Below are 103,841 nucleotides of genomic sequence, written 5' to 3' on the forward strand. Positions count from 1 at the left end.
AATCTCTTATAGCGTTGCCACTAAAGTTGGAAGTATTTACAAGAATGCCACTATAGCTATCTCTCAGCCTGAAACAATTGAGGAGGTGCAGGGTTCAGCGACGCAAGGTGAAGGCACGGGTTAGTCGGCGGCCTGTTTAAGGCTCAGTGGAGGCACCAGATCATCGGCAAAGCGTGGAGTCGTGGTTTGTAGATGCAGTGGAGGTGCAGGGTAGAGGCGCGGGAGGGAGGCGCAAGAGATGGAGTTGTGGTTTAACGGTACAGGCGCGGGGTGGAGACGTGCGTGAGTTGTGGTTTGACAATGGAGGCGTTGGGTGGAGACGTGAGTGAGTTGTGGTTTGACTATGGAGGTGCGGGGTGGAGACGCGGGGTGGAGGTGCGAGATTGAGACGCGAGATTGAGTCGTGGTTTGACAATAGAGGCGCGGGGTGGAGATGCGGGGTGGAGGCGCAGGTTCGCTGCGGAAGATGCACATATGCTGATGTTGAACGAATTTACCGCTGCTACTATCACAATAGCTATCACATTGTGTGTCACATTAGCTATCACACTACCTGTCACAGTAGAAAGTTAGTGTGACAGCGGTTGTGACAGCGGGTCTGACAGGGGTTGTGACAACGGTTACGACAACAGGTGTGACAGTTAGTGTGATAGTGGTTGTGACAACAAGTGTGACAGGTAGTGTGACAGAAGATGTGACAGTGGGTATGACAGGTGGTATGACAGGTGGTGTGATAGGAGGTGTGACAGGTAGTGTGACAGAGGTTGTGACAGTTAGTGTGACTGTGTTTGTGATAGTGGTTGTGACAGGAGGTGTGACATACCGAGAGGAAATGTGGAAATATACGAAATTTTGTTAAAATTCAAATGAGATTGGTATAAGTATGCTCAGAATGAAGAGAATAGCTAGAATTAGGGAACCTTGAGCTTCGGTTTCGCCGAAATTGCTTGGAGCACCGCCATCGATGGCGGCAACCCTTTGCGATGGTTGTTGCGCCTTGTACGGTTGGTCGATTCGGAGTGGGTAGTATATCAAATGAAAGAGGAGAGCGAGATCTTTCTAACTGTACCAATTTCGTCAAAATCTATTGACGGACGAGAGTTATAGTCGAAATTAGAAAAAGAAGGAAAAAAATAGTGAGAAATGGCAAAACAGTCCAGAAAATATTTTTAAAAGTGACTTTTTTTTTAATTTTGTTGACTTTTTTATAATTTCCACTTAAATATAATGATCTTTTTATAATAAATTAATTAGTGACTTTTTTCTAATATAAGTTGAGAGATAATACTTTTTTATAATTTACCCTAAATTATACTGTGTAGAATGTTTTCTAGTGATTATGTTTCTGTTGCATTACATATATGGCATATATGTTCGTTATTTTCTGATTCTGACAAGCTAATAAAGGATATGCATATATACACATATGACATCGGCTTTCAACATTGTTATAGTACTATGATCTCGTTTTCTGTGGTTACTTTCAACAAAATTGTGATTGAAATACTCATAAGCCCGTGAGCAGGGGCAACATGATTTATACTTGCCAGCTCGATCAATGTTTAAGGACTTGTAGGGACCAATCAAATACAATTTCATCCTGGCACAAGTTCATTTTTTCTTCAGAAAGGTCGACATTCTTCTTCGCAGGTTTTGCAGATAAGTGAATATTGATCAAAATAAGCGGTATTTGATATTGTGATGCGGGTTTAACTTGCCGGATCCGACATTAGCGGTCGCGGCATAGTGAATATGCCCTCATGTTGGTGGGCACGCAGGATTGCTGAAGGCAAGATTGTGTATCTTGTCTGCATCTCTTGAGGTCCTTGCCTATTCACTCCCTGCTGCCACGAACACCAGTTTTGACCCCATGATCTATTTGATTCCGCTGGAACTCTGCCTGGATATCCTTGCACTCGTGATGCTATGAGCGACTCCTTGAGGCTTGTGCAGCTTCTATCTCTTCAAGTCTGATTTCACCCTCGATCCTTGTTTGGATTTCACCCATGTCCTTAGCTGGCTTCCTTACTAGGTCCTTGTACATTTGTGATCCAAGGAGCCCCTCACAGAATGCCACGGCCACGTACTCTGATGTGCACCCTTCAGTTTGTATATGTTCAGTCCGAAAGCGATCGTAGAATGTTTTCAACTTCTCTCCTATTTTTTGCTTCACCGCAAACAAAGCTGCCATGTCCTTCTTACGCTTCCTGTTGCAGAAGTACTGAGAGACAAAGGATTCCCTCAGCTGTTCAAAGTTGGCAATCGATCCTGGTTTGTCCAATCTAATCCGCTGGAGTTGTTCATTGTAACATGCTCATATATAAGAAAGATTATGTATTACTAGAAAAGCGAGGTAATTTCAATCCCGAAAATAAAATACACATGCACTAGCGCTGCTTTGGTGTATATTTGAATTGTGTGCATTTGTTTTGCGCACGCGCGGGGAGGAAGGCTAGTATGACTAAATGCCAGTGCTTTCGTGCAAAACATGGTTTAAAAAAATGCCTTCATTATCCTTATATCCGAGTCCGACACAATTTAATTAATCAGGCTGCTTAAATGGTTACAGTTAAACCTCTTCCATATATCCATTTGAAAGGTATGAACCTTCTTTTGCATGATTTCCTTCACAAATAAGAGCTGGATCAAGACAAGCGTCTGAGGCAATCAATCAAGGCATCTGTGTGTTCAGGCTTTCCAACTGACACGCGAACATAACCGCTCAACTCTTTGTTGTTGTAATGACGAATCATCACACCCATTTTTGCAAGGTCCTCCTGTTTCAAAAGAAAATAAGGTCAACATGAATTTAGGAAAGGAACGCCGAGGCATGACTTCAATGCTACCAAAAAAAACCTGAAAAAGCTTCAGGTGAATAACAGGTGCAAAAACTCTTTTAATCAACTTATGGTGTCAATTTGGAATGGGACAAAACTAAATAAGCAGTTTTGTCATAAACTTGAAGGGTTTTGCACTGGTAATCTGGATAAGATGAAGTTTGAAACATCACTTCCTTAACTAAGTACCATAAAATCCGAATAAATGAAGCTTCACGTGTTCAACTATCTATACTAAAACTTGTTATTTATATAGATAAGTTTTGGCTTTGCGGACCTTAACCAACAAGATCATGGACTTGAAACATGGCTTAGTAATTCCATGAATTCCTCTCTCTTTTTTGGACCTTATTCCTATGTATTTCTTTCCATTAATCTTTGTGGAGCAAAGCTGCACTGGTAGCATGGCGTCCGCTAAGGCTAGAAGACCACACTATATGCAACATTGACATTGACAGTAATAAGCCCATACAATTATGAAGTCCATGCAATATAGAACTGGACAAAAGATAGAGGAACTTATTGGATGCAGGTAAAATGAGTTTAGTCAAAAGTGGAAGGTTATCACTCCAATTTTGTTTTTATATATGTGCACGGGTCCACATAGTTAGATTCCTTTCTACTCTTGTCTCTGAAGCCCTAAATTGCCATGAATTGAAGGATTGCAATCAACAGAAAGCCAAACCACAAGTAATCCAAGATGATGGAAAATTAATTGAAGGGAATTACCTTGAGTTTCTTAGCATCCATTCCGGATGTGACCTCACAAAGAATGAAATTGGAATAGCTAGGATAAGGCTTGAGAAATGGCAGCTCCTTAAGAAGATGAAACAGCCTCTCCCTTTCTTGTAGTAAAGCATCTTTCACAGTCTGGTGTTTTTGCAATGAATATTAGATATGGAGAAAATAAGTACAAAGACCTGCTAAAGTCTACTCAAATGGTATCCCAATTCTTTAAGTTTCCTAGGCATGGAAATATCAACAGAAGCATAACCTCAAGGTAGGTGGGATTCTGCAGTGCAGCGCAAGCAGAAACTTCAGCAGCAACGGACACATTATACGGTTGCTTTGCTCTCCACAGATATTCAATTATTGTCAAGGGAAATGCTCCATATCCTACCCGAAGCCCGGCTAAGCCTACAGTGTTTTGCATTGCCAAAAGAAAAAAAAATATTTTACACGCAAGTGAAACTAAAAAAATACTGAATACTGCCATACTATATCTTGTAGTGAATCGGTCAACAAGTTAGTCAGAGAAACAGAACAAGCACAGCAAACCAAGAGAAACAACCACAAAGAAAAGAACACAGGAACACAGATTTAAGGTGGTTCAGCAAATAGCTTTGCCTACATCCACCGGACAGAAACACACTTCCACTATATTAATAATGGGTACACAAGAAAGACTAAGAAAACAAGGACTCTTCTCTTCCTATCTTTCTCCTCTCTGCCCTCTCTCACCCTCTAACCGAGAATGGAACACACTATGCTCTTTGTCTCTGTGATGTCTAAACCTAGAGCATAACCCCTCCTTATATAGCCATAAGGACAAACATGTTTCCTCACCAAATAGGAATCATATTCCTAATAGTGGTAGGCTATAAAGCCTCCTCCTTCTACAAGTAAACCATCATCAATAAGGATCCTTATTGGAACACCATACTCTAAGAAACCATCTTAGGAAAAACACATGGGCTGGAAACCCAACAATCTCCCCCTCCAGACCATGAGGGAGGTACACCGGCGCGACTCCATCACCGGGAGTCCGCCCAAGCTGACTTGATGCAGAACTATGTGGTTGGAGCATGCAGCTCCTCCTGATCAGGATCCACCTGATCGAACAACTCATCACCATGTCCCTGTTGGTGGAACAACTCTTGACCATCTTCACCCTGGTCAGAAAACCTATTGGAAAAGGACATTTGGGACCACTTTTCCAGAACGCCTTTCTTCCTTATATCGCCGTCACCATGACGCCGTATGTCTGAAGAAGTATCACCCATTGCACTCAAGTCATCTTTATACACCAAGCTATGTGTCATGTACAAGGAACGACAAAACTCTCCACTAGCAACGTCCAACGATTGATTCGTCAGCTTCCACTTCCCATCACCAATAAACTGGTGGAAACCTTGCATGTCAAGAGCACTTGCAGACAGTATGTTGACACGTAGATCCGGAACGTGCCTCACATCCTTTAATGTCATATGGTAACCCAGATTAGTCTCGATGCAAATATCTCCTATTCCCGAAATCTTGGAGTAGCTTGAATTGCCCATCTTTAACATCCCAAAGCCACATGCCTTGTATGTAGAAAAGAGCTCCAAGTTGGAACTAACATGACAACTTGCACCCGTGTCCACGAACCAATCATGACCCTTGTCACCCATATATAGACATTCTTGTAAAGTAAGAAGCTCATCCGAAACACAAGCAGAATAACCATTATCTTCATCTTGGTACTTGCTTTTCTTTTTGTTTTGTTTCCACTTTCGACACATCCGCTTCATGTGAACTTTCTCGCCACAATAGTGACAATCGCCACTAAACCTTTGACCCGAATTCTTGCATTTACCCTTCACATAAAGGGCTCTTGCGTGCTCATTGTCTGTGCCAACACTTTTTCTTCTTTGTTCTTCGTTAAGCATGTTATCCTTAACGGTATCCATAGACAATACACCATTAGACGCAGAATTACTCAAGGTCACCACGAAAGTTTCCCAAGTATCCGGCAAAGTTCCTAGCAGCAGCAATGCGAGTAGCTCATCATCAACCTTCATACCCATTGTCGATAACTGGTTGGTCACATTATGGAAATTGTTCAAGTGCACAGCCACACTAGTATCGTCATCAAACTTCATGTTGACCATCTCTTTGATAAGGAATGCTTTCTTCGCAGCGGTCTTCTTCTCAAAGAGGGACTCCAATATCTTCCAGAGTTCTTCCGCATCAGTTTCTTTCGACACATGGTGAAAGACGCTATCATCAACCCATTGCCTTATCGTACCAACTGCTTTCCGGTGCAACTTTCGCCACTTCTCATCAGTCATATTGGTTGGCTTTGCAGCCACACCCTCTATGGCCTCATGCATATCCCTACAATACAGGATATCCTCCATTCTTGGCTTCCACGTCACCCAATTCTTGTGGGTGAGTTTGATCATTGTGCCTTTCACATCATCATCCATTCTGACAACACCGATTTCAGCCGAACCCAACCTTCAACCAGGCTCTGGTACCACTTGTAGTGAATCGGTCAACAAGTTAGTCAGAGAAACAGAACAAGCACAGCAAACCAAGAGAAACAACCACAAAGAAAAGAACACAGGAACACAGATTTAAGGTGGTTCAGCAAATAGCTTTGCCTACATCCACCGGACAGAAACACACTTCCACTATATTAATAATGGGTACACAAGAAAGACTAAGAAAACAAGGACTCTTCTCTTCCTATCTTTCTCCTCTCTGCCCTCTCTCACCCTCTAACCGAGAATGGAACACACTATGCTCTTTGTCTCTGTGATGTCTAAACCTAGAGCATAACCCCTCCTTATATAGCCATAAGGACAAACATGTTTCCTCACCAAATAGGAATCATATTCCTAATAGTGGTAGGCTATAAAGCCTCCTCCTTCTACAAGTAAACCATCATCAATAAGGATTCCCTATCCTTATTGGAACACCATACTCTAAGAAACCATCTTAGGAAAAACACATGGGCTGGAAACCCAACACTATATACGTAAATATAGGCCCCCTTCTGAAACGGACGTCTGGTATACTGAAAAATGCGGACAAAATTATGTCAGTCATTAGTTGGTTTAATTGCAAAATTCTAATGCTCATTCACTACTGATCATCTTCTCTATTACCCTAGATGGATCTCAGAGCCCAGAGAACACCACTAACTTCACCTAAATATATAAACCTATCCATAAACATGGGAGTGATTCAAGTGAAGCCTATACCAAGTTTTTAATTGTTTTGATTGAACCACAGCACAGGCTACCAGAAATGGTTCTGTAAATCCAAACATGAATTTCAATTAATGGAGTAGAGGACAGTATGCCGCAAAAGAAAAAAGAAAGTGTAGAGAACAAAGAAACTAGGAAAAAAAAAGCTATAAAACAGGAAACAAAAGTCCTTAGGCTGATGGCTACTAAGAAAACTTCAGATAGATATTTGAATCCCAAAATGGGAGGATCTGTATCTGAGGGACAGAGATTGTGCATGTAGATGCAAATGTGATATATAGGGAAAATCCTAGATGAGAGCAATGCCAAAATACCGATCCATAAAAGAACATATATAAACAAAAAACATAACATTTCTATGCAAAGCTTTAGTGAGATGCGACCATGGAAACACATTGGGAGGGACTAAAATTTGGAGGAACTGCAGACGACATGAGTCTGGTTTTTCAGTTGCTCTGAAATCCTTCAAGACCAATAGAGAAGATGATAGTGGGTGACACGTATAATCTTTAATAATTAAGTTGATGCCTTGAATTAGTGTTGAATTTCCTTAAAACAACCAACAGCTGACGCAATTTTTGGTTCACATTTTTCATATATATAAAGGGAGGATCGAGAGCGGACGTCTCCGTTCCGGTAACTGGTGACGCGCAACGACAGCGCGGAAGGTGCCAGCTACACTCCCCCCCCCCTCCCGGCGCTCCTCTTTGTACTGGCCGGAGTTGCAGCGTTGTCCCACAGTGGCCAGAATCGCGAAATTTCAGGAAATTGTATATATACTTGAAATTTCTAGATCCGCACCGGTGCGTACGTCGGCTTCATAACTGGCCTATATATATATATATATATACATATCATGATAAAAAAAAAAGAAGAAGGGGAGGAACATGAAAGTTTTGAACTTTGATTAAAGGAAAATAAATCATAATGTGCTTATGTCTCATCAAAAACAAAAAAAAAACAGGGTCAACACTATGAAGCTGGAAATTGTGCAAGGCAACACAAAAAAGAGCTATCGAAACCAAAACAAGGAATTTAAGCATACCAGCTCGTTTGCTAAATGTTCGAAGAACAATTAAATTTTCATGCTTCTTGACCCATTGCATCCTTGATTCAAGTCCAGAAAACTCAATATATGCTTCATCCAAAACAACCAATATAGGAAGCTCAAGGATTTTCAAGAGAATGTCGTCACTGATTATACTGTACAGAAAAGTAACATGTAAACATAGGGTAGAACAAATAATCTAGTTATCTTTGACATTCTTAACAGCCTGTGGACTCATTAAGTCCAAAACCCATGCTGAATTAAAGTAGTCTAAACACAGAGGATGCTATTCACTGAGCTAAACAAGTATTACACATTAGTTACAGTACCAAACCAGAAAATAAATCCAATTATATCTTTAATTTGAATGTCTATTCTAATATTTCTTACGTCTCAGGACACTATCCTTAAAATTCAAGTCCAGCACCTTTATCATTTGTTCACACACAAATGGGCAATCATCGTAGATGCATCAGTAGATAGACCGGTATATGCCTCATATTTAAAGATTATGCCTTTCAGGCCCCATTCCAGGTGTTAAAATGTGAATAACTAACAAAAGCTGCTTAGTTATAACCAAGTTCTCTGAAGATTTGACCAGAAATGAGTTGATCTCAACATACTCAATAATGTATTTCACTGACTAACCATGCCACAACTGTTGTGAATTCTTTTTCAAGAAACCAAATATAAGACTACTAAAGTCAACCCAAAAACTATCCAGGAAAAATCTAGTTTGAAAGATGTACAGAAAAAGGATAAAACCATAAACTCAAATCTACCACAAACAGTAACCTTGTGGAAATCCCAATTTGTAAGCTATAGAACATTTCATAAAAAGAGAAAGGAAAAAAAACTACCACAGTCTAACCCTCAGCCACAGCTTTAGAGGGCTGAAGAGGAAACATCATTTAATTCTCGACAGACTATTTAGAATACCACTTTATTCAAAAGTTCCTTCCCCCCTCCATCATAGACTGCAAGAAACCCCTAATTTCTCCCCCAAATATCTGCTAGTGCCAAAACCTATTCCGTCTCAACCTCTGGAGAAAGCTCATGGCTTCATAATAGCAGAAGCAAACTCCTTGGAACCACCCAATTTTTTTTTCTTGCCAGAAACTTAAAGATGCAAGCCGGTGAAAAGGTAACATAAACTTTCACACACAACTTTACACATCGACTTATCCCCCACAATGTCTCTTTGTTACTACTTGGTGAATCAGTGTGATCATAGTTCGATACAAATCGAAGATTTTTGCTCCTATAACTAATCCAGAGTAATCAATGCGTGAGTGGGCTAGCATGTAAAGGAAATCTGGATAGTTCGAACCATATTATAACACAGCGGATGAGAGCTGATATGAACTTTGTCTCATAAGCTTAAGACAATACAGACATAAAGAAATTGTAATTACCTGCCATCTGGATTATTCGGAGAAGTTAGGAATATGCATTTGGGGTTTTCTTGTTTAACTACATCTGAGATGGCCTCTACATTCAAGCCAAAGTTTGACTTCCTTGGCACTGCAGAATTATGTTGAAACACTTAGGACTATTCACTCAAATGTAAATAGAAGTACAGAAGCTCACATAAGGGGGAGATGAGGACACCAGATCAACTAAGTAAAAGTAGACAGCAGAAATAAGCATTTCTTTACCTTTGATGGCGGATGCCCCATTGACTGCGGCATCAAATTCATACATTGTAAATGTTGGAGGGCAGTCCACAATCTTGTCACCAGGATCAAGCACACATCTTCCACAAAGGGAATAGTGAATCAAAGTGTTATAATTATAAATGATTTGGACTCGTGATATGAGAATACACAAAACTCCATTTCTAACCTCATTATCAAATCAATGAGTTCATCTGCACCACAGCCTACAAGAAGATATTCAGCATCAAGGCCGGAATCCTTTGCAAGTGCAGCACGTAAGCTACGGCTTTCAGGGTCTGGATATATATATGGGAATTTCAATGTACCCAATGCTTCAAAAACCTGCAGATAGTATAAAATGCACTCAGGACATAAATCAGTATGAAAGATCTATTGATTCCTAATTAGAATTTAGAACTACCTGGAATGAAAGAACTAAATAACTCTATAAGAAGTTGAGAACCATAACATCATATTTAGCAACAATCATTTCCAGAAAAAAAAAAAGAGGCACACTGGAAAATATGGCTTACCTCCGGAGGAGGACCATAAGGGTTTTCATTTGCATCTAATTTGATGATGTCTTCAGGCTTCCTTCCAAGTCGAGCCGACAACACCTGTATAAAATGAAACTCATTCACTGCTGTCGAAATAATCTTGCTAACTGAACCGAACAAGAAACCAATACTCATCATCAACAAGAAACAATTGAGAGACCAACCAAACCATTCATTATATACCAAAGCAACCAAAACCATTGGAAACAAAAAGAGACCGTTCAAGTATAGCAAAACACGCTCAACACTTTCACCAGTTAAATTTATACGCAATAAAATCCCAAAAAGGAAACTAGTAACCAATCCCATTTCAGTGGCCATGTTTGATGAACACCAAGCATTGTATGAACATGCACACAAAAAAAAGGGTAATAGCAAATTGGGTTATCGAAAATGAAGACCTCAAATGGCAAAATGGGCTGGTAAGCAGACAAGGTTTTCAAATGGGGTCGGATGAAAGAGTCGCCGGTCAAGCGCTGTTGATCGTCATTGACTTGTGGGTGGTTCTGCTGCTGCACAGGGACTGCTGACATGGCTACAACAGAGGTATTGGGTATGTTCCTTTGGCAACTGGCTCTTATGGGATGAGTCAATGACAGTGAGGAAGCCTGCGACAGATTAATCACACCCATCAAAACTCTCTGCTCGGCAAACTCAGAGATCAGTTGGCGCTTCTCTCTGTATGTCTGCTCGAGTTTTCAGAGCTAATGGTCTAGTGTTCTGCCCTTGTTTGGCACATTACCTTAAGTACCCCTAGTACGAAAGTTATCTATTTCACCCTCTGTGATTTTTTATAAATCTAAAAATTAAACATAATGAAACACTAATTATCTCCTATATATACTTGATTTATCTTGTCCTAATTAGTATAGCCTAGCTAGTTAATGAATGTTATCTTATTCTTAATTCATCGACATCTTTGATGCAATACATATATATAAAGTTTTATGTCTATCAATAAAATTACAATTAACTAGCTAGGCTATACTAGTTAGAACAAGATACACCAAATATGTATATGAGATGATTCTCCTACAACACTCTCTCTTGTATCGCGATTCTAATGTAACATATTGCAATACTGTTACCTCGGTAAAAACATTGCCAAGCAAAACAAAAACATCTTGGGTAAAATTAAAAGCTTTGGTCGAAAAAGAAAAAGAGCACAACACACTAACTACAAATGGACAATGCATGTGATGTACTCCCCCTGATGTCTACAAAACCGCTCCCCCTAATCTTTAACTCAATCTTGGAGTTCTGATAGACGACGCAAACCAATGCGTCTCACATGCTTCACAAATGTAGATTTTGGAAGAGACTTAGTGAACAAATCTGCCACATTATCCTCAGAATGAATCAGATTAACTTGAATATTCAACATCTCTTGGTGTTGCTGATTATAGAAGAACTTTGGCAAAATATGCTTTGTGTTATCACCCTTAATGTAACCTAACTTCATCTGCTCAATGCAAGCAGCATTATCTTCGTAAAGACATGTAGGTTCAATTGTAGTAAAACTTAATCCACTAGCCTCTCGAATATGGGTAATGATTGCTCGAAGCCAAATACACTCATAATGATTCAAGGAAGTAGCAACAAAGGTTTGCTTAGTTGATCTCCAAGAAATCGCCGTATTCCCCATGGTAAAAACATAACCAGTTTGGGAACGTCCTTTGTGTGGATCTGAAAGGTATCCAGCATCAGCAAATCCTACCAACTCATCACTAGAAGTTGTAGGAAATGAGGAATTGTCATTCAAATGCTGAGAACCAGCACCAACAGCAACACTAGCGGCGGTGGCAGCGACTACGACGGCGGCGGCAGGACCGTGTCCAGCTTTCCGGGAGAGTATGCCTTTCAAGTACCTAAAGATGTTCTTGATACCGGTCCAGTGACGCATAGGTGGTGCAGAACTAAACCTTGCTAAAAAGTTCACTGAGAATGCAATGTATGGACGAGTACATTGAGCTAGATAAAGCAAAGTTCCTATAGAACTCAAATATGGATATTCAGGTCCAAATATCTATGCATCGTCATCTTTCAGACAGAATGGATCTTTCTTGATATCCAGACTTCTTACGACCATAGAAGTACTAAAAAGGTGCATAACTTTGTCCATACAGAATCGCCTAAGCATATTTTGGACGTATACAGACTGGTGTACAAGGATTCCACCAACTCTATGCTCAATTTCCAAACCTAAACAAAACCGAGTCTTTCCCATGTCTTTCATCTCAAATTTTTCTTTCAAGTAGCGTATCGTCTCACCAATCTCATTAAGAGATCAAATTATGTTCATGTCATTAACATAAACAGCTACTATAGCAAAACCAGAATTATTGCGTTTGATAAACACGCAAGGGCACAGTTCATCATTCTTGTATCCCTTTCCAATCAAGTATTCGCTCAAACGTGTATACCACATTGAGTGGCTTACTTGACTTAAGTACTTGAAGTCCATCAAGAACCTTCATGTATATCTCTGTATCTAGATCCCCATAAAGATACGCGGTCACCACATCTAACAACTACATGTCTAGCTTTTCAGATACTAGTAGACTTATCAGATATCGGAAGGTAATGATATCCATAACCGGAGAATACGTCTCCTCATAGTCAACACCAGGACACTGAGAGAATCCTTGAGCAATGAGTTGCGCTTTATACCGCAGGACTTCGCCTTTCTCATTCAGCTTGCGAACAAAGACCCATTTATGTCCAATAGGCTTAACATTCGGCGGTACTTCAACGACCGGACCGAAAATTTGCCTTTTATTCAGAGAGTCTAGTTCCGTCTGGATTGCTTCCTTCCATTTCAATCAATCTGCTCTTCGTTGACATTCTTCAACCAAGCGCGGTTCCATGTCGTCGTCTTTGATGATTTCCCGTGCGACGGAATAAGCAAACACATCATCTATCCACATGGAATTCCTATCCATGACTTGTTCCATGAATCCTTCCGTTTATAGATTCCAAACCATTCATGCTTTAAGGAAAACAAAGTAACGCTTATATACATTCTTATAACAAAGAACCAAAAAACGAAACTTTTATTAATTGCCAAAATAATCGTACATCAACATTGTTCTTGAAAAATAAACACTTGACTTGAAAAAGTCTTATTAAGGCAATATTGTCATTATAAATCAAACTTAAAAGCTTAAATAAGCGATATAACAACAATGAATCGACATAGATCTTATTCAAAATTCGAAGTGGAATGAGCCTCAAGACCGGCTTTCTCTTTCTACTTTGTCTGAAAGTCCTCAACTTTAAGCTTGATGGTAGCATTAGCATCAGGCATCTCCACATCTTCAACATAGTTACTTTCATTGGACAGTATCACTTGCACTTCTTGTGAGCTCAAATAATCTCCTTAGGAGCATGACATTGCTTATGAAAGTGCCTAGTTAAACCGCGCTTGTAGCATGGAAGGTTCGGATTTGGAACCTTGGCTGAGTTGTCGGATTTGGGGGGGGGGGGGGGGCGGGAGGCACCATGGCCTCGAGGGTTAGGGGGGCCGGCAACAGCCCCATCCCTAGTCCAAGTCATGTTGCGACGTGGCCCTCTGTTTCCTCCAATTTAATACAGTGCATATCGATCCCTTGATTTTTCTTTACGACTTTTTCCCTTACTTGACCGATTAGCTTCCAGAACTCTTTTTCGTCCCTCCAGGTCTTAGATTGTTGTTGTTGAGAATGATCTCATGATGACGTTCATTCTTCTTGAGAAGGTTCATCAAATCTGCAAAACTCTTGATTCTTTTGGCTATTTCACTCACATATTCTGGGAAAGTCTCTAGAGTCTTTTCGATCGTGTTATCGTCAGTTTTGTCCTTGCCACACACATTTAAGTTTGCCTGGAGATTTAACATCGCCTGATGGTAATCAAACCTTGGCAAAATCCAGTAGACGAACATATTTCCATTCTGCCAAAAGAGCTGGCAACCGTGCGTCATGCACATTATCAAACCGTTCCTTGAGAGCTTCCCAAAGAACACTCGAATATGTATACTTTAGGCACTGTTTGTTGAGCACCTTGTCCATATGGCGCCTGAGAAACATCAAGGCCCGGGCTTCACCTCATCGGACGCTTGGTCCGCTTTTTCTTTTGGAGGGTTGATGACTGCAGTAAACTTCTTTCTGACGAACGTGATTTGCATGTCGGACACCCATCGATGATACTCAGTTTCATGAGAATCTATGATATCAAACTATGTTCATGTATTTTTAGGCATCTACAAGAAAAGCATTGAAGATGTTAGTTTCGAATTAACGAAATAAGTTTGATTTAATAAAACTATTTCAGAACAATTGTACATGTCAAATCGATGCGAATTTGCGGCTATGACTGCCATGATCGAAATTTTCATTGTTCTCCTTTTTTGTCAAATGTAGCTACACTAACGGTTACGAATGGTAACATCGGCACTCCCAGCCACTCCTAAAACTTGATACCAGGGGGAGTCATATCCCTATGTATCACTCGAGAAGCAGAAGAATCGTGTTGACAAGAAAATGGAGTTTGAAAGTCCCCGATGCAAGAGAAAAAATCTCATCAAAGTATATTTCATTGAAAGTAAGAACTTTAATTTATAAATTTACCTTGAATTGCAAAAGTCTTGAATTTTCTTCTTCTTCTTCTTCTCTTCTTTTCCTCTCCTTAGCTCGGCAACAATCTTGAAGCTTGGTCTTCAACTTGGTGCGGCAGCAAAGGGGAGAAGGTGCAGCTGGTTGGAAAAAAATATATAGGGTTTAGATTTTTTTTTTGGGTTCTAGGCCTAGGGTTTTCAGGGCTAGACCTACGTGCTTGATAACGTGAAACAGTAGAATGAATTCGAGAGAATAACTGTAATTTTATTGATAGACATAGAGCCTTATATGTATGCATTACATCAAAGATCCTGATGAATCAGAGATAAGATAACATTCCTTAACTAGCTAGGTTATACTAATTAGGACAAGATACACCGAATATGTATAGGAGATGATTCTCCTCCAACACATAAGTCTTTAGTTGTCACAAAAGCTAAATAGTAAAGTTGTGTGGTACTGACTTTTTTATGTTGTGTCACTTGTGTGGTAGTGATTTTCTAAGTTCATCATTTTGATCTTCTTGTTGTTTTGTTATTGTCGAGATAATAATTTATAATTTTCTTTTTCTTTAAGCAAATATGTGTTAATTAAAGTTAATATAATCTTCTATTTCATATAAGTGTGAACATTAACCGAGCACAATTTTTAGTTTGAAATGAGATCAAGATGAAATAAAATTTAAAATTTTGAACTGCGTAACACGAAAATAAAACAAACAAAAAAATTGAAGCTTTTATTTTCTTATGACATCTTCTCAATTAGTCAGAACTCAGAACAAGTCATAGTTTCTTCAACTAACAATGTCCGTTGATCCTTAGCCGAGTCTTCATACCAGTACCTTTTGGGTATTGATTATTGAATCGCCACACAACAAATGAACAAATAAAACAAGTGATCACAACTTTATTATTCACAAGTTCACAACACTGCAGGGACATTTAAGTCATTTGCCATAAACTGCAAGCGTACGGTGTGACTGAGTCGGTTAGTCCTAGTCAAACATCTGAATGTTCCAAACAGATCTCTTTTTCTTTTGCAGCAAAACACAGAGAGAGAGAGAGAGAGAGAGAGAGAGAGAGTTCCATGGGGGATGAGGTGGGAGAAGATTTGAAACAACCAAAGTGGAAGCGAAGTGTTCTAAACAGACACGGCTCATCAAAGTCATCATCTTCTTCTTGTGACAAAGGTCTCATAAACAACCTTGATGATGGCTGCCTCATGCACATCTTTAGCTTCCTCTCTCCTATCCCAGGTACCTCTCTCTTCTCTTTATCCATTTGTTCACAATTATGTAATGGGAAAAATTCAATCTTTAATGTAATTCATGAGTCCTGCAATTGGCTTCTGTCTGGGGTATGGTTCAATTTGGATTTTTTGCATTTGGGTTTTGGATTGATTCTCTGGAATGAAAATTTGTTTTATTGTATTGGGCTTTAGTTATTTGAAGAATTGATAAAGAAATATGACTTAAGGGACTTGAGGCTTCCAAGTTACAGAATTTAATCACTTTATACTTGCACTTCACACAATCTTGCTTCAAGTTACAGACTTTATGCCTGATGATGTTCTGTTGTCATAGTAATATTGTTGTAACTGGACGCCTAATGGGTTTTTTTTTCCATCACCAAAACTTTTAGAAGATTAATAACAAGTTGCTAAACTGGAGCATTCTTAAATGAAAATTTTAATTGATGAGTTGATGGCAACACTTGAATTAGGGAATGTGCTGAATTGGTGTGAGCAAGTGAGTGATTTGAACTTATATGGGGCACCGCAGGGAGCTAAAAATGTGCGAGATTTTTTTGTTGAAAACGTGATAGATGAGCCAAGTTTACTAAAGGTATCGCGTAGAAAAAGGTGAAATTGATGTTATATTTCACAAGCTTATCATCTGGGTCCAATGAAAACATGATTTGGGAGGTTTATGTTGTATTTGTAGATACTGGATAGTTTGGGTGGTATTCAACTGAGGGTGGTGATCCTATAAAGTGGTCAGATTATCTTTTCTTCAAACTATTGATGGATATTTAAAGCCCTCACATGCATGATAAAGGTGTTCTATTTCTGTCTCATATATCTATTGAGTATGCAGATCGGTATAACACCGCCCTGGTTTGCCACAGATGGCTTTTCTTGGCATGTCACCCTCGCTTGTGGCTGCGAGTTGAACGATCCATTAAATATCCATTGGAGCCCGGCATCTTCCCTAGTATTGAGACAGCTGTTGCTGCTGCAAGGTTTGTAAAAAGTCGTATCTGTCTTATTTCGTCTTTAGTTCATTCGGTAGAACTAATCTTTCATGTTGATTGTTACATGTTTTTTGTTATAGGCCTGGCGACACCATTCTAATTTCAGCAGGTGGAAGGCATCTTGCTTCTGATATTCAAATAAAGAAGCCACTTTGCCTGGTATGTCTCGAAGTATTTACGACATTTTTACTTCCATGTTATATATGGGATTAAAGAATCTGCAAACAATATTATCTTTTTTTAAGTGAGGAAGTTATTAAGTCAGTTGTTTGCTACCAATTTCTTGGTCAGAGCAAAGTATGATAACAATCTTAACTGAAGGAATTTTTTTTTTCCTTTTTTCTAAAATCACTACAGTTGTGCTTGAACTTATTTTGGAAAAATAAATTAATCTTTAACCCAGATAGTTGAACACGGTTTAAGTGATGTTTTGCCCCTTCAATACGAGAACGTGTTTGTCTGTTTGGGTAGGTGGTTACAGTTTATCTTCTCCTTTCTACTTGAAAAGTAAGCACATGAGATGCTATCTTTCTCTCCTACTACCAAATTACCAATGGAACATGTGTTCCTTACTCTTCGTAGGTTTTAATCAAGTCCTAGCAGATTAGCGTGATAGAAATTGGTTTCAATTTTGCTTAAGGATATTGATGATATAACTCTGAATATCTGAAAGTGAGTCTGCCTTATGTGATGTAGTGGTGCCAGTTTACTTCTCTAGTTCTTTATCTCATCTCATAAATTAGCAGCTTTATAGCTGTAGGTCAATTTGTTCACCATTTTCTATCAAGTTACTTTGTTCAGATTGGTGGAGGTGAGCTACCGGATGAGACGACCCTCATTTGTTCTAGAGGTGCAGACAGGTTTGCAAACTTTCAACCCTACTTTATCATTCATGTGGTGTGATTGGTCTGGCATTTCTCTATCAAATGTCCGATCACCAGGATCAACTTCCATGCTGTTCTGTTATAGTGACAAAAATTTTGCAACTGGTTCCATGTCCTTCACTTTCTCAAATATACAAATTTATTTGGAAATTGAATACTGAAATTTACAAAACCATGTCAAATTTTGTTACTCTGCTATTTTAATTCTCTTTCTTGATTTTAAAACACTAAACAGAAAAAATTAATTCTAATCTAATGGATTTATTTTGGGGGTCAGGTCATAAACATGTTCTTTTTAATGCTATTCAAATGTTCAACCCACTTTTGTCTCAGTATAGCAGAAGGACTTTCTTCCTTTCTTCTTCTTTTCGTACCCTTGGGTTAATTTTTTTTTTTTTTGCCAATAGCAGCCTGGAAGTGATCCTGAAATATCACTGCTCTGTCTTACCAGTTCTCTTTCTATAGTTATTTTAACAAAAGTTTTGTGTGCACTGTTCATCTTGTTTGAGCAGTGCATTGGAGTTCCTGTCCACCTGCAAATTGGCAAACTTAACTGTGAAGGCAGAGCTGGGTTGTTGCTTGCTTCATAGAAGTGGAAGGCTCACAATAGATAGGTGCTTGCTTCAATGCGAGTCGAATCCCCTAGACTTCCTTTCAGTCCCCATTGTGAGTACAGCAACTGCGCAAACTGTGTTTTCTTCATCAGTGAAGTGTTATAAGGATGGCATCTCTGTGTCTCGGACTCGAATTGAAGGAGGTGCCAAAGCTGTTTCAACTAGTGGTGACCTGACATTGCAGCGAGTTCGAGTCATTTATGCTCGGACGTCTCTTGTTTTCTGGTTTGATATGGAACAACAATGAGGGTCCTATATTATCCCAACTGGGATGTGTACAATAGTGATTTTTTCTTTTGGTTTTGATTTTTTTTTTTCCATTTATTTTCTTAAACCATGTACGATAGTGATTTAGATTTGTTGTATTTCGTGGGTTGTAATGTTTGAAGTGACCATTCCCAAGATGGGATAATAAAGGACTGAATCTTTGGTGATATCTTCTTACAATTGATTGCCCCTTGGGCATTACTGAGTTAGATGTGGTTTTGTATTGCTTCTAAAATCAGAGCCTGAAAACAATGCAGATGTTTAGCCTATCCCCTGCCGGCTTTTTTATGTCAATGCAACATTTGCAAACACTCCCTGGTGTAAAAATTAAGCACACTATTGTTTCAACGTCGAAGTACATGGTCTTTCATGTTTGGGTTACCAGAAGATGATAAGGTGACGCAAAAGCTGATGGGTGATGGCTCTAGAAGCAGCAATTGTGAAAATATTGGTGCAGGGTGGTGTCAAAGGAGTGAAGGGTGTTGGATTAATGTTTTCCAAGCTGATTTGGGTATTGGGAAGCTCTTGATGCGGAATAATGGGGCATGTTCTATGCTCCTATTTGTGGAAATCAGTCTGTTGAAGATTGAAACTAACTGCTGCCTTGCCTGACTTCTATTGAAGTGATATCATTCCATGATTGCATCCTTGGATCCCTTATCTCGCGCAGCAAAAATATCCTTGCTCAGTTTCACCGTCTCAACTCTCGAACATTCATAGAGAAAGCATTACAGTTGCTAATTTTCTTGCACATAACAACGTTACCCATGACTGGAATTCCTGAACTTGGAAGTCCAGGAGCAGACCTGCTGTTAGGTCGTTTAGTTAGTTTGCTTCCTTTGCTTTTTGTTCTTGCCTCCTAGGCCCCTGTAACGAAATGTCTACTCTTAATTGTTGATCGTCTAGAAATGCTGAGAATTGGGACTAGTGTAAACATAACATGACACATTAATCTACCTAGTATAAATTATGAGGTATCACGAAAGGACTCCGAGGGTGACAAGAATGCAAAACACAATCCACGCTTGGAAACCGGAAAATATTTTCAGTCAGCTAAAAGCCAAATATCCAACAGTATTTCTGGCACTCATCCGGTAACTGAAACAAGGTACCATCAACAATCTGCAAAAGATCAGCAACATGCAATACAACATTTTAGTATCCGACATCCTGTTATGGAACTGGAATACAATCCTTCTCCACATTGTCCTTACAATATCATAACAAAAACACATTATATTCACTGTGTTTCGAAGAATATAACTCTACTTCCCTAAGTAGCCAGATACACAAAATTGGCTCTCGTAGTATCATCTGAGGTTAAATTCTCATAATACTCCTCCGCAACGCATCTTGTCCAAGGACACTCTACCAGTAATGACAACGATCTTCAAGTTTCCATAACACAGATTATCCCATTACCATTATAGCTTTCTGTACTCCCTAACAGGTAACTGCAGGAAAGTTGTCAGTTCAATTACTAATGAGGTTTGCAATACTTGCATGGAGAGCGATATGTAACCAGTACATGAGACAATACCTGCCGTAGCATACCCACTGAATATCTGATCGAAATTATGACATTTAAGCACCTAATATCTGTAAATCCCACCCCACTTCAACCCAGAAGTTGTAATGCACAAACATCAGGAGCCAGGAGGGGCCCTATAATTAGATATTGTTTTCTTTTAGATTTTTTTTTAAATGAAGTTATGAAAGACGAGAAAAGTACAATATACAAGTTGAAACAAATTTCAACATTTTGTTTAAACGTACTTTTTCCAATACGGATCAAAAACATTCATAAAGGGGTTATACCATAAGTTCATTGACATCCTAGACGGAATAGCATGTATTACTACCTGAGAATGTTTGCAACAAGAATACAGGTCCTAAACTGAAAAGGAAAACTGTGCTCTAGTGATTTTTTTCATAAACAGACTTATGGTCAATTAATGACAATTATAAACCCTCAATTGTCAGATGACAATCACAGAGCCCAGCTATATACTTACCCAATATATGATATAAAAGCAGGAGCTGAACTCAACTCCCTGTACCAGGTCTTAGTTGGACCACCAAATCATCAGCAGAGTAGTAATCTGCGATGAGCCGGTACATGTATGATGGATTATGGCCTCCACTGGGAAGAAAGAGACAATTGTGAGTGATACACTATGCAGGATATCAGGATATATTAAACTGAGAAAGTTCATAATACTGAGGTTGATCATTATAGAGTTGAGGCTAGATAGAAGCTACGATGGCAGAATCATGTTATAATCCCATTTTCATTTTTTTCCCTTGATATAATAGAAATGCAAAAGGTGAAACCTATACTCCATGAATCTAAATCCATACAGTACTTACGTATCAGTAATAAATAGACCAACAAGCTTTGGCGGCACATAATCAAATGTAGGATTGACAACATGCAGAAGTGGGGAACCAGTGCCACTTTGGGAATCCAAGCAATCTGAGAATTCTCCAAAATCCAGCAGCTCAGAAGGGGATCTTAACTCATTCAGCAAGACTTCTGGGTTGTGTGGATACAAAGGACACAACTGTAAGGCAAACAGACAATTTGGTTGGAGAAAGTGTTGACGATTGAAACCTAGGAACATAAGGTACAAACAGATAGTATTATTCTCAATTTAACCCGGCTAAGACCAACTCTGTTTGAGAATCTCATGAGGCCGGATCCCCATTTTAGCATTCTTGTAATTATTCTAATCATGCATAAAAAAACTAGCAACTAGCAAAAACTTGAATGGTTCCTGAAAAGCTAAAGGAAAGAAAATTCTCAAAATAGGAAGCATATTTCATGCCCAAATTTTTACTTAAATAATTCCTCCAGCCTAACACAGTTCTCTACAAACTGCTCCACACATTGTTACCACTTACCCCATACGCGGAGTAATATTAGAAAATGTATTTTCGACCCCAAATTGAAATTTTGAAAACAAAATGCAGGAATTTTGATATTCTGAAGAGTTCAACAAGTACCGTTTAATATACCTTGTGACTGCCAGCAAGTACAACAAAAGGGACAGCATGCCTTTGGGCTGCCAGTGCAACCATATTCAACCCAACAGGTGCTATAACCCCACCATTGGCCATGACAGCATGAGCACCAACTATAACCTTAAAAATAAAATATTCAATGTCAACCTGGAAGACAGAACATAGATTCTCAAATATGAGGAAAATATAAATATTATTAAGGCTGCCTCCTACCATGTTAACTCGAGATATCATAGCAAATACTGCAGAATCAGTAATCAGCGTGGTTTGTAAACCTCTGGCAACCAATTCTTTTGCAAGATGATGCCCCTGATACCTGATAGAATTAGAATGGTCAACCTAGGAAAACCCCAAACTATACGAATTAGAATTCTTAAACATTGGAAAGATTTAGTAGGGCTTTGCACTAACCTTGGAGCTCCCTCTGCAACAAATACCCGAAATGATCTTTTTTTATCCTTTGCCGCACAAAGAAATTCCAGTACTGTTTTTGAACTGCCTAGAGTTAATATAACCTCACTGCAAAAACACTACAATTAAAATACTAAAAATAGCAGATGAAAAAGTTACACTAAATTAAGAAAATTTAAGATCATACATACTAGCCAGTAGCCACTTTACATAAAACTAGACTTTCTGATGGATGGAGCAAAGATCCATAACTGTCTTATATGTAACTTTTCAGCATGTACACATAGCAGTGCCAGAAGATATCACAAAAAATGAGCAAGTTGTTACAGATGAGCACGAATGCAACAAGCCTTGGATCCAAAATCCCAAAGAACCAAACAGTTCACTAGATCAAGTTTTCTCGGGAAATTCAAAATTACATTAGAGTAGTTTATTGTCCCAGCATTGAAGTCAGCATACATAATCTTAAAATTTTCACAAACTGCTAGATGTGTAAACCAGGAAAGCAAAGGATTACAACCATCAAATTAGATAAAAAAGAATTACTTCACTTAAACATCCCAGTGTACTAATCTTGTTCGTATCACACAGTTTTTTGAATATCCATCCTCTTATGTCTGCTTTCTTCCAAAAAAATAATCCTGTTAAGTTCTGCAATCCTTTCTATATATGAAAATTATATGAAATGTTGGATCTACCATAATTAGCACGAAGTGGGTGAACTGAAATATGACATATACTATCAGCAAGAAAGAATCTAGTTTGTGACATACAAATGATGGACCTACTGCATCTCATTCACAAAAATATGTGAAAACAATACTTTTTTCAGTGTTCTAGTCTGTGAACCATAATTTGGTCTTACCCTCAGTACCTCAAGAATTTAATTTCCCAAAAAGTATCCTCTTCAGTGAAATGATTATACAGTACAAAAAACAGCGATCTAAGCGTGCCAGCAAGTAAGAGTACAGCCATCAAATCGAAAAGAAAGAGTCAATAAACTAAGCCGGCCCACTTGAACGTTTAGATGGTAGGAAACAGACCATAGGAGGCAGTCTTAGCAACGAAACATAAACTGAGCACCCAGGTTAAAAATTGATGTATAAGGAATGGAATACAAAGTTAGCCACACAGCTAATCAATTTAATCTGCAAAATATATTTAAAGCTGATGAAAGAATCCAAAATATCAGCTCTGCTCTGGCAACAAATTTATAACCTATCTGGTTAAACTATAAACTTCAAAATCTTTCATTAGCAATCATTTGGTGAAGTTTACCTATAAGCTAAGCTATACACATTATTGGTTAAAAGACACTTGATGCTCCATGCACATACAAGATATTGACAGTTAAATAACAGAGCAAATAACAAAGCAGGAAAGAAAACTTAACCCATTTGTTTCAGAGATAAACCAGAAATACACATTTAAAAGTCCTCCCTGTACATTATGTAAACAAAATTTTTGTTCCTATTTTATCTTGTTTGACACTTAGATTTAGTCTAGTTCTTTTAAATGGTACTTTATGGTATCTTGTGCACACTTTTACGATTGACCAAGGGAATATAATGCACTTCGATATCGATTAATTATGCCAATTAACACGGCAAATTTTCTAAGCATCTAGCTATGCTTGAATTATATTTTCAAACATACAATAATCAGCAACCTGAAAGCATGCAACTCCAGCCACATAGATTAGAGAAAACCCATATACAAAAATAAACTAAATTAACAAAGCAGAAAATCAGCAACTGACGCACCCATATTAGGTACTTAATCAATTTCTAATTTCTTGTAACCAGATGACCAGAGCCAGTCAAGAAACAATGCCTGACTCCTCAAACTCAATCTATGAGTGAATGATCCTTCAGAAATAGAATTGATCAACATAGTACAGCAGCCACAACTTAGGTGGAAAAGAAATATCCACTCTTGAGACCTAAGAGTGAACCTAACTTCTTTTGGGTCAAAGTAAAGTCTTCGATGTAATTTAAGGCTCGTTTCAATGTTATGAGTAATTATGAATCTATTTTTCTTTAAACAGTATTTTTCTTTGAAGAGTCTATTTAAATCGAGAGTGCTCGCTCAAGGGCCTTATTAATATGTCTTCAAATGAGTCTTCAGGAGTCCAACGATATAGCTACTAATTGGAAACCCAAATAAGATTGAATGAAATGTAATTGAGTTTTATTGAAGCCTTGGTGCCTTGGTTTCCCTACCCTATTCCCTAATCTCTGTTCTGTTCCCTAATTCCCTTGTTCTATTTCTTTTTTCCACAGCTAAAACTCTCCTTTTCTTCTAAATCCATTCTTCTCTTAAACACTCAACACTCCCCGACCAACCCAAATCTTTTACTCTCACCTTCAGTTGTGCTGCATTTACCCCAGGAAAAATGAAGCCATTATTATACTCTTACAGTCTGACCTACCATTTCTCAAGTATTACAGAATCCTCATAAACCGACGCATACATTACCAACAAGAGCTTCATTGTCATTATAATCAGTGAACTGAAAAAAGCATTACACGAACAAAAGCTATATGATCATGATAACATTTGCTTCTGTATCAACAATTGATCAAAAGAAACCATATTTCTAAGCCATTGGTTACAGATACCATAAATCTGATCTAATGAATGAAAGAAGGCAAGAGTAACAGTATGAGAAATAATTTAGAAGCAACACCATTATGCATTGTGAATAAGAACTGAAGCGAGAAACAGGGGATATAAAGACCAACAGACAAACAAACAAAAAATGAAAACCATAATAGCATTGAAATTGGTTATAAATAGATCACCAAAACCACCACAAATGCATGTATAAGATTAGTATATAGTATTCTCACTCCATGAAATCAACATCAAAAAAGACTGATTAGTTATATATGCCTAGCAAGGTCTTTTAATTTATTTTGTGGTTTTGTTAGTCCCAGTCTATTTACTCTTTAAGAATTGAGTCGAACAAAGAAAAATTACTATTAAAGTAATTGTATATCTTAAGGTGAAACTGAGCTTATACATGACCGCACAAGGCTTCTATGTTCAAAAGAAAATACTAAAATCAGTAATAGGCAGTGTATTAAAAATAGTCAAGGCTTAGAGGCAATCATACTTATGGTGAATGTGCTCTACTGCTTGCTCAGCAATCTGCTCATGGCAAGTGCCAATATCTTGAATAAGTTCATTGACTGCTTCAATGACATCATGTTTCAGCTTCCGGCTTCTAGAACTTTTATCAGCAGCTGTGAAAGATAATAAATATCAATGTCATAAGCCATTTGATTTTCCTTTGAAATAGTAACTCAAATTCCAGCACCATAAGCCATTGTGAGGCCCAAATTCAAGTGATTAATTTGCACAGAAATAATAAACATTATCATCAGAAATATCCACTGAAAAAAGTCCGCTTGCTTTAATTAAGTTTCTGATCAGATGAGGGAAAAAACACAATATATTAAAAAGTAAAAACAAAATCCCAAAAACTTAAAAGGGTAAAGAGCGCACATTTGCTTTTTCCTTCAGAATCACCCCCAGATGAAGACGTGTGAGGCAAAGCTGCTGCATCAGGTATGTCTTCAAGGAGGGTTTGCAAGGACGGAGGACGCAGTGTGCTTCTTGCAGCTGCTGCAACTACAGCAGCAGACAAGACAGGATAGTTGTCGCGGTCACCATCATCTTCATCATCACTGACAGTCGACATGTTCAACCCAGCCATAGCAGCATTGGCGAGAGAAAGATCCTCCTCCCTGATAATGTGCAAAACACGCCTCACAATATTACCCACAGCAAGCTCTGCAATCATATTCACAAACATCACCATGAAAAATTGAATAATCTAGCCTCTAAATATATAAATATTTGATTAAAAAAACAACAACAGTAAATAAATAAATACATTACTTCTGGGATAATATGTATGAATAAGAAAATCCTCACATTATGCATATAGGTGTACTCAAATAGCAACATAAATACTTTTCTACGTTGGAAGTAGAATCAACAAATCAGTTTACATTGAAAATAGCCAATGTCAGCACGGTTTTAAAATCATTGAGAGAATACTTCATCGAGAAAGGAAAACATCTAGAAAATTTTCACTAAGCTAGTTGGTTATATCAAATCGTATTTGCACTTGTGGGGACATATAATTTAGTAGTATATAGCCACATTCCATAGCTTCCAAATTATCCAAAGGATTTCTTGGAAGTAGAAATAACAAATCCGTTTGCATTAAATATAGTCAAAATTAAAACAGATTTATAATCATTTAGAGAATACTTCATTGAGAAAGGAAGACATCTAAAAAAATTTCACTAAGCTAGCTGGTTATATCTCAAGTTGTCCAAAGGTTTTCTTTCTGGGATTAAGGGGAGAAGAAAGGGGGTGTGGATTATGGCTCCAGTGTTAGAGCACTTAATCCTACACTCACAAAAGGAATACTGCCCTCTCCCATCACAGCACTGTAGTCTCGTTTCAACAAAAAACAGAAAAGGTATAAAGTTTTGTGCAAATATTGGCTTTGCTCGTTTGAAAAAACAACTTTAAGATCATATGGGGGACCCCAATGAAAGCTGAAGAAAAGAACCATCCCCCACGAATTTCCTGCTAGACAATAGAAGATAATATACATATTTATTTCAGCATCAAACACAGTGGAACTTAAGATGCTTATGCCCCAACAAAAAACAAAAACAACAGAGAAAGATTCATACTATTAAAAGTTAAGCACCAACTGGTAGGCCGCAATCAACTCACTAGCCTTTGGAAAAGGAAAACATATATGTAATCAACCCAAACATTCATGAAAGAAACACTTAATTTATCATTTCTTAGTCCCAAACTTGACCATATATATGGTCTAATCTGAAAGCCATAGAAAATAATTGCCAAAGTAGTAGCTAACTGGTGTTACAAATAAAATATGTTCAAGCAGCAAGAATGACTGTCACTCTCTACCAACCAAACCAAATAAACACAACAGCAACACGATTACAACGGCTTATGCAACATTTCCACACACATACCCACAGGATTTGCAACAATGAGCTGCTCCCCAACGGCCTTGACAGCATCAATCAAGGCTGCAGCTTGATTCGTGTAAGGCACACGCTGTGACGAAATCACCGAGCGCAGCAACTCAGCAGCCTGCTTAGCCGTGGCATGCGAGCCCTCGATTTTACTGCCACAACAAAACCATCCACAATATATAAAAAAAATTTAAAAATAAATAAATAAATGAAACTACTCTAACACCAACTACAACAAACTCCCTCAAAATCGAAACAACCAAGAAATAAGAAACACATACCGCCTTTTCAGCTTGATGATGAAACCATTCACAAGGGTATGCACGTCCGGCATGATTACGTCACTCAATTTCACCTGAAACAAAAGATGCAGATAGAATCACATCAAAACCCAAATCGACTTTAATTTTTTACATGATGATGAAATTGCACATATTCACTTTTCAAAAATAAAAACATGAGGGCTTGAATTTCAGTGAGGGAAGAGCCAATTCGTAAGGAGGTTTAGAACGAAGAAAAAGCTGAGAAAAAAAAAGTGCTCGAGGTATCAGAGCAAACCTAAACGTGAGAAACGAAAAGCGGAGAGAAATTGCAGAGGAGATGAAGGTTAAGAGCTTACGGGCGAGATCGGAGAAGCATGTAAATATGAGAGAGAGAGAGAGAGAGAGTTGTGTGTGGGGTTTATTGCACAGTTTGGGGCTTTTGAGAGAAGAGAACCTTCTATTTTGCATTTGGGTTACTTTTGGGTGTCCGGTTTTTTTTATTTTCCCAAACCCGGTCCGATTTCTATGATATTGGGTTTTCTCTTTTATTTTAATTTAAATATATACATTTTCGAGATCTAATGTCTAATCTTTCTTCGTTCTTTTTAGCTTTTTTTATATATATTTCAACTACATGGTTAGTGTATCCTTGATTTCACCGAGCTTGTTATGAATGATGGCCTTTCTTTCTTTGGAAAGTTTGTTTTTTACTAGTTTTTTTTTAAGACGGCATGCATTATTCTTGAGATGACAGTGTCAATTTAAACTATATTTATTGGATCATAATTTTTAATTGGTCACCAAAATCCATAAGAAGCTGTCTTTCTTATGAGAGCTACCCTAGGAGAGGTAATTCAACCCAATCTAGCATATATCAAAAGGGTATTGGATGCGGTCAAGATTTGTATCCATCAAAACCTTACTAAACCGAGTAAATAAGTCTTTTCATTGTACGCTTTTGAATGTATGTATGTATGTATGTATGGGGTAACCGTTGTGGCGATGGCTTGTTTTCGTTTTGTAATGTTGAACAAAATCGTAACCTTACGGTTCCGGGTTTCCTACAACATAAACATGTATATGCATCTTCCGAATTGGGTTAAACCATTAAAGTAATAATAACCGAACTTAGAAAAGCTAAAAAGCTAGAAATATACTCTCACGTAAGAAGCAAAAGGTAGATGCTGATGATGTTGATTCTCAAGAAGGATCAACCAGCGCCTCGAAAGCTTGCGTTTCGAGAACACGAAGACGGGCTGGTGGTTCTGGAGAAGATTGCGCTGCAGAGAAAGATGGCCGGAATTGTGGGGAGGTGTGGTCTGAGAGTTGGTGTTGGGAAAGATGTGGAGAGGTGCTTGGCACTGTGTGTGGAGGAGAGGATGAGAGGGATCATATGTAATTTGATTCGACAGTCGAAGCAGCGGGTCGATTGTGAGAAATCGTGGCATTGTCACACTGCTTCGGCATCTGATGTGAGACAGGAGATTATGGCTCTGAACAAGAGAGCTAGGGAGGAGTATGTCTATCAAGAATGTGATTGCTGTTCTGGAAAAGGAATCTCAGATGTCCAAGTCAACTGTTAGGAAGTCACCATGCCATAAGTCCTATACCCCTATACATACATGAGCTGCGTTATCAGATACACAAAGGGTGAAATGCATTTGTATATGGAGTTGCTTCCAAGTCGAGATCTGGGATTCTATCTGATGTTCATGCATGTCTTCCCATTTGAATTAAATTCGATGAAATATGGTTCATTTTTAGTTACTGCATGGCGACCTTCCTCCAGTATGCCATGTCCAGTTGGGGCTCTCTTAGTAATTGTTTTTTGCATACTGGATGACTTATAACTATACATTACTGGGATCAAGTGTCTGGTTTGTACTTCTTAAGAAGTTAAGATTATGCAAGGTAGAGTAACTTCGTATTCAATTCCTTGTAAAAGTCTCTCTCCATGAATGGCGCACAACGCTGACTAGCCACTGAAATGAGAAGCTAGCTAGCTCCTCATATGCATTCAAACATGTAGCACAAGTTGGTTTCTGTATTGAATCAGTACACAACCCAGAGATTCTACATAAGCTTAATTAACATGTCGCACGCTGAATCCCTTTTGAAGAAAGTAAGTAAGTTAAGAAAAAACCCACGGAAACTGAAGAGATAACAAGAATCAATGTATATTTCGATATAGATAAAGAATACGAGATATATTAACAGTCACATACAAACTACAAAGAGATCCGATGGTTCATTCGACTAAAATATAGAGTTACGCATACATTCTAATGTATATTGACATAGTAGATAGTACCCTTACCAAATCCAATATCATATCTTGAACCAGCAGTCATAATGTACCTGCAGGCTACCAGCCATGGAATTTGTAGATAAACTAATTCTTAGTCCAAAAATGAATACCAGCAAGAAGATCAATTAATACCATGTCTTCAAGGGGAAGATGGTCAATTACTACCATGATTTCGGCGATTGAATATCTGAAATTAACATCTTTCTGTCAACATGAATTCATCAAATACTCCATTTGAAACAGTATAATGAATTCGAGAGAATAACTGTAATTTTATTGATAGACTTAGCCTTATATATAGACATTACATCAAAGATCTTGATGAATCAGGGATCAGATAACATTACTTAACTAGCTAGGCTATACTAATTAGGACAAGATACACCAAGTATATATAGAAGATGATTCTCCTATAACACTCCCCCTTGTATCGCGATCCTAATGTGACATACTGCAATACTATTGCCTCGGTAAAACCCTTGCCAAACAAAACAAAAACCTCTTGTTTAAAATTAAAAGCTTTGGTCGAAGAAAAAAAAGAGTACAACGTACTAACTACAAATGGACAATGCATGTGATGTAGACTCCCTCTGATGTCTACAAAACCGCTCCCCTTGATCTTTAACTCAATCTTGGAGCTCTGATAGACGACGCAAACAAATGCGTCTCACATGCTTCACAAATGTAGATTTTGGAAGAGACTTAGTGAACAAATCTGCCACATTATCCTCAGAACGAATCTGATTAACTTGGATATTCAATATCTCTTGTTGTTGCTGATTATAAAAGAACTTTAGCGAAATACCCTTAATGTAATCTAACTTCATCTGCTCAATGCAAACAACATTATCTTCGTAAAGACGTGTAGGTTCAACTGTAGTAGAACTTAATCCACTAGCCTCTCGAATATGAGTAATGATTACTCAAAGCCAAATACACTCTTTGACTGCTTCATGCAATGCTATAATCTCATAATGATTCGAGGAAGTAGTAACAAGGGTTTGCTTGGCTGAGCTCCAAGAAATTGTCGTATTCCTCATGGTAAAAACATAACTAGTTTGGGAACGTCCTTTGTGTGGATCCGAAATGTATCCGGCATCAGCAAATCCTACCAACTCATCACTAGAAGTTGTAGGAAAGGAGGAATTGCCATTCAAATGTTGAGAACCAGCACCGGCAGCAACACTAGCAGCGGCGGCAGTGGATAAGGCGGTGGCAACAGGGCCGTGTCCAGCTTTCCGGGAGAGCATGGCGGCGACGTTGTGTCGATATTCACCATCGATTCTTGCCGGAATATCACTTTTCTTGTCGGAATACTGATAATACAACTCCATATCAATGGAACATTTCAAGTACCTAAAGATGTTCTTGATACCGGTCCAATGACACATAATTGGTGCATAACTAAACCTTGCCAACAAGTCACTGAGAATGTAATGTCTGGACGAGTACATTGAGCTAGATAAAGCAAAGCTCCTATAGCACCCAAATATGGATATTCAGGACCAAGTATCTCTTCATCGTCATCTTTCGGACGAAATGGATCTTTCTTGGTATCCAGACTTCTTACGACCATGAGAGTACTAGAAGAGTGCATAACTTTGTCCATACAGAATTGCCTGAGAATCTTTTGGACGTATGCATACTGGTGTACAAGGATTCCACCAACTTTATGCTCAATTTCCAAACCCTTAACCGAGTCTTTCCCATGTCTTTCATCTCAAATTATGTTTTCAAATAGCTTATCGTCTCACTAATCTCATTAAGAGATCCAATTATGTTCATGTCATCGACATAGACAGCTACTATAGCAAAACCAGAACTATTGCGTTTCCTAAACATGCAAAGGCACAGTTCATCGTTCTTGTATCCCTTCCCAATCAAGTTCTCTCAAACGCGTATACCACATTCTACCAGACTATTTAAGTCCATAAAGTGAGCGTTGTAACCTAATTGCATAGGCATTGCGTGGTTTACTTGACTTGGGTACTTTAAGTGCATCAAGAACCTTCATGTATATCTCCGTATCTAGATCTGATAAAGATACGCAGTCACCACATTTAACAGCTGCATGTCTAGTTTTTCAGATACCAGTAGACTTATCAAATATCGGAAGGTAATGATATCTATAACCGGATAATACGTCTCCTCATAGTCAACACCAGGACGTTGAGAGAATCCTTGAGCAATGAGTCACGCTTAATACCGTATGACTTCGCCTTTCTCATTCATCTTGCGAACAAAGACCCATTTATGTCCAACAAGCTTAACATTCAGCGGTACTTCAACGACCGGACCGAAAACTTGCCTTTTATTCAAAGAGTCTAGTTCTGTATGGATTGCTTCCTTCCATTTCGGCCAATCTGCTCTTCGTTGACATTCTTCAACCGAGCGTGGTTCCATGTCGTCGTCGTCGATGATTTCTTGAGTGACATAATAAGCAAACACATCATCTATCTGCATGGAATTCCTATCCATGACTTCTAGAGCATTTAACTTGCTCAATGAGATTTCTTTGTTCTCTTATGTCAACAATGAGTCTGAAGCGTCCCTCAGATCATCAAGTGTTGATTCATGGACATAGATATAGTCAGAGATAATCTCGAAGCTCGGGTTGTCCGAGTCTATGATGAGTGGATCAGTTTGTGCCTTGACTTTAGCTAGTTTTCTTGGTTGTGAGTCAGTGGAACCTTTCGGCCTCCCCCTCTTCTTGGGAGGAGCCGAGACCATCGCCGTGCCTCCACCTAAGGTAGGCTCGGCCGAGCCTTGCCCTGATAAGGCAACATCTTGCCCGAAGTTCGGGACTTCTAACCTCGCAAGATAGTTTGTAGCAAGTAAACTCGATCTCGTCACTTTTGCAATATCCGTAAAGGCGTCAGGCATCGAATCTGTCACCTTATGTAACTGCAAAATACGTTGCACTTCAATCTCAGGATGAGATGTGTGGGGATCCCAATGAGACATAGTGGGGGTATTCCACGTCAATTCTCAACGTTTATCTTGAACATAGGTGTTCTTATCTCCCCCTAAATGCAGGAAGTGTCTCATCGAAGTGACAATCTACAAATTTAGCAGTAAAGAGATCTCCTGTCTGAGGGTCAATGTAGCGGATAATCGTTTGAGAGTTATATCCAACATAAACTGTAATTCGTCTCTATGGACCCATTTTCTTACGCAGTGGAGGCGTAATAGGCACATAAACCGCGCAACTAAACATGCGTAAATGTGAAATGTCAGGCTCATATCTAGTTACCAACTTGTACGCACTAACAAGTTGTTTGGTGGTGGGTCTAAAACGAATAAGTACAGCTGCATGCAAGATTGCATATCCCTAAGCAGTTATGGGCAAGTTATAATGCATAACTAAAACCCGAGCTATAAGCTGTAACTACTTAATTGTCGCTTCTGCGAATCCATTCTGAGAATAAACGTGGGGTACATGATGTTCAACATCAATCTCGGTTGACATGCAATAATCATCAAATGTCTTCGAAGTGAATTCTCCTACATTATCCAGTTTAATAGACTTAATCGGATGGTCAGGGTGGTGATGAATGACCCTAAATTCTGAACAATAAAATTTCAAAATTTAGAACGCTAACACTCTAAAATAATCTCAATATAATTGAAATTACAATACAGCTGTTGAATATTGATTTTGAGTTCAAAAAAATAACTCTGTTACAACTTGAATCCAAACTCACTGTTTACACTTAAGTAAATAAATACAGTTGTAGGATTTCACTTGAGCCACACCAAACTAAAAGAACTGAAGTCAAAACAAAAAATTGCTGACAGCTGCTCGACTCTCCAACTGTAACTACGTACTACCTGCAACACTATCCCCTGCACCATTGGTTGGTACACCGGGATTGCAAACACAAACCTGGTCAGTTTCACAGTTGGTATGAGTAAACTGAATATAACTACTCAACAGATAAACAACAACAATATCATGTAACAACGACAATAGATAATGCATCACAGCTCAATGAAAGTTAAGTTCTCAACTTAACATCATCATCTCAACAACAATAGCACTACGCTCATCACACATTCTACAACACTCTCTCCACCTCTTACTCAAGGTCCAACTCACACCACTAAAATAAGAAAACAATTACTGAATCTTGTAGGAAAGCATAGTTCAAGAATTCACGTATAACAAGAAGAAAAAAACAAAAGAAGATAAGTGATTCTTGCATAATATCTTAATTCAGAATTCACTTAACAAACAATAAGATACAAGAGATAAGTAAACAAACAATAAACACAACAAAACACAAACATAAAGAAAACACGAACTCCGATCAACACCACTAGCATCATCCTAGATGATACTCAACAATAAGTGAAATATATCAATCCACGCATGATATACACACCACAAACAACACGTACAATATATACCAATCCACGCATGATATATATATACCCACCACAACCAACACGTACAATATATATCAATCCACGCATGATTTATATATAGGAACACAACTACGGCAACCACTTCTCACACACGCAACTCTACTCATGCCGTTACAGCAATCCAAAGTCACTCCCCAGAACAAACCAACGACCAATCCACTCACTCTAATCTATACATGAGGTTATGGCAACCCGAAATCACTCCCCAATATAGACAACACTCAAGCAACACACACAAAGCTATTCATGAGGTTACGACATCCCGAAGTCACTCCCCATAATAGTCAACACAAGACTCACACACAACTCTACTCCTGAGGTTACCGCAACCCGAAGTCACTCCTCAGAATAGTCATCACAAGACTCACACACACAACGCCAACCCACAACACTCATTCACACCAGAAATAACATACAAGAAAACAAATAGTGAATCATGCATGAAAGCGTAGTTCATGAATTCACGTCATAAGAAATAAGATAAGAAAAGTGTAATCCCTACAATAAGTTTAGTTCAGGAGATTACATAGCACACAAGAACAAGTAGTAATTCCAGCAGAATAGCGTAGTTCATGAAATCACTTAACATACAGACAAGTCTAAGAAATAAGATACCAGAATCATACATCACAACATTTAACATAGTTCTTAACCATTAACCTTTTTTAAAACTATATCAATAAAATCATGTTTTACTTACCCATGGACCGCAGTTGATTAAGTCCATATATTTTAAAAACAAACATATTTATCAAGATTTAGTAGGTTAATGACCCTGAGACTATGTCAACACCATCACAAATAACAAATAATATAAAACAACTCACCTTTAACATAACCCTCCTATCTAACGACCTTTCAAACCATTTTACTAAAATTCTATTTTTACTTACCCGTGGACCGTTAACGATCAAGTCCATATATTTTCAAAACAAATATATTTTTAGAACGATTTTAAGGTTGATGGATCAAGAACCACGCTAACAGGCACATCATCACGAAATCTCACAACAATGTCAAACATCCACAAACCATTCTATTTTCACCCATTGGGCCGCCACTAAGCAATACACACACGCTCTGAAACATTTTTCCAATAAGGCCTCCACCAATGAACATCACATTCTCATATTCATTTGCAAAAAGGTCATCACTCAAGGCAAAACACACAGTCACACTTCTCATATGTCAACACATCCGCCACTAAAGCAAAAAATTACAATCCAATCACATCAGATCACATCAATCATACCGGAAGGTACATTTTATTCCCTTCCGGCAAAACAAAGCAATCAACACTTCAACTATACAATTATCCTCCACAAACCTTCAATTTACTGAGAGGTACATTTTGTTCCATCTCGGTCTCATCCATCACAATCAATATAAACCAACAAAACGAGTATGATATCTCAAAGCGATAAATAAATATAACAACATATAAACAATGAAATTATATGCACGTTCTCAATATCACATAGAGGTATATATATATATCACCATATATATTAATATATACCAATCTCACAATATACAAATAATCAACGCATACTAAATAAGCCTAGTTACCGTCATCACGTCATGGGTAACTAGCTTAACGTGAGGTTTACTCACATTTTCGCTCCCACTAGCAACTTTGCAACCTCAAGTGAGATTCACTCACTTGGTTCCACTATCACCTAAGTGACAAGAAAGAATCACTTAGTAACCAAACAAACCAAATAAGAAGCACTTCATAATTTTCGGCAAGAATGCTGAAATTACTAAGGTCACTCATGTCACACACTAGTGGCATCTACTCCAACCTCTTCACCCTCTTCTTCTCTTACTTCCCAAAACCAACCTTTCCAAAATGTCACGACTTAACTAAACAATTTTCCCCCCACTCTCAAACAGCCCATACTCCCTCAAACCTCCATTGCTTTCCAAAGGAACCCCTTCACTACTAAAAACACTAAAACAGTGGCCTAACTACTTTCACTGTATCAAAATCTCTCACATGAATTCCATCAAACACCTTTTGTTCATTCCCTTAAATCCTTCCACTTATCACAACCAAGACCCCAAAACTTACAACACCTCTTGACCTTCATATAACTCACAATTACCACTAAGAACACCACCAAACAGTAAGATAACATAACCATCAAGGAAAACGAAATATACCAAGATTGAGGTCCTTCAGTCACTGCCCAAAATCAGCAGCAACCAACCAAGCCACTGGTGCACATAACCAGCAGCTTTACTAGTGCCTCAAGGCCTCCTCCCGCTGGCTACAGCTGCAGCAGCACTCCCCAATGGCAGCAGCAACATCAGCTTTTTCTGAAGAAGAAGAAAAGAAACTCGGAAGGGAGAGAGAGAAAACAGCTTCTGCTACAAAATGAAGAAGAAGAAAGAAGGAAAGAACAAGAAGGAGAAAAGAGAGAAAAAGAATAGGTTGGGGAAAAAGATATTTCCCCAAATAGTTTCCAATTTTCACCCCTCCTCTTCAATTATAAAATCTCTCTTATATGACATCTGATTAAATCGTGTTACATGTCTACGAACTCATATTGACGAGCTCTACAACTTTCGTGAAGAAAGTTTTCTGGAAAGAGCGACGGATTTAAGAGTCAACTCTTGAGTCAATCGAATTTAATCGAATAATGAATTATTGGTTCTCGAACCAATCTCTCGGGTATGACGATGACATCCATAACAAGAGGTAACACATAGATACTCATTTCCATTAACAACTTTGGTGTTTAGGTGATAATTGTTGGCACAAATATCCTTAAAACTGAGCAAGGTTCGGTTCCCCTCTAGTGCATAAAGTGCATCTTTGACTATTATGGGAGTACCATTAGGGAGCAAGAATTGCACTATACCACGTCCTTGGATCAATTGATCAGTCCCAATGAGACAACTCATAAAGGATTTGTAATGCTCAAATTGTGTAAAGAGTTGCTTATCCCGCAAAAATGTGTGAGTCGTTCGACAATCTACTAAGCATTATATCTCGCCGGTTGACATCTACAAGTAAATTATAAAACATAATTAGTCTTCGAAAAGACATGGCGAATGTTCTCTAAGAGAAGAGAAAATGATAATATGAAGGGTTAAAACAAGTTGTGATCCCTTAAATGTGCATAACGGTATCATAGATACTTAGAGAAATCACATGACAAACTTATGTGTGCCAAAGAGTAAGCACATTGCCATTGAATCAAGTAACTATGACCGACAAAAGACAATAAAATAGCACTGTAGGGTCGCATGGCCATGACGGGGCTGCAGGGCCTAGCGGCGGCGGCAGCAGGGGGGTTGCCTAGGCGGGGATGCAGTGTTGCGTGTAGGGGAGCTGCATGGGCCGTGTAGGGGGAACTGTAGGGGCCGTGCAGGGCTGCGGGGTGGCTATGTGGGGGTGCTGCAGGGCGGCTGTTACAGGAAGACTGCAGGGAGGCTGCGCGGGGGTGTGCAGGGTCATGTGGAGGTCGTGCTTCGGCGACGTTCCGGTGACATCTCCGGCGACTTTTTTCTGGCCAGTTTTCCAACGACGTTTCCGGCCAAAAAGTATTTTTCCATTTTAAATGTTTTGCGGGAGTAAACCAGGCGGCGGACGGAACATCTTGGTTAATTTCCAAGACCGTAGCTCGCGAACCTGTTATAGTTTGCCACTCCCCCTAAGTCTCATGTGTTAGTTCAATTGTCGAACCATTAATTCTCAATCATCACCATAAACCGGTGGAATTTAGATCCATGAATCCTTCCGTTTACAGATTCCAAACCATTCGTGCTTTAATGAAAACAAAGTAACGCTTGTATACATTATTATAACAAAGAATCAAAAATTAAACTTTTATTAATTGCCAAAATAATCGTACATCAACATTGTTCTGAAAAATAAACACTTGACTTGAAAAAGTCTTATTATGGCGATACTGCCATTACAAATCAAACTTAAAGGCTTAAATAAAATAAGCGATATAACGACAATCAATCGATATAGATCTTATTCAAAATACGGAGTGGAATGAGCCTCAGGACTGGCTTTCTATTTCTCCTTTGTCTGAAAGTACGCCGTCAACTTTGAACTTGATGGTAGCATTAGAATCAAGCATCTCCACATCTTCAACATAGTTGTTTTCATTGGAAAAGTATTGCTTACACTTCTTGTGAGCTCGAACAATCTCCTTAGGAGCACAACAATTCTTATGAAAGTGCTTAGTTGAACCACACTTGTAGCATGAAAGGTTCGGATTTTGGGGGGGGGGGGGGCGAGAGGCACCACGACCTCGAGGGTTAGAAGGGCCGGCGGCGGCGCCATCCCTAGTCCAACTCATGTTGCGATGAGGCCCTCTATTTCCTCCAGTTTGATACGGTGCAGATCGATCCCTTGATTTCTCTTTACGACTTTTCCCTTACTTTCCTGATTAGCTTCCGGAACTTTTTTCGACCCTGCTGGTCTTAGATTGTTGTTGTTGAGAATGATCTCATGATGATGTTCCTTCTTCATGTAAAGGTTCATCAAATCTACAAAACTCTTGATTGTTTTGGCCTCATAATCAAGGCAATATTGGTGAGATATTTCACTCGCAGATTCTGGGAAAGTCTCTAGGGTCTTCTCGATCATATCATCGTCAATTTTCTCTTTGCCACACACATTTAAGTCTGCCTGGAGATTTAACATCGCCTGATGGTAATCATGAACCTTGGCAAAATCTAGTAGACGAACAGATCTCCATTCTGCCAAAAGAATTGGCAACCGTACTTTCCTAATCGTACTTGAACTGAAATTATTATTCTGTAACATTCCTAATCGTACTTTTCTACTCTGTAACTTACTTGTCTTTATTCTTATCTCTTATTATTTTCATATTTTAAAGATGAGATTGTGTAGCTAGAATGAAGAAAAAAATAGAGGAAAAGAGCAAATGAGGAAAATAAAGAAAGAATGAGACACCTAAAAAGGAGAAAAAAAAGAATTTATCAAAAGAGATTGCACCAACCAATGACAAAAATAAGTAAAAAAAAAGAGAAAGAAAAAGGAAGAGATAATGGAGGAATTAAGTACATAAAAAGAGATAATGCAAGAGAGAAAGCAGTAGACACCTAAAAAGGAGAAAAAGAAAGAATTTATCAAAGGAGATTGCACCCACTAATGACAAAAATAAGTGAAAGAAAAAGAGAGAAAGAAAAAGGAAGAGATAAAAGAGGGATTAAGTAAATAAAAAGAGATAATGCAAGAGAGAAAGAAGGAGACAGCCAAATTAAAGGACAAAAAGAAGGAATTGATCAAATGATATTGCACCTACCAATGACAAAAATAAGTGAAAGAAATTGAGGAGAAAAAGTCCAAACTATAATATTCAAGGAGCCAAAACTCTTCTATAAATAACACATCATTCACAAAGAAAAAATCATCACTTCTCCTTAGCATTCAAAAGCCAAAATTGTACCAAAACACCAACATAAACTTTCCTCACAAATCATCCAAGCCGTCCACCCCAAAACCATCATCATCTCCACCGAGTTTCACTTATTACAGTCGTACCTCTAAGGTTCATACAACGTGTGATTCTCACAACTCATCTCCATTGCTTCGTTGATTTGTGTTAATCTACAATTCTTTGTCTATGAAGATTGTAAGTTGTTGTTTATGTGGAAGTATTGGTTTTGTATTTGTTTTAGAATTTTCAGATTGTATTTGATATGTTTTGAAACTATACCGAATCTATGTTCTTATAATTATTGAAGTTTGTATTTATATTGTTGTGTTTTACTCTTCTTTTACTTGTTCTTAGATACTTTTCAGATATGTGCATACGAATTTAGTGCTTGAATGCAATCCCTAAGATTGTATTTGAGTGATATCTTAATCATCCATATTAACACAAATCGAATCATGCCCTAAGTAGGTTCGGTTTGTGTTAATTAAAGTGGGAAATTCTGGAAATTTACATGTACCCCATGGTGAGTGAAGCATGTCTCCAACAAAGATTTGGTGCTTAAATGTAATCTTGTTTGATTTCTACCATAAGTGTTGTTAAACTTGATTGCATGCAATTTAGGTGAGGGAATAAGTCAACCTAAACGTCAATAGAAATCTTGCATGATTAGATGTTCCCTAAGGCTCTAATTGTATTGGTCTCTAAAAATATGTAATCAGATGAATTATAATGCATGATAGAACAAAACTTGTAATTATGTGGTGCATTGGTGAATTTGGTTTAGTTTGGTAAAGAGAAGTCGATCATGTAAATAGTAATTTAGGTTTTATTTTAGTAGTTAATAATCAATCTCAAACACCCCATTATTTGTTAACACTAAAAGTTTAGAGTTCTCTTCAATTCCTCGGACTGAACGATCCCTGCTTATTTTATACTAACGATGATATTTTACAGGGTTAATTGTGAGACGTCTTAGAACGTCCCATCATTCTTCCATTTATTTCATATGTAGCTACACCAACGGCTACGAATGGTAGCAACGGCACTCCCAGCCGCTCCTAAAACTCGATACACGGATATCAGGGGAGTCATATCCATGTGTTTCACCCGAGAAGTAGAAGAATCAGGTTGACAAGAAAAGGGAGTTTCAAAGTCCCCAATGCAAAACAAAAATCACATCAAAGTAAATTTCATTAAAAGTAAGAACTTTAATTTATAAATTTGCCTTGAATTGCAAAAGTCTTGAATTTTCTTCTTCTCCTCTTCTTTTCCTTTCCTTAGCTCGGCAACAATCTTGAAGCTTGGTCTTCAACTTGGTGCGGCAGCAAAGGGGTTGGGCCACCGAGAGGCAGTGGCCGGACATGGGGTAGGGAGGAGGCCTGCGGCGCTAGGGGAAGGTGCAGCCCATCGGAAAAAAAATCTAGGGTTTTAGGTTTCTTTTTTCGGATTCTAGGCCTAGAGTTTTCAGGGCTAGAGCTACGAACTGATAACGTGAAACAATAGAATGAATTCGAGAGAATGAATTGTAATTTTATTAATACCATAGAGCCTTATATATAGGCATTGCAACAAAAATCCTGATGAATCAGGGAATAGCTAACATTTCTTAATAAACTAGGCTATACTAATTAGGACAAGATACACTAAGCATGAATATGAGATGATTTACTACAACACATTTTTCTTTTTTCTTTTTGTTTTTTGTTGTTGTTATAAACGGGACCTAAAAGGCCTAGAAAAAATAAATGAAACGCAGCTAAATGTTAAAACAAGATCCCATTCTCCTAGTTTTGTTGACAGCTCCTAAATCATCAAGGAAAGCTTGAGCATCATGGTGGAGAGGATCATCAAACATGATTAAACCCAAGCTATGGCTAATGCTGAACTTTGCCAAGGCATCAACAATACCATTGCACTCCCTAAAAATGTGATAGATTTTAGAATTACTTATCCCATCCATGATGACCTTACAACTACCCTGAAGAGTTCCAAGAGGGTGTAGGGCAAGATCAGAGTTATGCATAAGATGCACTAGAATAGCAGAATCAGACTCAACCTCCAAATTCTGGATATTTAAGCTAGCAGCAATCTTTAAGCCATAGAACAATCCCTATGCCTTACCATCTAAAATGTCGCAAACACCCAAATTGATTTGGAAACCAGAAATCCAAGCACCTGAATGGTCTCTGATAACCCCTCATGCTCCAATCATACCAGAAGCAATGACTATAGTCCCATCAACATTCAATTTATAAAAAATTTCAACTGGCTTTTTCCAAGAGAGAGTACCAAAGTTGAAAGTAGAATTAGAATTAGACTTGAGTTTATCTTTCCTCCACTCCAAAGCATAAATCCCAAATAATATTTTGACAACAAGGAGACATGACAAAACTAGTATCAAACACTTGTTTATTCCTCCATTTCCAGATAAACTAACAAATGAAGACAAAAAGACTGGACCACTTAATATTATCTATGTAACTAAGCACTAATTCATCTATGCCAGTCAAGAGTAAATGAATTATGAATACTTCCAGGTCTAATGAAAACACTTCAAATAGACTTAGCCCGAGGACAATCTCTTAGCATATGCAGAATAGACTCTTCAGAAGAGTGACAAATGGGACAAGAATCATCAGTAGTAAAACCTCTTGTCTTCCTCTACATATTAGTTAGCAGCTTTTTATGAAGCATAGTCCAGAGAAATGTCCTTAATTTAGGAGGAATTTCAATCTTCCACACAACTTTCCAAAGGGGATTTGAGGGCCCGGTCATGTCAAAAAGAGAAAATAAGTAGACTTAACAAAAAATTGATCATTGGAAGTATCACCCCAAATCCTAGAATCAACATCATTATCACCAAAATCAACAGGAACATTCATGATAAGTCTAACATAATCTTCAGGAACCACATCTAACAGCATATCAATATTCCACCCATCATTAGTCCAAAAGTCTTTAATGGTAGCATCTCTATCAACAACAACATTAGTAGGTAAAGCAACATCAATGAGAGCATGAGAAGTGAGCCAGATATCATACCAGAATTTGACAATTCTACCATCACCCACATGCCATTTTAAATTCTTCCTTATCAACTCAGCTCCAAAATGACCTCTTGAAGTGCTAGAACAATCAGCAGGGGACATATAAGAATTATAAAAAAGGATTACCATGCTACAAATACTTGGTAGAGAACATAGAAGCCCACAAACCATTGTCATTTTGATATAACCTCCAACTAGTTTTAGCAAGTAAAGCCTAATTCATCTCAACAATTTTCTTAATGCCAAGACCTCCAAGTTGTTTGGGTTGACAAACAGAATCCCAATTGATTTTAAATGAATTTTCTTCTTATCAACAACATCACCCCAGAGGAAGTCTCTATTTAACTTATCTAATCTATCACATAAACTCAAAGGAAGTTTAGCAATTTGTATAGTGTATATTGGAATTGAGGAGGTAACACCTTGAATAAGAATAAGTCTTCTAGCCATGCTAACCCATCCATGCTAAGACATTTGGACTGCCAACTAGCTAATTTGCATTGAACTTGTCAAACAAATCATTGTAAGTATGCTTGTTAACTCTAGAATGAATTAATAGCATTCCAAGATACTTTCCCAAATCATGAGTTACAGGAGAACCACAAGTATTACTAATGGAAGAAGCTATGTTTCTACAAGCATTAGGGGAGCAAAAAATAGATGACTTCTCATAACTCACAGTTTGCTCAGATAAAGAGCAAAAAGTGTCAAGATAATGCTTGAGAACCACATCTTGACGAGATAACTTTTCCATGCATAACACAAAGATATATGAGAGAGGGGATCACATTGTCTAATACCTCTTTGAGCCTTAAAAGATGCAGAAATACTCTATGTTTCATTAACAAAGAAATCCAATTTCATGTGATATTTATATTCTTAAGGCTACTAATTAGCTTCTAGCTTAAGTGAAATCACTAACGAAAGCACACAAACAAACCAAACTTCAACATGAGTTGCATTTTTATATATCAGTTGATGTTGTTATTTGTAATTCAAAAACTTTATTTAATGTCTTGGCCACTCTAATCTTATCTTATTTGAGATTATTAACACTAGAAAACTGTGCACACCTTAGAGGTGTGAGAAAGTGAACATTCATTAGTATGAAGAAGTGTGTATTTTATTTATGAAAATATTTAAGTTTTGCTTGTAATATCCATATTTATTTATTTATTTGTCCAGATATGCAAATTGTGTCGTCGGACGTTCATATTTTAATGATATTTTGGTGTTCGCTGTCTAGTAATTTAGATAGATGATGATCACGATGATAAAGTTTTCAGTGCTACGGGAGCACCATTCATCATATATGTTCAACGTGGCATCATTTCATTGGCCTCATATATGTTCTTTCGTTTTGTTTGGCATACTCCCGAGTCACGACCAGGCATCACTCTCACTCTCTCTCTCTCTCTCTCTCTCTCTCTCTCTCTCTCTCTCAATAGGTAGACAGGGCTATCTTCTTCTAGTAAGTCCCTTCTCTTTTACTTTCTGTTTCAATTAATGGGTTCAGTTTCATTTCATGGAAAAGAACCATTCTTGTTTCTGGGTATTGCTCAATATGGAAAAAGAACCCTACTTGATATGTTGTTGTGAGTGTTGGGGTTCAAGTTATTACCATGATTGGTTCCATTTGAGAGCGAAGTAAATTCAACAGAGTTTCAAAATTATTGAGTCAATATTGGAGGTTTTACCAGTTGGGGTTTTATGATTGATGAATGGGAGTTTGAATTCTAACCCTTTTCTAATATCTCTTTGGCAGGAGTGAGTTCTAATCCATCAACATGAACATAGGTGGTAGTACGAGGTTAGCTTTCTTCACATTTGTACAAGTTTAATCAGGCTATGAACTTATGAGAACATTAATTCTCTATTTTTATCTCTGAAACTGCAAATCTGCTTGGTTTTGCATTGCTGAGAATCTATACATTTTCACTAAATTACTGTTGTAGTTAAGCATTTGTATGTCTTTGATTGTCCGGATAGGTGTTGCCTTGACAAACAAGTGTTGTGGATGCCGAGCAAATATTCAAGAAAATTAGAGTGTAACAATATCCACCCACCTCCACATACTGTGACAACTTGGAAATTAAAGTTGGGTTTTCAGAGGTTGATAAATTCTCAAAGTTTCACCGGGAAGCATTCCCTGAATCGTGTCTTGTGGAGAAGATATTCAATTCCCACTTGTTTGGAGAAATCGTCACCAGTACCAGCAGAAGCTTATGGTGGCAATGATGAACTTAAAAATTCAGTGCAGGAGGTTCTTGCTCAACCTTTAACAAGTAATGAGGTATAATCATGCACTAAAATGTTATACACTATAAATTCAATTGCAAAGAAAAGTTTACATCCTTTGTTCCATACATATACTCTCCACTGTCCTACTACCATCTATCTTTATAAGCTCGTTATATGAAATCTAAAAATTGAATGAAATATGGTAATGGATATTGGAGCGTTTTCCCTTCTTGTCTCATTCCTGGCTACCCTTTGGCTTATTAAGAATTCTCATGAGGTGCTATTATATAGTAGACACGGAAATTTTTTAAAGTTAGGTCTTAAATTTGAGTTCACAATGTGGACTCAATCATCACAGTTTAGATTGGTCTCGAAGAAAATGTTGTGGCAGTTTGAATCTTAGCTTAGTTGTTAAAGTTTGAGATAACTCACTTATCAGTGTTTCTTTTTAGGCTTTCTTAACATCATCATGAGCTTGCTCAAGCCACAAAGTGTGTCCCAGTTTTGGTTAGATGCTGTTATCATGGCCCTAACCTTCTGCCGAAGTAAATGAAAACAATACTCTTCTGCTAAAGGAAAACGTGCTTAATCATTTCTGGAAATCCACCTCCACCTGATTGAAATGGAGAATTTAACCGTATACCTGATTCGACCTTTTATGGTGCGGACTTAAAGGTGTTTCACTCATGCATAGCAATGATGTGGATAGTGTGGTTGGAAAGGACTATAAAGACTTGAGATTTCTTTTGAAAAAGGTGCTGGTATTTATTTGATCTGTGTGCTTGTGTTTCCTCAGTGTTTCATGAAATAGCCGTCCCCAATTCCCAATTTCCCTATTTTTTTTTTTTTACGTTTTGCATATTTTCCAGTTTATGGGTTTGTTGAATTCTTGTTAGTGCTTTACTATATTGTCTGGTTAGTTACAAAATATTTTGATGGCCGGTTAGTTAACTTAAGTTTAATGATTTGACTTTCATAGTAGACAAAGTGGGTAAAGTTAAGTATCTGTGGGTGAAAATAGTATCATAATATCGCATTTTCTTTACACTGGTCATGTATAGAGACTCTAAGTCGTTCTTCAATTACTGTAATTATTGCTGTGTTCTAGGTCGACCATGAATGTAAAATAAAAGACAGAACGATAGTGGGTGTCAAGCAAGAGCTCTTTCTTATTCTTCTTCTTTTTTCTGTTTCTCCCTCAAAAGAATTTTATTTTTACTGTCAAATACCTTTTTTTTTTACAAACCGTCAAATCTCTACTACTATAAAGTGAGCAAGAGAGTACCACCAAATACGAACTGACAGATTTACCCTTCTGTCATCAGTTTCTCACAAACATAGGGACTATTAAGGTAAAAATCAAAATTGGGTAGTGGGAAGTTATAATCAAAATTAACTTCCGTGAAAATATTCACGGGTAAAGGCTATAAGTTCTCACTCCAGATAAATTCTTACTTTTTTTCCCGTCAAATTGTGCATGTGTTGTCTTAACTCATTTTTTTTTCAGTAGATGTTAGTGATATGATGAAGGAATATCATATCTTTGGGAAGATATTAATGACCCCATATTAATGAATTAATGACTATCCCCAACACCGAGTTCATTGGTTTCTTATATTACTTTGGAGTAGGATATAAGTACCTAATTTTATAATCAGCATCTGGTACTACTGCTTGATTCAATATTATATCCCATGCTGTTTATTATGTGGTCTTTGACTCTTAGCCTGCAGTTCTGATACTTATAATTTTTGGTGACATCGTTTTGATTAGTTTTGAACCTTTGATGCAACAGTATCTGTATGACTAACATATTAGCTTTTAAGATCCCTGGATCTAACTCATGTTACATATATATGTCAGTTGAAGTCCTTGCTTGCTGATTCTGAAAGAACAAAGCTCCTTACAAAATTAAGTGAAGCCAACCAACAAAATCGATTTCTCAGAAGACAGGTTTGTACATACTATGTAACAAACAGTCTGTGAAACTTTAGTTGTGTGAAAAGTTAGTATTAATTCATCTTCCTGTTAAAGAGAATGTGCTTTAAAAGGCAGTATTTAACACGTATTATTTTTTCAGAAATTGGTTTGCAAACTGACATTGTTCTTTTTAATTATTTGACTTTGCAGTTGCATGTAAAGGAGGATGTGTTGGTTAACTTCAAAAGTGAACTTTCTTTAATTGAACTTGAAATTCAGGTTAGACATTTACATTTTACTCTCTCAAATTATTGTGTGATTAAAATGCCATCACATGTGGGTAATTGAAGTCCCACGAGATAAATATGCTGCTATTACATGTGGTTATGTCCCAAGAAATTAGGATTTTTTTGCTTCCATTTTTGCCAGTTATGACGTGATATCAAATCCTTCTGTATACCCAAAATGGATGCAGTTCAAGGTCCATTTTGGAAGGGGCAAATAGTTGTCATCTGGATTTTGTCACTTCTTTTACTCATATCCTGTTGTGAGTGCATATTACTTGGATGTTTTAATTGTTTGGTTTCCATACTGGTCTTGCTTAAAGTCTTCTCAAACTAGTAAATCCTTTTCTTTTAACCTTTCCATTTCATAACATAGGCTCTATATGAAATTAACAGTCCATAAAAGACCCAGAATGCAACAAGGTTAGCTTTGTTCCACAGTTGTTCTAGATGCTAGATAATCTTCAACGTTGTGTACAAGTATCTTAACAGACATCTTAATATTAGCAAGTCTGGATGTTGTAGGATTCTTTTGGTACAGAGAAAGGGCTTCTAAGATCTAAACTGGTGTAGGAGGGAAGTTTCTGTACCAGTATACAGTGGAAAAAGATGCCCCTGTGAACAATTAGAAACACCGAACATGAGATGCAAAACAATAGGATCAAGATTTACTTAGTAACCTGATTGCATTTTGTCTTGCTTTTAGATGAGGATGGTAGAGGTCTTGTTAGGCTTAAACAAATAGATTGTGTCAATTAGACCTATGAGGGACAAGCTAATTGTTGTAAGATAACAAGCTAGAATTTGGTTGCCTAAATAGTTCTGCTGTAACATATTCTTACAAAATCAGAACTGCAAAAGTAATACTAGTCAATTGCCCAAAATAAAAGACGAAAACAAGAAAACTGCTTGTCATGGTTGTGTTTCGAAATCAGGAAAAGGAACCCTGTAATATATAAGTTCCGTTGTTTGCTAGCTAGAAGCTGCAGCAACGTGATTTACTATTATATTACTCTAACATCTCTTTTGAGTTCAAATGATTCAGGCCCACAAGAGGCATAACGAGTTTTTGGGGTATGCAAATTTACAGAAGAAAAAAAAAACAAGAAGGAAAAAAGAGAACCATTGTTTATTCCTAAGTTTCAGTTTCCTCATTTTTTTTGTTTTGCTTTAGCCAACTAAAAAGACGCATATGGATCAACTTTACAGTCTTAGGAGACTTCCATCAAAAAACATTGTAAATAAAGTCCTGCACGTGAAATAGATTCTAGATCAAATGGCCCATGTTAAAAGTTATGTTTTCATGCATCATGTGAAAGTCACGATTCCTTTAGTTGTTTTTTATGATGGCAGGCTTTGGTGAAATTGGCTGAAGAAAATGCTAAATCTGTCGTTCCAAATGGTTCAAGAAAGATTAATGGAAAATACATTCAATCTCATATTCTTTCCCGTTTAGAAGGTAACTTGCTTAAGCATGTCTATTATGGTTTTTTTTTTAAATGCATGGAGATAGCTGATTGGATGAATCGTCTGTTCAGTTGTAAGAAAGAAAACTTGCATGGAATTGTGAAGCTGCCATATATTCCATGTTTAATTATCATTTCCCTGACAAAAGAATTGTTGCATGGTTTTTGTCTGTGAAGCTGTACATGAGAAGCTAATGGAACAAATTAAGGATGTTGATGCTGCACAATCAAAGGAGGTTTCCCTATTTTGGTGTGGTATGGCTGAGGTAAATGTTTAATTCATATGTTATAGTGTTTTTTTTTCTCAAATTGAAGTTTGGTAGTGTAGGCTTCGGCGCCCTTCTGAAATATGACGGGATGGGTCACTTCATTACAAAATAAAGGGTTGAAAAAATAGTCATGACTTTAAGAAGGTTGAGCTGAAATTTCTAAAGCAGGCACATTAGAAGCCAAATGAAATAATAATGTTCAGCAGATTCTTTTAGTTATTGAAAAGTTGTCTTTTTCCATCAGAGTGTGCAAGTTATGGGCACTTTTGACGGTTGGAGTCAAGGAGAGAACTTATCCCCGGAGTATACAGGTTCTTTTACCACGTTCTCGACAACATTAATGCTGAGACCTGGAAGGTACTAGTCACTCAAAATGTCACTTCTTCCTCCGTTAATTTATCTCTAACTCATAACATGCATGATTTGAAGGTATGAAATCAAGTTCTTGGTGGATGGAGAATGGAAGCTTTCGCCAGAATTTCCTACAGTCGGTGAGGGATTGATGAAAAATAACTTGTTAGTTGTGGAATAGATCGAAGTCTGTCTGTATCAGATGTCCTAGAAACTGTACTCTTGAGTCTTGATGATCATTATCAGTCCCGCCCTTTTTTATGTCTGACAATATTGTACAAATTCAATCAGAAACTCTGGTATTTTACATACTGAATTGTAATATGATTTATTTGGTAAATTGCTTACTCTAGGAAGAGTTTGTACCTTAGAAAAAGGTCAGCTTGTCTTCTTGATGAGTTTAACTAGAAAGGACTATTGTGGAATATTTGTTACGCTATCCTCTTGAGGGCGCGAAATCCCGGATATCCAAGACTAAAGACCATTTTTCTCCATTGTAAACACATTTGAAAGGAATTCGTCAATTGATTTAAAAAAAAATTTGATAAGTTGCACTCAAACAATTCATCCAACAAGGGCAACGATAGGAAAAGCTGTCTTCTAGAACAACAATACAAGGATCTAAAAACCAAAATGCATCGCTAAACAACTGATATCATAGGATGTAACTGATCATACGAATAAGCACCCAAAAAAAATTTCCTCTTATAGCGATTTTTTTTTTGTACAAATAGGGCTATTAGCCCAAGCAAAAGAAAACAAAGAAAAACGAGCTACAAGCCATAAACTCTTTAGCTCTAGAAAGACCAACAATGTCATCCAGCAAAGCATAAAAAACCAGTGTATGAGAATCATGTAAGATACATATTCCTCTTATGGCGAATTTAAGAAACTCAAATGGGTCGGATGATTTTGAATCAAAGTAAGTCTCAACTTATTTAGACCCAACCTAAAGAGGTCATATTGTCTTGAATCTTGATGATGTGCTTTACTTGGATGGAATATTATGATTGATGACGTACCTGTCCTGAAACTTAAACGTGATTGAAAGTTTTGACTAACAAAGTCTGTTTTTCTTTTGGAAAAGAAAGTCTTTTGTTTTAGAAAGACAAAAAAATAAAAATAAAAACACATCCATATGCGAAATATTAATATAATTGAGCTACGGGTCGTTTCTGGAGGAAAAAACTTTAAGATCCATATAGTACAAATCTTAGTTCCCCTTGTTTTATGTTGAACATAATCATCTCATCTCTTGAAGACAAACCATCTAATCTAACAGAAGAGAAACAAGGGGGCAAGCCTCTTGAAGGAGCAATAACCTCAGTTGCTGCAGCATTTAGTTTCATATCCAAGCCATCCTTCAATACGGTATTCACGAGCTGCCAGTGCTGGGTTTGCAGCCTTTATAATTCCACGGCCAACGATTATGATGTCGCTACCTCTATCATTTATGACCTAAAATACAACTAGGATCAATCAGAAAATCTGGCCAATATAACAATAAGGACAAGTAAAACAAAGATAAATGCAGGTCAAAAATTAAGAGTACAGATGGCATTACAAGCCTTTCTAGTTACATTTGAACACGAAATTTAATCAGCAAACTAACTCTACCTGTTGGGGCAACCTCAGTTATTTTCCCAACGAGAACATAAAGATTCCCACTAAATCCTATCTAAAGTAATACACATGAGCACAATCTTAATAGCCACATGTCCTCTCTGACTATATGGAGCTTCCTTCAAATGACTTGAATCAACCACACATTCGGCTAACAAATGACCACTGGACCCCCTGATCCTTGATCTACTACTACACAATCAGCAACGGAAACACTCAAAAATGATTTTTCCATTCCTAATTCATATGTTAAGCTTCCTTCAAATGACTTGAATCAACCAGCTCTCCATACTGGTGCACTACCCAATTAAATTTTCTATCCTTCATCTTTAACTACTCCATCAGCAGAGAAAACACCCAAAATGATTTTCCAGTTCCTAATTCATATGTAAAGCTTCTTAGCAACTAGCAGCATAAATTATCCACATTCTATCTAGGTACTATAACAGAGGTATCATCTGGAAAGTTATAAATGTGTGCTCTCAAATGAATGAGATGCAGACCCTGCAAAATGTAAGGTGCACCGATATACTTACAGATCTAGGAGTGTTGTATTGCTGTCCTAGAGCATCACCACCAGTGACCATTTGCACCCCAGGGGTTGCCTGGATGAAAGCTGGATTTACTGGAGCGCCTGGCCATGATGCCGGATTTACTGAAATAAATCCAATAACAAAGTCCGAATGGTCTTCAGCAATCTTCACTGCTGCAGCTGTGTAGTCTCCCTTGGCGAGGTTTCCAGCTGAGCTCATTTCGGCAAGCAGCAACAGGCCTCTACCACGAGGCAAACCCTAAGAGATGCACAAGATGCTAAACAAGTTAAAATATGAATTTTCTTGAGCTTATACTAAATCATCAATGCATGCAAAGTTGTTAACCTTCAACTTCAGTCCATCAACAATCCCTGGACCAGAGATTATGTGAGCATTTACTATGTCTGCCCAGTCCAATATATGGAATATACCTCTGCAAAGAGAACCCAAGACTTTAGGAGGAATGGGCGAAATTCAAAGCAAGAAGGGAAGACATGGAAAAAAGATGTGCCCCACCCTTCATACTGCATTGTCACAGTATTGCCTATGTCTGCAAACTTACGGTCTTCAAATATTAAGAAATTATGTCTTTCTGCAATCTGCAATACGTGCCTCGAGAAATTAGACAAAACAATTGAATATAGATTGGAAAATAAGGATGGCGACTTACCGCGCGAAGTTTAGAACCAAATGCAGGAGTAAAATCAGGCAGTATGTCAACATGAGTTTTCAATAAGCATATCTCAGGCCCAACCTGCATGCAAAATAAGGATATTACAACGTAGCAGACCAATGGCGAGTAAATTCGAGCTTGAACTGGTGATTAACTACCTGGTGAGCAATGGCGAGTAACTCCTGAGCAGTAGCAACATCAGCAGCCAGGCAGAGGTTGGTCTTCTTCTGCGCCATGATCTCAAAGAGCTTCTTCCCCGTCGGATTCTTACTCATCCTCGCCCTCTCCTCAAACCCTACCCATTTAACCTTCTCCTTCTCCACCTTGGGCACCGCCACTCTCCGATTCTCCTCCAGAAACCTCAGCACCGCCGCCACCGTCTCCTCCGCCACTTTCCCCTTCTCCTTCAAAACCCTAACCATCTCGCTCAGCCGGAACAGCGCGTGGAGCCTGATTCCGTTCTGCTCCAGATTCTCCCTCCCTCCCTGCTCGCGGTCGATGAGGACCACGGCGTCGCACACCTTGAGGCCGGCGGCCCGGAGCGGCGCCGCGGTCTCGAGAACGGAGGCGCCGCTGGTGACGAGGTCCTCGATGATGAGGCAGACCTGGCCGGAGTTGAAGTGGCCCTCGATGGCCTTGGCGGTGCCGTAGTCCTTGACCTCCTTGCGGCGCATGAGCATGGGGACGTCGCGGGAGGTGCTGATGCAGGTGGCGATGGGGAGGGCGGTGTAGGGGACGCCGCAGAGGAGGTCGTAGGGGGTGGAGGAGGGGACGGCGGCGATTAGGGTTTGGGAGATTTGGCGGAGGAGGGAAGGGTAGGAGACGATGAGGCGGAGGTCGATGTAGATTGGGGAGGAGATGCCGGATTTCAGCTTGAAGTTGCCGAATTTGACGGCGGAGATTTCGTGGAGCTGGAGGATGAGGGACTCCATCGACGACGGCAGCGGAGGAGGAGGAGGAGATGATGACATCGCTAAGAAAGAAGAAGGCGGCGGCCTTTTGTTTAAGAGAGAGACTGAGAGACTGAGAGTAGAGATAGAGAGACTGTGACCCAGAGACGACAAAATGAACCGTATCCTTAGTTAGGAATTAAAACAAGACTTTATTTACTCACTATTCATATTGTTTTACATTAGAAATAAATTTCCCGACCACTTAAATTTTGCCACTCATGCTCACATTCTTAAATCTATTACATGTATCTTCTTATTTTGAATTGGAGTTATCGATCGCCGAACTGTCCACTAATATATCATTACTTTTATATTAGGTTTTATAATAAAACTATCACATTATGAAGCGACTATATGAAGGAAATTTCTCGGAATTGATCGACACCATCCGATGTGATTAGTATATATATTTAGTGATCATTTTAAAATTTCATCCAATTCGAACCTCGTTTGACCGTCGGAATTTCCGGTAAACCAAAAACAACACTAATATGCCCTAAGGGGGGACTCATTACCAAGATGCGAATGCGTAAAACTGTTTACATATTTGAAATCACCTAATTTTTGTCATCGATCGTGCGTGGTCACAACGAGGAAACTCATTTGGCAAAGCCCTGGTCAATGAGGTTTTATTATGTGAAAACGTCTGTTTTTTGGTTAACTGTTGGTACGGACGGTCAAACCATGTTCAAAACGGATGAAATTTTTACATGGTCCCTAAATATATATATCGATCACACCTACTAGTGTCGATCGACAATATTTCAAACTGAAGTTGTCGATCGCCGAAGTGTCTACTAATGTATCATAACCTTTATATTATGTTTATAATAAAACTATCACATTATGTAGCGACTATATGAAGGAAACTTTTTGGAATTGATCGACACCGTCCGATGTGATCAGTATATATATTTAGTGATCATTTTAAAATTTCATCCAATTCGGACCTCGTTTAACCGTCAGAATTTTCGTGAAAACAAAAAACAACACTAATATGCCCTAAGGGAGGATCCATTACCAATATGCAAATGAGGAAAGTTGTTTACATATTTGAAAATCACATAATTTTTGTCATCGATCGTGTGTGGTTGCAACGAGGAAACTCATTTGGTAAAGTCCTAGTCAATGGGGTTTTATTATGTGAAAAAGCATGTTTTTTAGTTGACCGTTAGTACGGACGGTCAAACCATGTTCAAAATGGATGAAATTCTTACATGGTCCCTAAATATATATATCGATTACATCTATTGATATCGATCGACAATATTTCGAAACTAGAATTTATTTGTGACTTTTTTTAGAATGTTTTATAATAATTATTTTATTGTTTAAAACCCTTAATTTATGGTATTATATATTTTTTTTCCTATACAAGCCCGCAAGGCCCGTTGACGAGCCCTAGATTCAGTCCGGTTTTAAAAATAAAAAATAAAACCCTTAATTTAGGGTAGCCCGTTTTTTTTTCCTATACAAGCCCGCAAGGCCTGTTGACGAACGGTTCAGTTTTCAGTTTGATCTATTGGAGAACCGCGAACCGAACCAAACTGAACCAAAGTTCAATTTCAGTTCGGTTTCCGATTTGAGCCCAAAACTGAACCGTTTGAAGAGAATTCTACTCCTACTTTGATGAGGCCTCTGAGCATGCTGCTTAATGTGTCCTTGATGATTTATGTGCTGCTACTAGAGCCAGAAGAGTTGGCTCTTCTTATCAGTCTTATTTTTTCTGTTTTTTCTTATTTAGGTCTTTCTTGATCCCGTATGTAACAAAAAAAACATGATACCATGTAACCAAAAAAAATGATATCTGAGTTTTGATTCTATGCCCACCTCTCCCCTTGGAATCATATCTAAAGGTAGAAAATGTATTCTGGATCGTTAGATCAAAATCAACAATTAATATTGAAACATGAGGCACATATTCTCTCATAAGGTGAGGATCTAAATCCCTTAATTATCAAATTATGAGGTTTGTTAGGAATCAAATATTGATGAAGACGTGGGGCATACATTCTTCAAATCTGATTAGTTTAATTATATAAATAAATAATCATATTTTTAAGTCCCCAATTCCATGAAGAACCCTCCAAGCTACCAACTAGTGAGTTCTTCATCAAAATCAACTCCAAATCCTCAAGAACAAACGTCGAACACCTATACGGAGAAGAAGACGAGGAAGCCTTCAAACGTAAGCGGAAACAACGGAAACGAGAGTAATCGCTTTGAAGCTCATAAGCCTCTCAATCCATTAAAAAATTAACAAGCCACCAAATAACCAATTTTTACCAAATTCAAGTCTTGAAGTTGATGTACCTTGAAGAATCAACAAGCTCCCAAGTAGTCGATTCTTTCCAAGTCTCAAGCTTAGAAGTCATCAAGTTCTCGAATAATCAACAAGCTCATAAATAGCTGATTCTTTCACAAGTCTCAAGCTCTAAAGCCGCCATCCTCTTGCTGAGTCACCAAGATGTTAAATAGTCGATCTCTTCACCAGATTCAGACAAAGAAGAAATCACCATGTGACACCACTCGTGGTCCAAATCTAATCAAGATCAAGCCACAATGGCCCTTGACCAACCTTCGTCAACAATCTATAACAAAGCAAAATCAAGTTCTTCAACAAGCTCGTGGCGGGTCAACAAGCACCAATCAAACTCGTCGATCCATCCGCTATCAAAGCCGAATAACATTTAACACATGACGTTGCTCGTAGTTCAATTCTGACAGAGATCAAGCCTCTATGACCCATAGTCAACTTCCTTCTACAAGTCATCAACAAGACGAGAAGTTCATCCATCCATCCATTCACCCATAGTCGATGCATCCGCTATCATTCAATTCAAGATCAAGTATTCGTCACCCTTGAATTAAATCATTGTCAAACATCAAATCAAATGACATTCTTGTCAGAGAATACCAACAAACATTGTAACCCGCAAATTCATGAATAATATTATATTATTTTATACACGCATCTTTTGGTTATTTTTCGTAGGATATTTCATGTTTACACCATGAAACTCTCTGATCCCGAAATTAGTTACAATCTCAGTTAGTAAACACCATAAGAGATTTGGATGAGAATTTCAAGCGTTACCATACATTCAAAAGTGAACTACATATTACGTGCTTTTCATGTTGGGAGTTGAGAAAAGACTATCGAACCAAGGATTATGTCTCATTATGCATTGCCACGACTAGAAAATCATAACTTTACCTATGAAAATTCCTATCACATAAGACGATATCCATCGAATACGAGAAAACTTCAATCCAGACTCGTATAGATTTTCATTTTTCTGAAATGAGAACAATGCCTACTATGTAATAGCTATACAAAAAGGGTTTCCAATGAAATTACAAAAATAACCCCTCACTTCAAATCCTCTGTAAGAACTCATTTTAAGCATATCACGTCTCCCCCAACTCGATTTAATGTCCTCTAAAACTTTCATGAATAAAGGTTCCTCAAACAAGAAATGAAATAAACAGTCGACTTTTGTGCCCCTTGAAACCTCACTTTTGTCGTCATCTAAATTGTAAGACGAATTTGAATAAAATAATACTCACTTTTAGGTAAAACATTAATTGAGAAGTAGTTGACTTGGTTGTCTAAAGGAGCATATGTATTTTAGGCCATAAAAGTCTAAGTTTGCTTAACTCCTACAATAGAGACCGGAAGAGTTGGTTGTGTGATCGATAACAAAATAGCTAAAATTTCCCTCGTCTCTCTTACAAGAGAGACAAGAAGAGTTTGTTGTGTGAGTGTGGAAAAAAATAGCTGGAAGCTTCCCTCTCATGTATCGGTGCAAATTTGGGTATATATAGGCATTGCCTTACATAAGAGCATTGTTATATATGTTGTGTGACACTTACTTTCGATTGTCACACAACTGGAGTTTATGTGCTTGTTGTCTAAACTCAACATCAAATCTTTGGGGGAATTTTTTTACTTACCATTGATATTGTTTACTCATAATTACTTATAAATTTGATGTAGATAGTAGAAACCCTTTAATTTAACGACTTACAATTTAACTTTATTGGCCACAATTTGAATGTTTCAAACCTATCCCTCATTTCAAAATTCAAATTACCAACACAACCCATTTTGCATCAAGTGATTTAGCTCTGTAGGTAACTCAACATCCTGATTTAACTAAATATCTCCAATCTCGATTGGCAATAATATGTCATACAATGTGTTGTGAGTACAAAATCCGAGGTGTCTTGATCACGCATCTTATATCTTTCTGGACCAAACTACCTGCACAAATCCAAGGTTAAGGTCAAGGATCAGCAGTGCGCCGGCCTATGACTCTCCAAAACTTAAGTTAGAACTAAGTCAGGACTTGAGCTCAAAGGTTAAGGGCTTACAAATACGTTACTTTTTTTATGAGGTTTATGACTTGCTTTTATAGGTGCATTGGGGGAAGTGTTTCTTCCATTTTCCGATGTGGGAGATTGTTTCATACAATATTTGTTTATTGCTTTGGCGAGCTACTTTAGTAGCGTCGGAAACGACGCCTGAGCTAGGGGTGCTGTGACCTGCCCTGCCAGGTCAGTGCCCCGTCGAGCTAGGCTTACTCCGGCAAGTCTAGCACCTGGAACTAGGGGGAGTCCCGTTGGGAATTACCTTGTTCGGGAGAGATGTTAACACAATGGAATATCATCATCACCCTAATTGAGATTTTGAGCATGGGGAGGTGTTAACCCCGTTCATGAGGCTCTTTAATACTAATTTATGAGCATGAGGCTCTTTTAACGTCTTGCCATGAGGCTCTTTAATGTCTTAATATGAGCATGCGACTCTTTAACACCCCAATTGAGATTACAGCTCTCTAAATTCTTAATGGACTACTTTTGGGCATTTTAAGTCCTTCAGCGATTAGCATTAACATATATGTTTTATGGCACTAAACCTTTGGAGGTAGTGTAATATCCTAATTTGTAAAGTAGCTTAAATTATATTTTTCTTTGGAGAAATAGAAAGTAGAGATCACCATGAGTTCGCCGTATTGTTCGATAATTTTTTCAAAGTCCTGAGCTATTTTTAGTGATTTTTACAACTTTGAAGTTACATCACATGGCGGTGTCACTGTTTCATTGGTCAAAATATTACTTCTGCCATGGCGACGTGCCCCTTCTCCGTGTCAGATTTTGTGTGTCACATGGACACTTGTCAAGTAAATAGCTTAGTTTTGGTGAGAAATTGAAAAGTGTCATAAGTTTGTTGGTGGTTTCACTAGAGGAGAGGAAGATTTTTGGGCTGGCCCCATCACTTGGAACCGCCCGAAATGGTTAGAAGAAAATTTTTGATTATGAAGAGGTGCGGCGTGAAGAGAAAAAAAAAAGAAAAAGTGTTATGCGAAAAATAGAAACTAAAGCAAAATTTATCTTTTATACTTAAAATTCCCTGAATCTCAAAACTTCTGTTGGTTACAACTTTTTCATACAATTCCAATTTACATGTGTCACGTGTCTACAAAACTCGTAAGACAAGCTCTACGACGTTATGAAGGAAGTTTTTGAGATTCCCAACAAATAAAAAGTCAACAATTATACCCTTCAAATTGAACGTTTCTGAGCAATTAGTCGTTCGAAAACTTTCGTTTTCACTATCGTGAAATAAAATTGGACAACAACCAACTTAATGCTATCTAGAACCACCTTCATTTGGGGCAGACCAAAACCCTATAATTAAGCCCTAACAAACGCAATTTAAATTCAAGGGTTTCTGCAATTCATACATCAATAGGTTGTTTAACGAATTTAGACCATGAAATTGAAGCTTTAATTATCAAAATCAATTTTTTGAAATGTGCATGTGTAAAATTGTGAAAGTGCTAATGCCAAACTCAAAAGCATCCGTTCTTGCCTACCATTGTTTCTGCTCTTGATTTCTTTTAATGTAACTAAAGCTTCTAAATTGCTATCATTTATATTCTCAATTATTCCTACTTTGATTTCACTAGAGTTACTTTGCATTCACTGAGATTACATCATTTTCATAAATAAAAAAAATAACAACTCAACAAAAGAAAAAAAGAGAACTCAAACTAAGCAGCTAAGATAGCTAATATTTGGAGTTGTATGTTTTCCTTAAATCAAAGTGTTGGTCCTTGATCGAAATTAAAACCACCGTTTTACATTCACAATTAATCTCACTATAAGTATCTACGAAACATGGTCCATATATAGAGGTCATTTCGTGTGCTACAAGGAAATAAAATTATGTGTTGCAAAGAATAAGATCATGGAAGGATTTAGATAAGTACTATAAAACCTTGCGGTACATAATAGCTTGGAGCTACAAAATTGGCTTGCAAGTTATGTCTCTATAAAATTAATCTCCCACATTGTTACAAATAACGGACAAAACATTCATCTACTTGAATCTTAAAAGTACAAACACACCATTTGAGTGTTATCTCCCACATTGTTACAAATAACGAACAAAACATTCATCTACTTGACCTTAAAAGTACAAAAGTACAACTATAGATCAAACATACATTAGTAGGTTGTATAACAAGTTTGGACCATAAAATTGAAGCTTTGCCTGTGAAAACTTGATCAGAGAAGAGGTTTTGGAGAACTAAAGCAGAGTTTTGGTTAATTCATCAACACATTAATCACGACTCTACAGCAGCGACGCGATCTTTCAGTAGGCGAAGAGGGAGTTTAAGGAGAGCGCAAAGAAGAGAAAGAGAAGTCTCGCGTTTGTTTATTAAGGCACAATACAATTTTATCCCGAAAAAGAACGTGGTGTATTAAGAGAGTAACAACCGGCTTGGAGGAGGGCATGTATGGTAATCACACACAATGATACTCATGTAAATAAACCAGAAGAGTTGAGAATATAGTCTTTGTGAACAGTACCACATATAGCGTGTTTAATATATAGTAAACTAGATTTTAAGCCCCGCGCGTTGCAGCGGGATTCTTGTCTAGTGGCCGAATAGAACAACTATTGAAGATAAGATCTAACGTTCAAAAATTGCAAAGATGATTACCACAGAGTTTTATACAGAGGAACATTTCATTCATAGAGCATAACGATAAAAAGTGTAATACACAAAAGATTAAACATAGAAAAGATGGTTATATTTCAACCATTGTTCTAAAATATGCATAAATTATAGAAATTAAGAAATTAAAGATCCACCGCTCTTGACTTTCTTCAGGCAGCTGCCGGTTCACCTACAACCAAAAGCGAGTAGTTAAAAAGATAAAATCAATTGTTTGAAAACTTCATAAGCTTTAAGTAGCAACTATTGGAACAGAAGACATTTTTCCTCAATTAGTTAATTTGAGAAGAATGGTGCTGTAACTAATCTAAATTTAGAATTTTCACTATTAGATAAATAAAAACACATGCAAAGATAACACTCATAATAGAAACATAAAACTTATACTCAACTCATCAGTATCTGATATTGATCAGTATCTGATTTTCACATAAATGGTAATTGATGATATAACTTCTTCTTTTTTATCTCGTATGGCAAATAAGATAATGATTCACTCAAATGGTTATGAAACTAACCCTTTGTGATAACACATTACACATGTGACATTTAAGAAAATTATACTATCTTCAAAGTGGCACAATCATCTCGATCAAGAGTTGCTGTATTTGCATAATACAACAATGCCAGCCAAAATTTTACAATCACCTCAGCGAGCTCATTATAAAATAAATTGCACTATTTAAAAGAAATCATCTTTTGATCTTAAGTCAGCAACCGATAGCATGACCTTCCATTTAAACAATAAAAAAATCACCAGGACCATATTATTTTCTTAAAATACAAATTAAAACTCAAAAAATGGATGAGGTAAATGTTGCACAATAGTGAACACATAATCTAAACCTTGCCTATGCATATCTCTCGAGAGCTTGAATGATCTCTATGACTAACTGATCAATAGTCTTCTAATTGAAGTACTCACATTGAAAAACTCCTCTTATGACTCATCCATATGATTTTCGTCATCGTCATCAATAGACATTCGCTCTCAACTTTTTCTTTATACCAACATCGTTCTCAACTTCAATGCCAAAATCTACTTGCTTAAATAAGAAATAGTTGATTCTTGTCAACCAAAATAAAATCAATTTCAGCCAAGCAAATCAAGTATTTATTGAAGTACACACAATGAAACAACAAAATCACTTTGAAGCATTCCAGCTGGACTATATACTTCAGTAAGGTCTGTCACAGAGGACCATTCATTAAAGTCAACTTAATTCTCTTGTTATAAGCCTCATACTTGAGTTCTAATACACATAGGACTTGAGATAAAAAGCCTAAAATCATTGAAATATTTAGTATGTTAGTTAAATGAGTTTATCCTTTTTCCATCTGCCTAAATTTAGTAGCTTTTCTAATGTGCTAACCAAATAACATTAAGTGAAACCTTTTTTCCTATGATGATATATGCAGAAAGCTTGAGATCAACAAAACAAAGACTTCAACCTTTGCATAAAAACTATAGTGAACAAAAAAAGTACCATACATTAAGTAAAACATTTTCCAAGAGGAGAACAAACACATATCTAGTTAAACCCAATAGTTAGACTTAAGACACTAAAGTTTAAACTGGACATTAGACGTTTTTTTTTATCATCATATATTATTTCTATATGATACAATAACTTGGTCGTTTTGTAAGCAAACACTAACTTGGTCATTTTGTAAGCAAACACTAACTTGGTCATTTTGTAAGTAACACTACTGGTCACTATATTTTTTTAAAAAAATTGCACTGAATAACATGTCATTATCTTTAAGAATGACTAATGTAGGTTTTATAGATTATAAGTTCATGTGTGAGGACTCCATTAAGTTCTTTAGTTGTATTTTTCATAATCGAGATTGAAAGAAGGCAATTCACTTTCAAATTTTAATGGTTTAAGCTGTCTATTTTGTGAGACAAATTAAGTAAATAATTTTCTTTTCCAATATATCTAAATTGCTAATGCTTTATGCCTCAGATACCAGAACATAACTCGTTTGGCTGGTGTACATGAGATGATTTCTACACTAATGTCACTTCTGATGGTCTAAAGCAAGGGTTAAAGAGGTACTAAGTTACACCAAAGATAATATTGCAGATCTTGATTAAAATTAGCATTGTATAGATAGTAAAAGGCCTTTTCTTTTGAAGATTTGAGAATGGTGAAGTGCCTCTAAATTTTGTTATTATCGATGATGGGTGGCAATCAGTTAGCATGGGTGCCAATGGTGTTAGCTTCTTAGCAGAGAACATGGGAATTGAGGCATTACCTTATAGTTGATTTGCCAACAATTCATAATTTCTTGTATGTGTTTCAGCTTTGCAAACATACAAAGACGGTAAAGAGGGCCATAGAGTAGAGGATGGACCTTTGGGCCTTCGCCACATTGTATCTGAAAATACGGAGAAACATGCTTTGAAGTGAGTTCTCGTCACTTTTGAGACCAAATTGTCTTTGATTTACCTATTAGACTCATCTATATACCAAATTGACAAAGATCCATACAAAATGATACGAATCGGAACAAATCCAAACCTAGAGATCACAAAAACCCATAGAACGAAGAAACCCAGAAATAAGGTCATGAATAATTATGGAGGTAAAACTAAATGATTCAAATATGAAATTGAGTTTTCTCTCTTATACAGAAACATACCAACAACGTATAAATATGATTCTTGAGTCCGATCAAAAATGTAAAAGCGACTGTGCCATTCTTCGATTCGATTGAAGGTCTTGAGTCTGAGGCGAAGAGCGAGCTTGAGGATACCATAGAGACATAGAAGAAAACTGAGGAAGAGGTGAGAAAGATGGGTTAGGCAGCTGCGGCTGTTGTACATTAGGTTTGTAGTAAGCGGACGAATATACCCTTACCGAGTACTTATGCTATCTCACATTTGCCCTCCTCCAAGATTTTCAGACAATTTTGCCATTTATAAACAGTAAAGCGCGAATTCTTTGATTTCTTCACTGAGGGCAAAAGCGTCCATTCACTGTCATTTGTGAACAGTAATGCGCGACTCCCCAAACTCACCCAATAGTATATAGTAAATTAGCAATTTGGCCGCACTTTGCTGCTGGTTGTGTACACAGTACTTTACCTCCATTTGTTCAATTAAATTATGAGATTTCAAGACTTTACACTTGACCGAATACATGGATTTATATATGGATTCCTATATCTATAAAGCCATGTAATAATGATCAACAACTAACTATGCCTAAAAGGAAACAAATATTGGTGTACGTTTAGTCTACAGATTTAATTATATAACCAAAAGAAACATGAATCATGGTTGCCAAGCTAAGCTTCAATACTGCAGTTTAACGTTTGACGTGCTGTGATCTGTTATACTGTATCTGAAGAAAAAAAAATAGACCACAATCACCGCATCACTTAATTAAAGGTGGTTGCTAGTCAGAGGCAATGAAGGCAATGAATTCTACTAACAGTCGCATCATTGCATCATCACATCCGGAAAAATATGATCAACGAAGCAACTCGATTTAGAAGTATGACTATCAATCAGAAACAATTGAGAAAATAAATGATACTACCTCAAAACTCTGACCCTAAAATCCCTTCTTGCTACCTCTATTTCTGAAATTGATTTGTGGTCTACTATGGATACCGAGGAGAGGGAGAAGGGAGAACATAGCAAGCTTGATTCTAATCAAGAAGCGTGAAACCTAATAGTGATCTACCATTTTTTTCCAAAACCTAATAGTACAGTATTGTAGGAGTGAAATCATACAAAGATGACAACACGTACAAACCCAAAACCTCTTACCTGACTCCCAAACCTTCTACCACCTTCATTTCATAGATCTTTTGAAGAAAAATTACCTAACTAAAAAAAAAGGTTTGACAAAGCCTCCATAAGCTATTTTGGTGTGGTACGCTAGTACATCAACACACATGCAACTGGCGAAAAGGTCATATACGTCATTTCACAAAACCATGACAGCCAAGCAAAAATGCAAAACGACGGGGGCATCCTCATAGAAGCATGTATACGGCCGAGGTCGTAAATGAAAATGTGTGCAAGGGTAAACGTGCCATGAACATTATATGAACAATGAAGCACCCAACTCAAAAATAGTATATAGTAAATAGCGTATCTATCTAATGCTACATGAAATTTGTTATTCTTAGAAACCTAGGCATGGTGTTATTAAATATTAGTCAAATTATGTCACACATTCGACCGAAAAATAGTAAACTATATAACACAAGGCCAATTTTTTTCTGGAATGATACGCCACGACCCACCCACCAACAGGCCTTGTTTTGCCGACCTTGACTTTCCTCTATTATTAAGGCGGGACTTGTTTATTAATTGATCTTAGATTAGTCAAACTTTGAGTTTTTCAGTTTTGTTTTTTTGATGCCAGACTGTTTTTTCAGTTTAGAGGCTTCTTTTCTGTAACCAAAGAAGTTTTATGTGATTTTAGCGATAAAGAAAAGAAGAAAATTGTTTGGTAGTGTATCATATCTTTATAATATTCAATGAAAAATCGCACATAGAATGTGTCAAAAACCCTTTCTATCTTCTTCCCCAATCTCTGTCTTGTCTTTTCACCTAAATCCCATATCAGATGAGATTTTAATATCCTCATTCTTGCCTTACCCACAAATCCTTCTCCCGTTTGCCTCCCTTGTTTTTCCCAATTTGAGCTTCAATCTTTATTATTGTCAACCTTGATTCCCAATCTTCAAGAACCCATCTTGTTTCCTATTCTGGGTAATGATCATCTTGCACAATGTATCAAAAGATTTGTTCTTTTTGTCTCTGACTCCAATTGTTTCGTTATTGTTGGATGCAGAGAAGCAAATTGTGAAGACGCCCTTCTGATTATCCGAGTACAGAAGCCATCTTCAATATAAAAGCCTAGGGTGGATGGCACCCTAATGTTCTTTATCCTATATTTGCATATGTAAGATGGTCCCATTTGAATTTTGTTTGTTATCTCTGTCATGATTGTCTTGTTAGACTTGTTTTTCTTAATCTTTTCACAATTTGAATGCAGAAAAGGTGCTGAAAAACATGGCTGTTTTCATAAGGTAGCACCTGTTTCATGATTTGGTCTGAATTATTGGCAGATGGAGATGGCTGCCCAGCAAGAAAATTCTGGTCACAACAATGTTTCCGGTATAACTACATTGCTTTCGCAGTATTTGAGATCCTTCATTTCATTTGTCTATAACTCTATATTATTAGTTTGTATCTGAATGGTATGAAATGGTTTTATACAGAAAAGCCTAAAAATTGGATGAGGATATATAGATAGTAATTTGATATTGTAAAAGAAGCAAAGATTTTCTGTGGGAGAGTAAGAGATTTCTTTTGAAATAAAAATATGATATAGGTCAGCCTTTTTTAGCAGGAACATGTGTGAATGGGATATATGGTTTTCATGACCTCAACATCTGTGTGCTTCTCTATGTTTTAAAACTGCTTAATATGTACTCTAATTAATGTTGTACTTTTCTGATCTTTATTTTCGTTTCCTATAATAGAAACTTTGATAGTTTCAAACTGTGTTGCACAAGTTGAGTCTGTACTGGAAGGTTGGTAATTATTGAATTGGTTCATTTTGCAGGACAAAGTTCTTGCCTATATGATCTTTTATGTTCAGATGCACCCGGTTGGAGAACCCAAAGTGAACGACGGACATTATCTGGTAAATGATGCAATGTGGCTTGTTCGATGAATCTGTGTCTGTAATATCTGTTTGTATTCTGGTTTGCCAAGCTTTATCTTTCCCTTGGTTAAAGACAGTGCAGATTGATATATATATATATATATATATATATCTATCTATCTCACAATTATTGATTTAAGAGTTCAGTATGCAGTTTGAAACAATGAAGCTTTAAATGGCCATACATATCTTATTAATAGAACAACATATCCAAAGACCTGAATTATATGTCTCGTTGTTTCATGTCCACTTATTGGAAATCAAACAAAAGAATGAACAGAGAATGTCTTGTTGTCTACATAAGATGCTTCCAGCCTTAATAAGACTTGAAGCAGTATTTATAAGTGGATCAAAATTTATGTACAAATTGAATCTCCATCAAGAATGAGCTCTGTTCATCCAAGCACTGCATTTCTACCTAAAATACACTGGTTTTAGAATTTTTTTAGATTTTAATTCTGATCCTGAAGTCTTTAGATCTCTGTGACATTATAATAAGAGCACATTTTATCTTTTTAATTCTTATACTTCATTGAACAGGTCCCCAAGAAAGGCTGGAGATTTTGCTGCATCAATCTGCCAACAAGTCCTGTGCTGATTGTGGATCTCCAGATCCAAAATGGGTGTAAGTGTGGCTATATCTTTTTCTGTCTGCTGTCAATATATTTTATTTTTCCAAGCTTCTTTATCTTAATTTTACTTTTGACTTTATGATGTCTATATTACAATGTGGATGTTGGAAATATACAAATAAGATGTCTATACTCTTTACTCACTATAAGGAAAATGCTTGATGAGTGATGACATGAATTGGTATTGAATGGTTCCTAATGAGTAGTGATGATTGATCTTTACATACAGAAGTATTAGTAATTGTGGTATTGGCTATTCAACCTGATTCGATTAGCATCTGCTGGAATTATTATTACATATATGTTTTTTTATTTTACAATAGTTCCTTGTCAGTTCTGTACTGCCTCTACCACAACCTGTATCTTATAATTGTTTCCAGTTTCAAAGTCTTAACTTCTCTATCTAGCTAACCAATTCAAATGCTAATGTATGCGAAAAGTGCTTGTGAAGAAAAGTGCTAATGATCCATATACACATTTTTTTAATCAGATAAGCATATTCTTCTTTAGGTTTACGTACTTATGATGATAGTGCACGACCACATATAATTATGTAATGGCTATCCTTTTAAGAAGTACCTACCAGATGGCAAGCAGTAGGGACCAGTGTTTTTGATCCCTTGCCCGATCATAAACCTGCAACATATCTAGTACTCTATGGGGATAATTCTTGAAGCTGTTGAGTTCCAGTATACAATTTTTTACGCCAAAAAAATATCAATTTGTGTGTGCAGTTGATCATAACTCCTATTTATATTTGTTAAAACCTACTTTAGTATTTCTTAGGAGGGATATGTTATGAAGTGCTTTCCATTCATTGTTGTTCCTCTTGTTGTCATCATTGGACACCCACCCTACAGAATATCACAGAAATTGAGACTAGTTACATAAACATTTGCAGACTTTATGGCTGTCTTTATACTAATATGATCTTGTCTCCCCTGGCTACTTATAGAACTCAGATGTACACACCTTATTGTTCGGGGGACATAGAACTAGTTATCAAACAGAACTACAAATAATTATGCAATATTCATGCAAATTTGTCTGTCATTTTTTTTCTTCCTTTTTGGAGGGCTACTCCTTTCCTACCCCTCTATATTTCTGGTGATTAGTCATTTGTATTGTTGATGCATTTGGTAAAATAAATATCTTGTCAATAATAAACGTTTGTATTGAATACTTGATGTGCTTTACAATTTGATATGATTCATTTGATTACATGCATTGTGTTTTGAATGTACGAATTGGTTTATGACAGATCTTTAAGCTTTGGAGTATTTATTTGCATCAAGTGTTCTGGTGTACATAGGAGCCTTGGAGTGCATATTTCAAAGGTATGGCTCTGGTCCATGATCCTGTGCTAATTAATAATGCAACCTTGTTGTGGCTTTCAAAATATTTATAAACTGAAGGTTTGACTATTGGAGAAATAAGCTGTTTTGGAGTTTATACAAAAAATAAAAAGTTTGTTCTTGAGTTTACCTTACTAATTCTCTGATGGCATTCTAATTTGATTAAAAAAAAATCTAGGTTGTTTCAGTGAAGCTAGATGAATGGACAGATGAACAAGTTGATGGCCTGGCAAGTATGGGTGGAAATATTACTGTAAACAAGAAGTATGAAGCTTGCATGCCAGCACATGTCCAAAAACCAAAACCAGATGCTTCTATAGAGGAGCGCTTTTATTTTATTAGGTAATTGACATGCTGTACTTTGTATAGAGTTAGTATTCGAAATCAAACAATTAATTATTAGATTACTCTCAGGAGAAAGTATGAGCTGCAAGATTTTCTGAACACAGCCGATCAGTGTCAGATATCCTGTCCTTTCCTCCCTACTCATAAGAGACATTCTTCTAGCAATTCTTCAGGCACTAATTATAGCCAAGACAAGAAACCATATGAAAAGCAACCTACCAGGCATCGTATAGGGAATGCATTTCGTAATAGCTGGGGAAGAAAAGACTCTGATCAGAGGGCTGCAAAGAAGGGCAACTCAATGTCAATGGTAATGATTTTTTCTTTCAATAATTCTATGTTAGTCACAACAATTTTTAGGGCCTTTTCTCTCTGTGGAGTGATTTGATAAGTACTGTACCGTAAGCTACACAAATATTTTGTTTATTAATTAATTAATTAATTTTTAAAAGATATTTTTTTTATTTAAATTATGAGATCAGATCTTTAAATTTTGTTTGACTTAAACATAGAAAAGGCAAGCTTTCTTTTTGTGTAATGCAATATTTCTCAATTTTGATGAATTTTAAGCTCAAAATTTACTTGTGAATGTGCTCGTGTTGAAGTCTTGTATGTACCAATGATGTCCAAAAACTGGAAGATAAAAGAAACGATTATTGACGGCTATGCGTGTATCAACTTTTCAAAATATTATTGTTGTTCAAAATGTGATTATGAATCTTGGATAGAAAGTTTGCACGAGAGACTTGTACTCAAACACATGCATTCAAGATCGACGGGATTGATTCTTACTGCTTCTTGTGTACAATATAGGCAGGTATGGTCGAATTTGTTGGATTAATTAAAGTGAACGTGGTCAGAGGAACAAATCTAGTTGTTCGGGATGTGATGACAAGTGATCCATATGTCATTCTTGCATTAGGTCACCAAGTAAGTTTCTTCTGCTTATAGCTATTATAGATGAGATGGATATAACTTTTGACACTCACAATGAACTCTTCCACAATGTTTGTTGCAGTCAGTGAAGACACGTGTCATAAAGAACAACCTGAATCCAGTGTGGAATGAAAGTCTGATGCTGTCGATTCCTGAACAAATTCCTCCTCTAAAAGTGGTATGTTTTTTTTCATTCAAACATGGATCCTATGTAAACAAACTATGACTAAAACGCATCAAACCAAGTTTTTACCAATTCAAACAGATTCCTGCAAATTCATTTGTTGCTCGTTGAGATTACTAGCTTGTGCAAGCTTGATCCAAGTTAGTTAATGATGTTAGATTCTCTCTCTCTCTCTCTCTCTCTCTCCTTCCTATATGTATGTGTTTTTTTTCTCTAAAGACCCTATGCTTTTGATGGTGTTTCGTGCACCATCAGGACTGGAAAAAACTTACTCTAGTTGTTGTGTAGGTGGTTACTTTCGCAATCTGAGGAAGTTCTTAAACCGAAGAACCCTTTTGATGTTACAGTTAACAGATTTGAAATTAGAAAACAAATAGAATTTCATGATTCATGAACAGTGAATATATCGATCTGTCCTTGCAGACTACTGTTTGATGACAAAGGAAGTCTAATTTAAAAAACCTTAATTGCATTTCTGGGTGTAAAATTGAAATGCTACACTGGGAGTTTTCTCCACTTTCAAGGAGAATACATTGTAAGCATATGCAAAGCTTAACATTTAGCAAGAAACTTGACCATTTTTTGGTGATATATCCTTAGTTATGCAGTATATGAATCAGTCTATATCAACTAGTATTGATGTTTGTATCTTGGTCTGAAATGATATTGCTCAACATATTTGGATGGTTGCATTCAGCTGGTGTATGACAAGGACACATTCACAACTGATGACTATATGGGCGAGGCTGAGATTGACATTCAACCTCTGGTTACCGCTGCTGTAGCCTTTGAGAAGTCTAAAATCAATGAAACGACGCAGCTGGGAAAGTGGATAGCTAGCAAAGATAACACCCTGGTAAAAGATGGTGTCATCAACCTAATAGATGGGAGAGTAAGACAACAGATTGCTCTTAGGCTGCAGAATGTTGAGAGAGGTGTATTGGAGATTGAGCTGGAATGTGTTCCTCTGACTCAATAGCAGACACAGTTAACGAAGCACAAGTGATCATTCTGATGTTAAAATTGCCACTCTCCTTGTAGATATATATGTTGTATGATTGGAAATCGTTATATTCATAGTTCTCTTAAAAGGAGTCTCGGTTGTAGATTCTTGTCGTCTTTGTTTCTCTTTTTCCTGTAGATAAGAATTTTCAGGATTCTTATTGAATGATGCTCAGACGGATTTGTATATTTCTCTTCCTTCTCTTAGTACTATATTTCAAAACACTGTTCAGTTTGGTAGACTTTACAATTTGCCGGCGGACATTGAGACTTGAAACTTGTAAATGAAGCTTGGTGTCTTGTTTCTTAGTTTTGGGTACCCTTCAGCAGGAGTTGATCGACTACTTTGGAATTTGGATGGCAGGATTGGTGCAATTTACATATAAAGATAGCTTTTTTATTTTGAAACTGGGTTCCTAGTTGGGAGGCCATCCCCACGCCTGGTTCTCTTTATTGAATTATAAATAGAATTATACAACGAAGGGGAGATAATACCTTGACCTTGTGCTACAATTCGATTAAGATGTGCTAACCGATTAGCCATATCATTTACTTCTCGGAAGACATGCGAAATCTGAACAGAAGTAAAAAGACGTGATATACGACTTACAATCGGCTACAAGGGCCTCAACATCATGCTGCAAAGCGTATACCATCAGTGATAGGCTGAAGATGCATGCCGAAAGTACCTAGCAAAAGCAAACAGGAACATCCCTGCATCATCTCGGCCTACCACGCCCACACCACCATCCCCTGTATCCGGTCTAATGCTCCCTCAATATTGACTTTGATTCTACCAGATGGAGGAGTAAGCCACCTAGCCTTGGCTCTCTCACTTCTTGAATGCACTTTCGGATGCACCTGCTCGTACTCCTCTAATTTCACACTAATCTCACAAAGTTAAACTAAAATGGGGGCTTAACTTTAGTCTGAACCATACCCTACTTGCAGGTCAAACACTTTTGCCACACTGTACTGCTCCTGATTCCTGTTGCGCCATCTTCTACCGTAGTCGAGTGATTAAGTGGGTTACAAGTCATCAATATAAAACAAAAAAAAACTTGTTGTGCCTCGAAACTGAGCCATCGCGTCCCTCATAGGACATAGAATGTAGGGGCCGAAGTTCGGCGTCGTCTCTCGAGGGTCGAGCACAAGTGTTCGATGAAATGTCTCAGAGAGATTTTGGCCTTTACCCACAAACCCTGCCCTGCGGTTTGCATCTTTTAAGCAACAAATTATCGTTGGAATGTGAAGCCACGTACACCCTTTCTTGGAGACGTGCAGGAGGGTTTCTTCCTTGGTGGACGAATAAGTCTATTCTACTTAGAACATAAAGGCCAATTTGCACCTCAAACTTGGCTGAAATTGTCAATTTGCACACCGAACTTGCATTTGAGTCAATTTACCTCCTAAACTTGGTAAAATTGCCGATTTACACCCCGAACTTGTATTTGAGTCAATTTATCTCCTAAACTTGGTAAAAATTGCCGATTTGCATCCCATCTGTTAAATTTAACTGTTTTATCCAATTTTGCGTCACATGTCATGCATTTAAGGGGTAATATTGTCATTATATATTTATTCATATTGAATAATGAAATAAATTAATAAAATTACTTAAGAGGAACACTTGCTACAATGTTTGTTTTTTCGAAACATGTTATTTATTTATATATTTATTATTTTATGTGATATGGTATGTTAAAAGATATTAGAAAAAATATAAATAAATAAATACATTGAAAATTAAAAATAAATGTGTGTTCCGAGAGAATTACTATTCTACCATTGTGTGTGTTTTAGCCTTATTAGGTTTTCTGTTAGAGATAGATTCACATCTCTGTAATAGATTAGGACTCTGAATCCTACGGGATTGTGGTTATGTAATGCCTATATATTGGCCTCATTATCAATCAATAAACGGTTACGTTCTGTTCTATTACGTCGTTATTATTCTCATTTTGTTCATCCTCCAACAATGTGTACATATAAAAATATATTTATACACAACACATTATATTTGAATGGGTGTGTATATTGAATATATAATTCAAGGTAGGGTTAAGTAGGTAGAAAAAAAGATGTAAATAAATAATTTGATTAACAAAATAATCTTCATTTTAAAGAATATTTTTATTTGTTTTTAAGAAAAATATAAATATATAATGACAATACTACCCCTTAAATGCATGACATGTGACACAAAATTGGATAGAAACAGTTAAATTTAATGGATGGGGTGCAAATCGGCAATTTTTACCAAGTTTAGGAGGTAAATTGACTCAAATACAAGTTCGGGGTGTAAATCGGCAATTTTTACCAAGTTTAGGAGGTAAATTGACTCAAATGCAAGTTCGGGGTGCAAATTGGCAATTTCAGCAAACTTTGGGTGCAAATCGGCATTTATGCCGAACATAAATTACAAAATAACATTTGTAACTTTTTGACACCCTTATGAATGCTAATTGTAAAGGGGGTGTTATTGGTGCACCAATAGCTGTCATTGAAGGGGAAAATTGCGATCCTTTGGGGGAACTGTGTCAGAGCTACAGCTACAGACAATTTTGGTTATCTCGGAAAAGTGATAAGTCTCATCAAGCAACTTATAGAGCAACTTTAGGTAATCTTACTTGGAAGCTTTTCATAGTTCAGGATTGACATGTTCAGATCCAAAAGAAAGTTCACCAAGGAAAAATTCATGATGCCTTAAGCTTTAGTCATAAGATATGATTTGATTGCTGCTAAAGACCTATCATGCTTTAATATATGCAGCTGCACCAGCTGCGAGCATCAAGACATGTATGGAGGTTTGGATAGCATACTGATTTCTATAGAACTCCGGTATTCGGCTATACCTGTGATAGGAGCAGCAGGCAAATAAGCAACCGAATTATATACCCCTGGGGCAGCCATGGTAAACTCTGAATAGGTACATGTGTAGAGAGGAAGGGACAACAGGTCGGTGCAGCTGGATCTTTGATGTCCTCACTCTTTGGTGTGCTGGCTCAAGAAATTTTGCTGGAGTTCATGTAGAACTGTAGCCTGGTAACTTAAATATCTGCAGGTAGGGTGTAACGTGCTATAAGCACATTTAAACCAAAATGAGGCCTGATAGCCCCAAATTCCAAAACCAAGAAGGTAAACGTAAGCATAAGAAGAAGCTTAGACATTCTATAAGAGTGGGGACGACAAAAGAAAATAGAATAGCTCCATGCTTAGCCATTGTTTTTCATCGATGCTCTCTAGTGAAGAGTACTTTATACTGAGATTTTATCGCAGTATCACACCTCCATTATGCATTGAGATTTATTTCCTGTAACTTATGATGCATCTATGGCATTGTAATAAACTTGAAAATGATTTTGTTCCTTAATAGCAATTCAAAATTTCATATTGTCTATTCCATATTTCCATCTGTATAAGAATGTCCAGATTAGCCTCGATAATTTGATTAATTTCTAAGAATGTTTTGATCCCTGGATTTAGCTATAGTGCAATAAGAAAGTATGCATATATTACTATGAGCTTGCTTTTACATAAGAGAAGGCCATATACATACAATAAATTGTTACAAATTCTGCTTTGCTGGTGATTATTTTCTTTGCATAGTGTACTTTAGCAGATTCTATATGTTGACTCAAATGTCACCCTCAAGTATAAGGGTCAAGTTATAGTGTAGTGAGATTGTGAGTATGGGATGTCATACCCATTTGATTGGAAAAACCTTCTCTAACTAGGAGGACCTAAGAGATGCTAGAAGAATATGCAAATGTACAAGTCACATATCAAGGCTCACAAGTGAACCCAAATTCATGGTGGATATATGCAAGATGGTGTAGTGATTTAAATTTGTTTCGGATGTGGAGTTAATTCTAAAAACTAAATGACCACTTAAAATGTAAACTAGGTTATATTAAACAAGATGTGATGAAATGGATGAGATTTAGGACTAGGTTTCCACCTCTATCTTCTCTTGTGAACAATGATGCTATTAAATTGAATGATGCCACTCTAACTAGCCAATTTCTCTCCTTGTATCCCTCTCGGGTATGACAAGGGACAATCTATTTTGTTGGTATCAAGCAACTCCTCTCGGGTGTAGTACTTAACTACTCAAGTCATGCATATGAATCCGGTTAAGTATCAAATTCATTACCCTAAGTGCATAAAGTTTGGAGATGAAGAAATCATGCATACCAACCATGCTTATCTCTAAGTGATTGTAGTTCACAACTCTAACATGCACATATGATATGCTATCATGCTTCAAACAACTAAGGTTAATCAAGCCTTAATCATTCATCATATCATGACAAACAATCACACACAAATTGATTAAGTTTAAGTATGAATGATCAACTTTTGAACTAGCATATTAGAATGCTAATAAAAAGTGCATCAAACAAAATATTTATATCAATGTCATACAAGATTGGCTAGGACTTTCACTCTAGCCCCGACAAATTAACTACTCACTCATAACCAAATACACAAGCTTCACCATGTTTATGAACATCAAAGTAAAGAGAGAGTAGAGAGGTGACTACTGAATCTCAAGTTGAGGATGATGTGGATGAACTCATGGAGATCTTGACATGGTGGTGATGAAGATTCTCAAATGATGCTAGACTCATCTTCCTCCTTGCTTGATGATGGTGTATGAAAAATAGTGGATGATGAAACTTGGTGTTTTTAGAATGAGATGGGTAGATGGAAATGTTCTCTTCCTCATTTTCTTTTGGTTGGTGGTCGAAATGGTGTGTATGAAGATGATGGTGATGGAGGTTTTTATAGAGGAGAATGGTGGAGGAAAAAGTATAGAAAGTGAGAGATAATGGTGTAGTGAGTGGGGTGGTTAGTTATAAAGAATTGGGTGATCATGAAAGGAATTGGGTGATCATGGAGAAAGTGAGTAATCATGGAAGGAAATGAGTGATAAAAGAGGAAGTGAGTGATCATGGAAGGAAGTGGGTGATCATGAAGAAGTGGGTGATCATAGAAGAAGTGTGTGATGGTTATGTAATGATGGACCTAGAGGTGATGATTACACCCAAAATCAAATCAGATTTTTGCATAATATAGGTGTGGATTTTTGGATAATGGGGAGCCATGATTTTGTGAGAAAGAGAGAAAAGTGGTGTAGTCAAATCTAAACTAAAAAGATGAGATCTAGTTGTGATAGAACAATGTGTTACTCCTCCATAAAATTAGCCGGAAAATGCATGGCACCACCAAAAGTGGTGGTGCTCCGCCATAATAGTACCGCTAAAAGTGTTCGTACTTGGAAAATTGCCGGAATTTCACATTTTTCTCTTCTTGTCAAAATATTTTACAAAATATGGAAATGAATTAGTCTAAATTAAATTAAGCACACATAATAAGTAAATTTCATATTTTAAGACATTAGAATATTTGAGAATTATGATCCAACACTATCTTAAACTGCCAAACCACAAATAGCTAGATTGCAATCCAACAACAGATGCTTAGCTGGGACGAACTAATTAACAACTTACGTATTTGCATATCAAACCCATTATTAGCAATTATGTGTGCACACTCCACTCATCCTTCCTCAGACAACGATAACTAAATTCTAAACTCTGGAGTTGTTAAATATCATTTAAATAGACTTTAATGGTCGGTAGTGTGATTAAGAAATATACATATAGTTAGATTCATAAAGGGAACTTGCCTCGTTTCTTTTTCTCCTCTTTAATAGGTTGATTTGAATTCTTCAGGTCTATGTGCGACTTTCTGATGGATTTAGGTGCCTGGAGTAGTAAAGAGTCATACCATATACACACACCCCACATTGTTATGTAATGCAACACAAACATATGAATTTCATAACATGAACTTGTAATTTTATCAAATTTAGCTCTTTGATCAAGTTATCTTAGCAACATGAGTATGTACTTTTATCTAGTGTTTTGATATATGGCAGACAATGAGGTTTAAGACTATGAAGGTAAAAAAAAATTGTAGTAAAATTCATTTATATGTCATTCGTATCCGTAATATGAACTATATATATATGTATATATCAGTTGCTATCTAGACTGAAATTTCATTCTGAAATTACAGAGTGAATTTCATAGTGAAGTTTCAATTTTGGTACACTTTTCGGTCAAATTTCATCTCTACAAAGTTTCATCTAATTTGACAATTGTTTGAGCTTTGAAAATTGAGATTTACACGAACGGTTCATGTTGAACAGTTTTAAATTCATTCATTGATTTAATCTAATTTCAATACCTTAACGATGTCCGAATTGGATGAATTTTGTATAGATGATCTTAAATAACATAATTAAATATTAAATTACTTATGGTGAAAAAGTTTGACCGAAAAGTGTGCCAAAATTAGAACTCCACTATTTAATTTCAGAGTGAAGCTTCACTTTGGATAGAGACTGTATATATATATATATATATATCTAAAAGTATAGGAGAGTAATAACAATAGACAATCACACAAAAACAATCACACATAGACAGTATTTTTCACTACAGTGGAAACCAAAACTCTTGGTAAAAAACCACTGCGGGACTTTAACGCAGTCCACACGAAACTTTCACTAAGAATGAGATTTACAATAATCTTCCTCAAGTAGAGTCTCCCAAGAGATCTCTTTATAAGCCAACAAGACTAACTTGATTCACAAAATTATATTCTAAATTTCATTCATAGGTCAGCAACTCCTTGCTGTAGAAAGTACCAAATGCACCTGCATAAAACAGTTGATCTCAATGAGATAATACACAGGTTATTCTCAATCTAAGATTGAAGAGAAGAATTGTACTAGTTCTCAGAATCGTATTCAGTCGACATAGATGCAGACATCTTGCACCATCAGACATGTATACTAAGAAAAAATATTCTCTCTCTCACATTCATCAGTTACAGCAATGATGTATATATAGTCAGAAAACTATTTCAGTATAGATCTCATTTCACGCCATAAAACATGGATCGGTATATATATATGGCATGATAAAAAGTCATACTAGAATGATTTCAAAAACAGCACAAACTAATTAAGAGATATCAATGCAGAAATTCAAATATATGCAGTAAATAACCTTACCAAACCAAGTCTCCTAATTCGACTAGGAGACATATGTGGAATTGACAAATACCATCAATATCTCAAATTTCCGACGTTAGTTATACAGTATTTGACATATCTATATAGTCTATGTCACTGATATCTACAAGATACTTAACCCCTTCTGGTCCTCTCAGTAAGTGAATGCACCCTAAACCCTCTATCTGTTCTCTACTATTTTTAGTATTTTAGCAATTTAGAGAAGAATATATCGATCAGCAAGCTTTTCTGAGATCAAAAGTTATCTTTTATGTCTGTACTTCCATTAGAAGGTTTTATTATAAGAGCTGTATTTAGATGCTTTGATAGTTATATTTAAATTGAATTTATGCAGAGAAACTTTAGGTAGGCTTACTTGATTTTGCTCTGATACAATGCCTGGGAAAGAACTATAACCTAAACAAGGTCACATTCATATTCATATGCAGATTTGAACCTCGGTCTGTGATTAGTATTTGGTCCAAAGCCTTGAATTCATTAGCAAATTTTTCCTTGATTTGATTATATCTATAGCTGCCCAACTCAATACAGCGAGAGAAAATTTTCAACCATTGACAGATAACCCTAACTAAACGATATTAATGCATGCATTTTTCATTTTCTCATAAACAATGTTGGACCAGACTTTCAATTCAATATTTGTTTATTTTGCAAATATGCTTGGACTCATAGATTATTGTGGATTACAATTGGACTTCTAACGCTATGAATTCCATCAGACCACACCAACAATGCAGTCACATGTGAGTGTTGTTCGTTTGACAAACCTTTTCCAACAGCGGTCAGGGTAAAAGTCTTCTCTTCATTCAAAGACTTGAAGGAGAGAACTTCAGGCTCCACTTTGATGTCTACTTGAGTGGAGTTGGCCAAAATTTTGGCATTGTAAGTTGAGTTTGCAGGGCCAACATTCTTGACTGTTCTGTGAAATTTGACGGAAAAAGATTTGTTTGGTGCGACAACGGCTGCTAGTGAAGGGTAATTGTGATCCTGTAAAGATCCTTTGTCAGAGCCTGTAGAGCAAGTGCTGTTATCTCCTGATATAAGTCTGACATCAGTCTGGTTTAAGACCAAGCAGAGCAAATTTATGTAATCTTGCTTAAAAGCTTCATACACAAGCCCCGGGTCTATAGCTTGGACAGGATTGATATGTCCAGATCCATATGCAAATTCACCAGCCGCATTGTAACTAGTTTGAGCAGCGTTCATGGGAGATGCTGTAGTCATAAGAGATGATTTGATGGCCGCCGGAGACCAATCAGGATGGAATGTCTTAACATATGCAGCTGCACCAGCCACGTGCGGGCAGGCCATGGAGGTTCCAGACAGTATATTATAGTTTACATGCCTTGTGTCGTCAGAACTCTCTGTAATGGAAGCAGTAGGTGAGAATGCAGCCAGAATAGTTATCCCTGGGGCGCTTATATCTGGCTTAATAATTTCTGGTAGAATTGAATTTGGTCCACGTGAAGAGAAGGAAGCAACAAGCGGTGCAGCAGCATCCCTTTCGACTTCACTTCTTTGTAAGTTTACTTGAGCATCTTTTGTGGAGTTCTTGTAATAGGACTTGATCACATTAAACTTTTTGTCACTAAAAGTTGTTGCAGGAAAGGGTAAAATTTGAGAATCATCATCCCAATCAACTTTCAAAATAGAGCCAACTGCTCCAGAACGATATGCCTCATCAACTCCATAAGCCAGGTCACATAACACAACTTTTCCCTTAACTAAACCACTCTCTAAGCAGCCATCTTGACAGCTTGCAGCTGCGATCTCAGAGCATTGCCTTGAAGCATCTTTTCCATATATCAGAGGAAAGCTTGTCCCATTTAATCTGAAAGTGTTCACTGAAGCCCCAACTAGTGTTTTGCCATTTCCCAGGATAACCTTGTCAATGATTCTACGATCACTACTGCTCGCTGCTGCTGTAAGTATCCATGGTGCTACACTTGCAACTTTTGATGCAGTAGGACCACTGTTACCTGCAGAATTTGATGTAAGTATCCCCTTTGTCATTGCATGAAAAGCACCGATAGCAATAGGGTCATTCTGTAATAAAGCTACATCTGGGCTTCCTAATGAAATTGTAATGATATCAACTCCATCTGCAATAGCATCATCAAAAGCAGCCAATATAGCATCTGTAGGGCACCCTTCAATACCACAGACTTTATACGCAGCAATCCTCGCTGAGGGAACACCTCCTCTTGCAGTACCTTGTGCTAGTCCATAAAAGCTCACATCATTTACAGTGTTCCCTGCTGCAGTTGAGGCTGTGTGTGTTCCATGGCCTTCATCATCTCTTGCAGAATCGTATAGTGAACCATAAAACCGAGCTCCAATTAGTTTCTTGTTGCAAGTGAAATTTTTGCCACCTTCACAAGCACCTTTCCATTTCTTAGGAGGAGGGCCAAAACCATGATCTTTAAAGCTCTCAGATTCTGGCCAAATTCCAGTGTCAATGACACCAATAATGGTGTCACTCTCAACACTTCTATTTCGTTTTGTTTTCCCATTAAGACCGACAAAGTCCCAAGATCTTGTTGTCTGAGGCTGGAGAAGTCTGTTGGGAAAGACAGAGACTACTTCCTTCATGTTAGCAAGCCTCTCTTTTTCCTGGTCAGTGAGCTTTGCAGCAAATCCACTGAAACTCCTTTTGTAACTTCTTGTCAAGATCTTTGCAGCAAAGTTGCTCTCCACAACTTTTTCAAGTAAACCAAGGTGGTGAGACATAGGTGAGTACACCTTATTATCAGGCAGTGAACCTAGGTATACAATATGGACCTTTCTTTCCTCATCGATGGCTTCGCACAAGAAAAAGCTCAAGCTTAGTATAAGAGTGGTGAGAATATAAGAATATAGGATAGCTTCATGCTTAGCCATCGATTTTTATTGATGCTCTAAAAAGTTGCTAGTGAAGAGTGCTTTATACTGGGATTATTTACCCAGTAGCACATCTTTATCATGCATCCAGATTTATTTCCTTTGACTTATGATGCATCTTTGGTATTGTTGTAATCCTGAAAATGATTTTATTTCCTTTACAACAATTCAAATTCATATTGTCCATTCCTTCAAGATGGTCCAGATTAGCTTGATAATTCTACACATTAATCTGGATCCCAGGATTTATTGTTTGCATATATAGCTATAAACTTGCTAGTTCTTGAAAGAAGGCTATATGCATACATATTCTGATTTTTTTTTTTTGCCAAATTAAGAGGGCCTTGATTTCATCATCTTTGTCTTTGCTGATTCCATCTTAAGCTGTCAAACCACAATTAGATAAATTTCCAACTACAGACTTTTAGCTTGCATGGACTAACAAATTACAAATTCACATTTCAAACCAATTATTTAACAACCATTTATGCACTTTCTCAATTCTTTCTTTAATAAAAAAATCCACAAGTGAATTCTCCATTGTTGAGTGTTTAATATTGTTTGATAGACTAGAATGGTCAGTAGCTAATGTGATTAAGAACTGTACAGTTATATACAGTAAAAATCTGACAGGGAACTCTTTTCTTATCTAAAGGAGAATTTATTAGCTCAAATATACATCTCTTTTGGTTATAATTATTTAGTGTGATCTGCAATATGCGGGTATAGTAATTCGCATTCATCAGGTGTGTGGTAAGCCTCAGGGTTCTGATGAATTTAGGTTTATGTGCCATATATTATATATACACACCTAACATTGTTATGTGATGCAAGTTCTGATTTGTTATGTTATGCAAGTTCATGATATGCGTATGTTTTTCTGACTGTTATACCAGCAAATTCAAGAAAAGCCTTCTTAGAACAAAACGTTTCTGTCTTTAAAGGATCACAGCCATTATAATATTTTATTACAAGAGTTGAATTTAGATACTTTGGTCTCATTGCTGTTCAAGAATTTTAGAAGTTCGAAAAAAAGACCACTGTACAATAGAATCGGAAATTGCTTTGAGTATTGATTAATGCGCAAATGAATGAAATGATCATATCAGATTTTGCTATGGATGTCAATTGGACTTGTAACAGTATGAGTTCCATCAGACCATATGAGAGATGCAGACACATGTGGTTGTGAGTCATCTGACAATCCTGGTCCAACAATGGTCACATCAAATGGTTTTTCCTGATTCAAGGATTCGAAGGACAGAACTTCAGGCGCCACTTTGATGTCCACTTGAGTGTTGTTTCTGAGGATCGTTGCACTGTAAGTGGAGTTTGGAAGGCCTACATTTTTAACTACTCTGTGAAATTGCACAGTAAATGCTTGATTTGGTGGAACAACAGCTGCAAATGAAGGGTAATTGTGATCCTTTGGCGAGTCTCTGTCCGAGTGTGTAGGGCAAGTGCTGTTATCTCCTGATATAAGACTAACCATGCCGTCTCCCAACATAGAGCAGAGGAGCTTAATGTAATCTACCTTGGAAGCTTCATAAACCAGACCTGGGTTTAGAGCTTGGACAGGATTGATATGTCCAGCTCCATAAGCAAACTGCCCGGGGGAGTTGTTAGTAGCATTCATAGGCGAAACTGTAGTCATAAGAGAAGACTTGATGGCCGCTGGAGACCAGTCAGGGTGGAATGCTTTGACATATGCAGCTGCACCAGCCGTGTGTGGACAAGACATGGAGGTTCCAGTCAGTATACTATACTTTACATGCCACTTGTCTCCAGGACTGTCTGTAACTGAAGCAATAGGTGAAAAGGCAGCCAAAATAGTAACCCCTGGGGCGCTTATTTGAGTTATTTCTGGCTTGATTATTTCAGGTAGTATTAAATTTGGTCCTCGTGGAGAGAAAGAAGCAATAACCGGCGCAGCATCATCTCTTTCCGCTTCACTTTTTAATATGTTTGCTCGGGCATCTTCAGCGGACTTCATGTAGGACTTGATTGTGTTATACTCATGATCACTCAATAATGTTGCAGGTTGAGCTAGAATGATAGAATACGTAATCCAATCAGCCTTCAAAATTGAACCTACTACGCCAGCTTCGTAAGCCACATCAAGTCCAGAGATGTCATCACACAAGACAATTTTTCCCTTCACTAAATCACTATCCAGGCAGCCTGAGTGACATCCCTCCGCAGCCAACTCCGAGCATTTCCTTGAAGCTGCTTTTCCATATATCAATGGAAAACCTGTACCATTTAATGTGAAAGAAATTCAAGAATTCACTGATAATCCAACAAATGTGGTTCCATTTCCAAGAACAACCTTGTCAATGATTCGACGATCTGTGCTACTAGCTGCCACTGAGAGCAACCATGGTGCCACGCTTGTTACAGAACCAGTTCTAGGACCACTGTTGCCTGCAGAGTGTGTGGTTAGTATCCATTTCACCGTTGCATGGAAAGCACCAATTGCGATCACATCTTCCTGGAAAGGCAATTGAAACCTGCCTCCAATTGAAATTGTAATGATGTCAACACCGTCAGCTTTGGCATCATCAAATGCAGCCAAGACACCCTCTGAAGAGCACCCTACGATGGCATTACAGACTGAATACACAGCAATTCTCGCAGATGGAACTGCACCTCTGGCTGTGTCTTGTGCTAGTCCATAAAACCTCACATCCTCTACAACATTTCCTGCTGCTGTTGAAGCAGTGTGGGTTCCATGGCCTTCTTCATCTCTTGCAGACTGTGTTGATCTGTAAAACCGAGCTCCAATGATCTTGTTGCATGTGAAATTTACTCCACCTTTGCATGCACCTTTCCATTTTGTTGGGGCCGGACCAAATCCATCATCACTGAAGCTTTCTGATATTCCAATGTCAATAGCACCAATAATTATATCACTCTCGACTGTGGCATTTCGATGAGTTGTTTCATTCAGACCTATAAAGTCCCAAGACCTTCTTGTTTGAAGCTGGAAAGTTGTGCTAGGAAACACAGAAACTACTTCCTTCATCTTAGCAAGAGCTTGTCTTTCATTGTCAGTGAGCTTGGCAGCAAATCCATTGAAACTCCTTGTGTAACTTCTCGTCAAGAACTGTTCTTGGCAACTTTTTTTTAGCATACTAAGGTGGTGAGACAGTGGTGAGTAAGACTCAGTATCAGGAAGTGATCCCATGTATATAATATGGACCTGTGCATTTTCATCAATGGCTGTACAAATGAAAAAGCTTATGTTTAGCATGAGTATGGAGAATGCACAAGAAAATAGACGAGTTCGTTTTCTTAGCCATTTCTTGATAATTGATGGTCTGAAGCAGTACCCTTGTAGATAGTTTTATATAGGGGTAACGGAAACAAAGTGTCATCTCCATTATGCGTCCAGATTTTCTTTACTTGGGAGTGTCTCATTTCTATTAAGAGGTCCAGATTTATAGCCTAAAAGTCCTATATTTGGGTTCAGTAAATTAGTTGCTTTTGTTTTTGATTTCTTTTTTGGTGGGTTCTTTTCTTTGCTTTTATCAATCTAGTATATTGAATTGTACCTGAATCATGATCCTACAGTCCGACTTGACTAATTAAGATACTCCCCAAGTCTCCAAAGATGAACATTATTTTCCTTACAGTTAAATAGTTAATGTACTATGTACTAGTATCTGAATCCTGATTCATTTGCAGGTCTTTGAGAATAGCACGTATTTAAATTTTAATGCCTTGGTTAGTCTTAATTGGCTAGCTTTATCTATTACAAATGTCTATATTTTCACGAACTCAGATTAAGAAGACTGTCTCTGAACGACAATATACATTTATCTATTCATGAACTGTTAATCTTTGATATTCACAGTACAATCTGCTTCTTCTTTTTTCTTTCATTATTCGGAAACCATCACATGTATTTCATTCTGGAGGCTCGAAGAATTTGAGATTGTAGCTTAAGAAAATAATGTCACAAATTTTTTGAAAATCAAATGGAAAAATACTATCACTTGCTCTCCTTATCACCCTGCAAAGTAACTTCTAGTTCTTGGCGTTAGTTACTGTAGCGTCTTCTTCCATCTGGTCAGCTAATTGTTTCAAAACTGAGTATATTTCATCTTTCAATGGATGCAAACGGTCTGATACAGTGAAAGCATGCACTTGACTTTCAACTTCTAACCAACTAATTGCTCGCTCTTTCCTCACATGTCTCTCATCCATTAGTCGTCTTACCTTCTCTACCAGCTCCCATTTACCTTCTTCAGCATATATGCTTAAAAGCAACGCATAGGGAGCGGAAGACTCAAGTTCCAACTCAATAAGGTGTTCTGCCGCTCTTCTTCCCAGCTCCCTGTTTCCATGGATTCTACAAACGCCAAGTAATGCATTCCAAACTTGATCGCCAGCTTTACATGTCATATTTTCAAGCTGGTTCATCAACTCATCAAAACATCCGGCTCGACCCAAGAGATCAATTAAACAAGCATAATGTTCCTCACTAGGAACAATGCCATAAACATCAGTCATGGACTTGAAAAGCCTATGCCCTTCCTGCACAAGACCAGAATGACTACAAGCATTGAGAATGATGACAAAGGTGGTCGCAACCGGCTTTACACCTGAACTGACCATGTCTTCAAACATCTGCAATGCCTCTACACCATGCCCATGCTGCGCTAAGGCCGACATAGTTGTGTTCCATAACACGGTGTCTTGCTTATCACCCATGAGCTTGAATACCTGCCTTGCGGCCCCCAAATTACCACATTTGGAATACATATCTATTAGAGAACTCACAACAATCGTGTTGGGTCTTAAATGACTTCGTACTAGAGAGGCATGAATTTGTTTACCATGCTCCAACGAAGCTGTACTAGCACAAGCACAAAGGCAACTACTAAATGTAAATTGATCCGGCCTGATTTGAAGCCGCATCATCTCTGCAAACAATGCGAGCGCTTCATGCCCCAACCTGTTCCTAGCATACCCCGAAATCATAGATGTCCACGACACCGGGTTCTTCTCAGGCATCCGATCAAACAACTCACCAGCCAACTTCATATCACCCCATTTGGCATATCCTGAAACCAGCGTGGTCCAAGCATGAACATCCCTCACACCCATCTCATCAAACAACTTCCCCGCCTCTCCCATCTCCCCACATTTCGCATAAGCATCCACCAGCGAGCTAGAAAGCACCACATTTGACAAAAACCCAGCAACCAGAACCTGCCCATGAGCCTGCCTGACAACCCCCAACTCCTTCAACTTCACACAGACACTCACAACACCTGCAAAACTAAACTCATTAAACCCGACATTCGATCGCCTTAACTCCCTATAAAACCTCAAAGCCTCATCACAGTCCCCACTGTGGGCATACCCAATCACCATAGTATTCCACGACACGACGTCCCTCTCGGACATTTTCTCAAACAAGCTCCGGGCCTCCTTCAGATGTCTCATCTTGACATACCCAGACAGCATATGGTTCCACGAGTACAAATTCCTCACAGACATTTTATCAAACACCTTGCGTGCATCAACTTCGTCGCCGCATTTGAGGTACATCCCAATCAAATGGTTAGCTAACAACAAGGGCGGCCGCTTGAATCCAGTTAGCTTCAAATAGAAGTGAACCCATTTGCCTTGTCGGAGGGAGCGAGCGTCTCCACACTTCTGCAACAGCAGGGCTAGAGAGTTGGTGGGGAGGCGGATGCCTTTTCGGAACAAGAGGTCGAGGGAGGAGACGGCTTGGGAGAGATGGCCGTGGGAGACGAGGCTGAGGAAGGATTGGACGAGGCAGGAAGGCTTCTTGTTGGGGAGGCGGCGTTTGTTAGGTAGAGATGGTGGGGAGGAGAGAGAGGGCATTGCAGAGTGGAACCATGAGAGCCTTCATCCATCAGAGGTTGGGAATGGGTCCCCAGGGTTCAGCTCCGGCGAGCATTTCCGGTAACGGTAGGAGATCAATGAGGATGACACTTTGACAGTGATCCAATCTCTAGTATCATATACCCAATTGAAGTTGCACTTGCAGGTTACACCGTTACAGCAGCCACACAATGTACTTAGCATAAGAAAAAGAAAAAGAAAAAGAAATGTACCCTCTCAATCTACTGTATTACTATTTTTGTTTTTGTTTTTATTTTTAAGGCCATCAATTACAGCGGAATAGACATTACATACTCTATCGCTCTTATTTATCAACGGACGAGAAGTTGTAAAGACCACCATGGCAAATAGCTAGCCCGTAGCCCCGCACACCGCTAGAAATCGATGTCTATCCTATATAGCACAACCACCTCTGCTGCACCATCTCAATCGGCACTAATGTGCAAACTCCTTTAGATGACCCCCAAGAGCAATTCACTCTCTTATTGTATTAGCTCTCATAGTGAGATATTTGTTCGCTTCAAGAATTGCCCTCACAGTTTTCTAAAATTGACTGAAAATTTACAGAGATTATCTATACATTATTACTTAAGGACTAAACGGTAGATATGTCAAAGCTCGATCGAAAGTTGGTCTAAAATAAAAATCCATATGATAAGAATAAATAAGGATGTCCTTACTAGAAAGGATTGTAATCATAATTACATATAAGTAAATGTATATGTAAATACTATTGACTTCATTTTTCGTTTTGGCCATCTTACTTGTAAAACATATGTACAATAAATGTTTTGCTTTACCATAATGATCACTAGTAATGGGCGGCCGCGACTTTATACTCAAACCAAAAGTTTGAATGAAAAGTTTGATGAGTGAATGGTACTAATTATTGAACATGAAGCTAATAATTGGCAAACTGCTACATAATTAAGCATTGTGACTGTGAAAGAAGATGCCTCTTGTTTCATACTTAGACAACGAAAATGTTAGATAAGAATCCTGTTTTGATGGTATATTAAAAGTGGTACTACATTTCTCAAAAGGCAGGCCGAAAGTTCACATTTGTTCTTGCACTCTCAATAGTATCAACATATATTATTTTCCAATTAATTCAATAATAACATAATATTTGAAGCATTTCAACTGATCGCTTTACTGTAAAGTTAAATAGTCAAAAAAATGAATTAAGATTTTTATTAGAACCACACTCAAAATGAATATTCCACCATAAGCATTCAGAAAAGTTAAATCATTTTTCCAAATGATACGATTTAACATCAAGGAAGAAAAGACAATTCCAACTAATTATATGAAATCTAAACATCAAGGAGGAAAACAGATGTGTGCCCCCTATTCACTAACATGGAATTAGGTTAACACAACACTTGGCAGCCATATAACCCAAAGCCCAAAAGTTGAGCCCACACTAGGCCCAGTCCAATTGAAGGCCCACTACTCTAACTTTCGCAGCAAGGTCGCGCTTTTCTACGGCTTTGTGTATAAAAAGAAAACTAATTGAAATGCTAATTTGAGATTGACTAAAGTATGGACGAAATTGGAAAGAAGTTCAACATTTATGAAAAAGGGCGAAGAAAGTAATTGGTGAGAGAGAAGAACGGTGTCTGGGTTTTTAGAAAGCTAGTAATTGAAAGATGTGTGGTCTAGTAATTGAAATATGTTAGCAAAACCTGACAACAAAAGCCTCGTTTTCAAAAAAAAAAAACCCAAAAATTGAGCCCCAACCTAGCCCAACACTGTAGCAATTTCAGTTACTGTAGCTACTATTGCTAACTTGACCCACGCATAATATATAGTAATAAATATAGGATTGTAAGAGCAAGATAAATTGAAGTCTCGCTTGAGAAAAATTGAAACTTGCTGATGTAGTTTCAATGTATAATGCCAAATTTTATGAGCTACACTGGTGGAATAAAAGGGATTTTTCTAATTACCATGTATTCCAAGGGTTTGAGAGAGTGATTATTAATTTACCGAAACTATTTTGTTCTAAGAAAGCACCCAGTTTCGCCCTCCACACGAATCACCTCATCTATGCTCTTTGTTCCCTTAACAGGCCTCAGCTTCAAAGCGAGGCCTCATTCTCCGGACTGCTGCTTCACCGACCTAGGAACTCGATTGACCTCTCGTTGCCGTCAAGCCATCTTCGGGCGTTGCAGCGCCACCACTAAACCACCTAGCGTCGGCAACACTCTCTAAGTTTCGGTTTCTTCGATCGGCAACCGTGGAGGAAGGGCTGTGGTGACAAGCTTCAAACTTTGAAGTTTCTAGTCGCCAATTCAATAGCTTTTGGTTATGTCCTTTGGCATTCTGTGTGGGACTTTGAATCAGTGAGGAAGCTTTCTGGGTTCGGTTAATAGCCTGTCCTCAGTTTGGTAGCTTCTGCATCCTTCAATTTGCTGAAGGAAAGCCTTCTGCCATTTGGGAATTTGAAGGTTTCGGATGCGGCTTGGTGAGCCTTGAGTCAACTGGAAGCCTCCCTAAATTGGTTTGATCACACAACTTCAAGTTGTTGTATTCTGCTTTACTATGTCTCTCAATAAGGCTACTGCAATTTGGGTTTTTTCGAAGAGCTGGTGGCATCATCTCTAATCTTCACTTTCTTTGTCGTTCCTGGTGGAAGTGGCAGAGGTATGGCCTTTATTAATTTGCAGCGAAAACGTTCTAAGTGTGGTGGGGATATGACTTTTGATATGGAGGCTCTACGGGTGAAGAGCTTGATTCATCTATAACCAATCCTCCTCCTCCCTCTATGAGCTCGAGCTATGCAAGAAAACAGAAAAACCCAGTCGATCATTTCAGCAAGACTATGACTGAAGAGTTCATTTTCTGTGAGGAAGATTGCTGATACACCCAAGGGGTTCATGGTCAAAGTGTTTCGTTTTCGGCAAAAGTACACAATAAACTTGACTATGAATGGAACTGTGCAGTAGTGATCAAGCTGATGGGTAAGCCAAATTCTACAAACTCCTTTGATTTCATGCTTAGAGGTCTTAGACGTAAATGGAAAGTTAAGGGTGGATGTCAACTAATTGATTTACCTAATGGTTTATATTGTTAAGTTCAATTTGGAAGATGATATGAACTATGTCTTGTGCAATGGCCCTTGGATTTTAGCTGGTCAGACTTTAACTGTTAGGCACTGGAAACCAAATTTTGATCCTATGAAGGAAGTGATTGGTAAGATGGCTCTGTAGGTTAGAATTTGTGGTCTTCCTGTGAAATATTTCCAAAATTACACAGTTAATAGGATTGGGTTGGGAAAATCTTAGGGGATGTGGTTAGGGTTGACCCAATTACCATCAGCCAAGCTAGATGTCAGTTTGCAAGAGTTTGTTTTGAAATTGATCTCAACAAACCATTAAAACCTTTTGTGGAAGTAGAATCAGTTGTCTACAATGTCATTTATAAAGGTATCTCCCTAATGTGCTTTAGTGCGGTTGTTATGGGCATGCCAAGGATAAATGCCCCTCTGTGGTTCATATTCCTTGCTCTACAGATGCTGATGAGTCTAATTATGATGTCAATACTGCTAATGTAATGGATACAATAGAGAAGGAAGGTCCAGTCCTTGGTTTGTCTAATCCTTATGCTCAGAATTCAGTGATTAAAGAGAACATGGGTCCTTGGATGTTAATGAATTACAGAAATAAAAAGCAAAGTAATGAGAGTGTGTCAATGGTAAGAAAAACTCTAATAAGGGCTCTAGGTTCTCTGTGCTTCATGTTGAGGAAGATAATGCTCATGTTGAGTTGAGACCTTTGTAGACAATGCTAATATATCTGATGCTCCCCTATTGTGAAACTGTGGAATAATTTCCTGAACAAAGTGAACCTTCATTATAAGACCTCCCCTACTAAGAATAAGGCATGTTCTACCTCCAAGGATGCTGAAGGTAACCCTCTTTATGCTAACTTATCTAAAAGTATTTGTATTCCTATAGAAGATCTCTCTAATGTTGTTAGTGCTAGTGGTACTAAAATGGTGAGGTTTTATCAGAAGAAGAATAAACATTTCTCAAATACTATTACCAAGCAACAAACTGCTATTAAGAAGCTCCCATTTGATCCTGTTGGTAATGTTTTTAGTAATGAGATATCTGCTCTCTTTGGTCATTGCCCTCCTGAGAATGTTTTAACTAATACTAGTGAGATTTCTAAAGTGCAGAGTTCTGATAATATTGTTGACCAGATTTTTGCTGAAAATAGCAAGTTGTCTAATGTTGCTGATCTTCTTTCCCACTCTGGGGAAGATATGATTGATTCCTAGTTAGGTTTTCCCTCCCTTCTCTATTTCATCATTTTTAATAGATCATATTCTCTTCTGGAATGCTCGAGGAGCTGGGGTGAAAAGTTCAGGTCCTCTATCCAGGATCTTGTGAAGATGAACAAGGTAGACTTGCTTATTGTTTGTGAACCTCGAATCCAGTTCTCTGGTGCTAAGAAATGCTTACTCTCTCTTTGTTTTACTAACTTTGAAGGTATGGAAGCTAATGGATTTTCTGGTGGCAATTGGTTTTTGTGGAATAGAAACAAAATTACTATTGATATTGTTGATCCTAATTTCCAGTCTATTTCAGTTGAGATCTCTTGGAATGGCTCTCATACTTGGCTTTTGACGAGAATTTATGCTAGTCCCTGCAACACTTCTAGAAGTAGACTTTGGACTTCTCTTGATGATCTAATTAAGAAACACAATTTGCCTCGGATTTTGGTGGGTGATTTTAATGAACTTCTCTCTTTTTCTGATAAGATTGGTGGCTCTCAACATTGGGGGTATGCAAGATTGGGTCGTTAGGAATGGCTTGATTGACATGGACTACCAATGACCAGATTTCACTTGGACTAATAAGAGATTAGATAGAAGCTTTTGTTCTAGTGAATGGAGGCTCTTTTTTCCTGATGCTTGTGTCATCCACCTTGCTAGAATTTAATCAGATCACTGCCCTATATTAATCAAGCTGAAGCCTGATGCTAGGACTTCAAGACCTAATTCTCCTTTCAGGTTTCAAGCTATGTGGATGCAGCATGAAAGCTATATTGATAAGGTGACTCACACATGGAACAATTGTGGTGGTGATCTCTTCCAAAAAAAACTCAAGATTTGGCTTCTTCTATCAATATTTTGGAATAAAGAGGTCTTTGGTAATATTTTTAAACATAAAAGAACTCTTTTAGCAAGAATTTGTGGGATCCAGAAGTTTTTAGCTAGAGGTAATAATACTTTTCTTCACGTTCTTGAGAAGGAGTTAATTGCCAAGTATGAAAAAATTAGAGATGCTGAAGCTCTGTTTTGGAAGCATAAATCAAGGGACAAATGGTTAAAGGATGGTGATAGAAATATTAATTTCTTTCACCTAACTACTGTGGTTTGGAGGAGAAGAAATAAGATTGATGGCTTGTTTGACTTCTATGGTACTTGGTCTAATGATCCAACTGTGATGAAGAAAACTGTTGTGGATTTCTTTTCTAATCTTTTTGCGGCTGAATGTAGCTTGGATCTCAGGTTTCATATTCCTATTCTTTTTCCTAATACTTTTCCTGCAGAGTCACTTTTAATTGGCATAGATGTTTCTAGACAAGAAATTCATGGTGCCTTATTCAGAATTGGTAAGATGAAAGCTCCTGGAGCTGATAGGTTTCATGCTTTATTCTACCAACAGCACTGGCCCTTGTGTTCCTCTGAGATTATTAAAGTTGTTACCACTGTTTTTCATTCGGGTTCTATACCTCCCATTCTAAACCGTACTATTATCACTCTTGTCTCGAAAGTGCCAGCCCCTCAACATATGCACTTTTTTCGCCCTATTAGCCTATGTTGTACTATTTACAAGATTATCTCTAAGATCATTGTTGACAGAATTAGACCTATGTTGGAAATGGATTAGCCCTAATCAGGTTAGCTTTGTTCCAGGATGGCATATCTCTGACAACATTATGATTGCTCAGGAAATCTTATATAAATGCAGGAACTCTAAGGGTGCTAAAGGCTTCATTGCTTGGAAAATTGATCTTTCGAAAGCCTATGACAAACTTAGCTGGAGTTTCATTGAGCAAGTTCTTTATGAGGTCAAACTTCTGTGCAATATTATCAAGTTGATTATGAGTTGTACTACTTATGCTAGTTATCAAATTATCGTAAATAGTGAATCATCGGAGCCTTTTAAAAGGGGCAGGGGAATTAGGCAGGGGGACCCTCTCTCTCCCCTTATCTCTTTGTCCTTTGCATGGAAAAATTATCTCATCTTATTAGAACTATGGTTGTTTCCAAACATTGGCTCCCAATTCAGTCCTCTACAAATGGGCTTTTTGTCTCCCACTTATTCTTTGTAGATGATTTAATTCTCTTTACTGAGGCTAGCTGTGTTCAAGCTAAAGTGATGAAGCAATGTGTGGACCTCTATTGTGGTCTCTCGGGACAAACTATGAGCTTTGAGCAATCTATGGTGTTTGTATCTCTTAATGTCTCAGTTAGGACTGTTGAGGAAATAAGCAAGATTTGTGGCTCTCTGCTAACTGATGATCTAGGAACTTACCTTGGTATGCCTCTGCTTCATAAAAGAGTTAATAAGAACACATATGCTAGTATTGTTGACAAGGTTCAAGACAGGTTGGCTAGTTGGAAAAGTAAGACTCTTAATATGGTGGGAAGATTAACTTTGATTCAATCTGTTAATGCTTCCATTCCAATTTATGCAATGCAAAATGTTAAGCTTCCTATGTCAATTTGTGACAAGCTGGATAAACTCAATAGGGGTTTTCTATGGGGCGATACTGAGCAGAAAAAAAAAGTTCATCTTACTAATTGAGATACAGTCTGCAGGCCTAAATGCTACGGTGGCTTGGGGATTAAAAAGTCAGCTAATATGAACATGGTCATGCTTGCTAAAGCTAGTTGGAGAGTTGTCTAGAAAGACTAAGGGTTTTGGAGCGAGATTTATATGAGGAAGTATCTGCATTCTGGTTCTCTCCTGCAAAATTCTTATAAAAAGCCTGCTCAGTGCTCAAGCACTTGGTCTGGTATTGTGTATAGGGCTAATTTACTGCGAAAAGGGCTTACCTGGAGAGTTGGCAATGGTTTTCATACTAAATTTTGGACTAATAATTGAGCTCATTTTGGTATCTTTCTCAACCATGCTATTAATCATGATATTGTCAATACTAACTCTGTTGTGAATGAATTTTGGATTGATGGTAGCTTGAATATGATCATGCTTGGTGAAATCTTCCTCAAGAAATAATTGCTCAAGTGTTATCTGTTTCTATTACTGAATGTGATATTCCTGATCAAGTTATACAGAGATAGACTTCTTCTGGAATTTTCTCTGTAAAATCTGCTTATAATGTGCTATGTGATGAACATGGCTTCCAAAAATATGTTTGGATGAAGATTTGGTCCCTTCCTTACCTCTAAAGATTAAAATATTCTTATGGACTTTTGTTTCAAGCAAATTGTTAACTAATGAGCAGAGGTTTCGAATGAAGCTTGCCTCCAATCCTCACTGTAAATTCTGCACTAATACCCCAGAAACAATGATTCACCTCTTCAGGGACTGTCCTAAGTCTAAATATGTTTGGCAAAATTTTAAGATTCACCTGAATATCTTTGCTACCTTTGTTCTGAGTTGGGAAAATTGGATCTATGCTAATTTGCTTCAGAAATGGTACTATATGAATAATATCAGTTGGAATATCTTCTTCATATACTGTTGTTGGTTCATATGGAAATGGAGGTGCAAATCAATATTTGATAGCTCCTTCAAGTATCCTTTTAATATTTCTGAAGTTGTGTTTGGTTATGCTGATGAATGGGCTAAAGCTAATGCTAAGTTTGATACAAACTTGTCTAAACATGTGGAGATGCTATATTGGATTAAACCAGCTGTTGGAAATTTTAAACTGAATGTTGATGGCTCTAGGATGAATAATGGAAATATTGGAGTAGGGATTGTGCTTAGGGATGAGGTTGGCTGTTGGCAAGGTGGGTTTATGGTGAACATTAGGACTGGGAAGGTCCTGCAAGCTGAGGCTTGGGGCTTGTTCCATTGTCTATACCTAGCTCGTAGCTTAAAGATTCCAACACTAGAAGTTGAGTCTGATTCTTTAGTGCTAATCAATCTCCTTCAACATGATAATGTTGATTTGCATCCACTTAGGACCTTGATAATGAACTGCAAAAGCTTGATATGTGCTTTTGACTTTATTAATGTGAAGCATGTCCACATAGAGAGGAATATGGTAATTGATATCCTTGCTAAGCATAGTACCTCTAATGATAGAGGAATGTGTATCTTACATGACCCTCCCACGCTGGTTTATGCTGCTCTATTGGATGACATTGTTGGTCTTTCTAGAATTAGGGAGTTTATGACTTGTAACTCTGGCTAGTTTCTTTGTTATTTTCTTTTGCTTGGGCTAATGGCCCCATTTGTATCACACAAAAATTGAAACTTGCTTTTGGAGCTGAAAAGACGGAAGCCTTTGTATTGCGGACTTGGGGGTTGTAGAATTTGAGAAGCGGGTGGAAGTGAAGTATAATGGTTAGAATTTCTTTATTTGAAAGGTCTTCCACATTATGAAGATACTAGAATGAGTAGAATCCAATCAACCTTGTGACTAAGTAAAAACACACCGGTTCATGGAGCATTCAATATGGAAAGCTAATATCTAAGACGGTTCCATAACTTATACTATCAACAAAATCAACTTTCAAAACACAAACGAGTTAATCCTGGCGTCAAATAAAATAGGGGAAAATGCTCATGAGCCTCGAAAGTAATTCCCATTGGATACCAAGGGTTTACTAAAGTTAAGGATAGGGATGTGAGAGTTTTGCATCGTCGCAAAACTGGTATTAGGGGAATCCCAAATTCTAGCTATTACCACTGCAATAATCTTTTTGAAAGAACACCCATATCATATCAACTAAAATAATACAAGTAACAATAGCTAGGATGGAAAACCTTTCCACCATAAACTGCATCTGCAGTTCAAAAAAAAAACTGCATCTGCAGTTCAAAAAAAACTGCATCTGAACTTTATCATATACATCTATCTATCTACCCATTTTCTAATAATAAGCATGAAGGAAATAATTGAATGTAAACCATCAGCAATGCAACAGTGAGTTCTCCATCAGTTCGTAGTAAATGAGTGTGCCACATATCCACTTTCTAAATATGAATCCTCAACTAAACCTTGTTCAATCAGATCACAGTGACAGAATTCAGCGCAACAATTCATGAATTTATACACACACACACATTCATATATACATCTAGTTTGTAGTCAGCAACTGACTACATATCATCTATAGTATAAGATGCCTTGTCCATAAACATGAACAAGAGCCAAGTAGATGTCAACAATTGGTTTAATCCCATCAACTAACACGATCTTGAAAGTAAGCAAGCGTACTCAGCTACAAGCACAAGTATGAGGTTGGTTGCAGTTTCACATAAGCATGTACAATTTACCATAAGTTTGGCATCACATTGTTTCATAGTAGAAACATTTCAAAGCCTAAACATGAAAAAATAAAGACATAAAAGAAACTCAGCTATAATATGGGATAGTAATTTGGTTTGATATCATGCCCATATTATAGTTGTCACAATTGCATATGGGAAACTCTACATCAATCAAATAACAGCAAAAATTGTCGAGTGTGGAACATTAAGCATGAAAGCACTGAATCAAGCATTCAAGTTGCAAAAATATTGCAACTAGTAACTGAGTTTCACTTATAAGTTTGGCTACTCATTGTTTCGTATTAGAAACATTTCAAAGGCTAGACATGCAATATGAAGACGTAAAAGAAACTCAGCTAAAATATGTATATATATATATATATTAAACCAAACTATAATGAAGTCACAATTGTATATGAAACTCTATTGAATCAATCAACAACAAGAATTGTTTACTATGAAACATTAAGCATACAACCACTGAATCAAGCATTCAAGATGCAAAATATTGCAAATACTATCTGAGTTTCACTATGTGCACCTATATACAAACAAAAACAAAGCAAACTTGGTTTTAAGTTTTCAACTATTCGCAGAAAACAAAGTGAGCAAGTTAAACATGTAATACACTCCTAGAAGACTTGCATGAAAGCATTGAATCAAGCATTCAAGCTGCAAAAATATTACAACTATAGTAACTGAGTTTCACTTACAAGTTTGGCATCTCATTGTTTCATATTAGAAACATTTCAAAACCTAAACATGTAAAAATGAAGACGTAAAAGAAACTCAACTATAATATGGACAGATAACAAATCAAACTAATATAATGCAGTCACAGTTGTATCTGGACAACTCTCCAATAATCAAACAACAACAAGAATTGTTAACTATGGTACATTAAGCATAAAAGCGCTAGTTGCAAAATATAGCAACGTACTACTACCTGAGTTTCACTTAAATGCACCTATTTACAAACAAAAACAAAGCAAACTAGGTTTCAAGTTTTCAACTATTCGGGGAAAACAAACAAGCAAGTTGAACATGTAATAGACTTCGAGGAGCCTTAATTCAGAAACAATATAATTCACAGACTAAAATGCATTAAATTTGGCAAAAAGCCACCTGATCCTACTCCCCGGATTTAAGTTATCAACTTTCTATTGTCAAAAGGTTATTACCCTCAGATATGTTTCACTCAGTATAAGGTTACAGAAGAAATACACACAGTAAAGACTTCTCTATCAGACTTCTTCTCAAGACCAAATATAACAATTAACAATCTATTTTTTTCAAAAGAAGCATGAAACTTATTCTCACACCCATTAACATTTAGCCCATGCATGCTTTCTAACTTCAACATACCTAAGGGACTTTTAAGGGACAAACCGAACAACAACAAAAAATAAACCACCCTTTTCTAAGGAATTACAAACAACTCCCCCCCCCCAACACTATCATTCTCTTTAGCTCCAATCCACTCCCCCGAAAAATCTTCTTTCAGCCTTTTTGTGGATCTAGCATAGGATGAGAAGACAATATCATCTCTAATGCAGTTTACAAACTACTTGAAGATACAAAGAAATTATTTCTTTGATCATTAAAGGTCAAACATATTATTTAGTATGATGCAAATATGTAAGAGAAGTGATTGCTTATGATGCTAGCTATATAAGCAAACAGCATGCAAGCTATCAGAATTTTTTCCAACGTCTGACCCCATTGCGCTGGAAATTTGCATTTCCATATTTCAAGATATAGTTCTCCAACATTATGAACATAGTATCATCCAAACAACCTTGTGCCTGAGAAACACAATGATTCAAGAAGGATAAAACATTGATGTCTAGTTTTAAGCCATTGTTATAGTATCAACAACATGAAATTTCAAAGGACAGAAACTAGATAGTCTTGGCATTCTCAAAAAATTAGATATAACAAACCTATGCTCTGGGCCTGCAGTTAGGTTTATGGCTGTCAGAGTAAACGTTTACAAGTCCTTACTCAATATGTAGCCTCTAGTAGACCAAACAAAAACTAGGCCTTTAATAGATAAATCTTTTAGCTTGAGTATTGCTAAACAATAAATATATCCTCGAACCCTTCATACTTACAAGTATTAATGCAATAGAATCCCGATTGAAACCCAAAACAGTAGCTCAGTGACACCCATCAAATTAGTATTAACAATTTATTCTCTCACCTCATATGAGAATTGGATAGAGAAATATAGAAACCTCATCACTGACTATATAACTAAATGCAGGAGAATTTAAAAGACTGAACCATTTCACAGAAGTAAGAAAAAGGAAAAGGCAATATGCTGTAGCTAGGAATGAAGCCTAACTCCGAGCAAAATCACTCGAGCCTCAATGAGTTAATTGTTGGACCTCAAGTTGGGTCACCAAGAGCCAATCTAATTAACATGGACTTGCACGCCAATTATCTCAGCAATTTTCCCAACACTATTGCATCCATCCCGATTGCTTGAAAGATGTCATTCCAAGGAATCTAATTTTTCCAGATTGCTTATAACAATCCCTCAAAAATTGAGAAACTCATGACAAAAGAAATCCCTCAGATAATGTTACTTTTTCATCATTGGGATATGCATAACAAACATCACGTATCTCTAAAACTTACAAAAAAAACTGTAAATTTATTTTCTATCGAACAGACAAATTGCAGGCTGAGTAGAATGTATATTTCTTAACTAAAATTATATCACAGATTCATAAGTATGTCACAGACAACAGATTTCATCTACCATATGGTAAACCATTGAAGTGATAGTGAAACAAGTAAGCCACTTCTTACTTGGTAGACAACATTACTGCATCAATGAGTTAATCTTTGGAATCTCAAGTTGGGTAAAAAATCACTCAAGTGGTGAAATTCAAGCGGTGGTAACATGTTTGCATAATGCAATATATCTCATTGGCAATCTTTTAGGGACCATGTCTGATAAGTATATTCGGAATTTTTAGATCCCTTATTTGGATGGGACCTATTGGCAAGCTTGACACAATTTCTATATGGTAACAACCAGAAATTGCAAGACTGATGAAGAAAAATAAATCCCTCAGATTCCGGCCTCGACAACTTACCATCATAAATGTTTATGTTGATGTTTCCATCAAATTCAAAATATCATGTAAATGTACCCTATGAGGCAAATACAAAGCACCAGATTCATTACATCATGTAAAAATATTCACTTCTAAGCTGAGAAAAAGCGAAGGGTCTAATGTAGATCAAATGCCAAAGGTATTCCCTAAAATTCATTATATCAAATGCACTCTATATGCAGATCAACACAAAGCAAATACACTTCAATTCATTATATCAATCATGTCACCGTATTCTCTTCCAAGCAGAGACAAGCCAAGAGTCTGATCTAGATTGATGATAATATGGCATCTGTACTCCCTCAAATTTAATATATAACGTAAAGGAACTCTCTATGAGGCAGACACAAAGCAAAGACACCTCAAATTCATTATATAAGGTAAATATATTCTCCTATAATCTCCTTACTGACCATTTGTTCATAGGTACCAGGAGCCCTCTTTCGAAGTTCAATTGTAACATATGAAGAGATGAGCAAATTCAAAGGTAGAGAATGCAATATAAGTATGATATTTATAGCTTGAGTAAAATGTGACCAGCTTGGTAACCAAAATGAACTCTCGTCTATGAAACAAATGATATATCTTTACTCACGCCTCAAAACAAACTCATTGTAAGTACCACGGTGCTTTCGCACAATAAAATCAAAAGGGAGTTTAGTTCTTAACTAAGGTACCTGAGTAAAGAGATACATCAAAAGAGGGCAATGGCCAGAGGCATCCTTGGCATGATTGAAAACCTTGTGCTTTGCAACCTCCGACAACTATCACAAACCCATATGTCTACTCTTTCTTTACAAGGCAACACTGACTAGTTTGTAACCACAATGCTTTAAACATAAGCAGGAAGGCCACAGTTTCAGTAGTATCCCCAACACTACTACATCAATGAGTTTGTTGTTGGACTTGAACCTCAAGTTGGGCAAAATTTCACTTGAGGGTTCTTAGAAAGGCAACATGTTTTCTGCTTGCTTTAAAACTTAGAGGCAACCTTTTAGGCACCAATTCCGACTAAATCTTGTCATACCTTCCAAAGGCAACTTTTCAGGGACCAATTCCGACTAAGTCTCTTTAAAACTTCCGAAAGAGAACCCTTATTCTGATGGGATCAAATAAAAACCTTGACAAAATTGTTACTTGATAACAATAATTAATTGCGGGACAGATGACAGAAGAAACCCCTCAAGATTGGAATGAAACCCAATCCAAAAATGGTTCCTCAACCCCAAGAAAAGAGGGAGCACCAATATTTTGAATTAAGATTTCAACCACCTCTGTAAATCGAAGGGTCAAATCGAGGCATACCATTGAACATCTAAAACCGATACCATCCGAAACTCACCGGCCACTGCCGCGAATATAAATCTGAAATTGAATCAAGGAAAACAATACTTAAAACCCTACGAATCAAACTGAAGAGAATCAAAGATCTGAGAGATTTCAATTGAATTGTAAACACAAATAACCAAAACTAAGGGAATCGAACGAGAGAGAAAGAAAGGGGAAAAGGCTTTGACAATTCGTACCTTGTGTGGAGGTGAACCAGAGGAACAGCGAACCACGGCGGCGGTCGGCGAGACCGGAGCGGCTCTGGAAAACCCAAACAATTTTGGATTTCAAACTCAGAGAGAGAGAGAGAGAGAGAGAATGGAAATTCAAAATTGAAATGAGACAATGAGAGAGAGGCTGAGAATTTATCTATACGGTAACGGCTTACCCACGACGTAATGCTTCCTTTGGGGTCCAAGTCTCTATTTGCCAATGAAATTGCGACACCTGTCTCTCTGATTAACAGTTTCGAAACTCTGTTAGGTCCTTCATCTAATTGAAACCGTTGTGTATTCAAAGAGCAAGTGTCAACCAAAGTGTTAATCGATCTCATCTATTAATTTGAATCCTAATGACTTTGAGAAGCTGCTAACTTATAAAGCACGCACTGCCGGACACGGATACGCGTGGATACGCACCAATTTATAATAAAAGTGAAAGTGCTTATGGTGATAATTGAACATTGGTCATCCAAAGTACTCAAGAACTTCTCAACCATTCCAACAGATTCAGTTTTTGTTATATTTATGCACATTTTAATATATATGAGAAAAAACTCGTAATAAAAATAAGAATGTTTGTGGTGAGATTCGAACCTTAGTTTTCCAATGTACTTATCAAGTACTTAGTTATTCTAACAAGTTATGTTTTCTTCATTTTAATACACATTTTGACATATATATACATTTAAAATTATAAATACTTTCAAATTTATAAAATATTTTTTTAATAAATATATATATATATATATATTAAAAATAATATTTAATTAACGTGTACACCACGTGTCCGTGTCCAAAAATATTATATATACCGTGTCTACGTATCGAATCATGTCCAATACGGACACTCGTATTTGTGTCCATGCTACTTAGCTGCTAACCAACAAAAAATTGTACCTACGTGATACACGATGCAATCTTAACCGACTTGTCTATTAATTTGTAAACAAAATGGAATATTGAGTAATTGCGATCAAAACAATTGATTATACTCGACCAACTCGAATATGAATTTGATAAACATTCTCGGTGAAATCGAATTTCACTAATACATTGCATAATACTTTTGGAAACAAACATTCGTCACTAAAGGTATTTACACACAATATTACTATGTAGACAAATTTGCAATCAATAGACAAAAAAATTATGTTAACAATGTGCAACTTTAAAAGCTCTGATCCTCCTATTTTCATTCTACTCAAAAACTGCATAATCTGATCGAACCATAATCATGTCTAATATAATCAGCATCTTTCATTAGCTCACTTAATCCATCCAAATGATAAATTTCATTTCTTAGCTGATTTGAGGTGTTGGTTGCTTAATATGACAGAGTTTTCATGTTTGAGAATGCAATTCATTTGGAAAACATATACTGAGGATTAAAGTGTACGTCCCATTTTCATAGTTAGGACTTGGGAGATGTACAGGACGGTTAATAATACTTGCGAACTTTGGCCAACAGTGCCTGACTGAGCTGTAGTGCTAATGTGCTCTATACATAGTGATCATTACAACAATGCGTTGGCATTACTTTGGAATAGGCCACTAATATTTCTTCTGGCATCTTTTTTGCTGTTAGTTTCATCTGTTTACGCCAGATAGCCAATTAGTTTGAATTCAAAACACGTCAACTTATCACACAATCATTGTATTGAGTTGTGTTAACAGGGTCGACAGCTTCAAGTTCAGCGAAAGGGAAAACCAAACCCTGTTGCTATGCGCTACTCTGCTAGAACTCTTATTCAAGTCACAGAAACAAAACAAAAAACAAATGATAGAAAATGCACCAGTCATTAATCAGTATTCTTAATCACAAAGATCTGGTGGTTGCTAGCAAGATAGCAGCAACAACCTTATGTTTCAGCTAGAAAAACCAAGTGAAATCAGAAAGGAAAGGAAGACACACATAACTTTTATCTCTTAAAAACGAATCACATGCCAATAGGTGAAAACAAAGCCACTGACTCATAGCAAGCATCCTCATTTACAAAGAATGGCTAGCTCTAGCTCTGCGAGGATATATGGTTCAATGATATCACACATACACATGTCTATATATATAATCAAGAAAAATAACTAGAATCTGTGACCTAATGGAATGTATGGCAATAATGTGTGTGTCTGTGTACGTGGTAAAGTTTATTTTGTACTGCAACGCAAACTGAATAATGATATCTCTAAACACCAACTAAAGTATGCATTCCAAATGACAATAATGCAGTCCCAAAATCCTAGTACGTTTTCCATTTGCCATTGCATATTGTGATTTCCAACACTAGAACACAATCTTCGAAAAACCTAAGAACATATCATATCTGCTCGGGATGAAGTATTTGGACATTGAGCGTTTGAGTAGATGAAGGATACCAAATTTAAAGCATGCGCAGCAACTTGACAACAATCACAAATATAACAGGAAGCCAAACACAAAGTTCAAACTCCATGTATGGTAAACTGCAATGACTAGTAAAAAGAACATGAAACGAGAAAATGAGGACAATTATATGCAATCTCAGTACATTTCATTAGCTTGCAACCCTTTGCAAATGATAATACAGTACTAAATATTTACATTAAGATGAGGGACGGCACCAACTGTGCAATACAATCAGACATACCGATGCCAATATTGAGATTTTGAATAACATAAATTATTATTCAAAATGCAGTCCAAGGAGTGAATGAACATCAGTTTCCCAACAGATGAACAATCAAGAAACCAAAACAGAAAAAGATCCACAAACCAAAGAGAAATTTGGATCCCCTTCAACTATTCTTGACCTTGTTGAATTGCTTATTTATCAACAACAGCATAACAGCCTCTAAAATATGCAGGGGGTAATGCAGCATTTGAAACCCTAAGAACAGCAATTAGGACACCGAATCAAACCATTTTCATTGCACTCGGTGCACCTCTTGAGCGTGTCATCATCCTCATCAAACACCTTCCTGCTCCCACTGCAACTCAAACACGGCACAAACCTGGCATCCCCACAACCCCCACAGACAGACCCGGGTTTCCTTATGGGAAGCCCTTGCAATATCCTTGCCAATTCTCCGGTCTCAAACAGCTGCCTGATCACCTCGGCACCTCCCACATATTTCCCCTTTATAAAAACCTGCGGCAAACTCACAGTCTTGGCACCCAAAACGCTCTGCAACTCCTTCCTATACGCTGAATCCATCGAAATATCCCTCTCGTCAACCCAAACCCCAAACCCTCTAAATATATTCTTCACAGCATAACAATCCTCATAAGTCCTGCGAACCCCGCGCAAGCTGGTGAGGTACATTACAATCCTGTCATCCGTCCCCGGCAGCCTGATCGACAACACCCGAAAATCCGGCCCCACAGACTTGGAATGCACCATCGATTTCGACGCCCTGAGCTGCTTCCCTAACGATTGAGACTCATCAACATTTCGAGGGGGGGGCCTGTCGGTTTCGAAAAAGCTGCAGAGCTTCTTCACCTTCCCCTTGAAAGAGCTGCTGGCAGAACGCATCGTCTCCATGGAGCTGGAGAGTTTCTTGAAGGAGCCGGCGTGTTCGAGAGCGTGGTGGGCCTTCTTGGGGTCCGCCGCCGCCGGGGAGTACATGGTCATGGAGCGATTCAAGAACAAGGACCGCTTCGGAGAGGTCTTGGTCTTGGAAGTTGTCGACAAATCGAGCCTGT

At 37.4% G+C, this 103,841-nt stretch overlaps 9 protein-coding genes, 1 long non-coding RNA gene and 1 pseudogene across 15 annotated transcripts in view; 3 read left to right on the plus strand and 8 right to left on the minus strand.

The window, feature by feature from the left end:
• Positions 1–2,442: 2,442 nt before the first annotated feature.
• Positions 2,443–10,770, minus strand: LOC126801804 (histidinol-phosphate aminotransferase, chloroplastic-like). Its single transcript, XM_050529265.1, has 9 exons — positions 10,476–10,770; positions 10,051–10,134; positions 9,705–9,859; positions 9,518–9,615; positions 9,275–9,383; positions 7,857–8,014; positions 3,832–3,974; positions 3,567–3,707; positions 2,443–2,777 (listed from the first exon to the last, which is right to left on the minus strand). The coding sequence occupies exons 1-9, from the start codon at positions 10,704–10,706 to the stop codon at positions 2,646–2,648; spliced, it is 1,251 nt and encodes a 416-aa protein (XP_050385222.1). The 5' UTR covers positions 10,707–10,770; the 3' UTR covers positions 2,443–2,645.
• A 4,948-nt stretch (positions 10,771–15,718) lies between these two features.
• LOC126801814 (F-box protein SKIP5) lies at positions 15,719–18,853 on the plus strand. The gene is made up of 5 exons (XM_050529279.1): positions 15,719–15,924; positions 16,765–16,909; positions 17,002–17,080; positions 17,723–17,781; positions 18,318–18,853. The coding sequence occupies exons 1-5, from the start codon at positions 15,756–15,758 to the stop codon at positions 18,664–18,666; spliced, it is 801 nt and encodes a 266-aa protein (XP_050385236.1). The 5' UTR covers positions 15,719–15,755; the 3' UTR covers positions 18,667–18,853.
• Positions 18,854–19,695: 842 nt separating this feature from the next.
• Positions 19,696–27,881, minus strand: LOC126801803 (uncharacterized). Of its 2 annotated transcripts, XR_007672876.1 has the most exons (12): positions 27,774–27,881; positions 27,436–27,509; positions 27,152–27,306; positions 25,632–25,919; positions 25,240–25,369; positions 22,122–22,229; positions 21,924–22,026; positions 21,705–21,830; positions 21,057–21,250; positions 20,702–20,829; positions 20,227–20,351; positions 19,696–20,140 (listed from the first exon to the last, which is right to left on the minus strand). XR_007672876.1 is itself a non-coding variant. In XM_050529264.1 (11 exons), the coding sequence occupies exons 2-10, from the start codon at positions 27,486–27,488 to the stop codon at positions 20,733–20,735; spliced, it is 1,254 nt and encodes a 417-aa protein (XP_050385221.1). In that variant the 5' UTR covers positions 27,489–27,509; positions 27,774–27,880; the 3' UTR covers positions 19,696–20,140; positions 20,702–20,732. The 2 variants fall into 2 exon arrangements, 1 of the variants encoding a protein (XP_050385221.1); XM_050529264.1 differs by lacking the exon at positions 20,227–20,351 and having other exon boundaries at positions 27,774–27,880.
• A 16,266-nt stretch (positions 27,882–44,147) lies between these two features.
• LOC126801811 (protein PTST, chloroplastic) lies at positions 44,148–49,521 on the plus strand. 4 transcript variants are annotated; one of them, XM_050529276.1, is made up of 9 exons: positions 44,148–44,181; positions 44,395–44,439; positions 44,619–44,922; positions 46,734–46,823; positions 47,001–47,069; positions 48,428–48,533; positions 48,718–48,806; positions 49,054–49,166; positions 49,239–49,515. In XM_050529276.1, exons 2-9 carry the CDS (start codon positions 44,417–44,419, stop codon positions 49,339–49,341), a joined length of 897 nt encoding a protein of 298 aa, XP_050385233.1. In that variant the 5' UTR covers positions 44,148–44,181; positions 44,395–44,416; the 3' UTR covers positions 49,342–49,515. The 4 variants fall into 4 exon arrangements, with proteins under 4 accessions (XP_050385233.1, XP_050385232.1, XP_050385234.1 ...); XM_050529275.1 differs by lacking the exon at positions 44,148–44,181 and adding an exon at positions 44,218–44,276; XM_050529277.1 differs by lacking the exon at positions 44,148–44,181 and having other exon boundaries at positions 44,234–44,439; positions 46,740–46,823; positions 49,239–49,521.
• A 776-nt stretch (positions 49,522–50,297) lies between these two features.
• On the minus strand, positions 50,298–53,005 carry LOC126801802 (uridine 5'-monophosphate synthase). Its single transcript, XM_050529263.1, has 6 exons — positions 52,148–53,005; positions 51,987–52,070; positions 51,833–51,915; positions 51,662–51,749; positions 51,320–51,574; positions 50,298–50,618 (listed from the first exon to the last, which is right to left on the minus strand). The coding sequence occupies exons 1-6, from the start codon at positions 52,958–52,960 to the stop codon at positions 50,484–50,486; spliced, it is 1,458 nt and encodes a 485-aa protein (XP_050385220.1). The 5' UTR covers positions 52,961–53,005; the 3' UTR covers positions 50,298–50,483.
• A 6,937-nt stretch (positions 53,006–59,942) lies between these two features.
• Positions 59,943–62,779, minus strand: LOC126801822 (uncharacterized). Its single transcript, XR_007672883.1, has 4 exons — positions 62,623–62,779; positions 62,236–62,358; positions 60,899–61,041; positions 59,943–60,145 (listed from the first exon to the last, which is right to left on the minus strand). It is a non-coding gene; the product is annotated as an uncharacterized LOC126801822 (long non-coding RNA).
• A 1,704-nt stretch (positions 62,780–64,483) lies between these two features.
• LOC126801805 (probable ADP-ribosylation factor GTPase-activating protein AGD11) lies at positions 64,484–70,443 on the plus strand. Of its 2 annotated transcripts, XM_050529266.1 has the most exons (11): positions 64,484–64,711; positions 64,794–64,904; positions 64,998–65,119; positions 65,571–65,651; positions 66,213–66,297; positions 67,566–67,641; positions 67,838–68,001; positions 68,074–68,314; positions 68,818–68,934; positions 69,023–69,118; positions 69,822–70,443. In XM_050529266.1, the coding sequence occupies exons 3-11, from the start codon at positions 65,071–65,073 to the stop codon at positions 70,101–70,103; spliced, it is 1,191 nt and encodes a 396-aa protein (XP_050385223.1). In that variant the 5' UTR covers positions 64,484–64,711; positions 64,794–64,904; positions 64,998–65,070; the 3' UTR covers positions 70,104–70,443. The 2 variants fall into 2 exon arrangements, with proteins under 2 accessions (XP_050385223.1, XP_050385224.1); XM_050529267.1 differs by having other exon boundaries at positions 64,484–64,904.
• Positions 70,444–77,903: 7,460 nt separating this feature from the next.
• LOC126801797 (subtilisin-like protease SBT4.3) lies at positions 77,904–80,117 on the minus strand. Its single transcript, XM_050529259.1, has one exon. The coding sequence runs from the start codon at positions 80,115–80,117 to the stop codon at positions 77,904–77,906; it is 2,214 nt and encodes a 737-aa protein (XP_050385216.1).
• A 1,105-nt stretch (positions 80,118–81,222) lies between these two features.
• LOC126801800 (subtilisin-like protease SBT4.3) lies at positions 81,223–83,319 on the minus strand (annotated as a pseudogene).
• Positions 83,320–84,014: 695 nt separating this feature from the next.
• Positions 84,015–86,083, minus strand: LOC126801799 (pentatricopeptide repeat-containing protein At2g21090). Its single transcript, XM_050529261.1, has one exon. It carries the CDS (start codon positions 85,974–85,976, stop codon positions 84,147–84,149), a length of 1,830 nt encoding a protein of 609 aa, XP_050385218.1. The 5' UTR covers positions 85,977–86,083; the 3' UTR covers positions 84,015–84,146.
• A 16,569-nt stretch (positions 86,084–102,652) lies between these two features.
• Positions 102,653–103,841, minus strand: part of LOC126801813 (uncharacterized protein At5g39865) — a 1,424-nt gene continuing 235 nt past the window's right edge. Inside the window, exon 1 of the mRNA XM_050529278.1 lies at positions 102,653–103,841. This exon is cut by the window's right edge and continues 235 nt beyond it. Coding sequence (XP_050385235.1) covers positions 103,027–103,841 — 815 coding nt within the window. The 3' untranslated portion in view covers positions 102,653–103,026.

This window comes from Argentina anserina, chromosome 7 (assembly GCF_933775445.1).
Source record: "Argentina anserina chromosome 7, drPotAnse1.1, whole genome shotgun sequence".
In the NCBI taxonomy this organism is placed as follows: Eukaryota; Viridiplantae; Streptophyta; class Magnoliopsida; order Rosales; family Rosaceae; genus Argentina; species Argentina anserina.

Bases quoted from the DNA above. Each gene is read 5' to 3' on its own strand.
- LOC126801797 (XM_050529259.1), bottom strand. From the start codon at position 80,117: ATGGCTAAGCATGAAGCTATCCTATATTCTTATATTCTCACCACTCTT.
- LOC126801811 (XM_050529276.1), top strand. From the start codon at position 44,417: ATGAACATAGGTGGTAGTACGAG. The intron at 46,824-47,000 runs GTTTGTACATAC...TTGACTTTGCAG, and splicing joins ATCGATTTCTCAGAAGACAG to TTGCATGTAAAGGAGGATGT. The intron at 47,070-48,427 runs GTTAGACATTTA...TTATGATGGCAG, and splicing joins TAATTGAACTTGAAATTCAG to GCTTTGGTGAAATTGGCTGA.
- LOC126801803 (XM_050529264.1), bottom strand. From the start codon at position 27,488: ATGCCGGACGTGCATACCCTTGTGAATGGTTTCATCATCAAGCTGAAA. The intron at 22,027-22,121 runs GTTAGTGCAAAG...TAATTCTATCAG, and splicing joins GTTGCAGAGGGAGCTCCAAG to GTATCAGGGGCATCATCTTG. The intron at 21,831-21,923 runs GTAGGAGGCAGC...TTTATTTTTAAG, and splicing joins TGATATCTCGAGTTAACATG to GTTATAGTTGGTGCTCATGC.
- LOC126801804 (XM_050529265.1), bottom strand. From the start codon at position 10,706: ATGGGTGTGATTAATCTGTCGCAGGCTTCCTCACTGTCATTGACTCAT. The intron at 10,135-10,475 runs GTCTTCATTTTC...CATTTTATACAG, and splicing joins AGCCCATTTTGCCATTTGAG to GTGTTGTCGGCTCGACTTGG. The intron at 9,860-10,050 runs GTAAGCCATATT...TACTATCTGCAG, and splicing joins CTTATGGTCCTCCTCCGGAG to GTTTTTGAAGCATTGGGTAC.
- LOC126801799 (XM_050529261.1), bottom strand. From the start codon at position 85,976: ATGCCCTCTCTCTCCTCCCCACCATCTCTACCTAACAAACGCCGCCTC.
- LOC126801805 (XM_050529267.1), top strand. From the start codon at position 65,071: ATGGAGATGGCTGCCCAGCAAGAAAATTCTGGTCACAACAATGTTTCC. The intron at 65,120-65,570 runs GTATAACTACAT...TTCATTTTGCAG, and splicing joins TGGTCACAACAATGTTTCCG to GACAAAGTTCTTGCCTATAT. The intron at 68,002-68,073 runs GTAATTGACATG...GATTACTCTCAG, and splicing joins GAGCGCTTTTATTTTATTAG to GAGAAAGTATGAGCTGCAAG.
- LOC126801814 (XM_050529279.1), top strand. From the start codon at position 15,756: ATGGGGGATGAGGTGGGAGAAGATTTGAAACAACCAAAGTGGAAGCGA. The intron at 15,925-16,764 runs GTACCTCTCTCT...TTGAGTATGCAG, and splicing joins CTTCCTCTCTCCTATCCCAG to ATCGGTATAACACCGCCCTG. The intron at 17,782-18,317 runs GTTTGCAAACTT...TTGTTTGAGCAG, and splicing joins TGTTCTAGAGGTGCAGACAG to TGCATTGGAGTTCCTGTCCA.
- LOC126801802 (XM_050529263.1), bottom strand. From the start codon at position 52,960: ATGTCATCATCTCCTCCTCCTCCTCCGCTGCCGTCGTCGATGGAGTCC. The intron at 52,071-52,147 runs GTAGTTAATCAC...TTTTGCATGCAG, and splicing joins TACTCGCCATTGCTCACCAG to GTTGGGCCTGAGATATGCTT. The intron at 50,619-51,319 runs GTAAGTATATCG...GTTGTATTTTAG, and splicing joins AATACAACACTCCTAGATCT to GTCATAAATGATAGAGGTAG.